The following is a 144,179-nucleotide window of genomic DNA, read 5'->3' as shown; positions in this document are numbered from 1 at the left end:
TATTAATATTGCCTGCTGCTCTTTCATAAATAATGCTCAAGAATTCCTGTGGGATTTTTTAAGTTTCCGTCCTCCATTGTCTCAATTCAAGATGTTCTAGTAGAAAGAGATGCTGATAAATTTCTGAACAAAATTTCAAATAGACCTAAAATCAGTAATTTTTTTCAATGAGGCCCAGATAACAGCCAAATCCAGGATTACTTCTTTTATGAAAAATTCCACATCTTCCCAAAACTCAAGAAAGGGTGTGTGTACCTGGGAAGCAGTTGTTGAGGGGTGCAGTCTGTATCTGCTCCATCCCAAACAATCCAGCTGTTATCTAGCTGACATCCATCTCTCGTGCCTACTTTAACTTCAGTTCCTATGGTCAAAATCACAAATGGTTAACAATCTTTCATTCCATGTTGGAAATGCAATGTGCTCTCAAGAAATATCTTTGAAAGGCACGAACCAAATGTTTAGTCACTGAAGACAGAATTTTCCTAACTGAATAGAACACTCAACAAGCCTTAGGATGCTGTTGATTCTGCAAGCTACAGCTTTAGATGCTCTTCTGGCTGTTGAAGGGCCAAGTGTTTAAGCATGTCAGGTCTTTCAAGACAAACATTTAAAAAATAGGGTTAAGGAGATCTCTAGGTTTGCTATAATAAGAACCTGAGAATGGCTCTACTGGGTCAGACCCAAGATTGGCCAGCCTGTTGCCTCCGGCAGCGGCCTACAGCAGATGCCTAAGGAAGAGCGTAAGACCTGGGTGACAGTAAATGGTACTCTCCTTAGCCTCCGCTTGTATTCAGACCCTAAGTTAGAGCCGTTTCTTTGCATTTAACAGATCTCAATGCGTGTTTGTTCTGTGGGTTTTTTCCTTCTTCAAACTCTTACAAAGTTCTGGCATTTTCAGTTCTCTTTTGGCCATAGCTGTGACAGGCGGGTAATGCACAGCCTATGCCACCTGGGCCAGCAGGGGTATTTCTGAGAGGGTATGGAAGCAAACCAGCCTGCTGCTTTGGGAACAGATTCCAAACATGCAACTGCAGGATGCTTCTAAATATCAGAAAGGCAGATGGGTGTAGCAAAATCAACAACAACTAGGTGCAAAAGCACTAGAAAAGACATCCTAGGAATAACTTGTGGTTTTGTTCAGAATCTGAAGGCATTTTTTAAATTTCACAGTGACGTTAGGCCAGGTAAGGAAGACCAAATCATAAACGGCCAAGCTAAGGCACAGCAAGGTCAACAGAATTGCCTCTCTCTATATGACTTGGAAGCAAAGGTGGATGAGGGAACTATTGTACTTTAACCACAGCGTGCACCTCCAGCTAGTGGACAAGGCATGGCTGTAAAAGCAAAGGGTGTCTTCTGTTGGCATCTGAGTGCCAACAGTTTTGTTGTTGGTTTTTTTTTCCAGACGCTTGCTTTTGAAAACTGAAAGCTACTTTGGGCTAGGAGGAGTTTCTCCAGCATGGAGTGGAAGCATATGACCACTTTCAGCAGTTTCCTTTTTCTGTAGGAAGAGTAGTCCATGGACAATTTCTAACTTTGTGTTTGCAATAGCGATACACCAAAACAATAGTGTCTATCGTCCTTTGTACACACACCAGCTCTTTGATTTTATCATAGTGTTGACATAATATTAGACATTCTAGTGCTAAAACACAGAACACTGGATATTCCCCAAGCTTTCTTTAGAGTCAGTACATTCTCCATAGCTTTGAAATGTGCTACACTTATGGAATCTTTTATTTTTCCCCTGTATTTTAATATTGCAACCCTTTGCTGACCAACAGTGCTCATGTGCACTTGGCTGAGTACCAAACCACAGGAGCTGTAGTAGCAGTACCCAAAGTTGGCATCTCCTTGGAGAAGAAAAGTTGTCCAAAGCACTCTGATGCTTGTGGCTTCAGGTTTGCTGTCAGTCTGAGCACTGTAAAGTTACTGGGCTAAGGATGCTCAAGGCTCTAAATAAAATTATAAAAAGTAGTCAGTAATGTTGACTGTCCCAAAAGGCCTCAGTTTCTGAAAGAAGGTGCTCAGCACTTTTTAACAAATTGTACTTATTTCAAGCTGTGTCCCTGAGAGCATGAGCAGGTCTTGGCAGTTCATTTTTGCAAATGAAGGTTTTTTGGATGCCAGCTCAGCATTATACTGAACATAAAATATAGTATCATGCATTAGTCACAGAAATAACTTGCCTTTTAGGGTTTTTTCCTCCCTTATTTATTTATGAGGGAGTGAAGTAGGGGTGGGATGTACTAGACCTGCAGCTTCTGTGCTGCCAGAAAAATTTCATTCTTTTGTTATTTAAATTTCTCACTTAGCTCTAAACTTGCCACCTTGCTATACCCATCCCTACTCACAATTGTTTGTTGTTAAAAAAAAATGTTATTGAGCCATTTTCTTTGAACCTTCTCCTTCTTTTTTTCTTTTTAATATCACTAACTTTCATTTATTGCATGCTTGCAGATTCTGCAGCTTAGGATGTCCTTCTGTTGTCCTTGCTTCTGATGTTAAAAAAAACTGCTCCATCCCTTTGCGAGAGACTTTCTTCTATCAGCCAGCAAACAACAAAAGAAGCTTTAAAGATAAAGGGAAGAGGAAGCCACATTCACTTTTTAATAGTCTGGGGACTGGACACTATCCCCTAGAACAGTGGAGTTTGACTGCAAAAGCCTAGAGATGATTGAATTAAGCTCACATGTGTAATGTCTCGTTCCCCCAGGATAGCCCCAGGTAGACTTTCAGCAATGGTATGTTGCTAAAAAGATATATTTTAGAAAAACCAAACGCGATCTGGAATCAATACGATATTATTCTTTCCTTTTCTTGCTTTCCACTTCGCTGCTTTCAGCCTGACAATACTGTAACCTTCGGAGTCACCTCTGCAGAGATCCTGCTCCCTCTGGAGCAGCAGTGGATGCTCTGCAGCTGTTTGCTTCTTTCCCAAGGTCAGATAACAGAAGTCTCACATCTAAACATTTGTATCTTCTGGTTTATGCTTTTACTGTCTGAACATGGAATCTGTATAGTCTTGTGCACTAAAAAATGATGTAGATTTAAAACAGAGATTTTAATTTCAAATGCTCCTTTTTTTCTCAGCATACTGTTGGTAAAAGCCCATGGTGTTCTTGAGTGTCTGCAAAATATCTTAGGATCATCAAACGGGCAGGAGATTTACATAAAATGGGTTCCTGTTAATGTTTATCTTTAGTTGTTTTTGTGGTATGAGATTAAAGTTTGTTCAACTCTATGGTTTTCTATAGATAAGAGACACTTGGCTTTTGGGAATAATAGTGCAACTTATTAGCATGATTTTTCAATGGTGAACTGGGAACTCAAGTAAATTTAAAAGTTCCAAGCCACCAGTTTGGACTTACTAAACCAATAAATGGTAGGAGAATGGAGGAGACTGGGAGGAGAATGAGAAGAACTTGGGAGGAGCTGGCCAAGTTGGCAGGTAGTTTTTAGAGTGGTGACCACCAGGCAGCCCTAAAGACGCCCTTGGAGCATGCACAGAAGGTGCAAGGATTGATTTGGCATTTGTTACAATTGCATGTAAATACATGATTACATGCATGATGAACAATGTATGACTTTCTGCAACTTTTTTTTTAAATGAAGGCAAGAAACCCATTGAGGTGTGCTTGATTTGAGGAAAAATGTCCAAGCACCCAGGATTTGCACAAGCCTGAATAAAACAATGCCTTTCTCTGTGATGTAGTTATTACACACTGGATATCAGATCCAACTTTTTGGACAATACTAAAGCTCAATTTATTCCCAACAGCTATCCTAAAATTTCCTCTTATTAGAGGGGTGCTGGTGCCCCCTATGTTACTACTAACACCTTGAACATTAGCATTCCTTTCTTCAGAGAGATGCTTTCTTAGAAGCTGGGGTTTTGCTTAATGTTTGATGAACTTTAACATATCAAAGCAAATATTCAAATCAATTTTCTAAAAAAAAAGAACCTCAAATCCCTTACACAACGATTTACTTTTTGAGTCTTCACACAAAATCTTCTTAGACTCATAATTTAATTTATTAAAGAAGAACATGTTATCCCACTGTCTAGGAATATTGCAATTCTGCTTCAATAAAACTGCAATCTTTTTTCACCTGGAGAACTAGGCGAGGCCACTGAAAATAGATAAATCTTTCCTCAAAGTGTTGTTCTAAGCACATCAAAGCAGCAGTATTTATTCGGTATTTGTATACAGGGGAAATTGAAGGTGCAGGATGATGCAAGCATGCTGCAGTTTTCATTTCCTGCATAAAAATAAACTGTGTGCTACAGATTAAAGAGATCAGACAACATTTAATATATTCCTGATTCAAGAGGCGTAATTGTCAAGATAAGCTTTCATGATGCCCTGAAGAATAAGATTGTGAACAGTTTAAGGTCAGAATAATGTTATGATAAGTCGCTTGTGGGCCTGTTGTCAGATGATATGTTCTGACCATGGAGATTTGAGTTACCTGAGCTGTCTTTATTACAACCATAATAAGAATGAATAAGAATAGGTTATGTCTCCCACTCACTGATACAATGTCAAAGCTGATGCAGTCTCCTGGTGACTGTCTTACTGTAAAAGACCTAGTGACCTATATTTTCTAGCTGTTAGTTTTGTGCAAAGCAGTAATCGAAAGAAAAATTGATTCTTCCCCAAAATGCTAAGGACTCAATGTTTTCTTCAGGTCAAAGCAAGAGCTGATCTTTCAGGACATGGTAATGCTGGGGCTCCTCAGCCCAGGTGTGGTGCAACCTACTTGCCCAACTTGCCAAGGCTGATATTGCAAGAAGGGACAAACAGTGATGTCACCATGACTTTGCAGTTTGACTTGAACAACTTTATCTGGTAGGACAGATGGATCGGGTGTTGGTCTAAATGCTCAAATCAGCTGACTCACACCTGGGGTGAGGAGGAGGCCTCACAGTCTGATGTTGCTTCAGTTAAGAAAAGAAAGACTCCCGAAAACACGTACTGAGCTCTTTGCCCCAATTGCTGAGTCCTTGCTTCTGACACAAGCAGCCTTGCCTAGAGACAATGAACCCACAATAATTGACATAGTCCCACCCCACCAAAAGGTGCCAATGAGTTTTCAAAAATTATAAAACTGGCACTCTTTTGTGGTGGGCGTATCACCTTACCTGGTGGATGGGTCAACGGGCCTGTGCCTCTCTTCCCCCCAAGAAGGGATGACTTTTTGGTAAGAGTCACACCTCTGACTTTGTCAGGTGTTACCTAGGAAAATAACTACTAACTCAAGTTTCAATTGGTACAACTTTTATATATGATCATTGTTAACTGGTTGTAACCATCTAGCATTAATGCAGCAATTGAATTTATCAATGTTGATCCTAAACTTGTTTTATCTGCCACTTTAAATAAATTACCTACTGTTCCATCATTCAAAATTGTCTCAGTTAGAATCCTAAGGGAGGCTCTGGTAGGTGCTGTGAAACTGTCTACATTGCTCTGGTGACAACCTATTTGGCTTAATGGGAGCAAGTATTAATCCTGAGGGTGACAGCCTCCAATGAGACTCTCATAAATAACACTAACTCTGACTGGTGGCTAACTCATATACATATTTCCATATAATCCTTTAGACATGAACTATTGTCCAAGTCTGGGACTGGAGATGGATGCAACCGCAGCTAGACTTCCCCTCTGAGAAAATGCTTAGAAAGCAAGGGAGTCCATCCTGAACCTCATAACTCGATAGGAGGGCATCCCTCAGCCACCTATCAGAGCTGTACCTATTCATGTTTCCCAAATATACCCTCTTTTTTTCTTCTGGATACTTTGTCCAAGCAGGAATTGGGCACCTCAACCATATGTCTGTTTTTTTCCAGACCAGTGATCTCCTCTGTGGAGCTACTGCACAGTAATTGGGACCAGATGCTGTCCGTAGGCAACAGAAATAGGTGTGATGCTTCCATGGAACACCACAAACATTTACTGCACCTGTACCTGCAGGGTGCATCAATCCCTGGGCTTGCATCCAGGGATGCATTTCTGGTCCTTGCAGAAACCGTGCCCACAGAGCACAGGCAGCGGCTCCAGTACGTCCTGGGAATAATGGGCTGGTTTCTCCCCCACGCACAAATTGTGCTTTGAAAGATGACAGCTAGGATGGTGGCAGCCCCAGGCCATCAAAGAGTTTATACTGTCCTGATAGCAATGTAGATGCAGCGTGAGGAAACAAGACTCCAGCTGCAAAAGCATGTCAACTCTTCTTTGTATTTCTCCTACAAAAATGTATCTAATACATTTACAGGCACTGATACTGAAGGAGGTGCTGTTCTTAAGACAGTGGAAAATGCAAACAACTAACAAGACGAGTTTTGTTACCAGCAAACTCACTTCTCTTCAGTACAACTAAGGCTTGGAATCAGATCTGCAACATCTTTAGGTGCCTAAAGATGCAGGAGCCTGTTGTTGAAAGCAACAAAGAGGTGATCTGAAATTGTGATTAGACCGGGCACAGTTACATTGGCAAGCTCCTAAAAATTCAAAAAGATGGATAAACCTGGCCTTTGCACCACAAACAACAACACATTGAGCAGAAGAGGTTGTGGTGGCTCAGATGGATTTTGACCAGGTCACAATACAAATGTAGTATAAACTGGATAAACACAGTCTCATTGTATTAGGATTTAAATGTCACCACCAGTAAAATGAAGGAGAGCAGGAAGCAATAAATCTCAGCAGTATTAAACTGATTGTATTGCACCACCGTTACTTTAATCCGATTGTTTTGAGTATATAATGTGTGCAATGCAGCTGAGGTGGTGTCAGTATAACAAGTTTTACCTTTTTACTCCCATTCCCATTACTCTTAAATTCATACTAGTGGTGATGCATAAATTTAATTTTCTTTTCTGTTTCCATTGAAAAGAACCCCCCCAAAAATCCCTCATCTTCCAGCATAGCTATCATCTCCCACACATTTCACATATTTTAAGGACTCACTATGAATAAACTGACACACTCACTTTCAAAATAAGCCAACTTTCAATTTATTTTGGGAAAAAAAAAAATTATTTTCCTTAACGAGGTTAGACTTCTTGATTTGGAGATCAAGAACTTGAAGGATGGTGGCAGAGGCTGCAGCTGCTGTACTACAGGCTGCTGCTGGGATCTTGCTGCATGAACAGAAGCATCCTCCCCGCCTCTGCGTGCACAGGGAGACCCTGCAGGATGAGGGGGCTTCCAAGGAGAGAAGCTGATCTTCAAGATGTGCTCCTATCAAATGGATTTGAGTCATACAGGAGCAGGAGGGATGTGCAGGGCCAGGTACTGGCTTCCTGCCCACAGAAGAGTAGTAGGGTTTTGCAGAGAGAAAAGATGAGGTGATGGGTGGTAGTGGGGAAAGGAGCAGTGGTTCAGAGACACAAACGTAGCCGTGAAGGTCTCTTTGCTGCTGCACTGGCAGGCACCACTCTCACCTCAGCCTTCCTCCTAAGGTGGACCAGCCAGGCTATTCCCAGCTATTTCCTGGGCATGAGCAGAGGGAGAACTAGTTCAACACAACCTTCAGAGACATGCCTGGAATTGCTTTGAGCTGTAGGATGCTGTAGGCTTTCAGGGCAGAGACTGCTGTGTCCAGCCAGCTAAATCAAATATGGTGAGAGGCAGCTACATGGAGAGAATCACAAGGCGCTGCTAATCATCAGACATGCTGTTTTATGCCTCCCATATATACTTAGACACAGAGGCTCATGCAGACTGAGCAGGTCTTTGCAGACTTTAGTAATGAAGCCAAGGGGTAGGAACTGGACAGGCTGGAGAAGTGGGCCTCTGAGAACCTCATGAGGTTCAACAAGGCCAAGTGTGAGGTCCTGCACCTGGGTCAGGGCAATCCACAGTTTCAGTACACGATGGGGGATGATGTGCTTGAGAGCAGCCCTGCAGAGAAGGACTTGGGGGTGCTGGTCGATGAGAAGTTCGACATGAGCCAGCAATGTGCACTTGCAGCCCAGAAGGCCAACTGTATCCTGGGCTGCATCAAAAGGTGTGGACAGCAGGTCGAGGGAATTGATTCTGCCCCTCTGTTCCTCTCTTGTGAGACCTCATCTGGAATACTGTGTCCAGTTCTGGAATCCTCAACGTAAGAAGGACATGGAACTGTTGGAACAGGTCCAGAGGAGGGCTACAAAGATCATCGGAGGCCTGGAGCACCTTCCCAACCTGAGAGAGTTGGGCTTGTTCAGCCTGGAGGAGAGAAGGCTCCAAGGAGATCTTATAGTCACCTTCCAGTACCTGAGGGGGCTACAAGAAATCTGGGGAGGGGCTATTCGTAAAGGCTTGTAGAGATAGAACGAGGGGCAATGGGTATAAACTGAGAGGGACAGATTTAGACTAGACATTAGGAAGAATTTCTTCACTATGAGAGGGTGAGACACTGGCACAGGTTGCCCAGGGAGGTTGTGGATGCCCCATCCCTGGAGGTGTTCAAGGCCAGGTTGGATGGGGCGTTGGGCAGCCTAGTTTAGTGGGATGTCCCTGCCCATGGCAGGGGGGTTGGAACTAGATGATCTCTAAGGTCCCTTCCAACCCAAACTATTCTATGATTCTATGAAATGGTCTTGGCACTGCTAAACAGTGTGGGGGAAAGTCCTGCCAGTCCTGCACCACCATCCCTGTGGCTGAAGCAGTGGACTGAGCAATGGGCCAAGCCCACTCCACAGCTGATGTGCAGCATGTACAGCCATCCACTAGCGAGCTCCTTCACTGGGCCTCATAGGTTGTCATTACATCAGAAATTACAGATGTTTAATTAAAACTACTTTAAAATACATAAGCTACTCATAAAACTTGCACGTTGAGTAAGTGAAAATACAAGTTTCTGCCCTAAAAGATATGGGGAGCCAGTAGCCCCCTCTGTCTAAATGAGGGGTTTCTGCCAGAGCCTTCTCCAAGGCAGGTACCCACAACTTAATGCTTCCTCTCCAATCCTGGCAATGTGTGACAGTCTCGATCTGACAGTGTCCATGGCAAAATGCTCAGCCTTGCCTCTGAAACCCTTCTGAATTTTCTCTCAAACCTGAAACCTGCCAGTGCAGGGTTCTGAATTACAGCAGCCCTGCTCTATGAGCGAGACTTTCCAGGGATGGAGGTCTGGAGAAGGACTGAGGAAATCTGAGCCCCAGGTTAGACTAGGTGATCTCCTGCCATTGTCCTCCTCCCGAGCAACATTTTCATTCAATTCTGTGATTCTCATATCTGTCTTACTCTGCTTTCTTTCAGCGTCACTGCACTACCAAGAGTTAAGGCCAACACAGTACTTAATTCTGTATATGATGCTGTTATTTCTATAATGTCAGTATGTCCTCCTAGGATCCTGACGGATTCTAACAGCGTGACCACTCTTTCATGATAGAAAGAGGAGATTTTATTTGGAATTCAACTTTAAATATTGTAAATTACAGAAGAACTCATGATATCTGTTTAACAAAAACGTCCTTGCACTGCCAGATTTAGAAAGAGGGCCCCTTCGAAATGACATTTTCAGACACCTTTGTGTTCACAAAAAAATATTAGGCACCCTGTAACAAAGTGGTAACTTTTGCAGAATTATAGAATACAAAGTCTAATGGGAAGCTTTTAACTTTGTTAGATGACTTGGAGAAAAAAAAAATCCATTAAAATTATGACAAATACATGCAGCCAAACAGTAAGATAATGTTTTGTTTCAGTTTATCATCTTCTGGGTTTCTAATGTTTACAGTGAACTATACTACAAAACCATTGTACTAATCATGTTTAGTTCAATTAGTATCCCCACAAAAATATGGGGTTTATGTGATCAATCCATTAGGGTCTTCTGCTGTGAGGTTTTGATTTTGGGGAGGCAGTACTTTTGCAGGCCAGAGAGATACAGATAAAAAACAATACTGAAAACTGACTCGCTGCACATGGCCAGAGAATGTATGCTGTATTAAAGCAGCAAGGTTTGTTGTGGAGATGAAAGAACTCCGGCTTGTGTTTGTATTCAGCCAGTTAGATAGTACAGCAAAAACCTCAAGGCAAATGGTTTCATTAAATATTAATTTGTGAAGCGCTTCAAAGTTAAGGTTAAAGCTTGCTTCTCTATAAAACATACTATTCATCATCTAAAAAAGTTGGTTTGGATGCTATTAAGGAATAATCCTATGGCTCTCAGCAGAGTAATTCAATGGAATTCAGGGAAGTCTTGCATCATTTAACACAGACAAACATACAGCAGAGGAAGGGCTTGCAAGTCTCCCTTTTAATTTGGTAGATCTGAGGAAAAAATGTTGTGTAAGGGTTTATAGCGCGGCCTTTGATTCTTAGCATTTCAAGCTTATCAAACCAGGTTAGCTCCGAGAAGACAGCTAGAAGTTGTTTACAGTCATACATGGTGTGGACAATGCATGGACAAATTGGACAAATGGTAACCTTCACAGCAAAAGGAGTTGCAAAGTTTTGCATAGAATGGGCTACAGTTCAGCCTTATTTTCCAGTTCCTTCCTTGCTCCTAAGCCAAAGTTGTTGCTGTTGAATAAAGCCCTCAGAAGCTGCAACAAGAAGCTTTCCAAGACAGTGTGCAGTGAGCAGAGCTCTGGGAGGGCTGTGGCCCTGGTGAGGGTGGCAGCATGGAAGCCAGTATGCTGTAGCAGAGCATCTGTCCCCATGTCCCCAGCACTTCTCCTGCCAAAGGTGATGGCTAGGTGGCACAATCCATGCTGACAATACAGGGCAAAGCCCACTTGCAAGGCAGATGGCACACTGGGAACAGCAGACAGGGGCTAAAACAATCTGCACATACCCTTTGTTTTTCATTGGTATACCTACCTTTCAGTGCCACTGAATAAACACAGTTAATAGTGCAACATTGATTCAATTGTAAAGACAAATCATATTTTATCTGTTCCTAAAAGGTCCTTTTTTTTTTTTAAAGAAAAATGTTTGGGACAATGTCATGCACAAGCTGAATTCATAAAACATACAGGAAATCCAACAGGCTATATTCTTGTAATTTTTGTGAAGTGCTTTAGAAAGCACTTACAAATACGTGTTTAAGACTATACTTCCCTCTAAAAACAATGACCTTTATTTTACATTCAACTTGCTTACCAGTATTTACTCAATGCAGCATGCTCTCTGTACACAGTTGCTCAATGAATGTAACAAGTCCTGTAAATCACCCTGATTTCACAAATCACTTGTAGGCCTGTTTCCTGTAACAGCTGTATTTTTTACCATGTTCCCAACTGCCCTGCTACAAAGCAACTAATTCAGAATCTCATCTAGTTCCTTTACTAGACATTAACCACAGTTCACCACTGGAAGGTGAAAGAGGAAAGAGGTAGAAACTTGAATAATTTAAGAGAGTAGTAGTTACCATGAGAGAGGGCTCTCGCATACATTGGGGCAAGTGAAGATGAATTTTCCACCAAACAGCCAGCTTTAATATTCTTCATTATTAAAATCACAAATTAACTGCAGCAAGCCACCTTTGCTAACTATTAAAAAACAGCTGAAGGAGGAGAGCCCAGCAGCACCGTACCTAATAAGGCTCTAGGGCCAGCTCAGTTTGGAAAAAACTGTTAACTTTTACAGGCAGGCTGTTATCCCTGCAAATAATAACTCAAAATGCACCAGAGACCCAAACAGCTTAAGTGCCAGCTTAATGCTGGCAAGCGTGAAGCTAGGTGTAAGCCAGTTTTGTGAAAAGCCATATGAGTTCTTCCGCATTCACTGGCCACCACGTTGCACGGTAACAAATGTTTGGTATCATCTAGCATTTACTAAAGAGTAACCTTCAATAACATGACAGTTTACTTACCAGGAGCCTGTATACCTAAGGAAAGAGAGTGCCAACAGTCTTGGGTAAGGATGAAGGAAGAAAAACCTGAAGGATGGGATAACAGACTACAAAGAAGAATGTCTATCACAAAATAACTTAGCGAAGAACAGTTTCTCTGCCAACAGCTGGGATTTTGTGATCTAGACGTTAATTTGCAAGCTTACTGAAAACCCACCACTGCCTGTGCCCAGCACGCACCGATGCTTTTGTGAGTGGAGTGTGCCAGCCAGTCACAATAGTGCTCCACCACCAATCACCTTCCTCTATATTAAAGCATATGCAATTACAGTGAGCATAGCAGTGCCATAAGCTGAACTCTGGCTACAGAGGATTCAACCTTCTCTGCAAAGTAACTTGTCTGCTCCTTAAGTTTTGTTTCACAGTACAGAGGAGGTTGGAAGGCACCTCTGGAGATTCATTAGTCCAATACCCATGACACTCATCCCCATGTGTCCAGTCAGATTCTGAATACTCCATAATCTTGGTGTGCAACACGCTCCACTGTTTGACCACCCAAGCAGGAGTTTTTTTCTAATGTTTAAGTGGATTCTCCCATATTTCAGTTTGTGACCACTGCCTCTCAGGCTTCCGTTGAGAGCAATCTGGATGCTTTTACTCCCCCTGTATCATATATTTATACACATTGGTAAGACCCCTCCTGTACCCTCTCCAGGCTGAGCATCACCAGCTCTCTCCGCCCCTCCTCATACAACAGGTGCTCCACTCCTTAATCTTCTTCACGGCCTTTCACCGGACTTGATCTAGTATGTCCAAGGCTCTCTTGTGCCCAAGAAGCCCAGAACTAGACCCAGCACTCCAGCTGTCTCACCAGACCCAAGAAGAAAAGATCATCTCCTGCTTAGCGACGCTTCCTTAGACAACCTGGGAGGCTGTTGACCTTAGCTTGCAGGCTCGCTCATGGTCGGCTTGTTACCCACCATGAATTCCACTGCTTTTTCAAAACTTGCCCGAACATTAGCTTTCCCTTTCAAAAGGGGTCATGTTCAGCACCCAGGGAGCACTTGGACTGTGAAGATTTCCACCACACCTTGAGAACTTCACCTCACTTCAGTCTCACTCCAGAGAGCTGGCAGGAGGCCGAGCCCTGCTCACAGTTCAGAGGGAGCAAGCTTTTCAGAAGCAGGAACAAGTTTAGCAAGCTCCCAGGACTATCAAAGTAGTATTTTTACAGTAAATGCTTTACTATCAAAAGCTTTTGCAAGAGTTTCTAAGAAGTTGAAAGGATTAGATGAAAAATTGTCCAGAAAGCAATTTAAGAACACAAAAAAAAGCATGCTAGTTGAAGTTCTCTCCTTTCCCAGAGTGATGGAGCAATATAAGGGTGCATCTTCCCAGTCAAACCTGTGAAAGTATTCATGTATCACCATAGCCTGTAGAAAGATTATAGTCTTTTATTGATTTCTTTTACAGATTCAGATTTAGCTTTCAATAATAAAGTTCAATAAATTGATTCCCTAATCATAAAAACTTATTTTACACATTATGTACAGGTATCCAGGGACTACAGCCATACAGCATGTCACAGCTATACCACAGACCTTCACAGAGAACAAGGCTGGGAGAGGCGCTAACTGCAATGACATACATTCAGAGATCAAGTCGTGGATATGCACAGTGCATTTGGCACAGCTCACTGAAGATTGTCCACACGGGGACAGTAAAACAATCCCAACCGAGTGATAACATGGATTAGTTCAACTACATTAATTCCAGGAGGAACACTTAATTCACAATTAAACTAGCCATCAGAAGAGATTTGATTAGGTTGAATCAAATGCAGCCGAACTAATCATTTTAGTTTCATTAAGCATCCCGCTATAGACAAATCCTAGAGCTTGAGATCTGTCTCCAATCTAAAATACATCGTTTTCGTTAAGATATGCAGAAGTCTGAGGACTGAGGGCAGCTCAGGTACTACAAGCATTCTTTGGCAGTTTGATACAAATATAAAAAATAGATTAATTTGAGAACTAAACTAAGCTTTTCCCAATTTTTATCTTTACTGCCAGCACTGGAACTGTTTCAGTAACACAGTAACACATACAGTAACTTAAACACAACCTTACATTTTAATAAAACAAAATCCATATTACAGATAAACTTCAATACTCAAGATAGCCTCCAAGAGGCTATCTGCTCCACACAAAAAAAGAAAAGTTAAACTTAACATTCAGTGAGAAATCCTTCATATGGCAATGACAGAACCCAGGAAACATTGCACGATTGTTCATCTTCTTTGCTATACAGTAACTGGCAAAAACCAGAGACCACTCTGCAGAAGGTAGCCAACCGTACTCTGAGCATTCCAGCTCATATGGAATGTTATTTGAGGTAAAAAAAATTAGTCAATTGATTAAACATCCTTTTCTCTTTTATGAGATAAAGTAGACCACAGCTCTCCGATAACTGCAATTTGATCTTAGTATGACAAAAGAACTGCAGGCTAAGAGTTTATGCAATCTGCTTTATAACATCACATCAAGCTACAACAGTCAAAATACAGTTTCACAAAGAAGCAGATATTAATTTAAAATCTGATAATTCCCTTTTAAAAGCAGTTGTTTTACCTTCTAGTGACATGCCTATCCTGAATGAGACAAAGCCAGATTCATTTTAAAGGGGGCAGGGGGGGAGGTATGCACTTCCAGAATGAAGTGTCCAACAACCCTACCGCCTGCAGGGCAGAAGGCTGCAGTATCAATGTTTGTGTACAGTAATACAGCTCTAGATATTGCTTTATCCAAATGCTGCTATAAAGACTTGCAATTTCAAATTACTTCTAGCCATAGGAATATAACTCAAATAGGGCATTCCACACTGAAGGCCATTTAGCTATTTAGTTATCCCAGTTTTGAGATAGTGTGGTGTAGCATCACTTCATCTTCGTCTGTTGCGGATTCCCATTCAAACCTCTAATGCGCAGTTCAGAACAAACGTAGTAAAAGGCTTAGGAAGACTCCCCTGCCGAGTCATGAGTGTAAGCAGCCATGGAAGTGAATCTAGTCCATTTTCAGACTTTTCAGCAACCGATGCTAGTCTTAGCCAGCTTGATGCTGTCAGTGAGAATTGTATGGGGAAAATAGGTATACAAACAATACATAGTACTGTTTATGCTTATTCCCTATGGAAAACAGACATACCAAGAAGCTTCTTCACTCAGGGCTGTAGGAATACTTTGATTTTACCTCTTAAAAAAGAGATTATGGATAGTGCTACAAAGACTCTCTAATCCACTCACCATAGAAGCTTCCATTCCTTTCTATGGAATCTTCTCGGTATTTCTAGAACTGGATACCTACTGCAATCTTAGACATCACAGTCAAATAGCAGTCTGTTCTCGTAGTTAACAGAACCGACTCCTCTGAATTCACATTTTATATAGTAAATATATCCGAAGATAAACCAGCTGATAAGCTCTGAAATGCCTGACCATGAAAAACTGAAAAGAAACAAGCTGACATGAGAGTTCTTGCTTGGATTTAACAACCTTCAGAGCATGGAACTTCGCTACTTACGTTGTCCTGTAGATCTCACAAGACTTAATTCTTCCATGTTTTTTTCACTCGGACACAACAGCGAGGTTAATTCAGCTTCGAACAGTTTTGCTTGTAATAACTATCTTTTTCATAAAGGAAATCTGTGAATTTCCCCCTCCCCATAAATTCTTACGCATTCACACAGACTCTCTAGAAAGGTAAGACACTTTATTGAATTCGTTGATAAATTAAGAAAGGACTATGAACCAGACTTATGGGTCACAGGTGCTTGTAAACAGACATCGACTCCTTCCCACAGAAAGCCTGACCCCATGTGCTCAGCCAGAAGTCACTTTCCCCAGCGTTGCTCGCAGGCTGCATAGTGATGGAGGGCAGAGAAAAAGTCTTCGTAACTGATGTTCAGATGGGAAGGCAAAGAACTGAGAAACCAAGTTAGAAAAGTTAAAATAAGCTTTTATAAACACAGCACAATTCATATGACCAGTCAGGAATATCACTACTTAAAGCCAGCTATTGTCTGAGTAACCTTGTGAAGCTATTCTCAACATTGTTATTGTCACTCAGCTCTAGTAACTAAACTAAACTAGCTGTTAATATCTGGTCACTCTCTAAATCAAAGCCTATCCATTAAAGCACTCACAACACTTTAAACTAGTGAGAAAGATGGAGAAGAAAAGGTCTGCCCAGACATTTAAGTGTTCTATAAATGTTCTCAGATTTATGAAATACAGCAAGTCTACTCAGTTAAGACGTTGCCAAAATTGCAAAGTAACCCAGTGGAATGATCATCTTATGTCATCCTATTTTCCTTATATCCTTAGTTTCCCTGCTAGAAATCTGCAAGCCACTCAAAATCCACCTAGGGAACATAAACAGAACTGGGATTGGACCACGAAAACTAGATGGTGACAGTTGTTGTTCCTTAAACCTAAGGAGTGAAGTCTGCGGTTCTCTAATTGTGGCTGAAGGAGCAACAATGAATGTTTGACAGGTTTGATTTAATAATTTTTAAATATCTTCAAATCAATCTCCAGGCACCTTTGGTTAGACAGATCTCCTCTTATGGCTATTCATATAAGGTAAGTCATGTAAAGATTTATTTAGTTAGATATTATTTCAATCTGTTTCACAGTATCCATAGGCAACTCACATGATTTCTGTCAGTCTGATGTGCCATGGAAGGAATCCTAACGTGCTGTCCACAGGACCAAACTTCAAGACTAAATCAGGATCAGGAAATCCATTTGTACCTGTAAGAAAAAGTTAAATGAGGTTTTATCAAATTCATTAGAAGATTTGTTTTAATTCTAAACCCTATGGCATCTACTTTTTCCACTAAATGCCCTTTTTTTAAAATGAAGTGAAGCTCCTGAGATCAAATTAACAATTAGAAGCCCAAGAGGACAGACTGGTCTTGCACCACCTGAACAAGACCAACTGAGCAAAAGTTTAGGCAGCCACTGCAGGCCCAGCTGGACTATTTTTTACATCAGTAGTTTTCAAAGACTTGGTAAGGAAGTGATGGGAACAGTTACACTATTTTGAATAACGGCAGATCTTAATACTGCTGTTTAAGCTGACATGTTCTACTCTTGTTTTGGCAAATTTGATTTTATTGCTTGCTGCACCCTGACTCATACCACCTGCTACAGTCATAACCCAAATATGTGGAGGCAGAGTAAAAGGACTAATAACACAAAACCCAAAACTAAAGGAGGTTCCATTGAAGAACAAGAAATTGATATCACAGATCACCACAAAACAAGTTGTAAAAAAACACGCTGTCAGACAATCATCCCTTTCTCAGTATGAAGCTAGGCAGATAATTTTAAAAACGACTTTTACTATGACATTTCAGACAAACTATTGCAGGTGACATCTTCCCAGTTAGATAGCTGAGGAAGAACAGCATGTTTTTTTGTTTCTGTTACTAAGTGGACAGCATGACCCATCCCAGGGCAGGGCTAGACAACACTGAAGGACACACTCTTACTACTTATACCTTCAAACCCCAGTCACTGCCATTCCATTAAGGAGAGCACCCTACTGATCTTCCGAGGCTGAAGGCAGTCTCCCTTCCATACACTTCAGCCATGCCTGAACTCCTCCAGGCTAAAACTGACAGATAGGCAATAAGCTTAGAATAAAGAAACAGCTTCGTCTCTCAATTCTAGCAAGTTGATTAGGGCAATGTGTGAAAGCCAGTACAGTACCCCAAGGGGACCTAAGAAGGTAAGGTCTTTTTCATGCACCTGCCTAGTTTACCTGAAAAGCACTCCAGCAGTCATAACCCTACTTTGCTATAATGCTGCAATCAGTCATGATTATTGAGTGGTATTTCTTGTTACCCCTTCCATTCTCCACTTCTTACACAACTGCAAGAGTGCTTACAGTACATAACACCCACCTTCAGCAGACAGAAGCATAATACTGCCTATTTGCTCTGAGCTTCAGATGTTATTTCTCAATTCTTTTCTCACATTTCAAAACAACAAACCAGTCAAGAGCCTTTTATGAGTTTAGTTTAGTTGTAAGAAAACTTAATTTTGTGAATAACAGAAAGGAAACTAAGGTCCCACCAGATTTTACTCTGCCCAGGTTTTGAAACTGAAGCTAAAGATTTCAAATTCCACATCCTCCCTCCCCACTGAATCATCACAATAGTAATCCTCTTACAAGAGGCAAAGAAGCTATTTTCCCAAGCATGTGCATTTCTAAGGAAGGATGAAGCATTTAGATATAAAGTGCCTCACGCCGCAGTCCAAATCTTATCTCAAAGTTAAGAAAAACATAACAAAGCAAATGCCACTTGTGTATTCATAAGCTAGCATGTTAGTATGAAAGAGCTTTGCAGGGAAGCAGTGAATACTTAGAAGTGGGGACTCTTGAGGAAGTGGACAGCTTTTCTCATCAGCTGGCCAGTTCAGCGGCAGGATCTTCAAGACTGCAATGGCTTTTCAAACAGGAAAAGACCTTCAGAGAGCCCAGTTAATGTTAATATTTCCTTCTCGTTCCTATCTGAAGGAAAATGAGAATGTACACTGTAGTATTACTCTCAGAACAGCCTATTCAAAACACAGTAATGTGCCTTCCACTCTGCACCCACTTCTCTACCTAAACATTTCAGCACTACAGATACTATACACGTGGAAGCTCCCTCAGAGCTGCTAGAGTTATAGCACTCTTCAAGTCTAGAGCACACAAGACAAGGATTTGGGAGTAGACTCAAAAGAAAAAAAAAAAGGTAACATCCTTTTAGGTCAGGAGTTCTGTGAAGGAAACGTGAAGGCATTTGTACAGCTGATAGCACTACCCCTTTTCTCTATGTAGATTTTATATAGGAACCTGAACAGCTTTAATTGATAGTCATGTTCTTCACTGAGAAGGCAGATGGCAAGTAGAGACAATATTGTAATGCAGCTGGCATCTACTTTTCTGAAAACAAGCTGGTTAGCAGAGGCATTGCTCAGAAGAAAGTACTCTTACACTGAAAAAATTAAAGCTGTAAGAATTAGAGCATAACTGGATTAAGAACCAGAAAAACTATAAACATACCATTTTAAGACTAGACTTCAGTAACTGCATCCTAAATATGAACAAAAAGTTTAAAAACTACATTATCAGATATTTAAATCAAAATGTGAAAAAATAGAATCTTACAGAAGTAATCATGAACACAAACCCTAAAAATATAGCTATTCAGACACTGAGAACTCACTCTCAACTTAGATCAGAAATTCACAGATGTTTACATCCAATACCTTTCCATTAAGGATGCACAGAAACTAAATTTGCCTACAACAACATGAGTAGTTTCATAAGCTGCTGCTAAGATAGGCACGAAAGACTACATCTTCACCTTCAACTGTCCTAAACATTAAATCCAAGCAAATTAATAAGCAGGACTAGATAGATTAAAACAGCCTGATTTCAAAGTTTTGATAGACTAAAAGTTTAGATTTCTCTTTGTGTGTTCAGCTAGCATGCATTATTCAAATAATAAATCTCCTCAATTTAAGACTGGAATAAATACTTTTAACATACGCAGACACAAATGCACAGGCATGAACAAGTGCTTGAGAAGCTCCAGTTAAACGTCATTGGACAAAATATATATCTGTGGGTATCAACTGTCAGTTATTCAGGAAATGAGTGACCATTTTAAAGCAGCAATTATTAATTTCCTTAAATTGCCTTTAGGGTATAACAGGACAAATATCTACGTTACTTCTTCAGGTGCCTTATTAAATCCGTTTAATAATTCTGTTACAGTAAGAAGCTATCATGCAGCATGCTGACAGAGACAGAATTCAGTTTGAAATTAAGATTAAAGTGTCTGAACTGCCACACTAGTCAGTTTGCAGAGCAATTGAGCTAACCACGCATTTGAAAACAATCACTCTGAAGTCCAGTTAATGGAAGCCACAATAACGTGACTGCAGATATTCAAACTGAAGTGTGCAGTGTGAAATCTGAACCCTCTGCCAGGCTAATTACGGCTGTAATTAACGTGCATCTATCACCTCGGAAAGTTGAGTGAAGGTGGAGGCTTGTTCTAAACTACTTCTCCCAGATGTGAGATTAAAGCAGCCCTGCCCTTCTCGTAGCAAATGCACATAGCTATGCACCTTAGTGCTGAGTCAGTAACCTACATGAAATGGTAATGAAGATAATCAAGCTAGTGTGGGTTATACATCAGCAAAAGATCAGCAAGTACTCTATCATTTGCACTCAGGATGATATCAAGGAGCAGTAATAGCTTTAATTGATGTAAACAGATCTGGAAAAGATTCTCTACCCATACCCAGGTTTGAAGCATGCGAGCTTGCAAGAAGTTAGAACCTAAGTTATAATGGTCTAGTTTCAGGTGATCCCAGCAGTACTTTTCCCAGAAAGCTCATCACAGAACATGCCATAAAGGTTGTGAACTCTGAAAAGCCAAGGCTCTCCAATTTAGCAAAAGGTTTATTTTTTTCTGTTTAAAGAAAAAGCTCAAAATAGAGTCAACCAGCAAGAAATTTTTAGCAAAAGCCTGAAAGCAATAATCATAACTTACCCTGAGAGACTAAGCATCAAAATGCGTACTTTCTAAGCCATAAACATACTAGAAAACAAAACCACCATGAATCAAGTACTCTTTGCCCTCCTCCCCACAGATCATGTCATACTTACTGCTTAATAAGCTGTCTAAAACATTCACATCCAGGTCTGTGTGTGTTCTTTGCTGCTGTGCTACCAACTGACAAAAGTCCTGAGCAGCTTTTACTATGTCTGCTTTTCCATCTTCTGGAGACAGCACCTTCAATGTAGATTGGCAATTTAAAACTGAAAGTACAAAACACAGTTTAAAAGCAACAGAAATATAATTGTTTTGAATGTACTTCACAGTACGTATTCACAGGATAGATATTCACAGTAGATATTCACAGGATATGACTAAGTAACTTGTAATTCATGTATTATACAACTAGTCACAGACAAACCTCATCCATGTCTTACAGAAGTGGGTAAGAGTCTTCTGGATTTGCTACATTAATAAAACACAAGTTCAAGGCAACTATTTTAAGGAGTCCTGGGAAAAGTGGTTTAATTAATGTCAGCCTTGAAATGTGGAGTCTTCCAGGGAATTTGCTTTAGTTACCACAGTGTCAGGCAAAGCAGTGAGAGGAAGGTGCCTGGACTGCAACTTTGTGGGGTGGTAAGCAATGCAGAAAGGCTCGCAGTTCAGGGAATGGAAAAAAATAAAAATAAAAATCTAACTCCTACCCTAAAAGAGGAAGGTGTTTTAACAGCTACTGTAGACATTCATGTGACAATGATTAAGCAGAGGCACTCCCTTATGACCACAGGATTTTTCAGCAGCACTTCAAAATTGATACAAGACTTACAATATTGATCTAAGATTGCTACTGAGAAGCTAGGAACAAGATAGTAGTACCAAAATTCACCCATTAGACTGTAATTATGTCTGTGACTTAAGAGGACATTTCACAACAAACTTACGGACTACCCTGTAGTGAGGTAACAGCCTTCTTCCACTACAAGACCTGCATCACTGTCAGTTCTGATAAGGTACCTAAGAGGTAAACTTGCTGAGGAAGTTGAAGGCTGCAGAAACTGTACTAAACCCAGCCTGAAGTAACTGAGTTAAATACTAGTGTGTGGACACATTAGACTTACACAGAACTTCGTATAGTTCTAACAAGATACTTAAAAAAATAGCATTTTTTTTAAAACTGCAGAACCTACCCGCAAAGGACCACAGAATTCAGACAGAAGACTCTTGAGAGCATCTAAAGAATGTGTTAGTCTACCCAAAGCCACCACAACGAAAATTGTTCCTAGATATCATTTTATTTGTCATATGTCTTATGTTAAAGACTACTTCCCTGACAGGATCCATAAACTTAAGACATGTCATTTTGCTTCTTAGAAAGAGAAAAACTGCAGTTTAATATTACGAACTTGAGAGATGTCATCTTGTTCAGTTTAAGGTATGAAGTGCCTGTTCTGACTGTGGAGCCTTCCAATTAAGAATGAAGGATTCTGAAGAGAACGGAAAACACCTCTGCTTTTCATAGTTTCCAGCACAAAAGTTTCCTGAGGCTTAAATGTACCCTTTCAGTCAGCAAGCCTGAGCAGTCTTTCAGTTCTTTGGACTGGATGTAAACATCCTGATTTCGGTCAAGTGCAGGTAAGTATGCTAAAGTTTAAGACATGAACAGCCTGTCTACCCTGTTTTCTGCTTGTTGTTTCAACTAGAATAAAGAGAAATCACAAGAAACTTATATGTTTCCATATAAACACTAGCACCTTAGCCTAAGTTGCTTATAAGGCACATTTATGCTACAACATTAGACTTCATACTGGAGAACCGGCACAAAGGACCTCGTGATCCTACCAGGTCTTGTATGAGAAGGAAAACATGGCCTGCAGCATCCTAGATACAACTAAATGTATCAGATCTTGCGAAGTGTAGTCTTATAAGTCTTTGAACTAGGTAATATAATTCTCTTAAAACATAAGGGTTTGTTTGGGGTTTGTATTTTTTTTAATTTTTATTTTTATGAGACCTATTTAAAAACTATGAGTTGAAGTTAGGAGAGCTGTAAGTATCAGCCTACCCCTCTAAGGCAAAGGCTTGCTTTAGTAAGTACATGCTTGTGATTTACATTTTGAACAGACTTCTAGAATTTGTGTTAGTCAAGACCTAAACAAATACTTATAGCAGATAGTATTGAATAAGGAACAGGTTGCCCAGGGAGGTGCTTGAGTCACCTTCCCTGGAGGTGTTTAAGGGTCAGGTGTATGAGGTGCTGAGGGGCATAGTTTAGGGATTGTTAGGAATGGTTGGACTCGATGATGCAGTGGGTCCTTTCCAACCTAGTGATTCTATGATTCTATTAACCTTGAAACATATTCCTGTTTTCTGCTTCTACTACATGCAAAAGCTGCTACGAGATTTTTTTTTTTTTTTTAAACTTAAGCCTTTTACCCTCCTGGTGTCATTATTCGTTGCCATGACAACCAGCAGTTTTGCTTTCCCTTCTCCACTCTGTGGTATAAGTTTGGAAAAATGGAAGTGCACACATTGTTAACTTGACATCAGTTCCCTTACACTCACTCCAGCGCTTTTTCAACTCCCTTAGCAAAAGAATCCATCTACTGAAACAATGGTCAGATGAGCTACACTGAAGTATTAAAGGGGTCACAGCATAACAGTCAGGCTAAAGGGAAGATCAGAGTACCCAGTAATGATCACTGTGGGAAGGAGAACACAACACTTCACTATTAAGAACAAATAAGCATAACAGAAGTTTAATGCTAGTCCAGGAAGGTTACACGTTTTCTGCCAATCAGTGAATGAAGAGTTCACTGTACACACAAATACGTTTAGAGTCATGATCTATATACAGCTATTTACTCATACCAATCACACACACACAATTAATCTTACCTTGATCATCTTTGTCTTGATTTGCAAATTCCACTGTGTACTTCGAGAAATCCAGTCCTAAGAGTTCTTGCTGCTGTTTTAAAATTTCATCCATCAATCTTGAATTATTCCTCTTGAAAATACCTTTAAAAAAAGGTTGCATGTTAGCCAAATCCTATAAAGAGTTCTACATAGGACACTAGGCAGGAAGTAAAAAAAAAAAAAAAAAAGAATCAGGTAGTCAGTACCAGTTTCAAACTGGATTTCACTAGTGCAATAAGATTCCAAAGTAAATGCTACTGCACGTGACTAATTTCAGTGACCTTGGAAAAATAACTCACGTGCTTTTTTTGTTCCTCTTTCACTCAGCCTGGTTTAAGTAGCAAGCTGCAATTGCTTAGGAGATAGTTTAAGACTTATTTCATTATCCTTAGTATGCTAGCAACAGACAGCAATACCTTACTAGCACCAGACTGCCAAGTCAGATTAACACCAAGTTTCTTTAATGCTGATGCTGCTGAAGATTTGCAGCTTAAGTCTACTATCATTTACTGCCACATCACTAAGACTGCAGGCTAACAAAGTCACCACAAAGCAAGAGACAGAAAACTAAACCAGTTACTGGGTCATGGTAACTGTCCACTCTTATGCCAAGAAGAATGTCATGGATTTCCCAACAAGACAATTTCACAAAGCCTTACGTTTCAAGGAGTTAATGTAGTCTCCAAGGCCTTTTTATCCTTACATGCTTATGGTAGACACATTTTAGTGCGGGAGATTACAAAAACTTGCTTAACAAAACATACTTGGGTTCCTTTTCTAAAATAAATTCTGACTCTTCAGACAACACAATTATTTCTAATTAAAAACCAGTGAAAATTAAGCACTACAGCTTAAATATTTACAGTGCAAAATCATGCCTAGGCATGTTTACTTTGGAATTGATAATGCTTTTATCACATTGTATTCTTGGGTTGTTACTAAAAGCCTAAGTTTTATTCTGAAAATCTGTATCAAGCACTTCTGTTGACCAGTCTAAAAATGCCCACACAATCTTACAGGAAAAAATGAACTTGTATGCAACTTTATGGTCAGGCTTATCATTCATCATTGAATGGTTTGCATTTGAAGGGATCTTAAAGAACATGCAGTTTCAACCCTTCTGCCATGGGCAGGGACACTTCACACTCGATCAGGTATGTTGCTCAAAGCTTCATCCAACCTTGAGGCCTTGAACACCAGGTATCGGGCACCCACAACTTCTCTGGGCAACCTGTTACAGTGCCTCACCACTCTCACAGTAAAAAAACCCAAATTCTTCAAAGATGTAATCTAAAGCTCTCCCTCTTCGAGTTTAAAATCATTACCCTCAATCCTATCACTGCACTCCTTGACAAAGAGTCCCTCCCCATCTTTCCTGTAGGACCCCTCCTTTTTAAGTACTGGAAGTCTGCTATAAGGTGTCCCCAGAGCCTTCTCTTCTCTAGGCTGAAGAACCACAACTCTCTCAGCCTGCCCTCACATGGGAAGTGATCTAGTGAGTTAGTATTTTTATACAGGCTTCATTGGAGGTTTCAATAGAGGGTAAAGCATCTGGGTTTCCTCCAACCCTGAATACTTCCTGCAAAATAAAAATTTACTCTTTACACTAGTGTTAGCAATGCTTATAACTGATTTCACATGTTGACAGACAAGCATATCTCAGTAAGGCAGCAACCTTGATTAGGAAAGAAGTATTAGAATACTTTCACTAAGTCTAAAGTAACGTTAAATTGTTATACTTTGTGCTCCTGCTCACTAGCATATATTAATACATATAATACTATCTGATACAACTCCACTTGGACAAGTGTTTTCTGCTTAGAATTAAGTACAAATTGTCTTCCTTACACTCAAGGCCAGCAGCAGTACAGTTACTACAATCGCTAACCCAAAGTGCCTTTTAAGTAAGATCAGTATAACACTGCATGTGCCTCACCTCTAAGAGGTTTGACTTCCATCCACTTTTCAAGATGAGAAAAAAAACCCTTGTGTTCGATATTCAGAAAAAGAGTTAGCATAATTAGGAAAGGTTCCCAATCTGGGAAACAGCTGCTATCTTCTTCCCCTTCCCCACCCAACACTAATGATATAAATTCTTTTCCCATACAGACTTGCTTTCAACTTATGTGGAAGAATGAACAAAATTGGAAGATATTAAATTAAGTCTCGCTGCTTAGGAGCACTCGAATCCTGTTAGTGAGTTGGTCGATTCATGCACTCTTGTTTACTGTATTTATCATATAAAATGTTAAAACATATTACGGACTCATAGAAAGTTAATGTTTGACAAGAGTTCTAATACATTTTAACAACACAACAGCTGTTTGCTGTTAAGTGAAGGGGAACAACTAGAGGGGAACAACTGGCACAGAAACACCAGGTGGTGTCAACCATTTGTCTGGCTGGCTAGACTATCACAGCCACCAGCTGGTAATGCCTTCGTGGCATCTCAAAGTTCAACATTCTCACTTGCTCTGCTTTTTAAGGCAGCAGAATCTGGTAAAGCACAGAATAAGAGTCAGTTCCCTTCCTTACAAGGGAACACCTTAACCGAAGTTAAGCCTAGAAAAGAATACATTTTCACAGCCTTTCAGTTATTTGTTTTCTCAACTCCCTTACAGTGCCAAGAAGTGAAAAGTCATAAGGTAACAAGTCTGTTTAAAGTGTCAAAGCATTAATCGTTTGAGAAGTGTCAAATCATAACCCGATTCAAATAATGTACATGCAAGAAACTGTTTTAACGCATGAACAACTTGCGCCTACATCCTTGTACTGGATCATGCTGTCTGATAATGGAAGAAAGCTGGGTTTGAGTCCTTACACGGGACTTCACAGGATATGGACAGGTAGAAAAATTTATTAGGCTTGTCCATTCCAAGAGCCTAGAAAAAAATATGATCCAAGTTTGAAAGTGGCTAACCAAATAGGAGTAATTAAAGTTACATCTTCTAACCTTGTAGGTGGATCATTCCTCCCACATTTGTTCATGGAGGGACATTGTGTACCAGAAACACAACAGCTCAACAGCAATCCAGAGAAGATGTGCTATATTCATATTACCCATACCTATAAGGGGATTGCCTCCTACAGATAAGCATTAGCCCTTTTAATAAATGTGGTCTGAGGACTCCTCCCAACTCAACACCAAAACGCAATTGTGAAATGTGAAATTTCATATGGGTTGAGACCCACAGCAGATGCCACATGATACTGGTATTTCACAATATTTATCTCCTCCAGTGCAATGAGCACACTGAACACCCAGAAAGTTTTATGGATTGGTCAGATCAGCTAAACTACCAAGCAATTTTGAAGAGACTAAAAGCCTACATTTGGGACTAATAAAATAATTTATTTTATTTACTGCAATACTCTATCCTTTCAAAGAATCTCTAAGAGAAAACTGGTCAGAAGTAAAGCAGTTCACTAGGAAGGTAAACCCAGAATGAAGAAATTCAAGTTCTCAATACAGTCATACTCCCAGCTTTAAAAAAAACCTCCAACCTGAAGCATCTATTCAGGAGCCCGAAGTACACAAATGACAAGATTCAGCAAGCTCCCAAAATATGCTAAACTTGTCCCAACTGTCTCAGGAAAGCTTCACCGATGGATAGAAGCAACACTCAAACAAGCTCTCCAGTTGCAATAAAACAGAAGAAAGTTAAAATATGTAACATAAGTCAAAGGCTTCTGCTTCCCAGCAGATATTTTAAAGGCTAACACCATTGCATAATCACTGATTTCCATGTGCAAGAAAGCTGCGTTATTTCCTCAGAGATAAGATCTTGACCAGCATCACTGATTTCTACCAAGTAAGGCAACAGTCCACAGAAATAAATCTATGATCAAAAACCCCAAAATTTTAGTCTATCTGGATTTAATAACCAAGATGCACATGGTTGCATTAAGTTTATTGTTGCTTTGTTCTGCTGCACATCAGAGAAAACTGAGGGAATGAAAAGGGTCCCTGAACACCAGAGACAGTAAAAGCACGCCATTTTAGGCTTTCAAGCCTGCTGCTGTAGAGAGGGAAATCTCAGATTCAAGCACTGCAAGTCATAACACCATATTTATTACACTACAAGACAGTTACATTATAGTCCTCTTGCATTTTGCAAAGCACTTTTTACTCTATTAATCTGGCATACCGACCATCACGGATTAAGAGAAGACAGCAAAGTACCTGATCCCATTCTGCAAGTATTATCCAATACACTTGAATCTTATGGGCAACCCATTATGTTACAGCACAATTCCAGCCAAGTTGTCCTTACACTTATTGGTGCAGCTGCTGTAATATACTAGTGTCAGCTGGGATGCAGCTACTTATTTTGACATCAAAGAATACAGAAACAAACTTCTGCTTAGTCATTTTGTCAAAAAAACTAGAAATTCACTACTATAAACAAATAAACAGCTTATCTGGCACTCCTTTAAAGAGCCTCAGGCTTCCGTCTCTTGCTACGGAAGGGGCAATTACGGACACATTTTTAATTTAAGCCTTCTACAGGAAACTGACACAGTATTTCTTCCAGAAAATGCAAGGATGGAACACCATTCTTGTAATCAAACTTTCCTGTTGCAACAGGAATAATCTCAGTACTACAAATAGGAAACAAAGAAAAAGGAAAAAAATTAAAGCATACCTCACTACATCTAACAAAAATTTAGAGAACTTGTCACTGTGTTTCCTTCTCGACCAGAGGCAACATCAGTGGGGACAACACATCTTCCAAAGTCAACACTTAGCACAACTGTATGAACACAAAACCTTACTGAAGCAGCTCAGCAGACCAAAAGTAAGTCTCACCACCTGAGAAGATGAAAACAAGTGCACAGCATAATTAAGGCCCACCCTCTACTACCAACAGGAGCAAGCTGTACCACACTTCATTGACCCTCACCGTATCAGTGTTAACACTGAGGGTTTCAGTCAGCACTATTATTCAAAACCGGATTTAGTGACAACTGCAATATCCACTTAACAAATCTATCTGGGAATACTCTATGCTCAATTCGGACACCATAAGGAGCTTAGCACCAAAGGAGAGGCAACATATCTGCTATTACGTGAAGTAAGCACATACTCAAGCCGTATCAATGACTACTTGGTCACTCTCTGAAACCAGTGAAAAAGGCTCAGCTGACAACGTGCTGTGCAAAACAGCAGTTGTGGCTGCAACTTTACCACGAATGTAACAATACGTGGAAACAACAGCACATGATCTCCAATATTTTTTTTTTCTAAATTGCTGCAAGGTTATTTCAGCTACATTGCTCTTGAGAGGACATAACCTTGTCATTTCTGGTCATATTTACAGTCTCGTAATAGTCAGCCTTAGATCTTACTGGATCTCAACATACGTGCTGTAGAAACAGAAGTAGCTTCTCCACAAGGAACATGTCAGACAGTACAACAGCGCTGTCTCCTCCTGTCAGACAGGATCTTGGCAACAGTGGCTACCTGAGCATGGGCTGGTACCTTCTCCCTCCTCAGTGTCAAATGTGAGCAGGGTGAAAACCAAGACCACCAAGAAGCACGAGTCTTGGCTGGATGTGTTTCTCAACTCAATACTCTTGTATATAATTTGTGCAGCACAATGGGGGGATCTAAAAAGGAACTAATATACAGATAACATAATATATACAGATAACATATTCAGCAATACTGCAGACAGCTCATTTGAGGTTTGACAGAAATTAGAGGTCCTGTACAATAAAAGGTCTCTTTTCAGGCTATGAGGGAAACTCTCACTCTCGTTTGGTACCAACATTAGCTCTACAGCATTTAACCTGGTTGAATGCTTTCCAAGTTGAGAGCAGAAAAACAGCAACACATAAATGGCTTTTCAGAAAGTGCTTACCATTTTCTGCGTCCTTGAGATGTTATGCAAACATTTTATACCACCTGTTGACTTCCAAATGAGGAAGTAATCTCCCACTGAAACACAGGAGCCCTGCACAGATGGCCAGTTTAAACTGCTAACTGACTGGTATTAAGCCCAGTTTCTTAAATAGACCCTAGAGAATTTAGTGAAAGTCAAGCCATACAAAGGATCAGCCATGAAACAGAACTATTGATGGCAGTGGTTTTCAAAAAAAACCCAAACCCAATTAAAAAAAAAAAAATCACAAATGCTTGTGCTCAGGGAAAGGCCTACATACCTCAGATGCTTTTGCACCCTTGACAACAATAGATTTCACCTACTTACATAGCATGGATGACTGAGTTTTTCCTGAGAGACTAGTAGAAGACAACTATTACAGACTGTACCTCTAACCTGGTATAAGTCTACAGAGTTAATCAAATTTGCATGACATCTCCAGAAAGCCATCAGAAGTGCCTCAAAACAACAGCTAAACACTGGTCTCCTACAGGCTACACCATTGACAGCAAAGGCACAGGGATCTTCCACATGACGCCTTCCCATTTTTTTTAAGGGGGCAGAAACAAGACACAGTCCATCTCATGTATTATTAGCCCTTCCGAGTTGATAGCTTGTCTCGTCTCAGTTAGCGATCATCTCAACAGCTGGGTAGAAAGCTTCACCTAAGAGTAACTTGAATATGGCCAATTTCATCTTCTCAGTAGGAAAAGATAGGTATGAGGAAGACTGATTTATTACATGATTATTCTATATAATGTTAAATCCGAACTCTAAGCTTATCTTTAAGATACCTAGTAGTATGGAATCAATGTATCTGCACAAGCGAGAATTCAACAGTCTTACATCTGAGACCTAGTAGTGAATAAAATCACATAGGAGATAGGAAAAGCCACAAAAGTTTTCATAAGCACTGGCTCAGAGTAACCCTCAACATCAAGTAGCATCAAGTCTTACATCAAATGCAAACTATGTATTTTAGCCTCACAACACAGATAGCACACAGGACATACATGTCTGTTTAGTTATTTTTACATGCTGTATCTTCACATGATAAAGAGTACATGAAAATAGATGGCTACTCTCATTCATCCACTCCTAGAAGTTCAGATATAGCTCATGAGCAGAGCTTGGAGCCTACAGGAAAGGTCGGGAAGGGCTCTTTATGAGGGATTGCAGCAACAGGATGAAGGCAATGGTTTTAAGATGAAAGAGACGAGTTTGAGACTAGATATTAAAAAGTAATTTTTCACTGTGAAGGATGGTGAGACACTGGAACAGGTTGCCCAGAGAAGCTGTGGAAGCCCCATTCCTAGGGATGTTCAAGGAAAGGCTAGACAAGGCTATAGGCAACTTGATCTAGTAGAACACATCCCTGCCCATGCCAGGGGGGCTGGTACTGTATGATCTTTAAGGTCCCTTCCAACCTAAACCATTCTATGATTTCTAAGGATAGCTACCTTAAAACTCTCCTCTACTAACGCCCCATACCCTATGCAGTCATGGCTATCCAATGCCAGTGGTTCCTGCCACCCAAGGTCTCTAGGAAAGCCCCACGACCTGTCCACTCCTGAATGAGATCACCCTGACACAAGACCAGGGGCAGGAAGATACTCGGGGCTTACCATGGCCTGAAGCTCTGCAGGGACCAAGCAGCCCCAGGGGACAGGAAAGGAAGGAGCTGCCAACAGCAATGCTGCCACCCGGCTCGGAAAGACAGTAGCGGGGGGGTGGGGGTGGGGGGGGCGAGGGCAGCGGGCCCTGCCTGCCGGGAGCCGCTCCCGAGGACCGGCCCCCTCCGCGGTACGGCCCCACCGCTCACCGTTATGGTCGTAGACGCTGACGTAGGAGATGCCCACCGCCATGCACCACACCACCAGGCTCGCCATGTCCGCGTAGCTCGGCTCCTCTTCCGTCACCACCAGCCCCATGTGCACCGGCAGCTTCCGCAGGGCCCGCCCGTCCGATCGCCAGCGCTGCCGGCTCTGCGCGGCGCTGCCGGGCCGCCGCCGCCGGGCCTGGCGGAAGGAGAGCGCTCGGGCGGCGGGGGCCAGCAGGGCGCGCGAGGCGGCGGCAGCGCGGCGCCAGAGCCACGCGCGGGGCCCGGCGGCGGCGGCGCGGCCGCGCAGGCAGCACAGCAGCGCGCGCTGCAGGCACAGCAGGGCCCGCAGCAGGGCGTGCAGCGCGCGCCAGGCCAGCCCGCCCGCCCCGCTCATGGACGCCGCCGACCGACCGACTGGAGCGCGCGCGCGGGGCAGCGGGGGGGAGCCGGGTCGCCGAGGGGAAGGGAGCCGGAGGGCGTCTTCAGCCGCAGCGCGCCGCCATTGCCCTCCACTACGTCCGCGTCCGCCGCCCGGCAACCGCCACCAGCGCTGCCATCTTCCTGCCGCCCCGCCTGATCTTTCACCTCTCACCCCGCCACGCGCTTGGCGCCCGTTGGCCGTCAGGAGGGATGACGTCACTTCCGCCCGCGGAGAGCGAAGGACGTGGCCCTGAGGGAAGGGATGGGGCGGGACGAGAAGGCGGGTGGGGTCTGGGAGAGGCACGGAGCGGGGGTGTGGGCTGGGGCGTAGGCGGGGCCAGAGGGGCCTCGGAGGCTTCGGGGAGCGGAGCCTCAGGATGGGGAGGGCTATGGGCGGGATCAGAGAGTGGGCGAGGCCTCAGGACGGGGCGTGGGCGGAGTCTCGGGATGGGGCGGGGTGTGGGCGGGGCCTCAGGAAGGGGACATGAGCCGGGGCCTATGGGCGGGGCCTATGGGTGTGGGCGGGGGCGCGGGACTGAGATGTGGCTTCGGGATGGGGGTGTGGGCGGGGCCTGCTATGTGGCTGTGGCCTGGGAACGGCGGCGCGGCGCGTGGGCGGGGCCTCGGCCGTTGGCGGGACTACAGGATGTGGACAGGGTTCTAGGACGGGGCGGGGTGTGTGTGGGGTGGGGGGTATGGGCGGGGCCTCGGGACATAGACGGGGCCTCGGGACTGTGGGCGGGACCATAAGTGTGGGCGGGGACTGAGGTGTTTGCGGAGGTGCCGGTGGGGGCGGGGCTTCGAGACAGGGGCGTGGGCGGGACCACGAGGTGTGGGCGGGGCCTCAGGACGGGGTTTTGAGGCATGGGCGGGACCACGGGGTGTGGGCGGGGGTCTCGGGATGGGGCGGGGTGTGGTTGTGGGCGGGGTCTCGTATGAGGTGCAGGGCGTGGGGGCTGTGGGCAGGGCCTATTGATGTGGGCGGGGGCTTGTGGCTGTGGGCTGGGCCTTAGGAGAGGCCTCGATGCGTGGTTGTGGGCGGGGCCTCGAGGAGTGGGCGTGTCTCAGTGATGGGCGTGGTCTCCGGCCGCTGGCGGGGTCTAGTGGATGGGCGTGGTCTCTGGCCGTGGGCGGGGCCTCGGCACGGGCTGCGCCTCCTGGCGGCCGCAGCTGGCGGAGTCCCCGCTTGTGGCTGCGGGCAAAGAGTGGGGGGTGTCCCCGAGGGGCGGGATTGTGGCGTTTGCAGAGCTTCACCAGACCGTGCTTGGCTTCGAGCCTCCTGGCACAGCGGCTGCCCAGGCTCCCGGCTGCGTCTGGGGCTCGTTTGAAATCCCCGCTTTGTCCAGCCCCACGCTGGCTTTCCTGGTGTGCGTAGTGCCTGGTTTGTGCTGGTTTTTGATGGGGGAGGAAATCTGAATGGGCAGAGGCAGGTGTGTTTATTAACGGTGTGTTTCACCCTCAGACCGTGCCGCAAACACTTGCACCGGCGTGGAAAATGGAGGGTCGCGTGGCCCCTGGAAACCCTCAGCGCATGACTGTGGGGGGGCAAGACAGCGAGGCCTCAGAGGCCGACACCCCGTTCTGCAGCCTCCCTCCAAGCCTGCAGTGCCCAGCGTTTTGCTGCCTTGGCTTGTAACAGCACACCGATCCGAAGATAAAACTTCCCACTGTAGGCAAAAGATAGAGCAAGATCTAACATGCTAGCCTTGTGCCATCAGACAAATGGGTGAGCTGAAATGACACCGGAATATATATTAAGTCCTCTGTTGAAAGAATCTGCCAGTATAAAATTGAATTAAAAATTCTATATGACAAAAATATTTTTCTTGCTCAAAAAATAACTACTTCCCAGATGTCTAATACAGACCAAAATTAGCCAGCAAAAATAGCGCAGCTGAACCGCAAGGAAGGCTTGCACTGTTCCATAAGTATCTGAATCTTTAGCTACTAAAAAATTATGTGGTATGTTAAAAGTCAAAATGTAAAGAAAAATGAGCTTGAGTCTTTCTAATCCAGTTGTATGGCTTAATGTGTTGGGTACCTAAGCAACACAAGTGCCAACGGCATTTGCATAGGCGACGTAATCAAATAGCTGCACTCTAGCACCTGATAAAACAGTCTCTGTGAATGTGAGTGATTACCGAGTCACTGAAGATAAAGAATAATAGAAGCTGTTTGCTTTGAAAAGTAATTTGCTGGTGTTGTTACTCCTCAGTTATCAGCTGAGATTTATGAACTGCCAGGAAACCCCTTAGATTACTGTTTGTAAATCACTGGTTTAGTGGTCTCGGTAATCCAGTTTGGTTTAGTTTTCAAGCACTTTGGGAACTCCTTAATAAAATTTGTACACATATCACAGTTGATGCATATACCACTAAGTTCCTTTCTTTTTTTTTTGCCTTTAAAAGTCTGGAAGGCTCCTGTCAGTGAAAGGGGGGCACATGTAGTGTGTAGTCCCACGTGAAGTACACCTAACCCAAAAGTATTCACACAGTGTCTTGAGCTATATTGTATTCAATTAGCTATTCAGCTACCAAAATAAACTCTTCTAAAAACTTCATCTCAGTTGATCTTATATTTGTCAGAGACCTATTTCCTGAGAATCTATCTTTGTTTACAACAATGGAATTGAGTCAAATTGACCCCGGACTTTGGAACTAGTATTAAATATCATTAATAGGACGCTGATTTTTCTACTTGTTGCACTCGTTGTGATAAAGATTAGCCTTCTGTGTTTTTACTGGAGCTCAGCTAATTTAGTCTCATGTCATTTAAATAGTCTGAAACAAATAAAAGAGGCAAATATTTAAGGAAAGCTGAAATTCATTTCTTAGAAGTAAGAATCTCTGAAAAGTCTGAGAAAGGGCCCACATCAGTGCATCTTGAACTGCAGACCTGTGAGTTTTCATGTGCTGAATGCCAGACTTCTAGTAATAGTATCTTGTAGTATTTTTATAGGTTTTTTTAATGCACTATAAAAACATTCTACCATAAAAAAGTCCAGAGTTACAGACTGCTTTTCTAAGAGCTAGTAATTGTATTTTTATTTCCCTCAAACTACATAGTACAAATGGCATAGAGAAAGAATTTACTTTTTTTACAATTTTCAATTTACAATGGCATCCTCACTATAGCCCTACTGTCACCAAATATAACCCATTATAGTACAAATTAAAGAGGAAAAGTTGATGACAGACCAGCAGGCTGGTTGTAAGTAGGGGTGCTGGTGCTAGTGGGCAGCTCTAGACAACTTTAAGGTTCACTGTAGATTAACCCAAGGGTTAATCTAGTTCATAATAATAGTAATCATCATCTGTATTTACTCCAATGCTGGAGGCCTCGTTGGGTTTCATTTTCTTTTTATCCTCTTTGCCTCTTTCCATGGAAGACAAGTTATCTTCACACTGCTGCAGAATCTTTTTGGAAGACATCCAACTTTCCCCTCGGCTTTCTGCTGGTGCTGCACACTGCCCTCCTCTGACATCTGTTCCTTTGGCCATCAGTGCTCTTCTGGTTCTGAGAAGGTCACAGGTGCAGTTCCAAGGATTTCCATCTAAATACAGATGACGAAGACGAGGCAAATACTCTAAGACTTTGCGATCCAAGGCGGATATCTTGTTATTCCGTAAATTTAAAACTTGGAGAAGTTTTAAGTCCTTCAACTCTTGTTCTCCAACATCCTCTATGTCGTTTCCCTTTAGATCCAATCTAGCAAGGGTGTCTGGAAGTCTGAATAAAAATTAAACAACACAAAAGTGTTATGTTCAGCATATTAATTCTGTTTGTCTAACTAGTATTTGGTAGCGTGTATTTGCCCAGGCACATCTGATGGCACATCTGATGTATAAAAATAAAACTATCACTAAAAAAAAAAAGCAATCTTTGCAAAAAAAAGTTGTGGTCCTGAAGAGTTCCTGTTCTGGTTTTTTTTTGAGGTTACAGGAGTATTGTCTATATAAAGTAATAATATCATACTACACACTTGAACTCTTTTCCTAAATGATTGCAGTTCTGACCTGTACTGACTTTTGCAACTGAACTGAACAGCAGTCCTACTCTACTGTACTACGAAGAAAGTTATATGCTAAACTGAGTGTCAAGCCTAAAAATGCATTTTGTAGTCCTCAATGCCGTAAGTATGCCAACGACCAAATTATAGCACCATGAAAGGTCAAAGAGAGTGTACCTGCCCTGATGATCGAGACTGCCAAGCTGGCAACAACAGACAAGGAGAAGGATGAAGTACTAAACAACTTTTTTTCCTCAGTCTTCACTAGCAACCTCTCTTCCCTCACTTCTTAAGGGGGTGGGCTGCAAGATACAGACTGGGAGAACAAAGTCCCTCCTGCTGTAAGAGAAGATCCGGTTCACAACACCTGAGGAACCTGCATGCACACGTCCACGGGACTGGATGAGATGCATCCAACAGTTCTGAGGGAGTTGGCTGATGTAGTTGATAAGCCGCCCTCCATGACATTTGAAAAGTCATGGCAGCCAGGCAAAGTCCCTGGTGACTCGTAAAAAGGGAATCATTGCACCGATTTTTAAAAAGGGTAAAAAGGAGAATCCTGGGAACTACCGACCAGTCAGCCTCACCTTTGTGCCTGGAAAGATCATGAAACAAGTCCTCCTGGATGCTATGCTAAGGCACACGATTCAAGACAGCCAGTATGGCTTCACCAAGGGCAAGTCCTGCCTCACCAACCTAGTGGCCTTTGATGAGGAAGTGACTACATCAGTGGACAAAGGAAGAGCCATGGATGTCATCTATCTGGATTTCTGTATGGTCTTTGACATGGTCCCCCACAACATCCTTCTCTCTAAATTGGAGAGATGTGAATTTGATAGATGGACTATTTAGTGGATAAGAAATCAGTTGGATGGTCACACCCACTCAATGATCCAAGAAGTCTTTTCCAACCTAGTGATTCTCTGATTCTCATCACTTCCTGGAAGATTTTATGGAGTACAGGCTCTTCTCTACAAGTCCTGAAAATACTTGGACTTGTGGGTTATTTTCACAGAGTCATAGAATCACCAGGTTGGAAAAGACCTCCAGGATCATTGAGTCCAACCATTCCTGTCTGCCACTAAACCATGCGCCTGAGCATCTCATCTACCTGTCTTAAATACCTCCAGGGATGGTGACTCCACCACCTCCCTGGGCAGCCTCTGCCAGTGCCCAATGACCCTTTCTGTGAAAAATTTTTTCTGATGTCCAGTCTGAACCTCCCCTGGCGCAGCTTGAGGTCATTCCCCCTTGTCCTGTCCCCTGTAAGAGGCCAGCACCCCCTTCTCTACAACCTCCTTTCAGGTAGTTGTAGAGAGCAATAAGGTCTGCCCTCAGCCTCCTCTTCTCCAGGCTAAACAACCTCAGCTCTCTTAGCTGCTCCTCATAAGACTTGTTCTCCAGCCCCCTCACCAGCTTTGTTGCTCTTCTCTGGACACACTCCAGAGCCTCAACATCCCTCTTGTGGTGAGGGGCCCAGAACTGAACACAGTATTCGAGGTGCAGTCTCACCAGTGCCGAGTACAGGGGCAGAATAACCTCCCTGGACCTGCTGGTCACGCCGTTTCTGATACAAGCCAAGATGCCATTGGCCTTGGCACACTCGGCACACTGCTGGCTCATGTTCAGTTGGCTGTCAATGGAGACACCCAGGTCCTTCTCCTCCAGGCAGCTTTCTAGCCACTCTTCCCCTAGTCTGTAGCTGCACAGAGTTGTTGTGCCCCAAGTGCAGGACCTGGCATTTGGCCTTGTTAAACCTCATGCCACTGGTCTCAGCCCAGTGGTCCAGCCTGTTCAGATCCCTTTGCAGAGCCTCCCTACTCTCAAACAGATTGACACAGAGGCTTTCTTTCCTCTCACTGTGGCTGAATAACTGCTAAGACCCATTAACTATACTTTTTAGGCTTTGACACTGGTGACTGAATTCTCAGAAAACAGCCAGAAGTAATATTTCTATTTCTGCATATCCATGTGTACCTGGTGATCATCAGACAATTAAGTACATAAATTTTACATCTTATTATCTTTTTCCCTTCTTTTTTTTTTTATAGGCCCCCCTTGAAATCTGTATTCCTTGTTGGGCTGAAAGTAAAAATCCTCAATATCTCCTTAAAAGCTATACCGTTTAAAGGCTAATAGAGAAATCCTTTCTGTTAATTGCCTTGACTATGAAAGCTGTAAAATAAGATGGATTAGACAATACTGAACTACCTAAAATGCATTAAACATTCCTGTCAAGCTAAACTGAAATCAAATATTTATACACTGCTAAATCACTTTCTGATTATAAAGCTGCTGCCAAATAGATTGAAATACTAAAGGACCTGATGCTAAACAAATTGAAATTTTACTGCATTATTTATTTGGGCTACTTAAACCTGTCCAAGACATAAAAATAAAATTTAATAATGCACTTGGGTTTAAGAAGTTTGTGTTAATGGAATTACTTCACTATTTTTATGCCATGTTATTGCACAGCTTCTTGAAATAATAAAATTGCCACCTTATATCTGACCAGCCTCCATTTACCTTAACATACTATCTCTGATAAGGTCCGTGACAAACACTCAGATGAGTGTGAGAGAACCTGTAAGCAGGGCATTAATGAATGCAGTGTGCCCAAGGGATGTTTCTTCTGTGCTCCTTTGACTAGAATTGTGCTTATAGCTTTAAGCTGGAGAGCTTATGTGCATGCCAAATATCTCACAATGTGTGACTTAAATGAAACTGGGAATGCTAATATCCATTGAAAAAGCACAGTCTTTTTGACCAGACTCAGCTCCTCAATTCTTAATATTTTAACAATAATAAACTCAGTGTGGGTTGGCAGAAACACCAGCTTTTAAACTGCCATCTTTCCCTTTTATTGAATGCTCTATTATTTCTGTCTTATCGGGGAAGATAAATCTAAGTTGCAGTATGACTTCTCTAAAATCATTTGGTTATATTCTCCTAGCAGGTTCCTTTTATTCACATGCTAATTAAACAAGGTGGTCTCACTGGCAGGGGGAGATGTGAAATGAGTAGATACACTGGAGGCCACATGCGTATCAAGAACAGCTCTATTTCTGTGCTGAGACTGCTAACAAGAGTGCTAATTACTATCAGTGATGGCAATGGGTTTATGGTATGGACAGGCTTGTACCATGACTCGGTGTGAATACATTTTTTTTACCAGTTTGGCCCTCATTCTCGTAATATAAGGAAAGGAAGATGACACCAGGGAACTAGCTGCCCTCAGATTCACTTGCCTCAGTGGAATAGAAATGAGGAGATTCTGTTCCAGTGCCAGATTTGAAAGCTGTGCACACTGCTGAAGAGCTCCTGCCTCAAACATGCTAACAGCGTTGTTGTCAAGAAACAAGTGCTTGAGGTCTTGTAGTCCTTGGAATTCCTGTGCTGTCACCCTTTGGATCATGTTATTGCTGCAGTCGAGTTTCTGTAGTCTGCTGGGCAGCCTGTATGGCATAGTGTGAAGCCGGTTCTTAGAGACATCCAGTGTTGTTAAGTTAGGAAGGATCTGGGCTCCATCTATTGATGTTAGCTGATTTTCTGACAGGAAGAACTCAGATAGGTTTTCTAGGTGTTTCATGTCTCGAAGTCTTATTGTTTTAAGTTGGTTTTTCTCTAATTTTAGTGACAGCAGGGATTTAGGGAGGTCAAGAGGCACTTTTGTTAGAAAGTTGCCACTTAGACTGAGAAACTGTAGATTTTGGAAAGATGCAAAGAAGTTGGCTGGGAGTGAGTTCAGTTTATTATTAGCCATGCTCAGATACTTCAGCCTAGGAAGCTTAAGTGGTGCAGACACAGATTCTATGTTGTTGCCATCCAGAATCAGACTCCGTAAATTGCAAAGGGAAGAAAATGCACTCGGAGGCAGAGTGGCAATCAAGTTGTTCCGAATATCGAGCACCCTTAGTTTCATCAAGCCTTCAAAATCAGATGCATGCAGAGTGTTGATGGAGTTATCAGCGAGTTTTAAAATTTCAAGGCCAGATGGGAGGAAGGTGGGCATTTGCTTTAGCTGATTTTTGTAGAGTTCCAGGGACTTCAAGGTGCTCAGAGCTTTGAAAGTGTTGTTTTCTATTAATTCTGTGCCACTGCATGACAAGACCAGCTCTTCAAGGGCTGACATTCTCCTGAAGTCAGTAATCTTAAAGAGAAAAAACAATTCATGTGATAGTACAAAGTCTATTTATGTATCTCCCCATTGGTTACTTCTTCTGGATGCTCTGACAATTGCTAATATATATTAAGAATATATATATATATAGAATGATAAACTAAGAGAAATGGTAATGATAGAGATGTTACTATAGGTACCTGCGGTTTGCCAGTATTAACTTATATTTCTAAAATGTTGTTGTTTAAGTCCATATTGTGTCTGGTTTTGAGCAAACACAAATGCTTGAAGAAAGAATGGTCCTTTTATTTCTGCCTCCTGGGCAGTCTATATAAAATAGAGAGCTAATATCACCAGTGGCAGAAATCTCTGCAGAGGTGGTTGTTAATGTTCAGTGCACCAAATGGAGCTTGCTGGAGCAGTTTTGAGTTCATGATACAGCCATTTATATATACCAGCAGTAGTGTCACCGCGGCATATATTCCCCAGAGGAGGTATATATGGATATCATCACCTTTCTCTCTTATAAACTTTTGTCCAGAAACTAAAATTTGACACATTTAGCTCTTCTCTCCCCTCACTCTCTCTCCTTTTTGTTTTTTAAAGTAAAACCCTCACATATGAAGATGATGAAACCAAACATGTCAGATCAGCTTGGTCTGAAAATCTCCTCTGTGGAACAGATTGCTTTTACAGGAACTTAGTTTTTGTTAGTTGGTAATAAACAGATGCTTTGCAGTAGTAAATGGAACTTAGGTGTTGACTGTGACTATAATATGCAGAGGCATACTAATTGTTCCATTCTTTTTCTGCTTTGTTGGAACCTGCTTGTTTACAAAGCCTATTATCTTGTGTCTCAAGTTAAGAAGCAAACTTAAGTGAATATGGCAGTTTCCTCCAAGTTGAGATATTAGAAAGCTTACAATGAGGGTGAACCTGGGACTCCTCTGAGCACACCAGTTGATTTAACAGTAGTTTTCTGAAATTATCAGAGATGCTGCCCATTGACCTAGGTTCTTGATTTTTGAAAATTCATTTGTATGGGAATCACAGAAAGCTCAGAGCAAGATGAGCAGGTGTTGTGGGAAGAAGTGTTCTTATCCATTTTCCCTTCCCCTGTCCAATAAACATCTCACTGCAGGTCTCAGGAGTACCACATTAGTAAGAAATGTTAAAGTAATGCTATAGCCTTCATTCAGTTTCCCCTAGGGCTTAGCAGCTACCAGCACATTTTACTCTTACCAAGAGAAGCTATAAAGCATGTTCTACAGCATAACCCCTCATCCCAGTCAGGAATCCACGACAAGTGCTTTTGCATCACAGATAGTACTTGGCAGTAATTTTGTTCTGTGATTCTGATTGAATATATTTGGCTATCATACTTGTGTATGTGAAATCAGCTTATAAAGGTGACTGTTAAAAGATTCCTTCCAGCTTAATTTATCCAACTTCTGCATGTTTTGGGGTTGTATCACTTTATCATAGCTACATACTCTGCATTTTAACTTCTGTTAAAATCAGATCCCACACAGCCATGAAACAAGAGTCAGATTTCGTTAGCTGTCATTACCTTCTGATTATATTTATTCTGTCTCACAAAATCACGTCCAAGCATTGCAAGATGTAGTTAGTGAGGAAGTATGGATATGATGGAATGTCTGTTTCTGCAGGTTTCCCCATGAGTTATGTTTAAGTTTAATGGGGGAATGTACCTCAACAAAAAAAACTTACATACTCAACAGTAAATAACACAGTTGTCCTTTTTTTTCTATATACGCTTTTTTAATATATATAAATTGTATATAGCCAGTAGAGAATTACATGGCCAGTTTTAGTCATGATTGGAAGGCTAATCTTGCAAAGTTTTGTCATGAGAAGTCCCACAGTAATGAACTGTGTTGCTCAAGAGCAGAAAAGATTAGTCATATGTAGGTGAAAAAGCAGTCTTAGGGAAATCGAAACAAATGTGAGCGTTTGCAAGTTCAACAGAGTTTCTCCTGTAGGTTCAAAAGCAATAGTTCCTGCTTTTCCCCAGCTGATTGCTGTGTGTTTCCAAGAGGCTTAATTTTCATCTTATTAAGTGGCAGAGAGCTATGTGAAGGTCACTGTACAGACATTCATTCTGTAATGATATTAGACTTCTTAGTGTGGATTATTATAATTTCTATTTTCCACCTATTTGGTATGCTTTGCTAGGCCTCGTGACTGTGCTGATTTGAGATTTCAACATTTATCAATGCTGTTACAAACCACCCAGTCTTTCTACCCTGAATCAAGACATATTTGAAAGCCTATTTGCTTTCTTTTTGCTCTGAAATTATGTTTTATTCTCTAACTGGACTGTCTGTAAAGTAATACTAATATAGTTTTAAATTTTAAAAAAATACATTTTAAAAAGTAGATCTCCTGAAAATAGATTTAAGATACTGTTATTTTAATAGAAAAAAATTAATAATTTTGTCATTTTTAATTACTTTTTTTTAGCATTTACGGTTTTTGTGAACCTGAATTTGTTATAAGCAGTTTCTTAAACTGGTTCCCTAATTTGGGGACCAGATAAACAATTTTCTTTTAGCAGATATAATGTCATGTATTAATATAGTTAGAAATGTAGTAAATCTTAAAGTAAGAGTAAACAGGCTATAGTTGATCTTGAAGAGGAGGCAGAAATTATTGAAAAAAATGATGCTAAAATTAATCTAGTTTTGTTATTACTAAGTCTGTTTTACAAACTGCAGTTTGTAAAAGTACCAAAAGCAAAAATCCGAGCCAGTGTTTTCAATGATGATCAACCCTGTCAGTCAGAACAAACACAAAGTTGATCTGGGTGAAAAAGAGCTACTTTTTTTCTTGTTTTTCTTCAAAACATACTGTATTTAGCACAAAAATAAAGCATATCTTATTATCTTTTTAATTTCTTCACAATTCTAATAATAACCAATGCAAAGTAATGTCCAAACCCAACTGATGCTCAGTTTGAAACAGTGTTTATTCTTCTGAGGTGGCGAATTGCCAAACCATAGTATACGTGAATGCTTACACACAGAAGACTCTTGGGGGTCAGTTGTGGGAAGTCTGGGTTTCCATTCAACTTCTTGTTAAAAATAGATTATTTTCTCTAAGATTATGTATTTATCATGTCAAGACCTCAGAAACATAATTCGTTGCATGGAAATAAAAGTGAAAAATATATTCACAGACCCAGTCTAATCTTAAGGAAAGAAATGACATAACTACAGGCAGACAGCGTGTAGTAGAAGTAAAGCATACTTATTGCTCAGTTGAATTAATGTATAAGGTGAAAAGCTCTCTCCTTAGATGGTTTCATGCACCATTTGTTCTGAACAGTCATAAAACATTCATTTCAGTGCTCCATTCACTTATCCACATTTAAATGCTTTATAACACTTCACTTTTGCTCTAGTCAGAACCTAAGCCCACTTCACCAGCAACTGATGAGTCGCTGACAGCTATGGGCAACCTGCCTAAAAAGCAAAAATGGCTCATCTTCCTCATCTTCAAAAGAGGGGTTTTTTTTTCCCCATCGTAAAAAAAGATATTTCCTAAGAAATAGTTCAGTGTCAGATATTTTGCTTAACTAGAACACATCAATATAGCTAAATAACACCAATTAATTTTGACTCTTGTAGGCATGGGAGCTAAAACAAGAAACTCAGAGATACTAGTAATGGCTAAAAGAAAAGTAAATTACAAGGTAAATTGTAACATTACTATCTCTCAATGAGCAACAGGTAAAAAAGATGCTGTAAGATGCCTTCTAGCCTATTTCGTTCAATCCCATGTGCAAAATCAAAGATGCGCGTCAGAGCAGTTAAAGTTATATTCTTTCAAAGACAACAGGCATACTTAAAAGCAAATGTATCTCTTTTGAACTGAATATTTCTTATTATTTGTAGTAAATTACTATGCAGCAAGCATGTGCAATACAGGTGGTTGTACTTCCCTTGTGTCTGTTTGTAGAAGCTGAATTTATCGACAAAAATATATTTTGGGGTAGGAAACAGAGGAGCACTGTTCTAGAGTAGTGCAAACTGGGCATAAACAGATCATGTCTTTGATAATGTGATCCAGTGATACCCCCAAAAACCCAGAAGAAACTTCTTATAATAACACAAATAGCTGGCAGGTTCAGTTAGAAGCTGCTGTTGTTTTTATGGGTTATTAGATAGACCTAGTGCTGCTTTTAGAAACACCTCATGCTTTGCCTTAGACTCTTATTTATTTACTTCCTCTGCCATCTCTAATAGAGTTTATACCTGACGCTTGCAACTCCAGAGACAGAAGAGAACTCCAATTTAATTCACTAGGGAAATAATTCTAGCACCTTTCCATTTACTGTGAAAAAGTTTTACATTGTATCAAAAGTAGCAAAAGCTTTTAACAAGTTAAAAAATTACTCTGGAAGTCAATGTTATTTGACCATATGAAAAACAAGTCAATATTTAGGTTGTACTTGTAAATTACTGGTTTTTGAGTTGCATACAAAGTATAATTGTGGCAGCATGAACCAGTGCTCAGAGACTGCAGGATAATGAAAACACTATAGGAATATATTTACATATAATTTAAAAGTAAGTAAAAATAAAACCAGAGCTGGCAGCATTTCACCAGTTTTTAGAACATGGAATAAGGTTCTCCCTTCACTTGAAAGCCACAACCATCTGGGAAGCCCAGCTTTCAGTTACATCACACTACAGAAAGTATTGGATTTTTTCCTACCTGGAGTTGTTTAATTTTGCTGTGACTGATGTAGAGTTTCCTGGTAGTAAAAGGAATCTCTCTGGGGATCTCCGTAGTTCTGTAGCATTGCACTGACTGGGCAGGATCACAGCTGCATCTTCTTGGGCAAGTAGTACTAAATCCACTGTGAAAAGAAAAGACGATGACTAAAAGGTGAGATAAATACATCTTCCAGAACAGGAGCTCTGAAATTGTTTCAGCAACGTACACCTTGAATTAAGCACCAAAGTCCTTTTATACCATGAAATCTGATAAAAGGATATTATGACTGTGTATTTTATCCCAGTGAAAAAACAGGAAAAACAATACCGTAATTTGCTTGGGTTAAAATGTTGGCAGGCATTACAAAGAGTGAGAAACTTAAACAGTGATAAGGCGCCTTTACATTTGTAGGTATGTGAAATTAGTGTTATTTATTACCTGACATCTAATCTGCAAACATCCATATTATCTCCAGTTTCCTAGTTTTGTTAAATGTGACACTACAGAATTAGTGGAGAAAAGATAAAGAGCTGTTTTATAGTGGGGCTGTAAAACCTTTGTATCTTCTGTGACCCAGTACTGGAAACAGTAAAGACACAACTATAGCCAGCACCAAAGCTTTTTCACTCTTCCTCTTGTGCTATTCAGACCCTCTCAAAGCCCCCAAACTCAGACAGGTATTATTTTAAAGATAAAAGTTTCTATTCACTTTCTGAATTTCTGAGAGCTGCTGATTGGTACACATTTTTTAAGGACAGTGTACTTTGAAAGCCTTTGTATCTTATCCTACTGATCTGCTCTGCACTGCTACCTGTTTTCTTCCATCCTCTCCAACATATCTTCAGTAACAGCTAATCCTATTCCTTGACTGCAGATCTAGTCGAGTTATTTTTCCAAGCAGATGGTGTCAAGTTCATTTGATAAATGAATAACTCAACTGGGGACAGTTCTCGATGGGAATGCCTGTTGGATGCAGCTGGACAATTGCCATATTCACTCCCAGAGATCCTTCAGTCTCAGTAATCCTCTACACTGCGAGTACAGAACTGCAGCCCAGAATTTGCTAAACCAAACAGCAACAGCAGAAACCTTTTCCTAAAGCAGGCAGTCAAATTGGTACATGCAGAAAAGTCCTATCTGACTTATGCCATAGTGATCAATTGAACGAGAATGAGTGAGCAGGATTCGCAATTGTGCTTTAAAACAAATATTTTAGTGTATCTTAACTTAGGGTTTGGTACCTGATTGTGTGGGTTTGACAGCTGCTTGTGGTATATTTCAGCATGTTCTGGAATAGTCTTTGATACCATCTGTCTGCTGACTTGGGTTTAAATGCTGAGGTCATTAAGAAAATAATGATCAGGATACTATGTAAAAATTCATGTTCCTCAAAAATTTCAACAAAAAACAACTGCTTTTTGCTCAAGGGGCTTGAAAAGAAAGGCAGAACAAACCCTAAGTTTGGCAGTACTGCAGAGTCAGTCTGAGAATTCCTTTAAGTAAGAACCATATATTGCATCCTCCCGTATTTTGTGAATTTTAAGTCACTCGTCTGATGTTGGAACTCACAGCTGTAGTTACAAGGCAATGCCACAGTGAGGTGCAACATTCTTGGCTCTTTACACTTTTAGACAATATCTATATCCTTGGTCTTTTCAAACTAATGAAGGGACGCTTCATTGGTTTAATAGTTCATTTACATTTTATTAACTACAATAATTTAATCGAGAATGATATTACGTATCCATTAATTTCTGATATATATCTGCTTTCAGCAGACAAGCATATGAAAGATGATCCTATTAAATCTGTTCTGTACAAATTCTGACAACCATCCACCAGGGCAGATGCCTTTGCTTTTGCACAAAACTATGACCTGTGGGATTTTACCAATTCTAGGAGACCTGCTGGCTGCAGTACTAACATTACAGTCACAAGATAGCGTAAGCCTCGCAGGAAGATGTGAGCTATGAAAAAATAAAGGTGAATAAACATTCCAAGCTCTCTGCTGTGGAAGCAGCACTGCTGGCCCATGAGTTGCACAGCTTCACAGAGAGATGTTAGTAAAGCCTATCTCTAGTGGCCAGTTCCTGTCAGCACTTTTTATGCAACCTCTCTACAGCTTTTGATGGAGATTCCTGTGTGAGACTAATGGCATCATATTCCCCTCCATCCTTTCTCTGTCAGAAGAATGAATGATGGCACCCATAACCTGACTGTGTGAGAAGTCCTAGGGATGTTCTACATGGTGTGTGCGTTAACCAAAGGTAAACACTTCCAGTCAAAACCTGCTAAGCCCGAAGTCCATGTGAGAGGCTTCCTGTTGTTGTCATTTAATATGGACATTGGTTATAGAGTATCATGGCAAAGCGAAATATTTGGGACAAATCTGGATAAAATATAAGCTTGAGTTGATGGAAGTTAGAAGATCTTTCAGATCTGAAGAAGGGCAAAGTTTGGGGTTTTTTTTACTAAATATGTCAGTTAATCTAACAAAAACATTGTCTTTTTGTACAAGTCTTGCCTCATGCAAGATTTCAGCTTTGATAGTACTGGTGTTTGGGCCTTTTCTTTCTTCACCAAAGTCAGAGGTTTGACAAAAAAGCACACATATGTGTTAAGATATTTTGGTTTTAACCTAAGATTACATTTAGAAAACCACATAAAAGTAAGTTGACATTAAAATTAGATAAATGAATCTGCAAATGTATCTGCTCTCATTATGGACTGTTTAGAAATGTCTGAGTTAAGACAGCCCATAAAACCTAAAGGTGGATCCCTTGTAATGTACATGGTGGCACAGACTGCACAAGGGAAGATGCAGTCTTACCACAAAAGACACAGAGAAGCCGAGCTCTTGCACTCAGGTTGTCCCCTGTCTATGGAAAAAGAGAAATTACAGGAAAAGTCCAGCTGAGGGCCTGCAGAGGGCATGGACAGGAGCTTGGTTCCTGAGGGATGTTGCAAACACAAGCAGTTTGGCAACTAGGAGCTGCTAAATGATGGTGTATGCTCTAAAGAATTCTTGGTATATTTAGCTGCCATATGCTGTCAATGCCTGCCACTGAGTACGTGTGAATATATAATTATTTTTTGCTGGAGGTTTCTAACTTGGATTTGGACCAGTTTTTCAAAGGGACAACAAATGGCATTTGTCTGCTGCAAAGGTTACCTCCAATCAAGTACTTCTCTTCAGAGTGGATCAGGCTGCTAAAGGAAACAATCATGATACTGTTTTTAAAAACATTATATTTCTTTTAATCATCTGTTGAAATAATCTGAACTGCTTTACAGAAATGTTTCTTAAACAAAGAGCCCCAGAGAGTTACACTGAATCCAGAATGTCAACCCAGATGCATTCTAGGCAAAGTAATAATACGTAATTAATATTAAGATTATAAATTCATCAAAAGCAATTTTGCATTTTATTTCTACAAAATAAAACTCCAAGTGGTGTTTCACAGAAACAGAGGACTGTCTGAAAATGATGTTGCAATCTTCTTCGTAAGACAAGAATTTTGCGGAAATATTTTTTATCTGCTTTCATAATATGTGGAGAATGTGCTTTATAACTCCGGGCAAGGTTATCTTCGTACACTGGAAACAGCTGCTGGATAAATTAAAGCAGATTTTTCCTCTACACAATAAAGTAGGTTTCCTTTTCTTCTTCCATGCCGGCTACATGGAAGAGATGAAAGTGATAACCTCTTAGGAAATTCTCACATTTTGTCTGTCAGTGGCACGTTTGCATTCCAGAGGAACTAACACAGTGAAACCAGTTGAAAATAACAAAACTTTATTAAACAAAAATTCACATATCAAAGCATTTATTCATTGCCAGTTTTATGATATTGCTGAGGAATACTAGCCAATATCAGGTGTATCTGGGGCAGGCATCCTGCAAACAACAAATAAGCAGCACCCATGTGCAGAAGGTTAGTTTTAAATCATTTTATACACATATGCCACTGATGCTGCTGTAATTGGCCTTCAAAGTATTCTCACTAATGGCATCCACTTGATGGAGAACTGTTATTCATCAATGACAGAGCCACTGCAATCAGTGCCCATGAAACCACAGACTGCAGCATGGTATAATGACAATTTGCTAGTAACGATATTCCAAGTTAGTCCCAAAAGGAATCAAGGGGGGAAAATAAAGATATAGGAACCATCACAATTCTTTTTCTAGGGTTTTGCATGCACAAAAGTGGTTCAGGTCAGTAGTTAGCCGCTATGACCCATGAGGGTTTTTCAGAGTCCTGTATGAAACAAGCTGTTTCTGGGCCTTCCATTTCCTGTGAGAGTCTTTAACCTTTCAGAGCAGCCTGCCCAGTAACTGTGCATCCAACAGTACCAGAATGGAGCTTAAACTGTAAGAATTGTCTACTGTTCAAACTGTGAGGCACAGTTTCAACAAGATGAAGACTCTGAAACAGCAGTTTTAGAAATTATACCCACTATATGCACAAAAAATGTTTCATTCTTCCATGCTATGAAAGCTGAACATTTTTGGCATGTATTTATTAATTTAAAAAAAAAAATCAAAAATGCAGAATGAAAAATTAAGCATCAGTGTGTATGTAGAAATAAGCATGGGAATAAGACCACAATAAGGATAGTAAAAAAGAAAAGCTGGCCTGAAGAAGCGACTCTTGGGATTTGTCTGCTCTAAAAAGAGACCAATAAGGAGTGAATGTTCCCCTCTAAATAGTAGTGAGTGAATTGTTGCACTCATGGACTTCAAAAGGCATCCAATTATGAACTCTATAGGCCTGCAAGGCAGGAATCATCTAAACTGTAGAAAACTAACAAGTTTGGGTTTTGTTAGCAGAAATTTTCTGTAATGACAATGGGAAATGTATGTGCCTTTAAATATCAGTGTGAATGGATAACTTCCTCCTCTGTAACATGCTTCAGAAAGGCACATTCTAAGCATCTGTATGTCTCCTTCTCTAGAGCACGAAAATCTTGCTTTGCTATCTCAGTTTTCTCCCATACTTCGATACTGCAAGAATATTCTTTGTTTTCTCTCTGCCCCACCTTTGGTGTCCCTGCTTGTGACCGTACAACCACCTACACAATCAAACCACTTGAGATGCTTCAGCGCTAACCACACAGAAGATGGCCTTGACATGCGCATGTGCTTCAGTCTGGCACACACAGCTGGGCAGCTGCAATTACCAAAGTTTCTGGGTGAACTGACCTTCATGTGCAAACACACATGTTTAGATTGTAAATTGTTTGTGCAGAGGTTTGCAGAACACCTCACCGACATTTTCCCTGTCTTGGCATGGATGCTAGATAGCAGATATAACACAGTTCACCAGAGTATTTTTTTCCTTTTGATTTGGAATTACATTGTTTTGCTTTGTATGAAATTGTGTCCTCTCCAGACTTAGGGTCATTTACTCTTTGAGCACAAAGTAAGCTTTCAGTTAATTTATCGGGCACTCCAGTAATCAGTTAAAGTACTTAGGTTTAAATTTATAAAGTACTGTTTGTACTCAAATGTACTTAACAGCAGTGTAACATAGACACCTCACATTCTCAGTACTCTAACTTGTCTAAAATACATGCATAAATTGTCTGTGAAGAAATTAGCTGGTGATTATCTTCATCCAGCTCTGCCACATGATAGAAAAGGTGAAATGAACATATCAGGAAATTTTCAGTCAAGTCCTTTTGACATGAGAAGTAGTAAACAAATTTAAATTCTTCTTGACGCGTAACTCGCTGCAGCTATTTGTTTGTTAAAAATGTCTCCTAGGTGCAGAAAGGATTCTTACTGCTAGATTGGTTGCTGTTCTTCAAATGTTCTTAAATTAATTTGCTGATTTTATCAGGGTAGAGTGTACTACAGTTTACTTTAAATTGATTCAATCTAATTGAAGGCCAAAACTACTAACCTTTCTTAGGTTCAGTTCCATAATTACTGCACAGCTTGCTTACAGAACAGAGTTCAGATTGTCTGATGCTTTTGGCAGGAATTTTAAGGGTAACCGGAACTGATCAGAATTTTCTAGAGGTCTTACAAATACAGTTTTGGAATAATGAAATTATTCCTTTGTTTGCACTTCTATCAGTGATATCTGCTTTTAATTTCAACCCTCTCTTTACATGGTATTTCTGGTGAGGAATATAAATAGTTCCTAATGATAACTACATTTACTAAGATTTGGTGTCACAACCACAGATTTTCTTAATAATATATAGCATTCCTTCTCATTTATCCATAGTTCAGCAAGTATTAGACTGACATTACATTGCAGGTACGCTTGTAAAAGAACAGTATTTGAGAAGCTAATCTTTGAGTAGAATAAGCAGAGACAAAACCCTGTTTGACTTGTGTAAGGACATGCAAAACAAAGGTAGCACTGATAAGGGATGAAAGAATTAAATTAACGACCACAAAACCCTGATACCACTGTAGAGAAAGAAAATTTAAGACAGAGCTGGACCAACCCCTAAGCTAAAGGAAAAGGACACTGCAAATATTGAGAATACAGATTCTTCAAAAAGAAAGAGTCATACGTGATTTACATTAAGTATAAGATTTTGAAGGCAGTATTCGCTATAAATACATTAAGTAGTAGCTATGGGAAAGTTCCTTCTCAAGATAAGCAGATACTGTTCAAATGCACAATAGAGATATATTAGCAGAAAATTCTAATGCTTGGCTAAGTGCTAGATTACTGTACTGTTTAAAAAAGGCAAATGTAGTGTAATTCTATAGGTACTTCACCAGTGTGATATCTACCAGAATCAAAGACAGATTACAAAAAAAAATGATAGTGCTGAAGCAATCTATTTTATTATATGGATGAAGTAATTTAAACAATAATAATAGCTTAGCTTTTGATACAGCAAACACTTTGATTCCCCATCAGATGCTGCTGTGTATAAAACAGTTGATATCGCTGTGGAGAAAGAACATTTGAAAGAAGGTCAAGCAAATGCTCTCTTAATCTCGTCTCACTCAGAAGCACTTGGACTGCTTTAGCCATTTAAACCCTTTGCTCAGCTACTATTCTAAATACCACGATTTACTGAGCCAGTAGATTCTTTTCTGTGGGTATATAAAAAGCTGTTTGTAGCTTTTGTTTCCATCATGGATGTGCTTAACAGTAAGAGCACTCCAGTTAGATGCCCAATTTGTTACTATCTACCTTCTGTTACAGTGCAGACAATGGGAGCAGTAAAGGGCAAACAAGTAGGTTTGTAATAACACTCTGTAAGCTTCTTGTCAAGCCTGTGATAGCAGATCCCAGAGGAAATGCAATATCTACTGTTAGTGGTGAGCTTTTTTTATCCAGCTCTTCTGAAAGCACAGATTGATGGAAATACAGTTCTGTCCTGCTTTGAGATACCTCTTCACATTCCAGATGAGTGGTCTAAACACTGAGCTGTAAAGTGGTATCTTTTTCTCTCTCCATGTCTCAATCAATTATTTATGCAAAGTGGAGCAAGGAAAGAAACTCACCCCAGGATGCCTTACAGCCCAGCGGCTGGGCGCACAGGGGTCAGTTTTCTTGGTATCCAGTCCTCTGCCGACAGGATGGCTGCTGAGCTTCCCCTCTGTTGTGCTGATGGAGGAGTTTGAAGGCAGCAATAAGGTACTGATCTGAGTTAAAATGATCCTTTTTCTCTTTTGAGGTGGAATTACTACTTTGATGCAATAAAGCCAAGTTGCATGAGATCTCTGCAAGACCTGCTAATAAAGCTTCTATGGAAATCAGCATCAATTCCAGTATTTCAAAGGAGATGAGCTGTTAACCAAGGTGAGTGCCTTGGAGAAAGCATCACGCAGAGATAGCTTATTCCCTGAAATGTATTTCATTTTCAGAACCAGAATGAGTAGAAAACCTGGAAATACTTTTTACGTGGGTATAACTGCATTCCTCAGTGCTTCTAGAGACGTAGAGGTGCCTGGGGCAGCCCTTTTTACACAACACTTGCAAGTCTGCATCTTTGCTGAGCATGAGTGATGAATGCGTCACTGCAAATCATAGAATCATAGAATTGTTTGGTTGGAAAAGAGTTTTCAGATCATTGAGTCCAAACGTACCTGTCCGCTGCTAAAACATATCCCTGAGCACCACATGCACTTGTCTTTTAAACACCTCCAGGGATGGGGACTCAACCACCTCCCTGGGCAGCCTGTGCCAGTGCCCAAGAACCCTTTCAGTGAAGAAACACATCGCCTATGTGAATGCAGTAGTGAAGTCTTCTCTTTCCTCTCCCCTTCCTATTCAGCACATGTATGTTGAAATGTGTACACTTTGGCCATTTTGGTATTCCAACTATTGATACTCCTGCCTCTTGGGCGCTCCAAAAAGGGGAACTTTTCTGAAAGATACGAACAACACCAGGGAAGGGCCTTTGAAGCGTGTGCTGTAAGGGTACTCATCAGGTAAACTTTCTCTGTCCTGTACTGCATCCTGCCACTGCCTCAGGTGCATTCCCATGCGGGAATGGAGACCCACCTTCCTCAGGGGCAGGCAAGGTGCCTCAATGCACCCTGCTGAGAGGTGATACAATAAGTGGAATATTTCAAAGCGGAATATTTTGATTTAAGCTAAAGTACAGTTAGGTTTCATCTAAGCAGCTGTGATTTTTCAAAGTTAGACAGAATGTGATGACTGTGTTAGACAGACTGTGGTGGGGAGACACATACAGGGTTGTCCTTGCCAGAGTGGCAGCGGAGAGGAGGGGAGGCTCCCGTGGAGACAGGCTGAGGGCTAAAGGCTACTGCTGCCCGCCGTGGGGCTTCCAGGGCAGGTAGAATTGGGCAGCAGCTATGAGGGTGGAATTGCCAGGGATTTGCGAGCAGGAGGGTCAGAGGCACATTTCAGGGGTTTCATCCTTAGCCTTCCAGTACCTGAGGGAGCTACAGGAAAGCTGGGGAGGGACTTTTTACAAGGGCATATAGTGCTAGGACTAGGGGGAATGGCTTTGAATCAGAAGGGGGAAGATTCAGACTAGACATAAGGAGGAAATTCTTTATTCTGAGGGTGGTGAGGCACTGGCATAGGTTGCCCAGGGAAGCTGTGGCTGCCCCATCCCTGAAGGTGTTCAAGGCCAGGTTGGATGGGGTGTTGGGCAGCCTGATCTAGTGGGAGGTGTCCCTGCCCATTGCAGGGGAGGTGGAACTGGGTGGGCTTTGAGATGCCTTCCAACCCAAACCATTCCATGATTCTATGAAAAGCCAAATGAAACAAAAAAAAAAATAACATATTTTCTAGTGAAAAACCATAGAATGGTTTGGGTTGGAAGGGACCTTAAAGATCATCCAGTTTCAACCTCCTGCCACGGGCAGAGACCTCCCACTAGATCAGGCTGCCCAAGGCCCCATCCAACCTGGCCTTGAACACCTCCAGGGATGGGGCAGCCACAGCTTCCCTGGGCAACCTGTGCCAGTGCCTCACCACTCTCATAGTGAAGAAATTCCTCCTTAGGTCTAGTCTAAATCTGCCCCTCTCCAGTTTATACCCATTTCCCCTCGTCCTAGCCCTACAAGCCTTTGTAAACAGTCCCTCCCCAGTTTTCTTGTAGACCCTTCAGGTACTGGAAGGTCGCTATAAGGTCTCGGACCCTCCCCGTTCCGATTAAAGCCACTCCCCCTCTGTTCAGGAGACTCCTCAGCTATTTCCGAGCGGGTTCCCAAGACCCGGAGTGGGGCCGGGTCCCCTTGGCGCCCCCTAGCGGCTCCGCTCGGTGCGCTCGGGGCTCGGCTGGTGCTGCCTCACCGTCTCCCCCCGTCCGGAGTTGTGGCAGGCAGCGCCAGCCGCGAGCCGGCACGCCGAGCCGCCCGCCTGACAGCGCCGCCGCGCATGCGCGTGCCGCGCGGCTCCCTGCGTGCTGCTGCTGCGGCGGGGCCGGGCCGGGCCTGCTGCCCCGCGGGTGCGGGACGGGGGGAGGAACGAAGGGGCTGCGGGACGGGAGGGAGCGGCTGCGGGAAGGGGGTGCGGGTCGGAAGGAAGCCGAGGGGCAGCGGCTGAGGCCAGGGGTGCGGGCCCTGCCCTGCCCTGCCCGGGGGTTTGAGGGGCGGTGGCAGAGGCAGCAGCAGGGTCAGAAGCAGCAGAGGCAGCGGCATTAGAAGCAGAGGCAGCAGAGTTAGAAGAAGCAGCAGAGGCAGAAGCATCAGCAGCGGCAGAGGTAGAAAAAGCAGAAGCAGCAGTAGCAGAGGCAGCAGGAGCATCATCATCATTATCAGCAGCAGCAGAGGCAGGAGCAGCAGCGACAGGAGCAGCAGCAGCAGAGGGAGAAGCATCATCCTCATCCTTATCATCAGAATGTCGGCTTCGGGTGTCGGTCCCTGTGGCCCGGGCGCCGCGGGCGGCTCGACGTCGGTTGGCGGAGTGTCCATGTTCCGCTGGCTGGAGGTGCTGGAGAAGGAGTTCGACAAGGCCTTCGTAGACGTGGACCTGCTGCTGGGCGAGATCGACCCCGACCAGGCCGACATCACGTACGAGGGGCGGCAGAAGATGACCAGCCTCAGCTCCTGTTTCGCCCAGCTCTGCCACAAGGCGCAGACCGTCTCCCAGATCAACCACAAGCTGGAGGTGAGGACGGGGGCTCCCGCCCATGGATTTAGGAGAGGAACGGCATATTTCAGAGTAGAACAAAGACCTCATTGAACTAGGAGTTTTTTTTCATTGCGGTCTTTATTTAACCAGAGTCCTTATAGTAGTGATGTTTCTGATAGTCCTCTCTTGTGAGACCTCATCTGGAGTATTGTGTCCAGTTCTGGAATCCTCAACATAAGAAGGATATGGAACTGTTGGAAGAGGTCCAGAGGAGGCTACAAAGATGATCAGAGGGCTGGAGCACCTCCCATACAAGGACAGACTGAGAGAGTTAGGCCTGTTAAGCCTGGAGAAGAGAAGGCTCTGAGGAGACCTTATAGCGACCTTCGAGTACCTGAAGGGGGCTACAAGAAAGCTGGGGAGGGACTGTTCACAACGGCTTGTGGTGATAGGACGAGGGGGAATGACTGTTAACTGGAGAGGGGCAGATTTAGACTAGACATAAGGAAGAATTTCATCACCATGAGAGTGGTGAGGCACTGGCACAGGTTGCCTGGGGAAGTTGTGGCTGCCCTATCCCTGGAGGTGTTCAAGGCCAGGTTGGATGGGGCCTTGGGCAGTCTGACCTAGTAGGATGTCTCTGCCCATGGCAGAGATGTTGGAACTAGGTGATCTTTAAGGTCCCTTCCAACCCAAACCATTCTATGATTCTATTAATTGTGCTTATATGGCTATGTGGTTATATACATTTTAATATTGGGTACGTATGTATGCCATCAACCTGTACAGTAGGCTTTATAGTACAGCTGTAGTACAATAAGATTTAGGAATTTATAGTAAACAATGGGTATCTATTTTGTGTTATACAGACCCGTGGGCACTGTACCCTCCCTGAGGTGGCAGCTGGGTCCCCACCTGTGTTCTGTGGCTGCTGAGCACCATGCTGGGAGCCAGCTGGGGAGGGAGGGAACCTTGCATCGCCTTTTGGGAGGCTGTGTCCAGCCCTGCAGGACTCAGGCCTGGCCATGCCAATCCTCTGGGCTTGGTTATTACAGCGTGGGCATGGAGCGGTGCGTGCCAGAAAAAGTTCTCTTTGATGTTGGAAGCAGCAGTCTTGAGCAACAGATGCCACTGACTGTTCTCCTATGTGCATTAAATCTCTAATGAATTTGGAAAGCCATTTAAAAATGGGACAAGGACATAGGGCCAAGATGCTTAAAGCTTATAGTCAGTGCTCAAAACGAGGAGATTATTCTGCTTACAAGTAAATGAAATGGAAAAATGGGTTGGAGATCATCTCTGACAGGTCCTCTTGTCCTTTCGTACTCTGAGGCAGATCAAATAGCTCTCTGGCAAAATTACTGTCAGAAAACTGATAGTGGAGATCACACATACTGTGAGGAGAATAATAAATGCCCTCGCTGTTGGAAAGTTTTCATCATGCCTGATCCAGAATTTCAGTCGGGGTGGGAAGAAAGAAGCATCAGTTGGTGCCAAGCTGGCTGGTGCTAATGCTGCTCAAGAGGCAGGGCTGTAGGTCCTGTGGCTTATGCAAGAACTGGAGTGCTCTAGAGGTAGATTCTGGAGAACTTGACAGTCATTTTATAATGGTCCAACCCGAGTTGTCTTTGATTTAGTAGATGTTGTCATTTGTCTTATCCCTAACAAGTCTGCATCTTAACTGCCCTCTTGTCTTTCTGTTATGTATTAGAAGATTGTTGATACATCTTCCCTCTGTTAGCTTTTCCCTGCACTAAAACTCCAATTTTTGCAGTATCTGTTGTAGGCCATGCATTTTAGTGTTTTATGGCTTGTTTTACAAACTTTTAAATATATAGAAGTAAGGGGGAAAAGTTCTTAAAAAACATGAAGATACGTGCTTTGTTGAGCTTTAGTAGACAAGTAAACCACTGAATTCAGTTCTCTCAGTCCTTTGTGTTATACTTCATTATAATAAAGGAATTTAAGAGTCTTCAAATAGTAACCTGTTCTCCTAAAGGTCTGCCTTTCAGTAGGAAGTAAAGTAAGTAAATTGTTTTTGATTTTAGTCAGGTTTCTTCCTGGTGTGAAGACATTGTTATGCAAAATAATCCGTAGAGTTTGAGAGGAACAGGATATTTCAGAGTAGAACAAAGACCTCATTAAACTAGGAGCTTTTTTCATTGCAGCCTTTATTTCACCTAAGTACTTAGAGTAGTGATGTTTATGTTATTCTTTGTGCTTATATTGCTATGCTGTCATATACATTTTAATATTGGGTACGTATATATGCTGTCAACCTATACAGTAAGTTTAATTGTACAAGTGTAGCAAAATATGAGTTTATAGTAGACAGTCAGTATTTGTTGCATATTACACAGGGTTGGTGGGTATTGTGTACGGACTTGTAAAACGGATGGGTTTTGAGATTATGTTAAGCGTATGAGTCGATGCTTGGTAAATATTCCCCTGAAAAGTTGTTTTTAAGCTTAAGTAATTTTAAAAGAAATCATGAAACTCGGATCATTAAAGGTATATGAGTATTTAAAATAATTGGGGGCACCTAAATAACTGAAGATCTGCACCTCAATCTTGAGTGCATTGAAAAGCAAAGGAGCACAGTTAGTAGTTGTAATAGTATAATTATTGTGTATGTTTAAGTGCATGAAGTAATTATTTAGTAAAAAAAGTACTGACTGAGTGCTTTAGATGTGAATAAATGTTTGAGAAATATTTTTATTACTAATACTAGTATTAGGTCTCATGCCTGTAAAGGAGTTTTTGTCTTTCAAATAGACCTTTAGAAGGTTATAGTATTATCTTGAATGTTGTTAAAATTTTAGGACTTCATGATTATTAGAGTCTTAAACTTGAAATGAAAGCTGCCATTTAAAATCTCCAAAAGATGGAGCCGCTCTGTTGAGAATGAGTTTCTTGTGTATTTATGTGCATGGATGTCTAGTCAAAAGCCTCAGTGTTTGAAATGAAGGATACAATTGCATGTTTTGAAAGAAGTCACTGACATTAATACTGGAGTTTAGGTTGTGATCAGTGGGTTTACTTTTTTTTATAATGCAGGTTACTATATTTCATGTAACTTCAAAAATCGCAGTCATTTCTTCATAGCTCACAATTGTAACTTCATAATTCCTGTACGTTTTAATACAAAGCTTTAATTACGCTCATAAAATTGTCATTAGTCATAGTTTACTTCCATATAAACACATATTCAAGCCAGTAAGTTAAATCCATCTTCAGAAATATGCCTTTGTTCTGATAAAAGTAATACTTCAAATGTGTCAGTGACTGTTAAAAGCCAAGACTTTACTCCTGCAGCTGTTTGCCTGCTGTTGTCTTACCGAATAAGTGATATTGTTTCCTAAAGGAAAATCAAATTAATAATAACAAATTATTAATATAATTTTATTGTTTATGGGTTCTTTGACCAGAATTGTTGAATCTTGCTGTAATATTACAGATGAGGATAAAGAGATGCAGTTCAGGCTCTGACTTATCAACTTTATCGGCTTAATATGCATTCTGTGATTGATACTATTACTTTTAAGAGGCACAGCTTGCCTAGTTTGGCGGCTGGAAGCTCCTGCTGTAGGACTTTAGTGCAAAAAAAATGTTTTGGCATCATTGCTGTATACCTATTGCTAGAGAGATGAGTCTACATAAAATATTATATGAGGGATGTTTCTGAATAATGCAAACAGTATTCCAGGGTGATGGTGGTTTCCAAAGGCGGAGTTAGATATTGCCTGTTCAGGAGTAAGTTAGTTTAAGAAGGAATCTGAAGATATGCAGATGCCCAGTGGATGCATGCAGGTAAATTGACTTATGTTTAGGGTGGTTAGAGTTTATGAACAAACTACTGCGCAAATAACATTTGCAGTCCTAAATTAAACTAATTAAACAGAAGGGGAGGATGATTTGTTTTCATATTTTCCTGCTGGTCACAGTACGTCAGAGTTGAATTAAGTAGCTCAGCAAGGAGGAAAAAGTTTTAGGTGACAGGAGACAGTATTTTCTGAGATGAGCTTCACTTCAGTATGAACAAATGAAGAAGTGTATCTTGATGGAGGACTGTAAGGGCTTCAGGCTGTTAGAGCAAAAGGAGATGACAGCCATTTTAAACGAGATTTTTGTGATGCTCTGTCTCTCAGAAGGCAGCATAAAGCAGCAGATGCAGGCTGGCAGTCAGTGTGTGAGGTTTCTGTAGATTTTTAAATGAGAAGAAATTCATAGGATTTGTTTTTCCTCTTTGACTGTTGCTTGAGGTGAAAAAATTACATGATGCTCACAGTGACATTGTCTGAATGTCTCAATTTCAAAAAGCAGAAGTTCTGTATAGTAGCAATTCAGTTGAAATAAAAGAAGTAGGTCGATGTGCCACTGAAAACTGAGCTTGACTTTAGCTTTGGCACTTTGACTGCTAACCTGATTCTGTACTTTTAAATGAACAAACTAGAAAGGAATGTCTGGTTGAGCACACCCTGTGCCTTGGCAGTTGTATTAAGCCAAGATACATACTAAAGTTAAGGAAAACATTTAAGTATATGTTTAACAAGTTTTATGCCTATATATTTTTATGTCCCTGGTGAACTTGGAATCAGTAGGTTTGGAGGAACATGTTCCTGTAAGCTGAATCCTTTTGTAAGTAACTTGTAACTGTATCAGCTACAGCATGTGTAGCTGTATGTAGGTAATCTGAAGATCCCTATTGAAAAAAAATAACTGAAACTCTAAGCCCCTAGACATAGGTGGGTTTATATGCAGGATGACTTTTCATATAGTGTGTGGGTCCATCTTGTGGAGCACACTGCAGATTTGTAGTCCTGCGTTGTTGTTTAGCAGTACTTTTTAAACCAAGGTAGAACTATACACCTCTTTATGAGGGTCTGTTTGGATTTTTTTTTCCCTTCTCTCCTTCGCTTGTAGTGAGGAATACACATTTTGAAGATCTGGATACCTTTTTGGTCCCAACAGATGTCTGTAAAAGAGAGCACAGTTCCAATAACTTCATAAGTAAATTAAGGTTTTTGAATATCATAAGAATATCCAATATTTACTGAGATGTTATTTTATTAATTAGTCTTTTAACTCTGAATGCTATTTGTCTTTTGGAAAAGAAATCTGTTGGTGACTGTCATATAAGTGTTGGTTGATGTATCCATTTATGTAAATGGAAACCAAATTTTAGAAATAATTTAGGAAAATTATGCAAATACTTACATGTCCAGAACCGTCTTCAGCAGAGAAGATAAAAATGTGTGAATGTGTGACTAAAAACTTGTCATATATGTCCTTTTTGAGGTCATAATAATAATGAAACAACAGCTTTTAATTTCGTTATAAATACAATCTTTAAAATAATTTCTTGACATAGGCTGGTCATTTTCATCATTGGCATGTCATAACAATTCTTTGGTTCTTTTGAAATCGGGGGGGGGGGGGGGGGGGGGAGGATGTCAACAAAAATTATAGCTCCCAAGAGTATGATTAATGCAGAAACTTACATTTTGTACAGTGCTGTTTCATTGGTTACTTCGGGGAGGAGCACAGTGAGATTAATAGAGCTCTAATCTGTTTCATGGGTTCTCATTCAAGCCAGTCCATTACATGCAGTAGGGTTGCATGAGAAATTGCAGCAAATGCTGCTTAATAGGGAGAATCAAACAGTCAATACTGAGGAAGGGTAGCGTGTTCTTGTCTTTTGGAGAGCTGTAGTCTAAGTGGTGACGTGACACTAGTGAGATAATGGAGACAATTCTTTCTTCCAGCAATTAGAGAAACGTAATACTTAAGAATTTCAGATGCTTCACATCTAGGGACTGATGCCAAAGTTAAGGGTATCGATGAAAACATATTACTATAGGGGCTGTGTGGTTCATAACTGCGCTCGATAGGCTCCTCTACTGTTGAACCTCCACCACTTGTGTATCTGGTGTCTGTGAGTATGTTTAAGCCTCAGGCTGTAAGAGCTCCCTTGTCACATCCTGAAAAATTGTTTTCTATCCTGCAGTTGTGTAATGTTATGGGAAGATGAATAATGATTTCATTGTCTGTAGAGTACAATTAAGATTTTTTTTTAACCTACATCTGCCTTTAAGCGACATTTCTGTCTTTAAAAAGTTGCCCCCAAAATGTAATGTTAAGTAAACATGCTAGTGTCCTGTCTTGATACTTAGGTTACTTTTTTTGTGTATATGCAGGGGGAGAAGGCCCAGAGTAATTGCAGTGTTGTAGTGTGCTCTGTTGTGTTTCATGATCCTAGATCCTTCAGCCTTTAAATCAGAAAGTCCCCATCAGGAGTGAATATTTAAGTACATATGTTGGTAAACCTTCTGGAGTATAGCATAAACTACGTGAGGACATGCTGCTGAAGAAGTAAAAACACCTCATATACTTTATTTGTCTAGGAATTTTTGTTTGATCCCATGGCAAGATTTATAGGGACCACTCTTGTAAAATTAGCAGTTAAAAATATATGTGTATAGTAGAGGTGTTTTATTGGTAACAGAATCAATGGAGCTTGCTAAGTCTCCTTTCCTACTGATTTGTGGGGAATGACTTCTAACACAAACATTGAGCACTTCCTCGGCTCATTGAGACCTTCTAGGTAAGGCATCCTCAGTTCTCTCTCACGTTCTGTAAGTTTCCACGCCACAGCATCCTTTGCCTTTTCATCTGCCTACAGCTCATTGGTTGGTGGGCTGGACAAGAGGCGAGAGCACAGTCTCTAGCTCAGTAATGCTGATGGGTGCCTAACTACTGTGCTGGTTTAGCTCTTGTCTCTGGGTGGATTAACCAAACTAGCTACAGTCTGACTCTTCCTACTAGGGCATTAATCTATCACTCCTTCCTACTGAGCAGCTGTTTTGCGCAAAACTTGTCTTTTATAGACCTTCAACCATACACACCTATACCCCTGTAATGGATTTGTTTGAATCCCAAAAATAGATTCAGTTCCAATCGGTAGGGAGAGAAGATGAAATAAGGAGAAATGTATGCATACAGATAACACGGTGGCACTAGGCTGCCTTGTTTAGGAAACTTAAGATAGAAATGAAATGTTACTAGGTTTTGTGTTTGTTTTTTTTTTTTTTTTTTATTGCTAGTCTGTCACTGGCATCTTGAGATGGTATGGTGGGAAAAAAATCATCTTTCATTTAAAAAAGAGTTTTCAGACCTTTATGAGTTTAGAAGGATTGGTATGAGAATGAATTAGGTGTACCCTAAAGGCCTGAAATGAGAGGAAAAAGAGAAAAAAGTCTTTAAAGATATTTGATACTTTAAAGGCATTTGAGTGCTTGGCTTATGACTTTTAGTCACTGGAGGCTGGTAGTAGGATGGATATTTTTGTATATATCTGGCTTTCCTTTGCTGAAAAATCTGTGTGTTTTCTAGTATGTCCATTATGCTTAGTCTTTTTTCAAGCTAGAAATTGGTATGCCGAAAAGTGCATCATTACTAGCCTCAGAAAGCATTCATTACACTTTGATGTTGAGGGAATTCAAGTCTTCCTCTCATTTTCATTTGTTATGGTGAATAATGCCTCTGCCTTGTCCTAGGATTAGTCAGGCCTATGACTTAGCTTTCCAATTCAGCTCAGCTCTATTTTGTGTCCCTGTGCCTAGGCAGTGGGTTAGGCTTGGATATTTTTTCATCTCTATTAGTTCAAATAAAACTCGTCTGTGCTACATAACTTATTCAAATGATAGCTCAGAAGAGGAAGAAGCTTTACCCAGAGGTAAAGCCATTGTTGATATTTTGTCTGAAGATGCCATCTGTCTGTTTGTGCCCCCCTCCCCCTGCAACTGGTTTCCCTTTCAGCAGTGAGAGGTAGATTGTTTCCTGTCAACATGGTATGTTAGTCACCGTCATCCCACTTTCTGAATTTTTTTCAGTATGTGTATGCTCCCTCTGATGCTTTTGTATCTCCAAGGTTGCGACACTGCTGTCTTCTAATGCCTTATTCAAGCAGTGATGGTTTTGAGAAATGGTAACCTGTGGTTTTAGCATGCCATCTGTCTACTTCCTGTTGCATGGTTCTATACACAAATACCCCTGTATTTGTACTTCTCTTTATTGCTACAGTTATTCATCATTTGCTTCTTGTGTTTACATTCTAAGTTGTTCAGGGCAAGGTTCGCATTTTTATGTCTCACTAAGTACAAACTTAGAGTAGGATCTTTGAGTGTGGCTCTGAGATCTTATAGGAATAAATGATTTTTGGTTAGTTATTGTAATGCTCACTTTTCTATGAAAAAATTTACAAGTGGATGAATTAATATATTTTTTTTTTGGTGAGAGTTCAGACCATCATATGAAAAAAATATGATATAAAATATTTGGAAGAGACCTCAATGTAGTTATTTTTTTTCTAAGACTCCTGATGAAAAACACTGGATAAGACTTTAGAAACTCCATGACTGTAAATGCAGTCAGTCCTTGCATTTCAGCTGACATTTGTTATATTGCCAGTTTAAAATATATACTTAGTATAAGATAATTTATATCAAACACAACTTTTTGATAACTCATAAATCAACTTCTAGAGTTTAGCAGTACCTTGATTAGTAGACCAATACAGTGATAATCTAAAGCGGTAGCTCTTTCTCAAATAGTGTGTTTACTGTTACTTCATGGAAGAAAAGGAAAAACAGACTTATGAAATTACCTTTTCTCCCCACACACTCCTAACAGATCAGATCTGTCTTAAAAAATTGTTTGTTTTTTTGTTCAGAACAGCAAGGAGAAAAATGGTAAGAAACCAAGGAGTACATCTTTTATAGGTGACAGTGTATGTATAGTAATTGGGACAGTAAATACAGAGAAATTAACAGTAATGTGTCTAATAATTACTGATGAATTGAAGAACAGGCTTGAATGAGGTGCTTCAGAAAAAGAAGTGATTCTGTCGGTAACACTGTTCTTATTTTCTTAGTCTTTTCCATATTGACTCATTTATATAACTTCTCTGAGTTCTTCTGTAGCATCCAGTGTTGAACTTATTTATTTCTCGGAACACTTCATGAAAAGCTGGTGATTGTTGTCCATGACAAGAAAGGTGGAAAAATTGGAGCATAGAAGAGGCTGACTTCCTTTAGTAAAGAAGAAACTTGGTTATTTTCTGGTTGAATTCAGTAAGCTTTTGCTTCCATTGTTGAGACATAGACTAGACACTTTCCATTGCTATTGGCACTGAACTCCATTTATGGATCTTTTATGGCCTGAGAAAAGTATCCAAGGCTTCAGTGAGTCAGAAACAAATGAGTATATCTCAGAAGGCATTTCCTTTCCCACACGTGTCAGAACGAAAGGAATAAAAGAGCTGTGCAAATTTGGTCTCTTTCATGTCCTCTCTGCTAGTTTTATCTAGGGCTAGATGTGGGTTTTCATGATTGACTTCCATGAGCTGCAGTCCAGTCCTGCTGCTAAACGTGTTACCTGGGGCATAGACTCACAAATGAGTTAGCAGAAAGAAAGCGAGGTGTTACCTTGCAGTGTGAAACTTGCTAATGCATGATAATTACTGATCTACATCATTTTATACAGCCAGAATCAATATTTATTTTGGTGAATCAGCAAATTCCAATTAAAAGGTGTTATGAAAAACATACTACCTTCTCTTCAACCTCTGCCCCTTATTTGTTCCCCAGTGCAAGTTTCTGTTCTCTATTTGTTGTTTGGTGGCTCTTCCTAAGCTCTCCAAACCATGAAGCTCAGTGGTCTCCTGTGGGTGGGTCTTTGTTACTTAAGCAACCAACTGGCTTCTCCACAAATTCTAGAGCGGTTGCAGGTGACCTTCAAAATACATGTCATTTTTCCTTCGAAAGTCTTGTTGGAGAGTACATCCAAAAAGCTACCAATTAAAGAATTGGTACCGTTACTTGTGCAACGTTGATTTATCTTCATTGCGCTTATATAATGTAAACATTATTATTATCTAGCACCACCTTTTCCTGTAGAACCCCTGCCTCATGCAGTGAATGGTGCTTTTGGTTCTTGTTTGTGCTTGTCATTTCATCACCTGTCTCTGCCTTCTCTCTGTTTTTTACTACCTTCCAAACCTCAGTGTAGAACTGTTGATTTTCCAGTGATCTTTCCATATGATACCTTTATAACAGAATGAAGGAATGTGGATAAAACTCAGTGCTAATAAGAGTAGTATAAAGGAGAATTAAGTGAACTGGCTAAGCTGAGAATGGCAGAACTTCTGTGAAATAACCTAAAGATTTGTCATCCTTCATAGAATTAGATCACAAAATTTGAAAACAGCTTACTGTGTTTGCTTTTCAGTGTAACTTTTGTTTCTGCATTTGCTCCTGGGGACAGATTTATGACTTTTCATAATACGTAAATGGATTACTTCCGTGATATGCGCTTATACCATTTCTCATTCATCTCTCTCTATTGAAACAACAGGATATGAGTTTAAATCCTAGGTCATATGCAGGGTACTATTTTTATCTTTTTTTTTTTTTTTTTTAATGAGCTTGACAGTTTCTTTGTGATCCCTTTGGAGCATCATGCGTGTTGCAAAACTGGTAGCCATCTTTCTCACTTCTTTGTACTTTGCACAGGGAAATATCTTTTAGCCGAAACTCTTTTCTGTTGTTTGTATGCCATTCTCTAGTAGGTGAGGCTGGGCAATATTAAGCTGGTATAATTTATCTGTTCTGACACTTTATGCTTTTCCAGGCATTTTTAAATAGAATGGATGTCTTTGTGTGTGTGTGTGTATATATATAAAAGTATGTTATATATATATAAAATTAGTATGCTAGCTATTAGGACCTGTTTGAAAGGAGGAACACATTAGCAGTCTTTTTTAAAAGTAGAAGTAATATCATTATACAATTATATAATTATGCATTAAATAATAACAAATAATAATAAAGTAAAAGTAACCCATTTCTCTAAAATGATATAGTTTTACAGTATTTTAAATAGCATCTCACCACAGGAAACAATTTCTGCAAGGTTTAGAGTTCTGCAAGGTTTTTATTTAAGTTTTTTTGCCATTCAGGCAGTTGGGAGGTGGAAATTCATGCAGACTCATTCCTCAACAAAAGCTAGATGCTAACCTAGTCTGTAGAGGCTTCTTCTAAGTGGGTACGGAGAGGTGCTGGGGAGTCTCTTCTGAAACCAGCAGAGCTCATGGGCAGGATGTCTCTCACACTCCAGTCACAGAGATGTGGGGTGAGGGGACATGGCTGGAGACAGGAGGGGAGATCATTCTTCTTGGCAGCTGCGAAGTGGAGATGGGTTGACTCATCAATTAACACTCTAATTTAGATGCTCTGAATCACCTCTGGAATAGTTCTTATTCCTGATAACTATGCTGGAAACTTAAGGAGGCTGTCCATGTAAATTATGTACCTAAAGTTAGACCACTAAGTACTCCCCCTGATAATCAAATCCTTCCTGGCTTTTTCTTCTTCTTCCTTTTTTTTTTTTTTTTTTTTTTTTTTAACTGATCCAGAACTTTTAAAGCAGTGATTTATGTAGTCATATGGGGTTATTGTTGACATAATGATGTTATTAAACGATCTGAAATACCTGACTTTGATATGAGAGGGTTTTTTTTTTTTCTTCAGAATCAATGGCTTTTCTGTTTTGCTTTTTAGTTTCAAATATTTGGAAGCAAAAATGTAATCTGGGAATTTATCTAAAAATATTAAGCATGGTCAAAATTCCCCTCCTCTTAGATCATCATCTGTGTTCTTTTTGACAAATACTAACTTTAAAGTTTGTATAAATGTTTATATTTGTATATGTTTACTTTAAAAATGCTACTTGAACTTAAGGATAATGAGTAACCTGGTAAACATGTTAGAACTTGTCTATTATTCTGAATATGTATGCTGCGTGTAAATTATATTTAAAATGTTTCAAACTCATGTTTTTTGAGAGTTAATAGCTTTTCCTGGTTCTCTACAAAGGCAGTTTAGGGGCATGCTCATTCATGGCTTCTGATTTGCCACCTCATTTACTATTTCTGTTAGGCTGTTGATAACAGACCAATTGTAAATAGGGTTATTTGATTTCAGCATTGCATTAATAATTGTCATTTTACTTTGGTTAGTATTTTTTCAATAGAGTTTAATATTTTTAAAGTTCTAGCTTGTGTTTGCATTGCTGTAGTTGCAAGTCCTCGGTAGGTTTAATGTCATTCCCTGGTTTTGGAGTGGACATGGGCATCACATGCCATTGTCTGCGTGAGTAAAAACCCAGCTACTGTTACTTTCAGCAGTCTGCTTGTTTGATGCTGAGTCTGTGGATGAATGAATTTTCTGTCAGCTGGGAAGGAGAAAAGCCTATGTTCAGTGCTTAAGATGGGCTACAGAGGAGTTTGTGATGGCACGTTCCTTTATCTGTATTACACCATGTGTAGCATATAGAGAATTGTAGAATCGTAGAATCACCAGGTTGGAAAAGACCTCTTGGATCATCGAGTCCAACCATTCCTGTCATATATATGTACCAGCAAAGGATGTATTTGTGTATCACAGTTCTGATGATCCCATTTAATTGTTGCTCTGGTTACTATGATGGATTATATCTTCACAGGCACAGTTAGTTGATCTGAAATCTGAACTGACAGAAACACAGGCAGAGAAGGCGGTATTGGAAAAGGAAGTGCATGATCAGCTTCTGCAACTCCATGCTGTTCAACTTCAGCTACATGCCAAAACGGGTCAGAATGTTGATTCTGGGGCTATTAAGGCAAAACTGGTGAGTATGTTGGCTTGAATGGAGGATTATATTATACTTTTCCCTCTCCTGTCTGAAGTTCTTCCTTGGGAGCTGCAAATAAGCAGATTACCAAGTTTCACGTGAAAAATGTTAGAAAAAAGTTAAGGTAATATTTACAGTTGGTTGTTAGCAGCCTTTAAAAATAGCATAAATTAACATTAGAATAATGAATAAGATTTTAAGCAGCTGTTTTTTCATAAACCCATTTTGAGTGGTTTCTTAAACTAGAATAAGAAAATATTTTGATGGTTTACAAAGCTGTTCTGTAGACAAAAGTTGCAAAGGCTAGTAGCTTCCAATACACAAATGCAAACAAATCTTCATGTATCTTTAAAAAAACTGAAGCGAAGTAAGTTTATTGGTTTTATTGTCGATATGCTCTGATAAGAGTAAGAATGGGATTGTTTTGCCATTCTGAAAGAGGGTAGATGTCATCACAGTCCTCTCTGTTGTCATTCTTTCTCAAGGATGCTACTGCTGCATCTGTGATACTATTGGTTGCTACGTGCAGCAGACTGTCAGAACTCAATAAACCACTGTTAATTTTGGTACGATATGTTTTTTAGAAACTTGGACCATTAAAAAGCCCACCAAAAGTTAACGTCAATAAATCTGTGCAATTAGTTGTCATTGGCCAATAACCAGGGTGTAGTTTGCCTTGTTACTAGCCACAGCGCAGATTCAGGCTTTAATATTCAGACTTTGTGTATTAGAACAAGAAAGTAATGTTGTATAGATTGTGTTTTCTAAGTATTGGCATAAATCGAAGTCCAGCTCTCTGGCTGTTCTTAAAATTGCTTCGCAGGTTGGTTGCAGATAACTAGTCCCAATATGTGGAATATCAGATTAGTCTCCTCTGCCAGTTTGTCCTGTTAATTAATGTATAATAAAACACAGTAATAGGCTGTAAGGCTTAAAGTCTATCTAGGCTAATCACTGAATAACAGGAGTAAGCCAAAGTTCTTCCTGCTTCAGATTCGAAAGCTGTAGCTGAATTAGGTCTATGTTCCTAGGTCTGTATACTTGCATATTCAGTATAAAAGTAACATTTTCTAGATTATCTGTATATAATTTATTCTGTATTGAGTTATATCTTAAGCATGATGAAGTTTCTTCAAAGCTGTCAATAATTTTTACGGCGCTACAGATAAGCATTAGTTAAATACCACCAGCGTTTTGTAAGCGTTGGGCTGCAGGTTTGCATGTAGCAATTTTTTTAAGGCAACACATTACTGTGAGTGATTTTAGTCCCTAAATTTTATTAGTGAGGTTTAACTTCTGAATGATACAGAAAGCAGTATTTTTAACCTTGCCTTGTTATGAATGATTTCTAAACCGTCTCTTTCCCACAGTTGGCAATAACTACATTTTACTTATATTTTTTCAGATTTTATCTGTGTTGAAATTGAATTTATTAACAGCCTAGCCTGATAGTCTCTCCTTTAATCCTATTTAGTTCCTCCTTTTTTATAAACATCAGGACTAGTCTTTGGGTTTTGCTCTACTTTGTCTTTAGTATGAGACAAACTTCTAGTGGAGAGAAACTCACTTTTAAGCTATAAAGGTCTGGGCAGCTTCAGTAAGCAAAACTGAAGCTGCTTAAATGATAATAAAATGAGAAATCTGAGTTTTAGGTAAATAAAAATTGTCATGATGACCTTCTGGCAGTCAGACAGCCTATGAGGGCGAAGAGGGATTATGTCAACAGGATATGCAATGGGGAAATAAAGTTTTGTATTAGTTAACTTCCTGCTTTCTTTGTTAACAACTACCACTCTTTAGTATGTAGGCTCTTAGTGTAAGTGTATACTCTGCAAACTGTGAAATTGAAAGATTTGTAAGCAATTGTTTCAGATTGGTAAGCAATTGATAACATCACTTAGTGTAAGCTGTATTGCTTTTTAGGAGTGGTGTATCTGCTTAGTCTGGGCACAATAACTATTTCTTTGTAGGAACATGAAGTTTTTTTCTTGAATTTTGCAGTTGCTCTATCTTTTTTTGCTACTTCTCCCTGTCCTTTATGTCCCTCTTGTAATACTTACTTTGTTATTTTTTCTGAAAGGAAAAAAATCTGTTGTCTGTATAACAGATGTTGTATTATGGAATATATTTTTCCATGTTACTTTCAAAACTGCTTTCATGCATTTTACATTATCTTGCTGTTCTTTAAAGAGATTCTTGGTATTTCAGAAGAAAATACTGTTTTCAATACCACAATAAGGTTAAAATGGTCAATAAGATTTTTAATAACTTCCACTGCAAAATACCAAAATTGTATCATTACAGCAGCACGCTTGTTCTCTATGCCTTCTAATGAAATACACAATCTGATGGTAAATTTCTTTACAAATAAGTCATTTATGGTTTTGCGTTTTCTTGAGGTTCCTATTGCCCGTTTCTCTAATTATGGAACTCTTTTCTTCTGTCTTAAGTCTGTCCTTTCTGTGGATGAAATGGTAAGTACGCTGATTGCCTTTTTGTATGTTTAAGCAGTGCTTCTGTTTTGTGCAACAACTTCTATATGTTGGCCTCAGAAACTGGCAAAACAGATCTGTCTTTTTCTTTCTGTCAGTTGGCAAGATGTGATGTGAAGAATTTCTTTTTGCATTTTAGTTTTCCTTTTCTAGTTTTGGTGCTTTCTGTCCCAGATGTGTTTTATTTTTTATTGTTACAGCTAACTTGGGGTGATATCTGACAACTTGACATTCCAAAAGATACTTCTGGCAATATCTCAAATTTTTTAAGGTGTCCATAATTTCTAAAGCATAAACACTATGCGTCTATGAATGTAACACCAAGTTTTTATACATATTGTATTAATAAAAAAAAAAATAGTCAGCTTTTCCAGCTTTTCCGTTTTCTCAGTTCCTTTTGTGAACATGATTTAGTATGTTTTACTGGCTTGTGTTACAGTCCAAAGCATATAAATTTGATAATATGTAGATAAGAAGAAAAAGTGATGCAAAATTAACTTATCTTTCAGTTTTCCATGGTGATAGACTTGAAAAGTTTTTAAACAGCTGTTCCGCTTTTATTATGTTTTATACCTCATTATCCTTCCTCAGTATTTGCTCTTTGAAAAGCCACAGCATAGCTGGTAACTGTAAGCTTTGATCTTCCACATTGCAGTTGCAATTTTGGCTTCATGTCCTTTTATATTACCAACAGATTTTTTTTTTTCTATTTTGCAGAATTTATGCAATACTAAGAACACTAGAAGGTGTGAAATGATTCTATAACTTACTCATTTTTTTAAGAGAATTTTTTTGGATACTTATCACAACTTGTGACAGTTGGTCAAAAAAAAGGCATATTCTTTCAGTTCATCTTCAGATGTTCTGTATTGCAAACATTTGATTTTGATTCATGGTGATCATTTGGAGATAGTCCAGAGTAGCATTAGGAGTGGCTTCCGGGTGTACTTTTCCACCTCAGTCACAGAGTAATAGTTTTAGTAATGGAGAAAATGGGAAAAAATAGTTCTGTGGGATTACATTGGTCCTCATATTTCAGCTATAGCATTTAAAATTCATGACTAAAAGTGATTTCACTTGGAAATACAGCATTTTAATTTCTGCTTAAATTTAATTTAAATGCTTAATCAAATTCAGAGAAAATAAGTGGAAAATTTTAGTCTTGCTGAGAGTTTTAAATCTATCTGCTTTGTATAAATACAGTGAAGTGTGCTATGTGGAATTTGCTAGGGTAAGCAAATGTCTCGGATCACTTTAGCAATTCACTTTTCTGCAGGAGACTGGAATTCTGCTCCCAGGGCATATTTCAGCTACATCAAGGAACTCATTGATCTCTAAAGCTTTTTTCTGGGGGGAAAAAAAAAAAAAAAGAGGACTGGTACATTGTAGCAAATTATTGGCAGAGATATGATTTTTTAGGGTATGACTTGCTATTCAGTAAATAAATAAAAAATATCCAGTGAGGAAGAAAATGGATTGTTGAGTGTGAATAATGTACCTTCATATATCTACTTTAAGTTCTAGTCTTTGTCTTTTTATATTTGTCTGACAAAAGATGTTCTAAAAATGAGTATGTGCATGAAATGTGGGCCTGTATTGTAGGGCCCCGTGTAGGGCAATACGTACAGAGCTAACAAATGTTACAGGAACACAGTACCTGTATAGGGACTCTCAGCTACTGTGAAATGAATGTTACGTCTGAGCTGTCAGCCTTCTTTCAGCTAGGGTGTGTGGCAGAGGCAACGCAGTATGTTGGCATTCTTGAATTCTTGTAATTGCCCTTTGGCTGCTGGCAATAAATGTGAATTAAAATATCCTAAGACCATCATCATAGCAGAGAGAATTGGTATAGTTTTAGAAACTCCTATTCTTTAAATGTAGATTAGTCAAAAATTTTGGCTTAGGAGTGATCCTGCAGTTTGGAAAGAGATTTGTTGAAGAGCCATATTGCAAGACAGCCTCCAACTCAATGGCCAGAGGCCAGAAATGGCTTTGTGTGATGAGTTTCCTAACGTGCATGTGGAGTCAAACCTTACCTGAAACTGACTCAAGATGGGAATTATCCAGGAAGTGAAATACCAGTGATTTCGAATGTGGTAATATTAGCCATAGTCATGTTTTTTATATTGAGACTCGAAACAGTCTCAGACTTAAGCACATTCACAATTTGATAAAAGATTTGTCTTGCCAGTTCTGTAAAATTCTGTTTCTGTCCTATTGCTTCTTAAGTAGCTCTTCCTGGTTTTATTTGTTTAATAATGTAATAGGTCCATGTACAAAGAACACTTATGAGGTATTCTAAATGTCTTTAAAAAGTGTTACGGTAAACTTAATTTTTATTGCTACTTCAGTTTACAGACATTTTTAAAAGGGAACAGTAATAGATCCTGCATCTCTAGTATTTTCCTGGTTTGCAGTGTTTTCCCACTCCCCCTTTGTAACAGAGTATAAGAAAAGATACAAAATATACAAGTAAACAAATGTGCTTTTCTTAAAGTAGATTTGTAGAAGTTGAGGATACTAATTCCTTTGACTCTGATATTCATTGTATTAGAACAGATAGTGACTACGCGTTTTCTGTGCATTTTTGGTGAACCACTATGGAAGTAATTTTTATTTCCATAATCCACGATGGTGGTGGTGAAGGTTCATTTCTTAGAGTGATTTGGTTTTTTACAAAGCTATTTTGCACTAATTTCTCTTAAGTTTAGTGAGGGTAGGTGCCTTCATGTATAGAAACTCTGGCTTTGTTTTTGTGATCTTCAGAGTCTGATTTGGAAATGTCCTTGGCTGGACGTTTCTTGGTTGTTTGCATGAAAATAATTCTCATTTTAAGGGTATACAGACTTACAGAGCATTCTGTTGACATCTGGTCATCTTAAAAATTGTAGTAAAATATTTAAATAATGTTATCAAATTTAAATACTTAGTGATTTTTCATTTTAAAAATAATATTTTCTCTCATTATATGAATCTTCTATTTGGACACATTAAAAAATAAGAATAATACTCAGGCTACTTACATTTTGCCACCTGTGTGTGACAGGGAGAAATGCTGTTGTTATTTTCAGTCCTTGGACTTTGAACTAGTACATTGCATTTTGTGCTAAGGAGTTGTAAGCTGGATAAAAATCATGTCATGAGCACAAATTTGAATGCAAGGCCTCCTCTTCCCAGAGGAGGAGAGTATGCAAACCACTAGCTGCAGTGCCAGAGTCCCTGCTTTCATTTTTTCCTGCATGCATGTCCTGTTCACAGGGGAGTTACTTCACATTGTATGTAAGTGCTCTTTTATTATTAACTTTGAGGAAAGATTTCAACTTTTTTTTTTTTTTTTAAGGAGAGAGAACTTGAAGCTAACAAGAAAGAAAAAGTGAAAGAAGCTCAGCTGGAAGCTGAGGTGAAGTTGCTGAGGAAAGAAAACGAAGCTCTTCGTCGACACATAGCTGTGCTTCAGGCTGAAGTTTATGGAGCAAGATTGGCAGCCAAGTATTTAGATAAGGAACTAGCTGGAAGGTATGTAAAGCCAATCCTTTTCCGTTAGCATGAGATATTTTTTGGTTTTATTGTCTTCCTTTGCATCCACAGAGGCAGGTCTAACGTTAAGACTAAGTAGGAAAAGTCTCACATGCGCACTTAGTTGAACAAAAGGAAGAAACAGAAAATTCCCCATGGTTGTTGCACTTGCAGTAGTTGCTGTGTGCAGTGTGCTGTAGCCAGATGAGGTGTATGGATTGCACAGTGCATTGATCTTTCAATTGTAATGTAACGTTGTTTTACTCTGTCATTTTGTAGGGTCCAGCAAATTCAGTTGCTGGGCCGAGATATGAAGGGACCGGCTCATGACAAGCTCTGGAACCAGCTTGAAGCAGAAATACACCTTCACCGTCACAAAACTGTTATTAGAGCTTGTCGAGGTCGAAATGATCTAAAACGACCGATGCAAGCACCACCGGGACATGTAAGTTGAAATTATGGGCCATTTCTCCATAATTTCCAGCATTTGTGGAAAACAGATATGAGTTACTTCTTCATTTTTGTGATTGTTTTCACTTAAATATTTTGTTCTTTCAAATGTCACTTCTGTATATGTAGTACTTCTGTATGCTGAAGGACAGTCCCATGCTGGATAGCATGTCCACATAAATGACCATGAAAGATTATACAATTGCTTTGACTTACCTAGGAACTCTCAGTCCTTTCGAAAACTGAGCCTGTGCTATGTATGTCTATAAATATGAATTTAACAGGATAATTTTGTTATGTAAGTTTCAAAATGCAGAGCCAATTTATTTATGAAAAACAAGAAGAATAACATATTTAAGATTAGATTGAACAGAAATGAATTTTTTTTGAAGGCCAGGTAAATTGACACTCCGTAAATGAATTGTTTTGTTTTTTGTTTTTTTGGTTTTTTTTTTTTAACTCCAAAAGGTACTTCTTAAAATAGAACCTCTCAAAGGTATTTCGCTATGGGTGGCCTTGCTGGAACTCATCCATCTTGGCGTGTGGCCTCTTGGTCGCCCCTGTATTCAATGCATAAGCCCAAACATCTTCAGGAAAGTGCTCTACTTCGATCTGTTCTGAATATCTTAGTTGGTCAGATGGATCTTACTGCTTATGTTGCTGATTATGTATAGAATTCTGTATGTGTGATTCCAAGGGTATGTATGATGGCAACAGTGGCTTAGCAAAAGCGAAATAAATACCTTGATTTATTTAGTCTCTTTGAGTTTTGACTTAAATGGGTTTTGATATGATTTGTTTTTATAATAATAAGATAAGCTTCAGCAAGCAGCCTCTTCCTTTGGACTGCAGTACATTGTCTTCTATAATTTGATTAGTTTTAAATAGCTGTTTACTTCATGTAACTTTTCGGCAATGATCTGTATTCCTTTATGTCACCTGTTTATATTTTTAATATGTGGCTGATTTCCTTCTTTTGAAGTTAAGTTCTGTGTTGTACATCACTTAACAAATTGAAATGATTGAAATAATTATTCTCATCAGGAGTGCATAGTGAGGAAGCTCTTCTGGTTTCACCCACTGTCTGTAAAGGGGTGGTTAAAGTGTGTCTTGCCTGGAGCTAGTCTAAAACTCTGTTCTTGGTATACTACCTGTATACAATTAAATAAAACCCTAAAATACAGAAATGCATCACTTCTTGCTTTGCACATTTATATTTATACTGTTTTTTCTTAATCAAACTAGGATCCTGATGCCTTAAAGAAGAGTCAAGGTGTTGGTCCAATCAGAAAAGTTTTGCTAGTTAAAGAAGACCATGAAGGACTAGGAATCTCAATCACAGTAAATACTTGCATTTATTTTCCATGACACAGAAGAAGCAATTTTAGTTTGTATTTTTGTTCCTGTAAAATATGTGGATCAGTGAATGTATTGTTAGAACTTCTGAAAAAAGCATAGACAAATCCATAGCTGTGGCCATAGAACTTGAAGACTTAATTTTGATAGATTAGGAGGTAGATAACCGCTACTTTATGTAAACCTTCTGATTTCAATTTACACGTAGAATGTAGACACTTTAGCAGGTGATCTAGTGGTAAGTTTCAGGTGTTGTAAGTCTGTAGAAGAGGAGAAATAACCTGAGAACTGACTTCCAAAGCTTAGCTGTTGTGATTGTAGCTTTTTTCAAAAGTATTGGTATTGGCATCTCACAGCTGACAAAAGCTGTATTAACTTTTTACAACAAATTTCAACTATTGTACTTTTATTCTAAATGTGAATGTTGTTTCCTGCAAGTCAGTGTGGTACCTGATATGCTTTTTTAATAAGGTTTTGATGTTGTCTCATCAGCTTGTATATGATTTTAAACTTTCATTGTTGTTCAGAATGGTTTCCTTTGACTTTTTGAGTGTGTCTTTGAAATTTGCCCATTCTTTTGTGGGGAAAAGAATTAAGGGAAGCATTTCATGTGTTCTTCAGCATCCTTTTTGTCTGAAGCATGCCTTCTAATTTTCTGTTATAAAAGTTGAGATAAGCACTTTAAAAGCAACTGTCAGAATATTAATTTTATGGATTTTATGCTAATGGACATCTCAGTGAATTAAAATCTGCTTTTTTTATAGGGTGGGAAGGAGCATGGTGTTCCAATACTGATCTCTGAAATCCATCCTGGACAACCTGCTGATCGATGTGGAGGATTACATGTTGGTGATGCTATTCTGGCAGTAAATGGAGTTAATCTAAGAGATGCCAAACATAAAGAAGCTGTAACTATTCTTTCCCAGCAGGTCAGTTGGGACGTGTTATCCATAGACATGTTTAGGTGTTTCCTGTGTTCTGCCTGTTGAATTACCTTGAATGCTTTCTGTTAAGCGCAGTGTTATGCTAAGCTACACTGATTCCTGAAGCTGTATTGCCTTGTGCTTAATCCTCTTATGTTTTACAGTTTAAGGAGAAAAGTGCTGGGATTCAGTTATACCCACATATTGGCTAATAATTCATCAGTATGGAAATCAGCTTGTTCAGTTGCCCCACAGAAAGAGTTATTTAGTGTGATGTATTTTATTCTTTTATGACTGCACAGTTCCAGCCAAACAAAGATTTTGATATCATTTGTAGTATTGAATGTTCTTCCTACCTTGCTTCCCATTTTCTAAGAGTTAAGGGGTGCACTTAATTTATCAGAAAACTTATTAGAAGTCACTGTTTCACAGAATCATTTACTTTTGAAAAGACCTTTAAGATCAGCAAGTCCAACCATAAACTTAACACTGCCAAGTTTGGATTTCAAGTTTGAAATGTATTGGCACATAACTAAGAAATTTAGGTAACTTGGGTAAATTTTAGCTGTAGAGCTGTGCTTTTCTAATCAGACAAAAAACTTGATTCAGATGCATATTCAAAATATTCAACAAACTGTAAATGTGTTTAGAACAGTAAAATGTATTTATATTAGTAGCCTAGATTATCTCAGTAATCCTATTACATAGCTGTGCAGTAGTAAGTAAACTTGTAATTTTCATTGCGTTTTAGAGAGGCGAGATTGAGTTTGAAGTTGTGTATGTTGCTCCAGAAGTTGATTCAGATGATGAAAATGTAGAATATGAGGACGAGAGTGGACACCGTTATCGTTTATACCTTGATGAATTGGAAGAAGGTGCAAATTCAAATTCTAATAGGAAAGATGCAAATTTGGATGTCAAACCCTCACAAGGTAAGCCTTGTAAACTTTGTTACATGCAATTTATTTCTGAAGTCTCAATATGGAAAACAATTTCTGGAAAACACTAGTTTTATATTTATTGTAAAATTAATCTACTGTTAATTCAATTAACCTACTGTGAGGCTGTCAGCTCTTTTAGTTGGTCCCTGACTTCTTGGCCTGGTTTACTTAGGTGCAACTAAATTAACTGAATTAATCTATGTGGGGTTTTCTTATGATCGTCTTTTCACAAAAGTAGAAATTAAAATTTATTCTTAGCTTTTTCTGACTCTGGTCTATGACTGGTTAATTTTCCTTAACACTTTCTATTGTTGGCTTCTTTAAATCAATTTTTTAGATCAGAGGGATCTAAAACTCTCCAGTTTCTGCAGTAAGGCTCACTGATCTGTCCTTCCCAAGATTGCTTCTCTTTCTTAAATAAAATTTCTTTTTAACTTGCAGTGTTTGATAAGAAACCCAGTATTGATGCACATGAAAATGGAGACCTGGGGAATTCAGTTGCAACTCCGTTAGAAGACACTGCACCCAAATTAGCCCGTTCTGCTGAGTCTTTATCCTAAAAACAAACAAACAAAAATCAACCGGACAGATCCTGTCTTCGGGAACAATTGATAATCATTATTGACCGCTCCAAGTTGCATATACTAGTATAGGCTGTAAAAGGATGATTAAATGTCAAAGGGAACTGTATTACTGTTGCCTGGAAAAAAGGCGGTTACCTCAGGGCTTCATTGTGAGCGACTCTAAATGTGGAAAACTGTCTTTTGCGTGACACAAGGTAGTTATCTAACACACACAGCATATGAAATGAATTTTCTTTTAATAATAAGCACCAAAGCACGGTATTTCTGAAAAGGATAACCTCAATACATTCAACTTTTAATCTCATTGCTGTCCCCAGGAAAGCAGAATAGGATATGGCCAGCTTCATTTCGACCCTTTGATGTTTTTAATGGGACAACTGATGTTCAGTTTGGTGTGAAACAAGCTTTAACTCTGGAAGAATGGGGGTGAGAGGGATTGTACCATTGCATCCATGAGTTTGGTACTTAGGATTTTTGAACGGTAACTTTTAAAAGCAATTTTTTTTTCTCAGAATGGCAAACCCCGTAGCATTTATTTGAGTAAAGACCATAGAAACGCAAATGAGACAGTGAAGTTCTTTCTAATTGTGATCCTTCAGACCATGATCATTTTATGAGTGAGATCTTTAGCACTGTTATTATAATGAACTTGTTGACAAATGTTCCATTTGAAACTTGCTCCAAAAGTTTTTAAACATGAGTATTGTTGGGTTTTAAAAGCAAAATTAATTTAAATAATACTCACAATTATGTGGGCCCTTTGGTATTTTCTTCTGAGCATTGTCAATTTAGCATTCATTCTTGAATGGATATGGTTGCTGCTAATAAGGAGTGGTTTGAGTTGGTCATCATTAGCTTGAATTTATGAAATGCTAAGTGCTTTTGTTGGGTACTGAACATATTCATTTCACGTTAAAATAATCATTAGGAAGTGAAAGTTGAGTGTGCAGTACTTTACAGGAGGTGCTCAGAATCATATGGTGTCTGGCCCTTTCTGTGTTATGTTATGGCAGTCGTATTAACCTACAATTGTCTTAATGTTGAAACAAAAATGTTACTCCTTTTTGTAAGAGCAATGTATCTTAAAAAAGCTTGTAATTGATGTGCATCTAAAGGCCCACAGCATGGCTGCAAATGGGAATGTTGAGGATGGTTTCTTGGCCAGTTTCTCATACTCCATTTGTAGATCTTTTGGTGATGTGCAGCAGTCTCCACATACAAGCTCTACATTGTAATCACATTTATTATTTCAGCATGCAGTGCAGCTTTCCTGTTCACTGCTGTGCAGAAGATAAGATTTTAAATGTTGAGAGAGGAACTGATGTGAAAAGACGACTTTGCAAGTGTTACTGTGTGGGATGTACATACATAAGAAAAAAACCTCAAAGGCCTTTAGACTAACATCAACTAATCTTATGTTCTAAATGGTGACGTAGAACACAGTTACTTGTCTCTCCTAGGAGCACTATATATATGTTTATAGAAAAAGCATAAAAATGTATATACTTTATTCAAAGATTTTGCTATTTATAAATCCCTTAACTTTGCTATTTACATGATCGTTTTGTGTGCGTGCGCGCATGAGTTCCACTTACTGAGTGGAATGACAGTATTTGGTTAATTTTTTATAATAGTCCTTGTCATACAGCTTACTGTTGAAGGTTTTTAAAATAGTTAAAGCTGTACAGTTTTCACCAAACAGAAATTAGTGTTTAAAAATAAAGCTGTGTGAAGAAGAAACAGGTCCCCAGGCAAGTTTCTTTTTCTGAATCTTCTGAAACTTGAAGACGCATTGGCTGTATGTTGGCAGATAAATCCACTGCCGTAACTTTGTATCCAGTTTCATGTTTTTCCCACAGTTACTCAAGCAGAGTCCACTCTGAAATTGCCTGTGGCCTGGACACTCAATGTCCTTTCTGTCTGAGAGGATAGTTCAAAGCCAAGTAGTGATGATCTCGTCTTTGAAAATCATTGCTGTGTGAAATCTTGCTGCGGTTGTAAGAAATGAGTCTCATCCAACCTGTCTAGTACTTTTTAAAAAGACATTAAATTTGCCTGTATGGTTTCCCTTTATTCGAGGTAAAGGTGAAATTTTTATTTATTCATTCTTTCTTTCTGCTGCGCACACCTTCTTTTCTGGGCATACTTAGGCTAGAACTGTTCAAAAGCACTGAAGTGGAAGAATGTTTCTAGAGTTATTTTCCTAATATTTCTTGTCCCCAAGTTTCTCATGATGCTTGCTGGACCCTTTCTCTACTTCTACCTTGTCTATTTTTAACCTATGTATGAGATCAACAGAAGGAACAATTGCTGAGGGAAATGACTAGGAGTAGACAAATCAGGCAGCTGTAATTATCACCAGATTTCTTTCCCTGCAGTCATTATAATCTTTGTTTAGAAAGCCCTGAACAGGAGGATTTTGCTCAGACGCTACAGTCTGCGTACATATACTCCATGCTTCCTACCAGCTGATTTAGCATACTGGTTTATTGTACTCATATGGAGATGTTTAGAGATTAATATTTAAAGTGAGAAAAGTTTGGCAAGTTGAGATTTTCAGATTTGACAGACAAATGTGTATTCTTCCCTTTGTCAGCAACTGGAAGGCTGAGTCCTGCTGATTCCCAGAGGCTCTTGAATGAATTAGACTTGGAAAAAATTCCAAGTAAAGTCAGAGTTCAGGCTTCATTTTTATTTTTTAAAGTGCAAAACTGTTTACTTGTGTGTATATATATTTTTACTTAAAAATAAAATAATATTCTAAAGATAATTCTGTGATTTTTTTTGAGTTGATAATTCCTTGCCTGTTAGAAAAAAATCTTCAGTGAGACAATTGTATTTTAAGCTAAAGGTGGACAGTTTGTTGGCGTCTGGGACCAATATTAATTAAGAGCATGTAAGTTAAGGGAAGTGCTTTATGGCAATAAATTTAACTCTAATCAAAGGCTGTATGTATAATTTCCTTTGTAGAGTGTATTCTTGGCAGTGGAGAGGGTTTGTATCTGTCTCAGTATGTGTTAATCCACAGTTGTATCAAACAAAATTCAGGTATATGTTGTATCTGTCCAAACATTATGACATCATGGATTAATCTTATTTCTGTAGCAAGTAGAGCATTTTGCAACAAATGTATACATCTAGTTAAGCTGAGTATAATATATTTTTGTTAGCCTATAAATAAATATACTCTTCTGCATTGCAGTGATTTCTTCACCTAATTTGGCCTGATATTTAATTTTCTTCTGGTTTTATATATAAAATATAGGTATCTAATCCTGTGTGTGATCTTTTTCTTTTAAGCATGTAGTCCGCATCCAGCCAAAAACCTAACACAAGGAAAACCAAAACTATGTAACATGAAGTTTTACAGTAATCCAGTCTGGACCAGCAATAGTTAATAGCCAAGTACGTTTTTAAGAAGCTAGAGTTATAGGACGTGTCTCAAATTTCATTATTTGAGATGCATTTTCTACAGAAAAAAAAAGGAAATATTTGCAATGTCTGGCTGTATAATAATACCATAAATATTCTGCAGCCTTTGGCTAAGAAAAGCTGTAAAGACCCAAACCTGCCAAAGGATTAAATTATATGGATCAAATTGTGAAAACTGCCATTTTTCTTTCTTTTGTCTCTCTTTGTTTTCAATAAATTTTGAATAATAGGTATATTCTATTTTTTCCACTGAAGTTACAAAACACTTGTATTGAAGATATAATTTTTAGTCCGGATATTAAAATCCTTTTGTTCAGACTCTCTGTTTTGTGTTTTAAATTATATTTTTTGAAAAAAATCATCTCTCAACTACAGCTGTAGTTGAGCTGTTGTCTTGCCATAAAGTATCAAGTTCATCTGATGAACAGAGAGCTCAAGTGACAGGTAATGGTATGGTAACTGTGGTAGTAGTATAATTATGGTAGTACTTAATGGTTTGAGAATGTGTAAGTGGAAAGTAGAAGGCTATGAGGATAGGAACTGTCTCAGTGGACAAGGCTGAGTCGCGCTGGATGAAAAGATGTATGGTGCCCAATTGGTGAGGGCTAGAGCTGCATGCATTTATTTTTTAGCTCTAAAGGTTTTGGGAGGGTTTAGATGTGACTGATTTCAACAGGCAGAAGGAAGAGGAAAGGAGAGAAAAGGCAGTTATTGCTTCTTACGCTTTGGAGTAGCCTTGCCTTATCTGTGTTTGCCTGGTGTACCCTGCCACAGGGGTACTTTGGTATTTGCTTCTGATGGCCATACCTGTGCTGTGTGGGACACAAACAAGGTTTAGAGGCCAAAAGCCCAAGCAATATTTTTCAATGGTGCCCTTTGTAAGAGAAAATTGAAGTCACCTGGGTAAATATTCCACATGCTTTACAATTGTTTAATTCAATCAGCTGTCAAATTTATTTGGTGTCTCTTTGTCAGCCCACTGCTTAGCATGCTGAAGCTTCTTTTCTCCCAGCTGTACCGAGGGGAAGCATTGGAGCTACCAGTACTTTTGAAGGCTCTGCTGGAGGATGCTCTTCCAGTCCCCTGCGAGAGGTATGTTAGGAGTGCATTGATCCCTAAAAAAAAAAAAATTTCAGGACAACTGGTTAAAATTGTGCTGTTTTCTCTTTGTCACTTTCTACTGAAGATGATGATAACGTTTCACTCATTAAGTTTTTGGTACTCTCTGTTTCTTCAAATTTTACTTTTGAAATGCAAAACCACTGCTGCTCTGAGCTGCGGCCTGAGCCATCTCCCCAGCATCCCCTCCCATCAGGCGCAGGGCTGTCTGCTCTCTGCTGCCTGCGTTGGTTCTCAAACAGGAGGTTAGGAAAATGGAAAAAACAGGAAAGCAAAAGTACAGGCATTCACAGACGTGTTTTGATTGCCTGTAGTGCTGGAAGTCGGGTGCGTGGAAGATATTTGGTAGTTTTTCTGTTGAATAGTAAGCCTTCAAATTGTTAACAGATACATCTGTAAATCTCCTTAAGTCCTGTTGATTGAATCTTAATTTTCCCCTTACATGTGCAAACATTTAGACAGTTATTACCTCTGTAAAGTGGAATGAAACAGAGCAGTGTGAAATTATTTTTACTTAGTGATATTTTATTTGCTGTTGTACAAGTGTTTATTATCAATTTATTTAGGAGAATGAAAGCATTAACAGTCACACTGCTGAACTGGAGTACTTGTGCATCCAGCCACCTGCCTTACACTTCTGGAAATGTCCTTGTCCTGAACATTTTTCTTCTGACAAGAAATGGGATGTTCCAGTTTACTTCCTGTTGGAACAACCTGTGGTGAGTTTACTGCTGTTGACCCTTCTTCAGCCAAGGGTGGGTGAAGAGTGCTATGCATTGCACATGCTGATCCTCTTATCAGATCAGAGCCTTTGGGTTACAGCCACAAAGGCACCAAGTTCCCCCTAGTTTCACTTACGATTTAAATGGTTATTTTTGGTTCTGTGGGAAGGGATTCCCATTGGGTGCTATGACGTAAACCCTTCAGTGGGTACACACCTCACCTGCTGAGCGCTGGCAGCTTTGTGCTTGGAACTGAGGAATGGACTTGTTGTATATGATAAATGGGGATTTTTATATAGCTATCAAATGAGTTGTTACTGCACCGTTTCCTATTTATTTGATCTTCCTTTTCATTTAGTGTGACAGCTCAGGTATTCTGCCAGTTATGAATGTGCGGTGTCATAGGAGAGTTACTAATTTTTGAACCAATTTTATGTTAAAATGAAGAACACTGGTACTTATTATTATATAGGATTATATATTAACAAGATCACTATGTATTTTATACTGAGTTAGTGTGGTTGTCTTGAGTGATCTGGTGAATTAGGAACTGTATTTTGAACTGACACAATTTTATGCTATTTTCAAAATACTTGTCTATTACTTAGTAATTGCAAATTGTGATCGTAATCTATTTGCATTTATATTTAGTTCCAAAAGGGGGCAGCAGCTTCCTTCAAAGCTGTGGTGTTAGCCAGACTTTGAGAAATAGAACCTATTGTTTTATGGGTTGTTTGTTGATGGTTTAGGTTTTTCAATAATTTAAAAAATAGAAAAAAATTATTAGTTAGAACTATTTCTAGTAACATGTACTCTTAAGATAACAAAACATCCAGTCTAGTTCACATCCTGTAGCAAGTAATTTGCAGGAGACACATCTTGTGGAAAAAATTGTCCTCCATATCTGCGTAGCTTATGTACAAGCATATAAGAGCACACACAGAGGCAATTATAATATCATGAATTCATGACTTCTTAAAGAAGGCTTAAATATTCCCATCAATTACTTTAAAGGTGACTGCTCTGCTCCCTTATAAGCTCACACCCAAGCAATGAATATTTTGATCTCTGTGGACAGATTAAGTCTTTCCAAAGGGGCCAAATGCACCAGTAATGAAGTAGATACCAGGCAGGTTTGTAAACTCTTCTACCTGCACTTCAGTATTGCCCTTAAATCATGCTATGCAACCAGCCTTGGTGTATTCCTGGGGTCTTTGATGGAGCAGAGGCTGTGTATGGTGCTTTCAGAGTGTAGTGAGGAGAATTGAAAAAAGGGATATCTTTACATTTTGCTCTAGTCCAATTTCAGACAGAAGCTTCTCTGTCACAGGAAAGGGGAAAGTCCATTCACATTGACCCACCATCATCTTTTCTCTACTGCTACTGATTTCCAGTGATCACCAAATGATAGTGCAGTCTCCAAACCTTGCTTGCTGTCATTTAAGGAGGTGATCAGTGGATTTATAAGCCAAATGTTCTGTGGCATAAAATTTTTGTGTCCTTGATGCTGGTCCTTATACAGTGGCATGATTGTGCTATAAATGGGGAGGAGTGGAGTGTGACTTCATCTGTCAAAAAGTTAACTATATAAATTAAATACATAGCCTAAAGTGGTATCTTTTAAGAATGCCATCTGCCAGGCATATATAAGATAGTAAAAAAGTTATCGTAGTATTGTTATAAAAACTTTGTGTTATGGGGTGTCAAAAAAAACTTGTGCTTGTGCTGCATTATATGATGAGATGCTGAAAGCACTTAGATATCTGTGGAAGAGAAGATACACGAGGTGTCCACAACCTTTCCACGTCCATGTATGACCCTGGCATTTCCATATAACAGGCATGCTTTATCCAGGTCACCTTGTTCAAATTTTATAAAACTGTCTGTCAGAACAGATGGTGTCACTTAAGGATAAAAAGCTTAGCCATAGATGTGAAGAAAAGCTGCCTCTTCAAGTGAGGTCTGCTAGCTCGTCTTAGTCTTTATCGCCCCTGTCTTCTCTCCCTACGTGACGGAGGACTTCTCACAGGTTTGCGATTGGTGTTTTTGAAGGCTTTTACATTTTTAGGTGGGCTTGATTTGTTGCTACAGCTCTGGACAAGTGGCAGCATATCTGTCTGTCTCAGTTTGCCCATCTGTGAAATGGTTGCCTGGGCCACAGAAATTTAAATGTATAAAATAAATTTGCAATGGCTGAAGTTTCAAGTACCTGTTTAAGGCACTAAATCATTCAGACCAGAGACTGGGTGGTGGCTAATGGTACTTACTGTCTTTTTGAGGTCCTTTATGCCCCTTTTTTTATGGCAAGCATCACCATTTTTTCTGCTATCTGCCACTTCTCATGCAGGAGGACTTCTGATGACCTCCCTTGTGGGTCAGGGTTCAGTCATTGCTATGTCTTCCTGTATTTTTTGTTTTAAATTGTTCTTGGTATTTCTTTTAAGCCTAGAATTTTGGCATTACTTTTTTGCTTACCTTCTAGTAGGCAATTTAAATGTGTTTTGAAAGTCTATTATTGTCTGTTGTCATCTGATCTGGCTGAGAGAATGTCACAGGTTTTGAATAATTTGTTATGCTGTAAGTTTTCTCACTCCTTTTAGTAGCTCAGACTCATGGGAGGAAATGCTGAGTTTGGGGATACTGCTTCTCTCCAGGTAAGCAGGTAATTCAGATCATTAAGGGAGCTTTTACAGTAAGGTCTGTTAAAAAGTTTGTGTCTGGTCAAACTTATGGATTTCCAAGTTCAATTCAGGACAATTAATCAGGCTGCGAAAACCTTAGTTACAATACTATGTCGTGTATGCTGGTGTATATTTTTTGCTATGTTGAAAAATGATGTTGAGTTTTAGCTTAATCAAGTTGTTTCCTTCCTGAATTTCTCCGTTTAACACCTGTGACTGTAAAAATAAATGGATAATAAGCTCTTGGGTGTCTCATGGCAGCTCTGTAGCTGTGATGCAAGTGTCTTAATACACAGTAAACTGACTCAGACGAGGACAAGAGGTTACTGAATAACCTCTACATATTGTAGGTGGTAAATGTTTTTCAGGACTTGCAGACACATAAGTGAGGCCAAGCCTAAACAAATATGGTGACGTTTGAATGAAAAAGTCTCCAAATTCTCGTGTCCAGACTATACAATGAGATAGCACAGAAGGTCAGATGCTAAGCATCCTCCTTGTTGTACATAACATGAATTTTCCCCAACTAAGGATGTCTTCCCTCTCATCTTTATCTAGTTTAGAAACGCTTTATCTGACCCCTTCCCACTGTGTCCTTTATGGATGGTCGGACTGTACCAAAGTGCTTCAAGAAAAGAAGCCCGCAGGAGAGGTTTCTATTTCAAGTTTGGAAGTAATTGTGCAGAAATGGCACCTTCCCTTTAAATAAGCATGTTGCTTGAAACTACTCAGTCTTCAATAATTCATAGGCATTGCTGCTGCTTCTTCATAACATTGTTAGTCTTGTTAACCCCACACAGCTATTGCAGGGTAATTTTTAATATGATTGTCAACAACACCAATGAGTTTCAAGTGAAATGCTAAGTTCTGCTTTCATTTACCCCATGTTGAACTATTGTAGCAAAGGTTGGAGGTCTGTACAAGCTTACATCATAGCTGACACTGGAAAGAAAAGGGCAATATGGGATTCTTGTTATAGAAAACAATAAGGAAAAAAGAAATGCAATGACAAGTGCCTCGTCATTCCTAGGGTTTGGATTGATTACAGGCCAGAGGAGCCCTATAAGGCACTCACTGAGCAAACCTAACCTGGATTTGGAGAGAGGATGAACAGAAGAAAACTGATGGATTTCTACAAGGTTACTTTTCAGTGGGTGCCCAGCCCCATAAGACTTCTCTAAGACCACTGATTCCTTTCTTAGAGGTCACTAAACTCCTGTTCATTTCTTTGCTTCATGTTACTTTCCTGAACTGAATTAAAATGCCCTGGAGAAAAATTACCTGCTTGCATTGCTTTTGGCAAAAGCCAGGACGCAAACAAATAATTGCACTCATTTAGCTTTGGTTAACTACCTCATTGGTGAATTTATATGCACATTTTTGAGGGTGTTGCTGAAATGCAACTTAGTGTAAATAGTGAAATTTGTTATGGCAATAGCACTTCCTTGCTGTGATTTTTTGGAACCCTCAGAAGGAGGGAGGGAGTTCTCATGCCAAGAGATGGCAGAAATTGCTGCCTGTATTACACTGATACAAAGCTGGAGCTGACTGGGGATGTCACAACAGAGCTAACCTGGGGTTTTCCCCTAATGCTTCTCCTATTCAACAGTGGGTGTAGGTTTGCTGGTAGACACAGTTTAGGCCATCTGAGCACTGAAAGGCCTCTGGTGCCTTCTGCAATTTTGTGTGTGGTCACTACACCATTTTTCTCCAGTGCAATGGACCTGAGTCCTGGAGCACCTGGTAATGTGTCCAGAGGTCTGGCAATGATGGAATGGTGCTGGGGAGGGTGCAGCAATCCTTGCCATGTGCCTACATGTGATAGGACTGTCCAGCACCATGGAAAAACAAATCATATGTGTATCAATGACAGTGATCCACCAAACAGTTAAACACAGTGAGTTGTCTGTTCCTGTAATGGGACCTACAGCCTGATGTTCCCATTCTTTATAGGGACTGTTTCGTGCCTCTGGTGGGACTCCACTAACTTCTTGGTGGGAAAAATCTGAAGAAAGTCTGCATTAAAACTCAGTCTTCCCAGGGTTTAGACATGCCAGTAATGCAGACAAGCCATGGGATTCACAACCTGCTTCTAGTGGCTGGAATCCAACATCATGGAGATTTTTTTAAGGAATCTCTGATTTTAAAACACACTGCTGTGATCGCTGCCATGTTAGCTTAGTGGTTGTAATACTCATCGGATGCAGGGGATGCAGGTTGGTCTCAGGGCTTTCCCTGCCTTCCCCATTTATGCAGACACTGCTGCAGCCAGTGGGCTATGAGCTGTTTGAATCCATCCTGTGGATGATGTCTAGAGAGGGCGGTGAGACCAAATGCTTGATCCAGGAAAAGACACTGAAAGAGAGCAGATGGTGCTGTGAGTGAGTGAGTGAGTGAGCGAGACATCATCCATGGAGCTGGGGAAATCTATTTCCTGTTCAATATAAAGATTCTGGTGGCTACTAAGTTAGGGTTTGTTATCTAATGTTAAAACTCGAAAAACTGAAAGAAATACTACTTAGAATTACGCTTCATAGGGGGAAAAGAAGCTTTTATATTGAGTGTTGCAAAGGTAATTGACAGAAAAAATAAGAATTCTCAATCTACTTCCCAGTCTAAGGTGGTGAGAGCAAAGAACATTTGTATTTTTGCTGTGGTGTTTTGGGGACTTATGTTATTTGGGGGGTGGGGGTAGGGCAAGGGGTTAAATAGAAGGCACTAGCTGGAAACACATGCTCAGCTGTCACTTCTGGTTTTCAGTTGTAGGCAGTGTACATCGCCTTTTACACTTTTTTACTTCAAGAACCTTCTTCATTTCCCTTAGTTGGACATACGTTCAGTGTGCGACCCTGCTCCTGGCAAAGTCAGAGGTTTGCCATCAGCTGCAGCTGGGACAGGCAGGCCCTTAGTGCTATGATCAGTTAATATGTAACCTTCTTGTGAACTCTGGCTTGGTTTTACTGTTCTAGCCTACTGAGAGTGCCTGCTCAGGGAAGAAATTTGGTATGGAAATGCTATTGAAAGTCACCATTGACCAGAGGGTCAAACTCTGCTCTCACACAATCTTCTAGAGATGTTGGAGAGAGACCCAGGGCTAATGCAGCCCTTCCAAATGCGCAAACATTTCAAAACTGTGTATACTCTAATCTTCACTGTGGAAGGAAGATTCTTAATTGTGTGATGTTTGATAAGGCTGCCTGTGTGATACCCGCAACTGGTTTTGATAGTGAGAACAGGCTGATGCAGATGAATTGGAGTTTGCTGTACCAGTGTGAGAAACCATTCAAAGGAAGAACATGGGGATGAATCACTACTACTGGGAAGATTCAGGCAGTCCCCTTTCCTACCTACACCAGGATTTAGTATCTCCACCACCAACAGGATAGACTACACAGGTAGGAAGTTCCCCTCTATATCTGCTGCTGGGATCACTAAACTTCGTGTTTCCCAGGCTGAGGTGGAGAAGCCCAAGGCTTTTTATGTTAACTGCCCTCAGCAGTCACTCAGACGTGAAGCATGCAGCATCACAGCAATGACCAGGAGCTGTGATGGACTACAGAGCTGCTGTGGTGGACTACAAAGCTACTGTGCGGCTTCCATCCCAATCAGCACTGAGACACCATAACACAGGGAGGATGAAGATGTTTGGGGATTTATTTTAAGCCATCTGTGGCGGTTTTGTGGGGTTTTTTTAGGGGGAGCGGGGATGAGGACAAGGTGCAAATTGAGACCCAATTTTTTATTAGGCTAAAACAGCTGTGTTGAGATGAGTTTTAATGGCTGCAGAAAGGGGCATGTGCTACCAAGAACATTCTGACACTTGTAGCATGCTGCAGATGCGCAAAGCATGTGGCAGAGGTATGTGAAAAGATTATTATAATACGAGCCATGTCATCTGCTGCCTGGTCCTTTGCACTGCTGCAGTATCTTGGTGCCTCATAAGGTGGGGTGTAGCTCTGATTACTGAACTCTGCTTGTTTGTAAAATGACAAGTCAGGCTAATTAGCTGTGTGGGTGGAGTATTAGTTTCAGGCTCATCAGAAAGGCATCTTCATCCTTTCCTCAATTATACGCATCCAGCAGCAGGTTTGGGTACAGAAGTTTGTTCCTTAGTGCTTCTTCTCTAGAGCTTATGGACAGAAAAGCTGGGCTAAATGGGGCACTGAGAGAATCTTTTTTTAGCCTGTCACACTGGGACTGCAAATTGCAGCAGCGCAACTGGCACTTTTGCAGTGCATAAGGAACGCTTTTTTCTCACCCTGTGGGATATGTGACAAGAGTGGGCGTGCAGCGATGATCAAGTCACAGAGTTAAATAGCAGCCCTGTGTGACTGATTTACAAATACCAGTGTTCTTTATTTACACAGACATGTAAACAACAGAAGGTAAACAACACCGCCCAGCTCGGTCTAACAAACAGGCTGCTGCTGTTTCGCTTCAGGACCTGAGGTGTTTTAGACATTTCACAGAAACTGTATTGACAGCAAACACAGGAAGGTGACGAGGTTACCTTGACTCTTTCTTTGCCCAGGGATCACGTGCATGGTGTGGCAGCATGAAGGAATGGCACCTCCAAGGCCTCAAAACAAGTATTTGCAAAGAACTCACCAAGACCTTGACCTTAAGGTCGTGTATGGCTGCAGTTAGCAGTATTTGAGTCATATCACTGCAACTAGTCTGTGCTCTGACAGCATTTCTCATCCAAGGATCTGAAAGCTCTTTGCAAAGAAACCATGAATCTTTGTTGCACCCTTTCCAAATTATCCCCAGTTGACATGTGGGGAAACAGGGTCTTCAGATAGTGACTTCCCCAGAGCTCAAGTTTTACTGGTCTCGTTTCCCAACCGTGTGCCTTAAATATAGCACCATTCTTCCTCCCCAGAAGTATATAACTTCTTGAAGCTTTTGAATTCAAGATAAGGCTCCAAGTTCTGCAGGTAGAGGGGCAGTGAATGGTCCCAGTCGTTACAAGAAACTGGTTTGCTTCGATGATGCCTCTGCTGAAAGAGGAACCAGCCACTGTGCAACACATTGCACCCATCCCCACGCTTTTTCAAGTTTGTCTAAAAACAGAAATAAAGATAACATCTGCTGCAAAAGAAAAACTATTTGAAAACAACTGTGCTCATCTGCTGTCTTGCAAATTTAACTGCAACAGTAAGTCATACACACTGTGATTTACTTAGTTGGAGCGCTCCAAATAGAAATGTTACACTAAATTTGTAAGACAGAGAAATACCTAGTAAAGTATTGAAGAGTTCAGGAAGTTTGCTGCTTTGTGCCAAAGAACAAATTTCCATACAATTTAGCAGCAAAAGTATAAGCTAGGGCTTGAATGAGATTTAATTCTCAGCTGTAAATTCACATTTTATTTCCACAAACTTTTCCTGAAAAAAAACCCAACAAGCCAGAATGACTGGTATTGGGTTTGTTTCTTGTTTTTGGTTTTTCTGTGGCAGAGTGATGACCATGGCTTGAACCCAAAACTGGTTTCAGCCTTTATGCTTGTTGTCAACATGAACAGCAAGTTAGACAGGCTCGGCTCATACACTAGATAAAATTCAAGCATGTAAGAATTGCTGCTAAAAAAGCAGCCAGGAAGGTGGGTTTGAGCATAGTATTTAAATGCTCAGCTACTTTTTCCTGTGCCTGCTATGCTTCAAGTAGTTTTACTTCTTCTACCTTCCCAGTGAGCACTACAGTGATGCCCTATCTTCAGCTATCACAGGAAAAGAGATGAATCACCGCAACCATAAGATACATCTTTTACAGCTGGTAAAGTACAACAGCAGGTAAAGTACAGAGAAGGAGGCCTGTTTTTCTTAAACGGGCATATCTGCAATCCTTTCATTCCCCAGGTGTAAAGGAAACTTAAGAAATTCTCCTTAAATAAAAGCTATGTACAAATTGCACACATTGCAAATGGAGCACTGAGATCAGTTACAGAAAATAAGATGTACAGTCTTCACTGATAACATCTCTCTTGCTATAAACAGTGATAAACAGCATATGCTTTCTTCAGATGTCAGAACCCAGCAAGACTGCAATATTATGTACACAGGGTTTGTTTGCCTTCTGCCTCCCGCAGCGGAGTCCCTCCAAACTCTGTTTTCGCTTCAGAAAGCTGTGCAGTGACGTTCCTGTGCACCACGTCTCTCCTACTCAGCAGATCACAAGAGAGCTGTCATTGCTGTCTGGCTTATTGGTTTTAGGCAGTCTCTGGGCGTTGAGTAACCCTCGCTCCCGAGGGCACTGGGCTGGGGTTTCTGGTAGTCCGTGCTGTAGCTCACGGAGGTCAGAACACTGTTAATTTTGGGTTTGTCGTAGTTTACAACACTCTGGGGTGTCTGATAGTCTCCATTCCTGGTATCAGTCTTACACGAACTAGAGAAGCTGCCAGCAGAAAGGGATTGTTTCTGGGATGACACAACAGGTACGTTGTAGCCATTTTCAGAGGGGAAATTATTTTCTCTTGCTATGTGCCGCTCTATGATAGGGGTGGCGTATTCGGGCTCTTGGCTGGTCAGGGGCAGAGCGTATTCATGCCGGTTAGCTCTGTGTGGGCAGTGATAGTGGTTTTCAAACTCGGAACTCCCCCTTCTTCCCTCATCTTCAGTGTCCATGGGTCTAAAAGTAGATCCTTTCCGTGTTACCATTCCAGTCCCAATCATGAGAGGCTGCTGATAGTCTAAAAGGAAGCATCAACGGCTCAATAAGGCACAGACGGATTATTTTATGTATTCACTATTTCTGCATGGATAAGCATTCCTGTTGAAAAATTACTCTTTTACTGTATCAAATGCATGGTTATCAGGTATGTGAGGAAACCTTGCCCCAGTGCTGGTACCGCAACCTCCTTTAGCAGGCAAGTGTTGTAGAACATGGCAGAGCTTTTCATGGAGGTGCTCCAATCTGCCACCCCTTTTCCTACTTTTCTCTCCTTCCCCACCTACCCACACGAATAAATTAACATCCTTTCTGGAGTTTACTTGAAAAAGCTCCAAAAAAAAGAGAGAAATCACTGAAATATTAGCAATTAACTGGTCAAATGAACATAAACAAATGAGAAGCTCTCCCAAACCAGTGTCCCACTTTTGGAATAATTAAAATGCCTAGAGGATTCTTAATGAACCTGACCAAGTGCTGGTTTTATTTAAAAAGCATCTTGCGGTAGCTGACTGACGAGGAGGATAAAGTTAGGTGGAACGGCAGCCAAGAGAGTCAAAGGAAGTGTGAAATGTGCTAAGCCAGCTCGGCACTGCTGCAGGCGCGTGAAAGGGGATGAGCTGTGGGAGGAGAAGTGGGGCTGGTGCTGCCAGAGGAAACAGCCGATCACTCTGGTCAAGGGAACAACAGGGATAGAGCTGGGAATGGGCAGACAGGCTGAGCAGGGAGTGAGATGGAGGAGATACAGTCTCAAGAAGTACATGTTTGCACCTCTAGTCTAGGCGGATGCCAGGCTGTGATGTAAGAAAGAGATTTGGACTAAAAAGGTTTATAAAAAACCAGTAGAACTATTATGAGAAGATTCAGAGTTCTAACTTTCTCACTTTGGTGCTAGTGACAGTTAGTTACGGATACATACAGTGGCCTGAACAGCTCTAGTAAGTGACACTGCTAAAGTATCGTGTTTTGACACAGGCGTGAAGAAGTTAGCTCAGTTTCTGTTCTGGCATCGTGGTTCATCTGACATGAGTGTCGAATTCAATCCCATATGTCCTGTGAATCTTTTTGGCAGTTCCTGGCTGCTTCCCAAACTTCAGCATGTAGGGTGAAGGTGTTGTGATATTTCACTAAGTAAGTGGTGCAGCTCTTCCTGGCGTCGCTACCGCCATCCCCAGCAATCTCCCTCGCTCAGGATGAAGCGTCTCTGCACACTCCTGTCTGCCTTTGATAACCATCAGGCAGCCGGGGATTTGAAGGCAGGGGATTTTTGTGTAGCATGTTAATGTCTATGCATACTGCGTGCCCTCTGCAATTAAATTATTAAATGACACCTTTCTGGGCTGCATTCACATTTTTATTTCATGTGTCTGGTTTTTTTAAGGAAATTATAGGTGAAATCCTAGGGCTGGGAATCTGCCTGAGCAAAGACTTCCCACACAAGGCAGGAGGGGAGGATGGAGAGAGCAGAGGCTCCCCAGACGTGGCCAGGGGAGCCAGATAACCGTCAATTGTGAGCAACTTTTGTTCACTCCCTTTCCCTCATGAAATAAAACTGCTTTATAGATCTCTGCATATTTATATTGAAAGTTTCTTTAAAGGACTGAAACCGTCTTTGAAAGATATCCCGGGCAGCACCATACGGAAATAGAGTAACCATCCCTTTGCTTTTTAAATGTGTTTCTCTGCCAAATGCATTGGAGGGATTCTATGGAACTTCTAAGGTCTGGAGGCTGGAAACAGCAAATTAATCTTTCTGGAAGATTGCTGATCACTGATCCCATGAAATGGCTGGTCTCCCTAGCCTTTCCAGACAGGCTAAACTAGGCAAGGATAAGACCTGCTAAGAGGATGAATAAAAACCCCATCCCTTTGGGATGCAAATAGTACTGATGTGGAGATTTGCTCTATCCAAACAGTGACCTGGAGGCAAAGTATCACAGAAGAGAAGCACTGTGTTTTTTTAATTTCTCTGTGATCTACCTGCTAGTACTTCAGTTGGCCTCATCTCCAAAATACTTCAGGCACCAGGAAAGCTGCACAGGGATCTCGGCACAACTTCCTGCTGTGCATAAAACATAAAATCCAACGGCAAACCAACTAAGCAATTTTTCTGTTTGCTCAGCAACAAGAACCGTTGTATTTTCTGCCTCTTCCAGGGACATTTGTGTTTAAATAGAAACAAAAATCAGTCAGCAAACATGAACCATCCTATCCGAGGTTACCTTGAGCTGTAACTGTTTCAGAGTCAGGAAATCTTTCCTGAAAACTCAAAAAAAATTGCCAGAATACTGTTTGGTTTTTTTTTCACTGATATATTTAGCTGTTTCACTGTATGTCTGGGATGAAAATGGATAAATCTGTTCCTGGTCCTAAGCTTGTGTGAGAGCTGAAACTTGTAATGTTACAGGCCCTCTTCCAGTTAACTGCTCTGCAAGCAGAATAAAATCATGGTACTGCCAGAGTAGCAGTTGTTACCTGCCATGTCACTGGTGACCAGATCTAGTTTCTGTGGTGTCTCCTTCTCATTATTATAGCTGATGGTAAATTCAGTTGACTGATGTCTAGTGAAGGGCTGCTTGATTTGTTTCCAACAACCTATAATAAAGAAATAAAAATGGAAGGCTTATCAGCAAGTTAAATGCTTACAATCAGAAGGCTTATCTGAAAGTCTAATTTTTAGTGTACTCATCACTGTCAATATATTAAAGCAGTTAAATAGCAAGACTAAAATGGGCTGTTAGTAAAAAAAGCCCCCCAAGATTGGGCATGAAAGGGAAAAAGTGAGTCATCAGCTGGGATTTCCAAGTGAAAATGAAACTATATAGAGGATTTTCTTGGCAAGAAGGACTTAAACTCTGTAGGTGCCTGCAGTGATGTCTTAACAAAGTACATTAGTAAAATACTAGTTTTAAATCAGTTATGTGTTTTGCCATTGCTTAGGTGGCTAAAATAATACTTAAGATGTCTTTTTTTTCAGTAGACTAGTAGGGTTTCCATTTGCTTGATAACTGAGCACCTGCACTCATCAATTAATTTGTTCTAACAGCATCCTTATGACAGAAAAGAAGTAATCCACAGCGTCAGACAATTGCCTGGAGCCTGCAACAGGAGGCCTCTGGAGAGGTGGGTTCAGCTCCCAGCTTACTAAATCCCAAGCCTAGTTCATGATGGCTTAGGAGCTTGATTTATAAAGTGTGCACCCGCCCCCCAAGATGATCTGAAGGGGTAAGAAGCTATCTCCAATTTCTTGGGATTTGTCCTCATTAGCAAGTGAGAAAAGATTATGATGTGACCTTGAAAAATCATATTAGCAAATATGATGTTAAGTACAAATTAATTTTCTAATGAGGCGAGCTGCAGTGGGTAACAGCATCACTTTCACTATGTCAGCACGTGCTAAGGGATGGAATTTCGGAGCTGAACTAGTGCAAGGCACTCATCAAGAGATGTGTGAATTGCTTGGTGGAAGGCTGAATTTCAGATATTCCTCTATAGAGTTAGCTGGCCAGGAAGAACAGCTAAATCCCAACTTCTGAGCTGACAGGAGACCCCACTCTAGAAACTGCTATTGAGAAGAATAAAGAATATGCTTCACTGTATTTTACAGTCATCTGCTAAAGCAGTGTCCTCAAGCCTGTTCAAATTTTACATGCAGAGTGCAATTCAGTATTGTTAGGCTTTGTAAATACAGCCCCAACCAGGGAGGGCAGTGACATGGAAATATTAAAGCCATAAAAAATTACTAGCCTTTGCTCTCTTGGAGAAAGGCAATTCCCCGTGCTGTGAGAAAAAGAAAAGGAAAGCAGCAATTTTCTGCAAAATAGGTATTTTTGAGGAGGGAAGGAAAGAGGGGGCACCTGGGACCACTCTTACATGCTAATTTATGCACTTTGTATAATAGATCTTTTTCTAATTGCCTTTCTGTCATAGAAACCAAATTATATTGTTTCTCAGGGCACTGTACTGGGTTGACACAAGTGGGACTGCTGCTTGCCATTTCCCTTGTATGAAGATGTGAATTTGAATGAGGAAACATGGACGCTATTTCATAAGGATTTCATGCTTATTTGCATAAATCCCTTCCCGCTGGCCCAATGGACAGGACAAAGCACATGATTCTCCACTAACCTGATTTCTGAGCACTGGATAATCCATAAGAAAGACCTTTGGCTTCTCGCCTGTGAGGAGAGGAAAGCATTTATAAACATCTACACTCACAGCATTTCAGCTTCATGCTTTAGCTCCAGCAGAGAGAGCCTTTGAGTTTAGCAGCTGAGGGCATCACTTCACTTTGTATTTCCAGAGGCCGGTGTTTACTAGAACATAAGGCATGCAACGCAGGGTTTCAACATTTCATTTTCCTCATCTATATAGAAGCTGTGAGTGTCCATGTTAAAATTTCTTGTGTCTCGCACTCATTGATTTGGTGTGTCCATGCCTATACCTGTTACTCCAGGTTATGTTTTGGATCTGCTCTTCTGAGTTTTTCGTCTAGTTTATCAATTTACCAGGCTGAGTCAATTTATCAATTATCAATTTACAGAGCTTAGCTGGGTACTGCTAGTGATGAAACACCACCACCAAAGCACTGCTTATATTTCCAAATCCCCGTATCCTAATGGAAGTTCTACAAGCTCTATCCCTGCTCTATATGCAAGGGCAGCTTCATATCAATGGACATACATCAGGAACCACAGTTAGCAGTGCTTCTTCCAGTCCTCTGACTTCTGAAATGAAGTGGCTGAGTTTTAGCTGCTTACCAGTGTGTGTGCGCAACTCCTTACAGCTGGGCTCTGCCTTCAGCCCACTGGCTTAAGTGCTCTAACTTAAGGACCAGGAAGCAGAAACACAACAGGAGGGAAATGAAACGGTCCAGGTAAACAGCTCAGATCATTCCTTCACTGAATTTTTTACTTGACTTTGGTGTGGAAACTACTCTATCTTGATTATGTTACACCTTACTATTTGCAGATAAATATAGACTGAAGAGAACAGCCCATTAATTTGGGCTGTGAATTGAGGTGTGTAGTTTTATCATAGAATCATTTAGGTTGGAAAAGACCTTTAGGATCATCAAGTCTAGCTGTAAACCTAGCACTGCTAAGCCACCACTGAACCATGTCCCTAAGTGCCACATCTACACGTCTTTTAAATACCTCTAGGGATGCGGGCTTCACCACTTCCCTGGGTGGCCTTTTCCAATGCTTGACAACCCTTTCAGTGAAGAATTTTTTCCTAATATCCAATCTAAACCTCCCCTGGCACAACTTGAGCTGTATCCTCTTGTCCTATCATTTGTTATTGGGAAAAGAGACCAACACCCACCTCCCTAAAACCTCCTTTCAGGTAGTTGTAGACAGTGATAAGTTCTCCCTTCAGCCTCCTCCAGGCTAAACAGCCACAGTTCCCTCAGCTATTCCTCAAAACACTTGTTCTCCAGACCCTTCACCAGCCTTGTTCCCCTTCTTTGGACACACTTCAGCACCTCAATATCTTTCTTGTAGTGAGGAGCCCCAAACTGAACACAGTATTCAAGGTGCAGCCTCACTAGCGCCCAGTTACAGGGGGGAAATCACTTCTATAGGGATTTGCCCTGCTGGGCAAACTATTCCTGATACAAGCCAGGATGCTCTTGGTCTTCTTGGCCATCTAGGTAGCCTGTCAGCTCATATTCAGATGGCTGTTGACCATCACTGACAGATCCTTTACTGCCAAGCAGCTTTCCAGCCACTCTTCCCCAAGCTTGTATCATTATATGGCGTTATTGTGACTGAAGTGCAGGTCCCGGCAGTTTGTCCTTTTGAAGCTCATACGGTTGGCCTCAGCCCATATACATCCAGCCTGTTCAGATCCTTCTGTAAAGCCTTACTTTCCTTTCTCAAACAGATCAAACCCCCGCCCCCCCCCCCCCCCCATTTGGTGTCCAAGTTAGTGCCCAGCTTCTGACCTCTTTTACCTTCATTTTTGTCTGACTAGTGGAGACATACAATGAGAAATGCAATTTACACATGAGTTCTGTCTCTTAAAGACACACCATGAGTTCTGCTCCAAAGAAAGGCTGCTGAACAGGATAAATTCCCAGCTCTCTAGTAAAGAGGCTGTGAAAAGAAGGCACACAGTTGGGTGTGTTAGCTAGGTATCCACTAATAACTCCCGTGACAAAAGCCAGTATCTTACTTGCGTAGGGCTGCACAGATGCAAATGCCAGAGAACAGGAACAGACAGAGCACAATGAGGATGGGGGCAATTATAGCTGTAAGCTTTAAGCCTGCATGAGGAAAAGAAAAAGATAAAAGGTAAATTGCTCTGAGGCTGATAATTTTTATCTACAGAGAATACAGCAAAAGGCAGACAATCCTGCAGGAACACTCCTTGCAAGAAAATGTAAAATTATAAAACTGCAAGTCCTCAGGTGTACGTTTACATATGTGTAATAGTGCAAAGATAAAAGAGTTAAATATACTTTCTCAAGGCCTGATTTTTGGCTTAAAATCTATATGCATCCTTACAAAGAGCAGTTCTTTGTTATTACACACTAGACAGCTTTTAAAAAGCCACTCAAAGCAACTCTGCTTTTAGTTGCTTATAAAACTGCCAAATGAGGCTGCAATATTACACGCCGAGTATCTGGCTTATGCTGAACTGGTTGAAACATTTCAGTCAAAATAGTTCAAAGATTTCCAGGAGTGGAGCTAAGGAAAAAAATGTTTAGTCCCTGTTAAATTCTAGCTCAACATGGTTTAGAACCCGGGTATGAAATTCAGCAGTGTCAGGAGAGCAACACTCACTCTTCCCAGAGACACCAGGCTGTGAGAACAAGGTAGTACACCTGTCCGCAGGGTATTACCATTTAGCAGATGAAGTCTCAGTAGATTTCATTTTCAGTGAACATGGATAAAATTTACCTATACCGCTACACAGATGAACTGAGCTTGCTCTTGCCAAGAGCAGTGCAGTTTCAGAAGAGAAACAGTGAATGCTTTTTACACCCAATCTTTTTACACAGACATTTCTATAACTATCAGGTAGCTATTGAGCAGTAGAGTTTGGTTTGATGGGTCCAGTAATTCCTGCCTAGCCATGGGTCTGCCAAACAGTCAGTATAAGCAATAGATTTTGTGTACTTGCTTTTTAAGGTCTAAGAAATCAGCTCCACAACATTAAAGGATGTGTATTCAAGGGGAAGTATCAGAATTAATGTTTGCTGGGCCCTTGTAAACACAGGCATTATGAAAAAGTATTTAATTATCTAACCATGCACTACTGTATGTTGCTTTGAGTTGCGCACCTGCTCAGGGAGGATTCATGGTTGCATAGAGAAAAGGTAACATTTTTGTGAGACCACTGCCTCACATATTACAAAAACTATAAAATATGGGAAGAGAGTGTGCAAGAGCTCCTCCAAAAAATGCTGATGAGTACTCATTATAGTCCCTTGAGCCATCTACTAAGCATAGCAAATAAACCAATGTGACAAGGAAACCAAAGACTGATGTTTCACACATCGAGGAAAATTAAGGCTTTCAATCGCCTTCTGTGCTTCAAGACAAAAAAAAATCTGTGCTCCTCCCCCTTCTTTCTATTAATAAAGTCTGAGAGGAAAATAAAAATTTTGATTTGCGAGAAAGCTTAAATTTTGCTCAGGCTGGGCTGAAGTTATGATGTATCCTAGAAAAAATGCAGCCCTAGGTAGCATTACCCAAGTTAGTTTCTTCCGACGGGATGGGCTCTGTAACAGTCCTATCTTCTTTTCCAAGAGAGGTTTCTGTGCTCTGACTTGGTTTCTGCCACATTGAATGCGTAAATGAACTATTAACTGCAAAAGAGAAGGAGGCATCAGTGGCACTGTGACAGCACAGAGGGCTTTACAGGCACCACGCCTGGGGAGCACTGTTTAACCCATACCTTGCGTTATTCGACAACCCATCAGCTCAAGCTTCAATGCTATTCTTTGGTTCCAAGTCTGAGGGATGATTCGCACATAACGGGCCACTATCGGAGGGATGAAGTTATTGCGCACTATGTCCCCAGAGTTGGAGTTGCCCTGGAATACCTGCAACAAAATGTAAGCACCATGTTTGCTCTGTTATAGAAGTCTCTTTCTTCAAAGTACTCCTCACATCCAACTTCAAAGATTATCTTAAAACTATTATACTGATAATCTGAGATGCAGCCATAAGATTTTTGGAATTGAGAGTTCTGGAAAGAAATAATCTTTTTAGTTCTGACAGACAACCCCATTTTTCTGTTAGCTCAGAGAAGAAAGATTATCACTCTGTTTCAATTCTGTGTAATTTCTAGTTAGTGTATGCTGGTATAATGCTATAATTTTTGGTTTAATATTACTACAGCTCCCTTACTTGGACAACAGGGGATAAAAATGTAAAAGGAAAAAAATGAAGTGAAATATTTTAAAAAAATGTAGCTAAATGGTCAGTTTTCTGTGTTAAAATTTAAGAGACTATTAACTACACACTTGTGTCTCGTTTTCTATGCACTTACACAATATTCCCCAGAATCAACTCAGCCTGTTGGCAGAACAGTAGTCTTCACAAAATTAGTTCTTAGAGATGCTTCAGCATGATCTAGGGAAACTTAAAACTGAAGATATAGGAAAGGTAGCTCAGCTTATCTTAGATAAAATGCCAGGCCACATGGGGTTCTGATGGGACAGGTTTTGTCACATGTCTTAGCTGAAACTAAGTTCATATATAATACTTTCATAAGATTATTTGTATGTAACAAGTGATTGTGGAAAACTGCAAACCAGCAGATTTTAAATAGCTAGCCTTCACAGTTCAGTCACTACTGAATTGATTTGTCACTTTTTGGACTAACATTTAACATTTTAACAGTTAAATATTTAAAATATCTTAAACCAGTTAACACTGTATAGTGAAATTCCTTGCCATGCAAGCTAAGAAATTCAGGACAAGTAGGAAAGCTCTCTGCAGCTCTACTAAGTTTTTAAAAGCTGTAGTCAGGACCGAGGATCGGGAAGAGCCTTACCCTGGGGCAAACTGAACTCCCTCAGAAATGATGAGTGAAGGTCTGACTTTGAACGCTATGGAGACAGAGAGGGCTTTGGGTGTTTTTTTTGAAATGAAAGAGGTTTTTGGGGGAACCTGTAAAGACAAACCTGTAAAGTACATCCTTTGTCTACAGGACATAGTCGCATCGCTTTTATCTGTTCATTGTTGGTCACTCAGTCTGTGAAAGCTGTTGTGTGGACAGGTATTTTGGTGTAAGAGTATTTATTTTAAGTTTAGTTACATCAATTCCTAATAAAAATAGGCTGTGAGTACAGGCAGGTCCCACCAGTGAGGGCGGGGAGTGAGGAAGTCCCTGGTGACTATAACACAGCTCAAGTAGCAGCATGATCTGCAGGTGCAGCTTCACCAGCAGCCCTGTGCTTTGCTTTGTGTCTCTTGCTTTGGTGAGATGGGTTGACCATCCTGGTGCATCTGAAGCTGAATCTCAGCTTTGCTGGTGCCGTGCCGACCAATGCTTCCATACTGGTACAGTGTTCCTAGCATGGGCAAGCACTGAGCTAAGTTAAAGAGCCACACAAACAGCCTGTTGTACAGCTTTAATTACACTGGGTTTATTTAAAAGAAGGATACAGATGTACACGTGCCTCCCTCTGTATGTGTCACGATTTTAGCAAGCCCTGGATAACTTCCTTGTTTTGACAAGTTTGCTAGCTACTCCATGGCTCTAAATTACATTGGTGAAGGCAACCCAAGTCTAGACAAGTATGAAACTCCTAATCTTTCTTGACAGTGAAAGCCTGCCCATCAGTGTCAAGGCAGCTTACATGTTATTGCTCTGTGTTTTCCTTCCCAACCTCTTTTCCTTACCTTTTCTTCATTGCTCAGAATCCCTTTGTACGTTCTCCATTTTGAGTTGTTATTTTTGTAGTTCATTGTAAATGTCTTTACGTAAAAGTTGAAATTCAGCATAATGGATCCAGAACCACTGGTCTTAATCCCTTTTAACAAAATGCAAAATACATTTTCATTTGTTAAGTGTCTTTTTAAATGAACAGTTTCAAATGCAAACACAGAAGCCAAAATGATTCAGAGAACTTCACCTTCAAAGGCTTTAATTCACTTTTCAAACTTTGTTGGAATTCAGGGGTGGTTACTGGGTTTAAAAATTGGGTGGAGAATGGATATCAGTTTTAAAATGTGACTTTAAAGCAATGGAATGTTTAACAGAGCTCCAATTAATGGCTCAAAAACTTATAATTGCTTTTTGATGTTATGGTCCATGTCAGTAGTCTTTATATCTTTAGCAGCAACTATAATTTACATTTCTCTAACTAAACCGGAACAGTCATCTTTTTCACCTGGGTCATTATTTCAAAGACTATGATTTTAATAGTCCTTATTGATTCCAGAACTACATCATTAATAGGTCTTAAGCAACCATTTATCATCCATCTGGACTCTACAGGTACCTGTGTAAATCTTTTGGTCTGAGCCTACAGCATGTTTACAGATCAGGCGTGCATGACAGTTGAGGCCAATCCCATATACCTATAGGAAGACCAGTTATATAGGTAGCCATAGATTCTTAAATATGAAAATACTACTCCTCAATGCAGTACATTTCATTATATTTAATGAAAGAAATATCGCATTAGTGCACTTTTAGCTTTTTGAATGTGCTTAGTTTCTTCTCCAGCTGAAACCCCATCTTCTAATAACTCAGCAGTCACATACCTGTTATTCTCTTCTTCTCTCCTAAGTCTATCTCCAGCCATTCACGATTGCTGCTGTGGTTAGAGGCCCAAGCCAATCCTGGGACTTGAAGCCAAGCCTTGTCAGGGGACCACTGGAATAGTTGCCCAAATTCGTTGGTCTCCTCCCAGTGGGAAGATGCAGTAACCTGGCTCTTGGAGAGGAATCCCTCTTCCAGACTGAGAGATTTATTGCAGCCTAGGAGTACCCACACAGACAGACAGAAGGAGTTATTTTGCAGTTTCACAGCATATTTTTATATTAGACTGGCAAAATATGAAGACCACCCACAGTCAGATGTTGCTTAATCTAGTGCTAGTCTGATGCTGTCCATTAGCTGTGATGTTTGCCAGTCAGTTTGTAGTGAATGATCCAGTAGCAGAGTGCTGCGGTCCTTCTCCTTTACCAGTTTAGCTCCCATATATATGACACCCGCTGTTTCCATCTGCTGTTTTTCCCTGCCATTTTGTTTTTTAATTTCTCAGTATAGTCTCATTCATATTAAGACTTCTTATATTTTTAAATTTTCCTTCTGAAGCATAATATTTATGTTTCAAAATTGGCATTAACTTTAGTTTGCTGTACAAAACGTTTCTCAGATGAAGGCACTGTACTGAAAGGAGCACTTTACTGTAAATATTTCGTGATTCTTACCTGCAAGTAGGGCTAGGAAAGTTACTCATTAGAGAAGCTCCTTGATACTGCTGCCAAGAGGTGATATCATGGAGATAATTGCTGCAGGTGACTATTACAAATTCCATCAAAAAGGCGCAAAATTTCAGTACATCAAGGTTCCCCAGAGAAAACAGGCCAGTGGAATAAGTTTTCAATGAAGTTAAAAATAATTCCCTGGTAGTTTCAAAAGCCTTATATGTGCTCTACGGTTTTCAGTGGAATAGTAAATGATTTTATCTATCTCAGATGACTGAAATACAATTCAAATGAACAAGTGTGAACTTTTCCCTCTGCTTTGTTATGTTTTATGCAAATGAACAGCTCGACAGATTAAAGACACTTTCGCATCTTTGAAAATCATAAACAAAACTCATTCTGTATCAGTGCAGTGTAAATATATTTTCATTCCTCGCTATGTTTTCATTCTGTTCTTGTATAACAAAGATGGAATTTATAAAGGTCTGAAGAAAACCTGCTTTCATTTTCTGCCACCTAAAGTACATTAAAATGGGATTATCTGATTGCCATTTTTCATATTCTGGCATCAGTAATGCAATAGCATAATACTATTTCTGTTTCTCATCTATGAGCATGTGACCTATTCCTACTCTGTGGTTTTTTCTAACTCCCTTCACATCCCTTCCATTTTTTTTTATCCAATGTGCCAATTTAAAAAAATTGCTGTCCTAAAATATCCATCCTAGAAGAAATTTGACATTCTCCTCATTACTTTTCAAAACTTTTACAGAAAAACCTTAAATAAAAAGGTAAAATTCGAATAGCTAAAAATAAAGCCATTATTCTTACCATTTGATGTAAATATAAACCGCTTATCTGACAGGGAACCACTGTAAGAAAAGAAAAAGGTAATTAGCCTTTCAGGAGGTGGTTATGGGAATGCCAAGGTGCAGTTTCAGAATCATTGTTTATCTAGCAACATATTTCTGGCCAGATCACTGCTTGTTTTCCTGTCTGGTTGTCGACCCCAGCAAGAGTACTATTGGGCATCTCTCATCATGACTGAATTACCATCATTTTTTTAATGGTTTTGAGCATTTGTTATGCTATAAAGTAGTGAATGGAATTAAATCCGTTTGGCAGCCTCTTACAAACAGTGTTTCCCAGGGCTCAGTATTGGGGTCAGTTCTGTTTAATGTCCTTATCAGTGATCTGATTGCCCAGCGAAGCTGTGTCTGCTCCCTCCCAGGAACACCTGGAGGTGTTCAAGGCCAGGTTGGATGGAGCCTTGGGCAGCCTGATCTAGTGGGAGGCGTCCCTGGCATGGCAGGGGGGTTGGAACTAGATGAGTTTTAAGGTTCCTTCCAACACAAACCATTCTATGGTTCTATGATCTAGACAAGGGGATTGAGTGCACCCTCAGTATGTTTGTAGATGACACCAGGGCAGGAGTGTTAATCTGCTTGAGGATAGAAAGGCTCCACAGAGGGATCTGGCCAGGCTAGCTAGATGGACTGAAGCTGACTGTATGAGATTCAACAAGGCTGCATGCCCGGTCCTGCACTTCAGTCACAACAACCCCGTGCAGTGCTGCAAGGTTGGGAAAGCGTAGCCTACTGCCTTCTATGAAGGAGTGATTACATCAGTGGACAAGAGAAAAACTACATACGTCTTCTGTCTGGACTTCTGTGAGGCCTTTGACACAGTGCCCCACAACGTCCTTTTCTCAAAATTGGAGACATACAGATCTGATGGCTGAAATTTTCAGCGGATGAGGAATTGGTTCAATGGTTGCATCCAATAGTGTCCAAAGTCTCGATGTCCGGACGGAGACTGGTGACAGGTAGTGTCCCTCAGGGGTCCATACAGAGACCAGTCTTGTTTAATATCTTTATCAATTACATGAACAGTGGGATTGAGTGCACCCTCAGCAGCTTTGCAGATGACACCAAGCTGAGTAGTGTGGTTGACAGGCCTGAGGGATGGGATGCCATCCAGAGGGACCTGGACAAGCTTAAGAAATGGGCCCATGTGCACATCATCAGGTTCATCAAGGCTGACTGTAAGGTCCTGCAGCTTGGTTGGAGCAACCTCTAGGATCAGTACAGGCTGAGGGATGAAAGGATTGAGTACAGCCCTTTCAAGAAGGACTTGGGGGTAACGGTGAATGAAAAGCTGGACATGAGCCAACAATGTGTGCTCACAGCCCAGAAGACCAAACATATCCTGGACTGCATCAGAAGAAGGGTAGCCAGCAGGTCAAGGGAAATGATTCTGCCCCTCTACTTGGATTGTGTGAGACCCCACTTGGAATACTGGATCCAGCTCTGCAGTCCTCATCAAATGAAAGACATGGACCTGTTGATGCAGGTCCAGAGGAGGGCCTCAGAAATTATAAGAAGGATGGAACACCTCTTCTATGAAGAAAGACTGAGAGAGTTGGGATTGCTCAGCCTGGAGAAGTCAAGGGTCTGGGGAGACCTTATTGCAACCTTTCAGTGCTAAAAGGAGGCTTGTAAGAAAGATGGGGACAAACTTTTAAGAGGATCTGTTGTAATGGGACAAGGGGTAATGGTTTTAAACAAAAAGAGGGTAGACTTAGGCTAGATATAAGGAAGACGTTTTTTTACGAAGAGGGTGATGAAAAACTGGAACAGGTTGCCCAGAGAGGTGGTAGATGCCCCATGCCTAGAAACATTTCAGGCCAGGTTGGAGAGGATTCCAAGCAATGTGATCTAGTTGAAGATGTCCCTGCTTATTGCAGGGGGGATGGAATAGATGACCTTTAAAGATCCCTTCCAGCACAAATTATTGTATGATTTTATGATTCCAAGAGTGGCTGGAAAGCTGCCTGGTGAAAAAGGACCTGGACCTGTTGGTCAACAGGCATCTGAATCTGAGCCAGCAGCATGCTCAGGTGGCCAAGAAGGCCAACAGCATCCTGGCTTGTATCAGAAATGGTGTGGCCAGCAGGACTATGAAAGTGATTGCCCCATGTAACTGGGCACTGGTGGGGCTGTACCTCAAATACTCTGTTCAGTTTTGGGTCCCTCACTACAAAAAAGACATTGAGGACATTGAGCTGCTGGTATGTGTCTAGAGAAGAGCAACAAAGCTGGTGAAGGGTCTAGAGAACAGGTCTCATGAGGAGCAGCTGAGGGAACTGCAGTTGCTTAGCCTAGAGAAAAGAAGGCTGAGGGAAACGTTATCACTGTCTGTAGCTGCCTGAAAGGAGGTTTTAGGGAGATGGGTGTTGGTTTCTTTTCCCAATAACAAATGATAGGACAAGAGGAAACATCCTCAAGTTATGCCAGGGGAGGTTTAGACTAGATATTAGGAAAAAGTTCTTCATTGAAAGTGTTGTCAAGCATTGAAACAGGCTGCCCAGGGAAGTGGTGAAGAGCTGTCCCTGGAAGTGTTTAAAAGATGTGTAGATGTGGCACTTAGGGACATGGTTTAGTGGTGGACTTAACAGTGTTAGATTTGTAACTGGACTTGATTTTGAAGGTTTTTTTTCAACTTAAATGATTCTGTGACTCTGTGGAAGTAACTCCCTGTCCCATTGGTCTGTTACTTTTGCTACCCTCTTCTGGTTTTTTTTTTTGCACAGACCCTGTACCATGGTTGGAAGATTTCCTTTTCCTGCTCCTCAGACCAGCACCATAAAAGCATTCAAAAGAACCAGGATTGGGAAAGCTAACAGGGCCTGGAGCTACTGGCAGCGCACTGTCCCAGCGCTAGGCCCAGGTCTCTTTACACCTATGGTAGCTTAAGTTAGAATCATAGAATAGTTAGGGTTGGAAGGGACCTCAAAGATCATCTGGTTCCAAACCCCCTGCCGTGGGCAGGGACACCTCTCGCTAGACCAGGCTGCCCAAGGCCCATCCAACCTGGCCTTGAACACCTCCAGGGATGGGGCAGCCACAACCTCCCTGGGCAATCTGTGCCAGTGTCTCACCACTCTCATCACGAAGAAATTCTTCCTAATGTCCAGTCTAAATCTGCCCCTCTCCAGTTTGTACCCATTCCCCCTCATCCTGTCCCCACAAGCCTTTATGAATAGCCCCTCTCTAGCTTTCCTGTAGCCCCTTCAGGTACTGGAAGGTCGCTATAAGATCTCCTCTGAGCCTTCTCTCCTCCAGGCTGAACAACCCTAACTCTCTCAGCCTGTCCTCGTAGGGAAAGTGTTCCAGCCCTCCGATCATCTTTGCAGCCCTCCTCTGGACCCGTTCCAACAGCTCCATATCCTTCTTACGTTGAAGATTCCAGAACTGGACACAGTATTCCAAATGATGTCTCACAAGAGAGGAAGAGAGGATTGCCCTGACCCAGGTGCAGGACCTTGCACTTGGCCTTGTTGAACCTCATGAGGTTCTCACAGGCCCGCTTCTCCAGTCTGTCTAGATCTCTCTGGATGACATCCTGTCCGTCCAGTGTGGCAACTACACCACTCAGCTTGGTGTCATCTGCAAACTTGCTGAGGGTGCACTCAATCTCGCTGTCAATATCATTGATAAAGACATTGAACAGCACCAGTCCCAGTACGGACCCCTGAGGGACACCACTCATCACGGATCTCTATCTGGACTTTGAGCCATTGACTACTACTCTTTGAATACGACCATCCAACCAGTTTCTTGTTCACTGTACCATGCACCCATCAAATCCATCTCTCTCCAATTTAGAGAGAAGAATTAGAGCAACCTCTCCAAAATCAATTACTTTCTATTAATCTAAGTCCACACCTAGTTTGAAGAAAATCCATCCTTAGGTACCATGAAAGAATTATGCTTGATAATGACTAACGACATCAGCTCTGGCCATTTCTATTTCAGCTAGAGGTGTATTTCAGCCACAGTGCATAAGAACATCCTTGTTTTAATGTGGGTGGGAACGGGTTCTGTTATAAGCACAATCAACAGTTCTCATCAGGAATGGTCCAATTTGCTCCATTAACAACACCACATATATGGCTCCCCTTTTCTTACTTCTTCTGACATGTACTGCTTTGGAGTAGCAGGAGAGAAAACATTTCCTGGACCACTGCACACAGCCCTGCACAATGCAGGACAAGATAAAATTACCAGTGTAAAGGAAAGCTGTGCTTTCCTTGGCCACCCATGGAGCCAATTTCTGATTCCCAATGAGATGCCCCTGGGGTTTCATTCCAGAAGTGATGACTCTAACTAGCTGCCTAATAAAAATAAAGCCTGGATTTTAAAGTGAAATTAGTCTGGATTTCTTGAAAATCTGACCACTTCAATGTCTCTCCGATTAGCTGCATGCATCACTTGCCTCTTTTGAAAAGCCTTGGCCGGCCTGAATGAGCAGTAAAACAACTTCTGCACTAAAGCATCAAGACAGCTCCCTTTCAGGCTGCCCTTTGTTGTTGGCCAGGAAAATTTCCCCTGAGGTACCATTGGTGGGGTAACAGTGGTGTGCAGAGCTATATGTTTTGAGAGCACTGTTAACAGGGAATAGAAAAGTGGTCCCATGTCAAGGTCAATAAAAACACTGCCTCTTTTTGTCACTGAGGGAAAACTAATGACTACAGGCAAATGAAGCTCTTCAGAGATGACAGAGAGCACTGGGAGGGAGCTGATTTATTTGTAGGCGGTAGAGTAGCTAGAAGGAGAAACTCAAGCCCTCCCTCCCACATCTTCCCCCCAGGCAACCCTCAGGGGTGATCAGATGTTCTCTGCTCACTTCAAACCGGTCTGACATTACAGGCAAAACAATTTTTTTTCTTTTTTAGTGAATGCAAAGCAATCCATTTCAAGAGTAAAGAAGAAAATAAACACCTATGGTCAACAGTAGGACCTACCAAAACCAGAAATCACAGCGTTCCTCAAATACTTCTTTGTGAGACAAAGTTTTGTAATAAAAAAGTCACTCTGATTCCATTCAAATAGAGGGCTGCAACTTTAGCAAAAAAAGGGAGGAGGTTAACATCTCTAAGGTCTACAAGGCTGTGAAATCAGGCTGAAATATTTCTGCTATAATTCTGCAAGTCACTGAAGAGGACAAACTAATTCAGTAAGTGGTAATTCATCAGTTTCCTAATGTGACAGGTGGCATTTGTCACACAACTTTCACTTTGTCCTTTAAGGGGTAGTATCGCACACTGCTTCTCATTTTCCTGACAGCCTTCAGGATCCTGCCTAGCTAACAGTAGCAGTGGCAGGATTGCACAGGAGAGCTGTGCTTGTAGCTCTGCGAAAACAGAATGCTGCCTTCCATAATAAATTTGTTAGTATCAAATTCTTTTTTTTCTCTTTTCCAGAGTTAGTCTCCAACAAGCTTTTTATAAGCAGTGCAGGTTAACCCCAGATTTCATCTTTCACAATTCAAAAGCATGTGGTCTCTTGCATTTTCAAAGATGAATGATTTCACATGGTTGGATGTACAGTCACAGGCCAGCTTACATGACAAAGTTAATGTCATATACCCTTTATATTTGTACTGAGGTATCTGAACTGCCTAATAAATCCAGCCACCTCTTCATTAGAGCATTTGTGGGTGCATGTCCACAAATGGATCATGAGAATCGAAAACCTCACAGATGTCTAAGCATAACAAACACACTGAAAAATGGAGTTAAGGTGGCCAAGGTCAGCTCTTGAGGGCTAGTGAGCGAAAGAGACGTAACTCTACCATCACATTATAATGCAGACGTTTAACAGATCGATGCACTCCAGCAGCAGCCTTTGATGAGGTCAATTTTGGCTCAAGTCACTAAATAATTTAAATCTTTAATACTGAAATCCACTATAAATGAGCTTCTAAAAACTTTAGTAACCTTTTACTTAAGAGTGTCTAAAAAGCTCTTAAAGCTGTACTGTCTAAGCGCTCATTTTCTGCTCACCAGGACTAGCTGCCCCACAGGAATTTCTTGCAGCATGTAGGTATCCTGAGGACAGGGATGTCATGCAGCTTTGGAATTACCTCTTACAAAAACCTTTGTAAAGCATGAAGTGCATTGGTTCATTTTCTTAGTAAATGGGCCCATTGTTTCTAGGAATAATTATTCATGTTTTAAAATAAAATTATTTCCCTGTATCCTTCACTTTCCCTCTTCTGGGATAAGAGGATCACATCAGCAATTCATCTGCTCCTGGGATTGTTGCAGCTGCCAGAAGTAGCAGAGGCATTCCAGGAAGCACTGCGCTCATACTCCGAGTTTTTCTCAAAATCTGTGCCATCTAGTGTGCAGGCGCCCAACACAGTATGAACCCGTTTACTTATGTCTCCTTGTATAATACGTAGAAAGTGATGGTTGTCTCCTCTGGGCGACCCAGTTCCTTTGAGGTGTGCATTGTGCTTGAGCAGTGCTTCTGTCTGCCCCAGTGCCCAGGGTAGCTGAGGGGGCTGCCCTCCTTGTTAGGGTGCTCTCTTAGGAGACTCACACTAAATGGGCTAAATGCGAGCCCTGGGGACTGGCTTCAGCCTGGAAGTGCACATTTCAGCTCTCCTTCAAGTAAAGGGGTTTCCATACTTGATGTAATAGAGACAGTTTTGCATGTCTGTGAATACATCTATTACTCATGTGAAATATGTAGGATATTTGTGAATAGCGACATTAAAAGGATGTTTGGCAGTTAAGGTAATGGGTTAATTATGCAAACGGTGTTTTCCTCCAGCACGTGTACATTTGCTTTCTTTCACGCTTCATTTATTGCCTACTAGCTCTTATACTGTGAAAAAAATACAAATGGGAATCCCAGATGCCTTTTAGTATAGTATTTGATGAGCTACTGCCTGAGTTACTCCTTCTGGGATTCTCAAGGATCATGAACATACAAACATATGTAAACAGTTCCATAACATCTTTAATTAAGGTACAAAATATTTAACTTAGGGTTTCCCTAAGCTGGCATGTGTGATGGAAAGAATTTGTATAATTTGTTTTGTGGAAGGGCTTGGTGCCTGAGCTGTGCTTTGCTTTATACAAGTTTATATTAATTTCCTTAAGCAATTAACTTTTGAGGAACATGTAAGAAAAACAGAAAATATTTAGATTTTACAGCCCTTCCATTAGAAGCCCACGTTACCCAGCTTTGCATACTGCAGAGCCATTATATATAAAGCATTTCAATCTATGCTGAAGTTTAAGCACAGCAGCAGACCAAATGATTGTTTTGATTGCTTTTTTTTTTAAAATGAATGAAACCATGACAGAAATCACAAGGATGGCGTGGATATATCATGGGGAAAACAGGAATAAAATGTGAAAAACGCATATTCCCTCAGCTCTTGTAGGCTATGGGACGGAGGACAATTCTCTACAACAAAAAAAAAAAAAAAGGAAAGAAAAGGCCTCGTGTAAAATCCAGATAACATTTGAAAATTAAAAAATATAAACCAACAGGAGTAACAGAAGCAGTTGCTGGAAGGGCTTACTGTGCTGGGTAGAGATTAGAGGATTTATTTCTACTTCAACAACACTACAATTAAAAGTCAGAAGGTAAGTGGTAAATATAACATCTTTGCTATAAATATCCTAAACCAGAAAAAAAAGAATATATCAAAAGCACAATGTTTAAGAAGTTGTTCTTTAAGCCCCCTATGGCTCAATGGCCATTTTTATTTATTCGTTCTTCCTAGCTTTTTTAAAAATTTAGCATTAATTTATCATGATTTATTAGCATATTGATTAAAGATGTTTGTTGCAGATCGTACTTTCATGTATCTGCTACCAAACTAATTTGTTAAAATATTTTGGAAGGAAAAGAAGAGAAAAAAGGGTAAAGAAAATTCTGCCCTACATTGTATAGAACCACTAAAAACTTGAAACATTTTCCTGTACCCAATGCCAACACCATTTTAATAAATCTGCATAATCAAAGCCTCAGGATGCTTAGACTCACAACTAACATGTTTTCTTCCCCAAAACAGCACCCCCACCTGCTTCTGCTCATCTGGCCAGTCCACTGTGCCCCGATATTTGCTCCTAGAGCCATCCCTGCCAGCGGTACTCACTCATGCGAGGGGATGCCATTGGCAACCACACCTTCATAGCGGCTGATGCCCTTCTTCTGGGTGACACTGATCTGCCCGCCGAGCTCATCCGCGATAATGCCTGCATGTATCGCCGACTTGCACAGCAGTGAGGTCTGAAAGGCAGAATCCATCAGAAGCCAAAGCTCAGAGAATCAATCTGACAAATCGCTAATGTTTTCACTTCCAAGCCACTAGTATGCACATATTAGAGCTTATAAAATCCAGCAAAGGCTCAAGAGGGATAAGAGGCGGGGGGGAGGAGGGCGGGGAGAAAGAACAGTAGTCTATCCAAAAAATATATTTCCAAAAGTCACCTTTTTTTTTCCAAATGAAAAGGAAAATAATCTTCTTCTGAGAAGGAGCTCTAAGGTTTTAGCCTAATAAACACTGTGTCACAAAGTCAAAGGCATGGCAACTCCTCTTTGCAAAAAGAAAACTGTAATTACTTGATGGACTTGCCTGGAGGCAGATCTATCTATTTTTCAGGATTTGAGTCGCAGCATGTATTAGGAGATTTGGCTTTGTGTTGACTAGCTGCTGCTGGGTTTTAAGCATAGCCCATTTGCCAGGGATAACAGGCAGGATAACACTGAAAACTACAGGCAGGACCATTTGTATGCCAACTAGGTGGCAATAATGTACCACTGGGGGAGGGTAGGGCAGAGCAGAGAAAAGCCAGTGGAAAAGTGCAAAGGAGACATTCCCAGGAGCTGCAGGCAGACTTTGGTCTTGTTCCGACAGGCTCAGCTTGGGCTACGCTACTCAACAAGCAGGGGTGTCCCTCATCAGGGTGAGCTGGAAGGGGTGGGGACACAAAGGCAGCAGGTCTCCAAGGGAGCCCTGCAGGTTCTTCCCATCAGAAAAACTGAATCCTCCTTAACAGTGGAGGGAGAATTTGTTTTAAAAATTCTTCAGCGCAGATAAGATCTGCATGAGGTCATGCCATGTGCTGCTTTTCTTTCCTAATCACCCAAATGACGGGGCAGGAATAACTCCAGCTAATGAGAAGTTAATGTCCCATTTCTTTGTTTCTTCAGCTCTACACTTTCCAAGCTGGAACAACGTGCTTGAATAACTGGATAAACAGGTTAAACACGAACGTTGACTCTGGAAACTCAGCAACTGCTCTATTTGTGATAGGGTGGGATTTTACTTCAATGGTATGATACACTTGCTGCACTGTGAGAGACGTGAAGATTTCACAGGCATGACAGGAGGAGAGTTGATGGTGAGGGGCACAGAGAGGGTAGAACACAGTGTGATATGAGCTGTGGATAAATGCAACCACTCAGGCAACTTCTTCACTTTAAAAAATGAGCGGTTAAAACAACCCAAGAAGTAGTTATTGGTGGGATGTGATTGGGAGTCTGTAACGTTTATTTTGTCTCAGAGCAGATTGCTGGGATACTGCAGGGTCTTGAAGTCTGCATGTTACCGAAATGTGGGTTTTTTTCCTACAGGAGATAACTTTAGAAAAGAAATTCAAATGGACTCCAAACAGTTAAAAGCTGAAGTTGTAAGAATAATTAGTACGTGGATGAGCAGTGCCTCAAAAGGGACAAATCTTATGAAGGGTTTTCCAGAAAGCCAGAAACCGTAAGTCAGTGGGTGTATTTGACAATCAGTGGACTTTGTTCTCACACAATTGATTGGTCTGTTTAAAAAGTGTCTCTGTGTGCTTGTATGCTGATAACATACTCATATACTGATAATAAAAGGTATATCTAACACAGCTGGGAAGAATTACTGCCAAAAGTGAAGCAGCAAAAGTTAAAACCAAGTTGTGCTATGCTTCTCTTTTCCATCTTTATAAATTTCCCCTTGTTATGCTGTGTACTTACATCTCTGTATCCTTCTCCGATATTCCCAGAAATGTCACCTGCTATGTCTCTGCAGCCAGCAGGACAATATCTGCTGTAGTGAGAGAAGAGAGAATTGTTCAAAATATGTACTGTAGTAACAATACACAGAAAGAAACTTGTACAAAAGAAATGCTTTGAAACCAATGAATATTTTAGCAGTAAATTCTGCCTGATGGTCTGTTAGTGAGTCTAGGAGGTAAATAAATAGGCCCTTAAATTCGTGAGTGGACTACACACAGCAGCACACAAAAAAACCAGAAAAGCAGTTTTGCAGGGGCATTTCAGTTTAATGCTTTTGTTCCAGAAATGCTACCACAGGAGCATTCTCAGCGTAGCCCAGATAAGAGCCTACATGCACACAGACAGCAGCCAGAGGAGTGCAATTTATTATTATTTCAAATCCTATCACAAGGTTCAAGGAACTAAGAAATTATAGCTTGTCCTCAGATAATTTTATATCAGCTAGGGTGTGATCTGCTCTCAGGAGAAGCACTGGAATTTGAGGCTACTTAGAATTTCAAAGTGGAAACTCTTTTTACATATACCACGTGTATGTATGCCCAAATGAGACTTCCTCTGTGACTCTGTTTCCTTCTGGGCCACAGACTTCCATTCTGCACTAGTGCTGCTCTCAACCAGGCCTTGGACCACTACAGCACTGGAGCTCAAAAAAATTTGCTTCTCCAGCAAACCAAGACCTTACCTGCCTTACATAACGATTGTACCAGGTGACATCTACAGCAAAGCAAGTCACAGCACAGAGAGATGAAAACCCTCTTTACCTGTATTCAGTCTTTGTGTAGTGGTTTGCTCGTTCCAAACACGTTATAAGATCTGTGAAAAGTTTACAAATGTCAATCTCCATTGTAGGATATTGTAGACAAATATTTTGCTACACATGAAATTACATTTAAAGATCTCTCTGTATGATACTTAAACAATCATATTAGATAGAAAGAAACAGCTACAGTTTTCCAACATTCTTTTCCTCTCTCTTTTTTAGTCTTTGTGTGATTTATACCTTCAACAAAGCTGCACAACATCTCCCAAAATAATTAATGTAGGAATCAAATCTTAATCTCTCCTATCCCTTCATCCTATTACGGTGTGGTAGATGCTGGAATCCCAGAATAGAGTGGAGCTTCAAGGAGAAGGCACTAATTTTCTCTTTCACTGGGCATGTATTGCAAATTGCCTAGGTAGGATTCCAGCAGCTATTATATCTTGTTAGTATTACAGCTGCTTCTTGCACACATGCTATTAAAAATATCACGGTTCATGCTAATCCAGAAATAGTTAGAACTAAATATTTGCACTGAAGCGTATGTGTGTTGAGAAGATAATGAAATAGAGGGGACTATGTCACTAATCCTTTACAAATAGTGCTTTTGGATTTCACTTTACCTGGATGATCACTGCTGGCATAGGATAACAGAAAGCCTCGTCCTGACACGTGGGATCCACTTTCAAAGTGAATAGTTGCTTCATTGCTATCCAAAATGATTTCTTTGGGGACAGGCATCACATTACCACAGTATGGCCCTACAGACAGAACAAAGAAGATTTCAAAAGTTTAGATTACACAATTAGACTGGAATATTCCCATGATTAGCGAAGTTTCATAACATGCTCATTCTCCTTCAATCCAAATGGTGACAAAAGAGTTTTGTCTTCAGTCCTTCATCAGCACGAGCTCCAAAGTTACCCTGACAAGGTGCGGCCAGGATCCAATTGTCTCTCCATGGTAGCAATTCCAGCATCTACGTCTCTCATCATATAAACCTTAAGGGAATGATTAATGCCTTTTACGGCTTTGGAGTGCAGCATGCTTACAACTCATTAGAGAAAAGAACAGAACATTCAAAAGCAATCCAAGGGATCTACACAGGGTCCCCTACATAAACTCTTCAGACCTGTGCAGCTCACACTGCTGCAGCACAACAGCCATTCAGGGAAGATTAAGATCAGAAACAGAATACCTGGTTTTTGAGGACCTGTGTGCCACAAGCCAAATTGTCCTACAAGGCAGTACCACTTTACTCAGAAAATCTCTTTATTTATTTTCCTTTGAACAACATCATCAGACCACAGAAGCATACAGTTCAAGTCTCTAGAATTTTAAACAAAAATAGAGGGAAACAAAGGGGAAGATGAAGGGAGTGGGACAGGGAGACAAGAGCCTTGTGCTCACATTGTATCAGATAAGGGTTTTATAGGTACGAAATGCAGTATCTTGGAGCAGTCTTTGGGACAGCCCTTTCTTCTGACAGAAGGTGGGCGCAGGACTATTAATAATTACATTTACTTCTTCAGAAGTCAGTTCCTGAGGGGACCTTTCTTTTGAGATTGCCACAGTCTTTGTTCTTGCCTTCTGTCACCACACCTGGGTGCAAACTCTTTTCCCTGGCTGCCCTTAGGCACAGATGACACAGAAAATCCAAAGTTCAGGTACAATTTTTTTTAATTTATGAGGGTGCTTACAATATAAACTGTGAAGAAAAGGGTTTTTTTTGTAAAATGACAAACAGGTTTGGGTTTTTTTTCCTCAAGAGAAAAAACAAACAAGACCCTTTACAAACCTTCAGCCCATCTGTTCTGGTGAATGACAGCTTTTGGATCCTAAAGTGAGCCCTTGGAAGTTAAAAATACCACTTTGATTTTTCCTAGACCACCTTATTCTATTAACGGTTGATATTTTGGAACTGACTTCTGCGATACAAGAAATTACAATCACAGCAGAAATTTGATGAGTGGTACGATTCCTACCAGGCTCCTAAGAGCCTCTTCATTTTGCATGATACACTTGGGGGGGTCTTTCCGTAATACTTCACCAGCCTTATTACAACTAGATCAGCCTATAAAGTAGCCCAGTTGGAGCCAGCGACAGCCAATTGTCAGCAGAATGGACAAATCAAAGAAGGAACTCTGTCTTATGGCTTAAAAAAATCATACGATAAAGCAAGGCAGGCAGAGAAAAAAGCGATGAGTGTGACATTTCCCTGGAGTACTCGTGTTGGAAATGACTCACGACTTAGTCAGAGAAAACAATGTCTATAAAAAGGGTTAAACAAATTGCTTAGCAAATGAACTTATCAAAAAGACAGCATCTGACACTGTGTCATACCAGACAACTGCACGAGTGATTTATTTGAGAAGGTCTTTTGTGTCAGATTGCAGTGGGAGAAGTAAAGTGCTAAGTTGGATTTTTTTTCCCAGAGAGAGAGAAAGGGGGGAAAGACAGGGAGGCATTACATTTCTTCAAAATAAAACACCTGAGAAAGCTTTAGTACTTTTCTTCTCTTAGGGACTGTCTTTACATATTTTCTCACAAGTGCTCTTTGGCTTTCTCCCTCACAGCGATTGGCAATGACCTATCTACTCTGCAGGTATAATTTAGATGGCTGATTCACTCAACCACACACCAGCTGGATCAGGACTATGTGTCTCCTTCAGTAGCAAGTCTACATACATTCCAGGTAATTATACAAACAAATCACACATGTTATAAGCAGAAGCAATAAAATAAAATAAGTCTAGACACATGGAGTTGTATAATCCAAACAAAAGCCAAAAATTCAGAAACAATCAGCTTAAGAAATCAGCATGCAATGCCTAGAAACAAGTTTCTACTCTTGAATTATAAAGCCCAGAAGGGTTACCAGGTTATGGTTGTCTTCTGCCAAGAGCAGTTCTAGCTTACCAACAGACTCCCATAGGTAGGAGGGACAAGGGGGACTAGGACCAATTCCTTAAAGCATAAAGTAACAAGAAAGAGTATCCACTGAAGGAAGGAATATTTTCCAAAGGTTTATCGTTTTTCTGCATAGTTTCGGGGAAGAGGCACTTATTAATACTACAAAACTTTCATTTGTTCTTTTGTTGCAAATTGAGGAAGCCTTGCAAAATTTTTCAACACATTTCTTCTCAATAATTCAGGAAATACTATATCAGTACTATGCTGCCAGATCTTCAGACTTGCCTGAGATCTAGCAGTTTATTTCTGTGCATATAAATACAGAAATGAGCACTAAGCGATAGGGTTTAGCAAAAAAGTATAAGCATTATCTCACCCTCTATTGCTGTTCTTAGAGAAAACTATCAGATACCAGTTTGGCTTAGAGGTTCTTTTCTTCCTGAAAGTGTTAGAGACATGCATAGTCTGGTTTTAGGAAAAGATATTATTCCACTCTTTTCAGCGCTTATTGTATTTAAAATGACCAGTGCAAGCACCTTGCTATATTGATGTACCCACTAAGGAACCCTACTAGAAACAGTCAGAAAATAAAACTGATTATGGGTCAAAACAATTCTTTGCGTTCAGTTTTGACTGATGAGACAATTTTATGCTTTCATCTGTTTTCTAATTTTCTTTCAAAAATTGCTTTTGTTTTTAACCTCATATACTCTTTCCTATACACTTCCATACAGCTGTCCTCTTTTTACTTTAATATTGTAGAGCCAAAAGGGAAAGGATAGTCCCCCAGGGTCCTTGCATTTCAGATTTTGGTATGCTTGAATTAGTTGCACTTTTTTAATACATAGTAACACCTAGCAGATTTGCTCTCCATTGACTTACCTATTACCTTGAATACATATATCGTGAGATTTTGTAGGCATTAGAAGACTAAATCCAATCAGCATCTATAGTCATTAGACTTCTCCTGAAAACTATATTTACTGGTCAGTATTTTCCACTTGGAGTTGCGGTGACAAAAATACTGCTTTATCATCTACTTTTAAAATTCATATGTGCTCTCCATCTTCTCTGCCCATTCCACCTAGAATCCATTGATTTCCCCATGCTGTTTATGTGAGTACTGTACAAACACAGTGGAGAGAGAGAGGATGGAGAAAGCCTTGGTTTGTGTCTGGTATGAAAACAGAAACTTGTTTATAGAGCCTCGTTAAGTTTTGCTGCAGCATTTGGACTTGACTCTAGATAAATATTTCATTCCTAAACTTGAGACTAAGCCAAATTTTTTTTAAGATCCCTTTTGAGAACTGCCAGATCACATTATCAGTTTTTCATCTTCTAATGTTAGTTGTGAGGTGGGTTGTTTTGCATATTCAGCTTGAAAAACAAGTTGTTAGTGCTGATCTCTCTCCTGTTTCCTGTTAAAGTGACTCGGCTGGAGCTCTACTAGAGCAAGCAGGCAGGCTTATTTGGTTTGTTTACTAAGAACAAAGAGAAGAGTTTGATTTAATAAACAGATGTGTTACATCTCATGAAACTCAGTAGGTGTTCTCCATATCTCAGTATTACTACATCTAGATGCCACTGCCTTTTCTTCTTTCCATGTCTCATTAATGACTACTAGTCAATGGGGTTACATCAGGCTGGCGATCAGTCACTAGTGGGGTTCCACAAGGATCCATCATAGGACCAGTACTCTTTAATATCTCTGTAAATGACCTGGATGTAGGACTCGAAGCTTTAATAACCAAGTTCACTGTTGACACTCTTGAGGGCAAAGAGGCCCTGCAGAGGGATCTGGACAAACTGGAGAATTGGGCAGTCACCAACCTCATGAAGTTTAACAAGGACAAGTGCTGGGTTTTGCACCTGGGACACAGCAACTCTGGATGTACATACAGGCTGGGAAGTAGAAGGCTGGTGAGCAGCCCTGCGGAAAGGGATCTGAGGGTTCTTGTTGACAGCAAGTTGAACATGCCACCAGTGTGCCCTGGCAGCCAAGAGGTCCAACTGTGCCCTGGGTTGCATCAAGCACAGCATTGCTAGACTGTCAAGGGAGGTGATTATTCCACTCTACTCCACACTAGTGTGGTCTCACCTTGAGTATTGTGTGCAGTTTTGGGTGCCATGGTATAAAAAGGATATAAAGCTACAAGAAGGTGTCCAGAGGAGGGCCACAAAGTTGGTGAAGGGTCTAGAGGGGAAGTGGTATGAAGAGCAGCTGAAGCGCTTGGTCTGTCCACCCTGGAGAAAAGGAGACTGGGGGGAGACATCACAGCACTTTACTGCTTCCTGACAAGGGAAGGAGGAGAAGCAGCTGCTGGTCTCTACTTTTTGGTGACCAATGATAGGACCCAAGGGAACAGCAGGAAGATATGCCAGGGGAGGTTTAGGTTCGATATTAGGGAAAGGTTCTTCACTCAGAGGATGGTGGAACACTGGATCAGGATCCCCAGGGAAGCAGTCACAGTGCCAAGCCTGGAAATATTCAAGAAGGATTTGGACAATGCACTCAGACACATGATGTGAATGTTGGGGTTGTCCTGTGCAAGGACAGGAGTTGATAGGACTACATGATCCTTGTGGGTCCCTTCCAAGTCAGGTCATTCTGTGTTTCTGTGATTCTGTGAGTTGACCCAACTGTGGTTCTGTCTGTTCACTCCAGACTCTTTGATATACATATGTATACACATATATTTAAAATTCTGCAGGAGATGTATTACAGACCTAGGGATATTTAATGTACCTAATTTAACATTTTCTGTAATTAGACTAGTATTTATTGCCTTTCATCCAGAACACCTGACCTGTTGGTATGTTTTAAATGGCTTAAATGAAATGCTATTATTTTGGAATCATTGTCTCCTGGCAGTATTAACATCCTGCAAGATAAATTGTCTCATGGATATCCTTTGGCTGGCTCATCTGGAGATTCAAGAGATTATTTTACATGTCGTTTATTTTTTAAATGTTAGCAGTAGTCTGCTGCTTTTGTCTTTTTCATAATAGCATTGTTCTGCAAATCTGATGACCTTTACAGCATCGTCTGGCTTTATGAAGCCTGGTTTACTTCTACTGTCAACCAGGCTCTGGCATATTTCCTGAAATTGCTCTGCTTAGTTATGTTACTTTATTTTTTCTTCTCCCCTTAAGAAGTGCCGTGCCTAGGGGACTCTTCTCTCATACCAGCTGGCAATGCCTACAAGCTGTTTGTTTCTGTAGTTCTTAATACTCTTTGACCTCTTCTCCTACACTTTTGCTTCCTTTTAAATACGGTTCCACCCCTCTTTAGATATTTCATGTCCGATCCATTCTGCTCATTCTGCTTTCAAATTCCTCAATTAATTTGAAATCTCCAGTTTGAAACCTGTGGAAAACTCAGTTTAGCTATCAACTCATAACACGCCCTCTTCAACAGGGAAATTTCTCGTTTTTCTTTAACATTAGTCTTGTAGAGTAAGGCACGGCTGGTGAGCAATGTGTAAGAACGAACCTACGGATCTACCTCTCCAGGATTAAAATTTCTAAAGGAGTTTGTTTAGGGAAAGCAATGCTTTAAATTGTGATCCTTATATTCAGTAGCCTTTTCTCAAATAAAACGTTTTGGAAGCGCCTCAGTAGCTGGGGAATGACAGGGGATGTGATGAACATGGGTTATTCTTGCTTCACTTCAGAGCTAAAAACTTAGCCAGAGTGCAACTTTCAGAAACATCTCACAAAACCAACAAGGATCTGTTGTATGAAAGCATCTGCATTCTTGAAATTTGTCTCCATCCCATGTCTACACAAATGCTCCTCTTTCGTAAGCGGTAATTCTTCCTTATCAAAGAGGACAGGAGAAAAGAGGGAGGAGAGAGGGGAAAGAAGAGCTTTTATCTTTGTTCCAACTCTCCCACACACACTCAGGAGTAACCAGTGTCACTCTGCAAGGATATACCTGCAGACAGAAAGTGCTTCTCTATCTATACTCTTCTTTGCAGAATGTGGGTTGAGACAATAGTCACATTTGTTAGTCAGGATGACACAGCTCAGTTATTCAACATTTAACTCCATGCAACAAAGTGTGACCTCAGACCGAGTGGTAAACATTTCCCATTTTAGGAAAAATAAACATAACTTTCAGTTAGCATTTCCGAAGAGTTACTAAAGACTGTGATAAAAGAAAGAAAAAAGCATCCAAGCAAAGTCAGGCTGGAGAAGTAATTACAATTCAAAAAGGCATTTCTGGACCACCTGCACTGATTGTTGGCCTGCCTGCTTGACTTCAGGTGAGATTCCCCCCCTTCTAACATGCCTGTGGTTTTAGCCAAACCCAAAGACAGAAGCACAGCAACAGTTAGGAATCATTAGTAAAAGAATTGCGGCTGTTTAACAAAAACCACAGAAAAATACATGATATACTTTATGCAGCTGAGAGGAAAAAAAGATTTCATCTGATACAGGAAAAGCAGTCATTCTTTGTTGCATAAATCTTTCTAAAGCTGAAACCTCGGGATACTGCAACCACTCAGGCGAAACCCAACTGTTAAAAGAATTCTGACTGTTAAGCGACTGCTTGACTTGATCTTCAGCAAGAACTTGTCTGGGCATTTCACTAGATTTCCTGAAACACCAGAAACAATACTGTAATAACAAGTTTCCTTTGAGGGGTGAAAAAGAAACCTGGACACACCCTTTATTCAAGCAAGATATTTATCACAATACACAATAAGGAAAGCCTGGTTTGATGAATCCCCTCAAGACATAATGACTGGTAGGAGGCATCCAAAGGTGCTTGGTTCTGCACAACTGCACACACACACATTTGCATGCTCACTCTCAGCAGCCATCAGACACACATCTTTAAATGTTCAATTTGTCTAACAATCCTTAGTGACTGGGTGTGGGGAGGAGAAAGCATTTTCAGTAATTTCTCTACCTGCTCCGTGCTAGTTACTGGCTGTAAATTATGCAAGAACAAGTTAACTGCACTAACTCTCCAAATTATCACTAGTCATTCGGCAGATCTGACATCCACCCCAGAGGAACAAATCAACCTCCTACTGACTGCAAGTGAATGGAGAAGTAGGCACTTATCTCTTCTTTAATCTATCTCTCCAGTCAAGACTGATGATTATCTCACAAAATTAAGGGAAAAAATACTAAGCCATTAGTTGGGGAAAGAGAAGGAAAAAAAGCAAGAAAAAAGGGTGAAAAGAGATACAGAAATCTGATAAAGACATGAAAAGAAACTGACTAAAAGTCGTTCCTGTTGAACTTTTAAAACACTTACCGTTACAGCTTCATAAGCAGTGCAAGATGTGTTCTTGAGAACTACAGAGACCACATGGTTAATCTCGTTTTCACATATCCCTTTAACTAATTTAAAAATCAGAAGCTGTTATTCAGAGCTCAGTATTTTTAATATGCTCAGATAATGCAATTAACTAGAGAAGAAAAGCATTAGAGTAAAGGTTGCACCTTGTCTTCACTGTTGAGATCGTGCTTCAGATTCATTTTTATTCTAAATTCCTTTTATGGGACCAAAAAACCTCCATATTTTCATCCAGTGCAAAACTACTACTTTGAAATAAAACATTATTATCTGTTTATTTCTCCTAGAGACAATATGTGAAAAGCTGTGTTAGTATTTAAAGATTTGTCAGACAAAGCTGACTCAGTTTCACCAAAGCTGACTCAGTTTCACCAAAACGGGTGTTAGAATACATTTGCTGACTGATGATTATTTTCACAGCTAAGTCTGGATACAAAGCAAAAAGTTTGAAGGAAAAGGCTTGCTACAGCACCATTTCTCCAGTGAACACTGAAGAAGATAATGTGCAGAGTAGTAACCCAGAGATAAAGCATTCGGCCTATATGTCTCCAGTTTTAGAGCTTCATTAACATTATTTAATGCCCAGCTTTTGACGGCAATACTGGAGAAATCTAAATGCAATGACTGCATTCATGGGTTCATCAAAGCTGAGAAGTATCAAAAGTGAGAAGAACTGTAGTGTCAATGTTTGTGTCCCATTCGAGCAGAGAATCTTCTGTAGATCACCACAGGCAAGAACACTGCATGCTTTTCTAGGAAGAACTTGGATTCTTAATATTCCTGTATCAGTCCACAAAATGTCCTAAACTTAAATAAAACTTGCATGTAAGTGGTTTAATCTGTTGTCATCAATTTATGAATGTGAAGAAATCAGTGTTATGGCTAACATAAATCAAATTAATCCATATATTTGTATATAATAGCTCCCCTTTACTGCATGGAACATAAACACCCAAACATTGAGTTACTCCTTGCTGTATTGCATGAATCCCAGCAAAAGATTATAATGACAAATGAATCACAGTTATAAGGAAAGACACGTGGGAGAAATCTGAAAGGAGAACAATATTTTGTCATCTGAAGACTTGTTTACACCACTTTTATATTTACACACGTAATCTAGGTTTTGCTCTGACCAATTTTCTAAGCTTCAGACACACTCCAGGATAGATGTTTATACACATACTGACATTCATTCGGTTTCTCTTTGTACAGTCAAAGAGATCAGCATGGAATTTAAAACATATTTCCTTTTGGAACGTATTGTCTTTTAATTGCAAACCTCTTAAATAAAGAGCAAAGTTTGCTTGGCTAATTTGAAGCATGAGTAATTTTCACACTTCCAGCTTTCATACTTAGCTTTTTAAGTTTTCCTTTTTAAATCAAAAACAACTACTTAAAAGAATGTTTAACAGACTGAATGGACTTAGCAGTGCCCACTCACAAAGCTTCTTTTGCTTACCTAAATGCATATTAAACCCCAGACCTACAGCAAAACTATGGAAACAATTGGCTTGGAGAAGTTCTAGTAGAGCAGAGACTCTGTAGGTGCATTAGTGGGAAAGTCTACAGTGAGCTGCAGACCACAAAACCCATCACAGATGGTATGTATGCCTAAGCTATAAACTTGTTTAATCAGATATGAGCATAATCTGCTACTTATGCAGTTTGTTACTGAGAATGCAAATTATAGTCCACATGCATCAGACACTACTAATCAGGTCTGAAAATGTGTGTGGGAACACTTGAAAATATTCATTATATGGAGCTGATTGCGTAATATGCAGGTATTCTGTGTTGTAGGCTGATTAAGGCCAGGACTGAACTATGTGAAGATGTCTTCAGGCTGATGCATAAGGAGCCAGAATTTCAATCAACATCCAAGCTTCATTTTTCACTTCGGAAAACAGTATATTGATTTATGCTTGTTTCCTAGAAAAGCCTTTGATTAGTAATGTCAAGATAGCATCAATAAAAATTATTCAAAAATCATAGAACCATAGAATTATAGAATGGTTTGGGTTGGAAGGAACCTTAAAGAACACCTAGTTACAACCCCCCTGTGATGGGCAGGGACACATTCCACTAGATCAGGTATGATAATGCAATATTAAACACCTATCTCTTACTGTCAAGTACAATTACACTGCTTACAGTTCAGAAATGAGGTAAACAACATAAAAAAATCCTAGCACACACTTTGAGAAATGTTACTTATGCCTCAAATCAAGCTCTACTCAAGGATACCAACATGTTACTGGCCACCATTTCAAAATTTAATATCTCCCCACGAGAACAATAATTACTTTTACCTTTGGTTGCAAGCAGGGCTTAAATGTCTCGCTTGATCTTGTCTTAGTAGGTGAGTGATTGGCCTATCCCACTCATGAATGAAAGACAAGCATCCCTCCTTACTACTAAGGAATCTTACAAGTTCTCAGCTTAGGAAAACTGCACACTTCACTAAGCCAAGCAATGAGGCTGCTGACCTGGAAAACCTGCACAGGCTCTGTGTAGCTCATCTCTTCATCAACTTTTCCCACTGAAGCCATTCTGCTTGTTAAGTCCAGCGCAGCATATTCAGCCTCAGCTGACTGGTAGGCTACAACCCACTCTCGGCAGTTTTGTGAACTGTCAGTTCATGAGTTTACTCCTACATTGTAGAACTTGCAGCCCTGAATTTAAATTGGAATTTAAATTCAAAAAAAGGGTGTACTGACTTGAAAAACAGTTTGGCTCCTCTAGCAAGGCCTCAGGTTCTTCCTGGGGAGGATACTATTGTCTTTATGATTGTTTTAAGTGCACAGCTATAGCATATCACTCACTTCTCTTTCTGTGCAAATCTCTTACAGGAGTGCAGACTGGCTGTATGCATTTAATATCTGCAAATATTAAAGCCTGTATATTAGCAAAGGTTATAAGTGACTAATACCTAGCAATAATAAAGGTTATCTTCTCTCTAAACCCTGAACTGCCTACAAAATAGATGTATACATGATCATTGACTCCATTTTTTCATCTTGTCTCTGCCTAGTTCATGAGCTATCTCTTTCGCTACCCAAGAAGGTTTCAGGGCTGAATAGGTCCATGTACTTGCTGTACAAAAGCTGAAATGATACAGCTCCACAAGTCTGAGGGCAGAACCCTCAAGGCGGATGTGCCAGAGCTGGGCACAAGACCCCGAGGGCTCAGCAGCCCCTCTGCAGTGCAGCACAGCAGCACACCCAGCCTTGGCAGAACAACACATGGTCTGAGGGCCATTGGCCTCCCCTGCTGAGAATGACACACTTGAATATGAAAAGGAGGAGGAACGGACACAGGCTAACATTTCTCGCATTCTGCTGAGCTGGCTTTCACTCGCACTTTTACCAGTGCAGGCCTTGACCATTTACCTTATCTTTTACATACCATGTACTGTTGAAGAGCTGTGGATGGTAAGGTAGCTGGATTCGCATTTCTGTGATTCAATATCCAGGTCTCCAATTTTTAAGATCAAGCGTTTTCCCTGAGGCACTTGGATTTTCTTTTCACAAAGTGTGAAGTTTGGGTATGTCCCAGGATAATTCTTGGATGCCAGAGTCCCGCTGTCTTGGTACATCACCATGTGCCCACATCCATCTCCTGCAGCAGGAGCATAAACAAGGAAGAGAAACAAAATATATCATTCAATGAAAAATATGTAAGAAAATACTGGCCACATACTCATGCCTCGTGTGCACTCCCACCTTTTAAAAAAGTATTTTGTAATGCTCCACCTCAGTTATGCTGTTATTGGAACACAGGTAACTAAAAGAAATCCAGTTGCATTTCTCTTGTACAGCAGTAGAAACGGGTGTTGGAAGCACTCGTGAGCTAAGCAAGATGTATTTGATGGTCCTGTACAAACAGACTGGCTTTCTGTTTTACAGAAACCCTGGAGATGCAATTCCACATGTAAAATACAGGATCCTTCTTTAAATAGGTTCCCCCCAGTTATCAGTCAGCATTTTATTTCCATAGAAAAATCCATTAGAGAGAGGGTGACTGAGTCAAACATGAAAGAACAGACGTGACTTAACTACTTACTATCATGGACCTAACTCATTTTATTTCCTGTTGGTTCTCTTGTATCATTTGCACAATACAAAAAGCACAGGGGACAAGGCAAAGACACAAGAGGGGCTTCACGGGTGGGATGCACACCATTAGTGGTGTGCAGGCTTCTTCACGTTAGCATGCCTGGAGAGATGCTGCCTCCCTGCTCAACCCACAGAGTGGGTTTTTTGTGGTGCTGTGCAGGAGCCAGCTCAACTGCGGAGCTATTCCTTCACAGAGAGGCATCTGAGGAGCAGCTGCAGCAGAATATATGACGACAGGAAAAGGCGTATGGAAATACGGGGAGGAGGGGACACTGACATGGAAAACAGGAAGCATGGAGGGGGAGGAAGAAGGTATCAGATAAGAGACCTTGACTACTAAAGGGGGTAATTTTTAGTGAACTATTTAAAAGTGTACTACTAAACTAAAATGTGAATATTAAAGCTTAAGCCATTTCATTCTGCTGAATCTTCCAAAGAATGGAAACTATTGCAATAGTGGAAGCAGTGCCATGTGTACATGCATATAATAGGCAGTCCCCAGTTTTAGGTCAGTTAGGGCACAGGCATTCTTTACATAGGGATCTTGTATACTGTTATACTTTATCACCGCGAAATTGAAGTTAGTCGTAGAAGTGTTCATAAAATCATGCAGAGCTGGGAATTCACGGTGTTCACATTAACTACCCAAAATTTTACTTTTGGGCATATTTTGGTGAAACTGTTTTGGTCTGTTCATTTTAATTACTTTCTGAATTTCCTTCCACAATCACTAGGAGGAATGAATTTAAGATTTGATAAGATTATTTAAAGACATACAACTAGAAAAGAAGTGTTGATAAAGAAATGTGCCATATCGGGGGTTTGGGGAAAGTGGCATGCTATGCAAAGATTAGCTCCAAGATCTCAAATGTTGACTCACTGCTACATAATTACACTGTCATTTCATCCAACTCACTCAACCACTTTTTCACAAGAAGCAGCATTTATTTTGAAGCTTTATCATTATTACCAACTTTGTTGCCTGCTGTTTAATTTTGTCACAGGTTCATGCTTGGAACCTTGCTGGATAAGAGACAGATCCAAAATTATATCACCATAAAACATACTAAACATGTTTCTTCACATCTCCTTGTTCACATTCTTTAAAAAACATCTATTGTTCAAGTTTGTTTTCCAAGATCTATTAGAATGCACACATATGAATATACTCAAGATGAAAGGCAAACCGGCCTCTTGAGCAAATCAGCTTTAATAGAAACTTTCTGCAGCAGGAGTAAAAACATAAGGAGCAATTCAGCATGTGAACTATCAATTTTCTGAACCTGGAGAGGGGTCCACAGAGGTCCAGGCAGTGTAAAATGAGATCGCTTCCAACAAGACACAGGACAACCTTGCTGCCTGTGTAGCCAGCTGCTGTGTAGTGAAAAAGAACTGTTCGTGGCCTTTAATTGAAACTGCATGTTTCTAACTGTAAGCAATTACTTCAGCTGGGCTGATGGAAAAAAGGTAACTACAATCTGGAGCATGGTTTTCAACTTAACCTTGCTGGGAAAGAAAAGGGAAAACAAAGGGAAAAGTTACAAAACCACAACAAAATGTCATGGGGTTTAACTCAAAATGAAAAGTTTAGTGTTCACATACTCTTCATTTTGCTGGGCTATATTCTGGCCCGTGTAACCTAGGTACAAATCCAAGGATCCTTTGTGGTACAAAATTCTCCTCAAAAAGCTGAAAAGACTTTACTATCACGGTAAGACCCTGATAACTCTTCAGGTCAGAGAGCATTATATTTCTGCAGAAAGTGTAAAGGCAAAACTATGCACCAGAGACCTCAGCCTGCCATCCTTCTCTGTCAAGGTTATATGAGGTCTTGTTTCCAGGGAAACTCCTTTTTTAAAATCTGCCTTTGAGTAAGTGTTGAAACATATTAGCACCAGAACATCTTTTGAGATAAGGAAGCATAAATACAGTTTTCCAACTTTTCACTAGTGGAGCATGGTCATTCAAACACTCCAGCTGGTTCAGAGGCAAGCGCAGCATCATCCTGCACCTTTAACATGCCTCGTTGCCTCTGTTCTGCCTCTAAGGAAAAGGTCATGACAAAAACTTGTTCACCACAAGAATTGAAGCAATATGCAAAAAGTCAGACCAAATCCTAGTAACTATTGCTTCCTACAGAGAAGCCTGACTGCAGCTCTAAGTGTTGAGTTTCTCAGCAAGATTACCAGAGAAAAGAAAAATCTTGCACTGAAACTTGCTGAAATGAAAGTATAGTGGGAAAGTAGAGCAAACTTAGGACCTGATAATTCATTCAAAGACAGAGTTAATGACTAAATGTAGTAAAAAACTTGTAAGTATGACCTCACTACATACATACCAAGGTCTCAGAAATTGAGGAAAATTATGAGGAATTCAAAATGTATCTCCGTTCACATTTTCAGATGGAAAATGTGAACAATACTACTATTAGCTTTGTCCTTCCCATTATTTTCCACAGGAAATTTAGTTTTTCAGTAGAAATGCATTGGCCAGATCTCCAATACACTGAACTTAAAACACAACTGCTTGTCCTTATGAAAACTATGTACCTGAGCTCACACTCTTTTCCATAAGCACAGCTCTTCAGGATGGGAATAAGTATATTGAACCAGTCAGTTCAATTCAGGGCTTCTTGCTACCATTAAATTTTCATTTAGCACTACTTCTAAGAACTGCTTTCTATCACCCTATTTGGCAATAAGTTGGCAGCCTTGCCTCAGCCATCCAGGTTTCATCACTTCTCACTGGATGGGAGCAGAGCAAAATATTTGAGCACTAGGTATTCAGCAACCAGAAAATATAAACACACTTAGATTTAATAAAATCTCTCCTCAGTATAAGGAGTTACTAAAAGCACATCAAACGTGCTTTGTAAACTGAGTTCCAATGGGCATTTGAATCAAGATCAAGATCGTGGTCTCTGGATCACAGGAGCCCGCCCGCTGGCTGGAATTAAGTCTGTTTACCACAGATAAAAATAGTCTTCTGTGGCAGACAAGGGAAATAACTCCCCAAGAAATGAGAACCATGACTGGCTCCAGTGCTGCAGCAGCAGGCACACCACTTGTACCTTGTTCTCTCTCTCACACAGTGCTCACGGAGAAGAGCGCATGCTTGTGAAGCCAAACCTGGGACCCCTCCAGAGGACACCATGTCCCAGTGGAGAGGGCGAGAGGAGGTACCACATGGCTGGCAGGTAGCACCATTTCCCATCCTCAGACACACGCGTGATGGACATGCACAGGAGAACGTGAAGGAGTATCTCTAGGCAACTGTACCGGGGGCTGGGTCTGAGCACCGCCACTGGCTCATGGGCAGGAGGGTCCCATCCAGCATCTCATCTGCCCAGCAAGGATGTAAGCGATGAAATCCATGACCACGAAGAAGCTCCAGCCCCACAGTGTGAGCTGCCCTGGACACAACCCCTGACAGATACCGTGGCTTTAGCAAAATGCTGGTGGTCCCAGAAGCTGCAGAGTTAGAGATCTCTGAAAAAAAATGCTGGTTCCTTGAGATAACCTCCTGCCACCCAAAATCACCTGGCTGGTCTGACTCTTTCCTCCTGTCTCTTCCCAAGTCCAGTGCTGAGCGCCCTAAGCTTTTCCACCCCTTGCTCACACACATGACTGGATCTGTGCAGTACCTTCATGCAGGCACTCAGCAGATCACCCTCTGAGTTAGGGAAGAGGGTAAGATTTTCAAATAACTGCTATAAAAAGTCTCCACATGTTGCAGCTTTCGCTAAACCTGTTTATACCGTCAACTACCAAACAGCTACATAACATCATATCAAAGTGCATTTTCAAAAGCATTGCTACAATATCCCAGCAGCAAACATCTGCCTTCTTCATCCTTATGATTCACCCTCACTAAGCAATTAATAATGGACTTGGACCTGCTCCAGTGCTAAATATGTGTTATACCTAGGTGTGCTCATCACACAGCCAGCGGCTCCCTGCTGTCTTTCACCCCACTGCATGAGCCACACTGGCCATCAGCATTTCTCTCCCAGCCTCTCTGGCTACACAGTCCCACAACCTACCACCCCTTGGCTGCCAATCTCTTCCCACCGGGATGAAGACACCCCCCCTAAGTAACTTTATTCCCCTCTCTGCCTCTTCCCTCCCAGTTTGACAATCCCTTTGGATGCCCACCTTCAGAGTGGTGCTTGGAACAACGTGTGCTCCCAATACCTCACTCAAATCTTGGGCACAGAGCACACAGGAGGCTACTAGACTGTACATTTTCCTTCCATCTCCTCCTTCATTTCAGAGAAGAGAGCAGAAAAATGAGTTTTTATACCTGAATTTTGGATGCAGCCAAAAATCAGTATTTTTGGAAGAGCCACAGGTGCAAACGGACAGTCGAAGCAAAGGAAATGCCACCAAGTTGAGGGTACAGCTTTGCAAACTCTCACAAGAATCCCCATGAGGAGAAGTGAGATTTGTCTTGACTTCCACTTTGCTTTCCCTGAAGTAATAATTCTAGCTTATTAAAATATACTATAATTACTGAGTCAAGGAATTCTGCACCCATGATTTGGGTTATACTTAAGAACAGAGAAGTAACTAAAAAGGAAATCCCAGTCAAATCCTTGCCCTCTCTGGTCATGTGGGATAGGAGAAAAGACCAAGGAAAAAACAAGAGATTTTTTTTGCCAGATGCCATCCAAAACCACTGGCGTGGTCTGACAACGCCTTGGGTTTTCAAACAGTTACTCTGACTTTCATCATTAACAGAACTGTGCATGCTGCAAACATGACCAGGTTTGTACCTTCCCTGTTTCCTGAGGTGCTAGGGAAAAAAAATAAAAATAAATACAGAATTAAGTGCTTTATCTCTAACATGTCTGCCAATAGACCTGGGTCAAGAGCATCAACTCTTTACTGCACCATTATAAAGGAAGAGAGAGATCAGCAGGACCTATCATCAGGACCTAAACTGGTCCCTTCTCCAGAGAACCATGAAGATGTCAGACCTCTGTGCTTTTCCTGGCAATAGGCTAAACAAGGTTACAAAAAGGAAAGGCAGCATTGCAGGCCCAAGGTACCACTGGGCAGACAAATAGCCCCAGTCCTCCATGCATCTCCCGAACAGTGGTGGGACCACAGCTGCAGGAGCCGTGGGGAATGGTAGTGGAGTGAACACACATTAGTGGGTTTCACAAACCACCAGATTCAGAGTAGATGTCACACCAACTGAGCAGGTGGCTGAGCCCCACGTGTAAAGAAGTATATAAATCCACTGCATTTTTTTTTGAAGTCCCGGTTTATGTCCTTAAAAATGTTTTCAAATATTGCAAAGACTATTTTTAAATAATGAAAGAAACACCTGAAAATTAAGTCAAGTCTGTATTCATGTGGAAAAACAGTGACTGCAGTCTCCTGTGGCCCTTAAATTATTATTAATATATTTTCAAGGAAAGAAGTTCCCCACTTTGCGGTATGCCCTACCATAAAAGGAAAAATAAATCATAGGTAATTTTTTTCTTTGAATTGCATTTTAATTTGTTTGACTCCATTAGGTTCCCAGGAAACACTTTAACTCCTGTGCTGCAGCATTTCCTCAGGACACCCATTTTGCTGCCCAAGCTAACCGAGCAGTGGCTGGGAGGAGGTTTGGCAGCAGGAAGGGAAGGTAGAGCAGCAGAAGAAACAAAGAAACATTGTGGAGTGCTGATTTCATTGCCCAAATTATTTACTTACTAACTTCAAAGGGATGCAAAAGCAGAAGGAGGTCAAACAAACCACACTGTGTTTTTCCCTCCTCTTTGCAGACATTATTTACTGTAATGTCCTTCTTAAAGCAGGAATGAGAAAGCAGCAAATGATCTCAAATTGGTTCCACAGCAGTTCCATAAATCACGAATTCCCATCGAGTGTCCAGCTGTGTTCACCCCTCAGCTATTTGGACTGCAGCTAGGGGCTGGCTTTCCTCAGGGTGTCCCCTGCAGCCAGCCTCAGGAGATGCTCTGCTTCAAACATAAGAAGTTATTTTGGTAACCAGTTGGATCAACATCAAGTGCCTTGCCTAGCTAAGTTGCTCAAAACTGTACTGCAGTTTTCTTGAATTAAGGAGTTTTTTAAGAACTGCAGGCACAACCACATGCCAGTGGCCAGAGAAATCTTTACGGCTTTGTTGACCTACATGGGAGTGACTTTGCTAGATTACCACAATCAATTTGGGCAGCCTTTACTACCCCAGAAATCTCTCACCTTTGCAGGAGTTAGCAAAGACAAAATCCTAGTGAGATCTGGAATTTTATTTATTTAGCTGCTAAAATCGTAGAATGATTTGGGTCGGAAGGGACCTTAAAAACAATCCAGTTCCACACCCCTGCCATGGGCAGGGACATCTTCCATTATGTCAGGTTACTCAAAGCCTCATTCAACCTGGTCTTGAAGGCCTCCAAAGATGAGGCATTCATGACTTCTCTGGGCAATCTGTGCCAGTGTCTCACCACCTTACTTCGTAATATCTAGTCTAATCTCCTCTTTTTCAGCCTAAAATCATTACCTCTCATCCTGTCACTGCACACCCTGACAAAGAACCCCCCCTAGCTTTCCTGTAGGCCGCCTTCAAAATGTCAAAAGAAAGCAGAAATATCCTTATAAACAACTTCTTCCATCAATACGAGGCCATATTCTACTGAAGGGGGAACGTTATGCTCTGCACTCAGGTTTGCACACCTAATGAGCAGTAAAGTGATTCCAAAAGTAACACAAATGTGAACTCACACACTGAAACTCTTCCAGTTTATTCATAAAGGCTCAATTATTTTTACTGCTTAATCAAACAACTTTCTGGAAAGCAACCATCTGATCTGCTTATACACCTTAAGGACTTGTGTCAGGATGAAACCTACACTACCTGACTGAATTTACGCATGAGATCTCAGTGATGAGATGATTCAGATTACTGTAGAAATCACAGTGGCAAAAGGAGAGAACAGCAGCTGCAGCCTGGTAGTCCCTTTCCTATGAATTATTTATGAGGACACTGGATTAAGAAATTGCTGTATTCTGTAAAGAACAAGATCCTGTCACACATAAAGGACAAGACTTACACAAAAGTGTAAATAACGTCATACAGGTTTCTTGCTTTGCTTCCATTACATACACAAATAGTAGTAAACTAGGTTTGCCTGTGCTTTTCAGTATCGCTATCTAGTTCCATCACAATCTCTGAAAGACAGACAGTAACAGAGTTAATGTCAAAAATGGGTATGTTTCAGTCGCCACTCCCAGGACTTGAGGAGTATACCCAAATGTAGTCCTCCACAGAAGCAAGTTTCTGTACTGGAATTTGCTTTTCAGCACTCTAAATACAGCACTCTTGAGTTTGTGGGTGTGAGAAAAGTTCTATGCCTTTATAACTGCTGCAACAAAAGAGATTTGTAATTTATAATTTATTTATTCATTCCCTGCATAACTGCATATTAATATTTGTGAATGCTTTTAATTTATGGATGTGACACATTGCTGTGATTGACCACCTCAACACTTTACTAGCCAATGTGTTTTTGGAAACAGAAAGGAAAACAGAGTTTTACACTTAAGGAAATTTCAGAGATATCTTAAACATAGGCTCCCCTTTTCGTAAAAGGAAAGTTGATTTTTTATTTTCTAACAAATACCTGCCTACTTTAATATACACATCTACATTATGCACCTCACAAGCAAAGGTACCGGGAAGACACTGAGAAGTTCATTGCCCAAGGGACAAGGGGTTCTTGCCTGTTCCTCTGCACACGGCATCCCAGCAATGTGGCAGGGACAGCAAGCCACAGAAGGAGATGGAGCACCCTCCTACCCCACGCTGGGCTTCCACTGGGTGGAGGGAATGATGTGACATTAGGGCATGTGCTCTGATTCTGCTGACTTGGGGCAAACATGCAGTTGGATTTTTATTAAGGGCTTTTCAGGCAAAGTAGGAAATGCTAATCTTAACTGAGAGACATATATATATGCAAATTGTTTGCTCTACTTTCTCCATCTGTTTTTTTCCCCAGTTTTTTCTCTTCGCTGTGCTTTACTGGAGATTAACTTACAGTATATAGCACCAAATTTGGACTGTGTGGGAAACATATGCTACAAGCTCAGGGCCAGACTTGAATATTGGGTTGCACAGGAATAGGAATATTCACAGCAGTGCTGAGGACTGACAAACCCACAGGGACAGGAAATTCAGAGACACCAGGGGAAGGAGAGGCTGAAGCAGAGCTGTTCCAGTTACAGTAGCAGGTGGGAAGGCAAGGTTTCAAAACAGCTTTAATTTGGGTAAGAAGAAATGGCTGAACATGATAGTATGAAACCACCAATCTCCTTTTTTAAGTACGTAAGTCCCTTCTTAGTGTAATACAAGTCAGGCAAGACTGACAGTTATCAATGATTAAGGGCAGCCTTTTGAAATCAAACCTGTCCTGGCTTAATTGAAAAATCATGCCTTTACCTTTTTTGCCGGTATCCCTACATGGAATATGTGATTTGTTAGTAAGAAAGGACAAGAGAAAGCATGCCACTTTCCACAAAGCAAATTAAGCATACCTCCTATTATCCCAGAGATATAAATGAACAAATATCTCAAGAGAAAATTAATTGGTTTGTGATAGAAACAGTAATTGACATTTATAAGCAAAACACAGTTTTTTGTTTTGCCTTTTGACTCAGCCTAACTTCAAGGAAGTTAGCTATTACCTCCATGGTTATTGCAATCTATCAAGAAGTGGTTCCTTATAACTTCAGTAGAAACAAAGCAAAACCAAACTGAACTAAGATGAAGATATGGTCAAGGAGCCACATCAGACATCTGACCTGGAATCCCAAGAGCAAGAAACGCCTTTTTTTTTTTTTTTTTCAGTATTTTCACTTGACCAGCCTGCCTAACACTCTTCAAAGTATTAACCAGTACAGTACACTCAGAGGCTTTGCAAGCTAAGGAATATTGTCATCTCTTTATTCCGTTGTGGTTACATACAGTTGCTGTGAAATATATTTGAAATTGGAAAAAAAGCAAAAGAAAGCAAAGCAGCCACACTAGTACCTAAGCACTATAGTGTTGGTTGTGGTGCTATGCATGACCCACGGCACCATTTCTGTATCTTCTGTAACATGTTAATATGAGACTGAATGGAAGGTATTTCCAAATGGATGTGAAAAACAGTGCAGAAAAGAATGTTTTATGCCACCCTGTGTACACCACTTATATCAAAACACCATCCTTTCATTTTATTTGACTGGATTTTCTGATTAGCAGTAGTATCCAACAATTGAGTCCTCAAGTTTTGAAACAGGGCTAAGCAGAAAGGTCTGAAGTTTTTCGCTCATCTCAAGAAGAAGAACCTCAGTGTAACGTCTCAATTTATTTTGATGCAATATTATTTTTATTTCCACCTAAAGAACTCAGAGACTGGATTTAATCTAAAAAAATAGCAGATTTCTTTTCAAAACACCAGCCTTAATATTTGCTGAAAGTCAGTATGTTCTCAGGTACCTGTTTTAAGGACCACAAGTTTAACAATGCCTCTTCTGTCTGTGACAAAATACTAATACATCAGTAATTGCTTCAATTCCCCTGTATCGTGCTGGTACAAAAAACAAGATAGGACAAACAGCTGGCTTTGGGAGCAAGCTGAGACAACCAGGAGGGCAACAACTCTGGCGCTAGCCATGGACCTTGCTGACAAAGCCTCCAAGTGGAAGGGGATCTGCAGAATCCTTGAATTAATTTTACAGGTTAAAGTATATTTTTTCATACCTGGAGGACAAAACAGACTTTTTTGTTGTTGTTGTTATGAGTTCATTTTACAAACAAAGCATAGCACCAGAGCAAAAGACAAGTAATTTTGGGTAAAAGCCACATGTCTCTATTCTATGCAGTTACTGCAGCTGCAACAACAAGGCTCAGGAATGTAACAAAGCCATTCTGTTCAGACGGGTGAAGAAACCCACCTACATTTCCAATTCTTTGAGGTCTCTTCTTACTATGCCATGAAGAAAAGTTTTGTTTGATTTCTGACAGGACACACAGGCCCTTTGTACAGCATGAGGGATTCCATCCAGAATTCCCCATGTGTTTTCATAACTTGAAATAAAACAAATACACAATTTTTACTCAACAGACATGAACATCTGGAAGATGACATCAATGTGACTTCAATGTCAAAGCGTTAAACTGACATACAATACTGTTGAACAACTCGCAGTGGGAGCGCCGGCAACTTGAACATCACAGATTAAAACTGTGATGGAAACAAGGTTTCCACAGCGGGTGAGGGAAGAAACAACATTTTAGAATTTTACTGAATGCCTGGTGAACATTATTGTAATTATAGCAGCAGCTTGAGCCTAAAGGTGTGATACTAAAGATCAAAATGAAGATCCTGCTCTTGTAGGAGGCTCTGGATGTGTGTTTCTAGCCTTGCTCTGCTCTACCTTCCCCATTTACTCTCCTGTTCCTCTTCATAGCACTTGAAAACACCTTTAATGAAGCTCTTTGGAGATGGGTAAAGAAAGCACAGCCTGGGTGCACTTGTCCTTCCCTCTGCCTCGCAGCAGGCCACCACAGAGCTGCCATGCAGGCAGCTGCTGTCACAAGGCAGCAATCTCATCCCATCAGGGAAACTGAAATTATGAGTAGTGATGCACTGGGACTGGAAATCCTGCTCAGAGAGGATGAGAAAGTCCCGCCACTACCAAACTAAGGCTTCACATCTTGGAAGGAAACTCCCAAGAGGCAGGTCCTGCCTCTGTCAAAAGAAGAGACAGGGAGAGAGGGAATGAAAAACCATGTGTTTCCTCCTCCTAACACTCTCAGCTCCCAGGCCTAATTATACAGGATCAACAATCCTAACCATAACTACTGGCAGTGTCTGTGTGCAAGCATCCAGCCAGCCTCAAAAATGTGGCTTTAGTACTCACACAATTTTCACAGACAAAAAACAGTTTAATTAGATTGCTCATAATTTATTCTGAAAACAAAAATTAAGATATCTGTATTCTCTTAAACCTAGTCAAACCGCTATCTTTTTTTTTTTTTTTTTTTTTTATTTTTTATTTAACCATCACTGTTAGATTGTCCCAGTTTGAAGTTTTCTGTTCCCAGCTGTAACGCCAATTAAACCTTTTAGGGAAGTTGCGTGCTCATTCTTGTGCACTGCTATTAACACTTTTTATTGCAGATGGTTGGGATCCAATACCATTCCACAAAGTCCAGTCAGAATGATTTTATTTTGATTTTGTCTGGCTTGTTTTATTCTTCACAGATGGTGCAAACCAATGTGTTGAGTACACGCCACAAGAGAGCATCTGATACAGTCAGGTCCAAACCTACAGCGGTGTCTATGCTAAGGACTTCAGTGTCCACCAGCACGTAGGACCACAACTCTTGGCATAGTGTGTTAGCTTGGATGGGTGTTCAAAGCTATGCTACTTCTGGTACCAAAAATGGTTTTGATAGATCCCTCTATGGTAGTGTAAGCATCCTCAAAGTCAGTGCTTTTCCATTTTTTTTCCACTCTGCTACATATGTGGCTCCAGTGGGCTAAAGTTGACACAGTTTTGATAAATATAAATGAATATGGTTTTACATATGAAAATCAACAAGTAACTTGCATGAAATAATTCAACAGCCATGCATGTTATGGTTATGAGCTGGTAACAACTCTCACAAGGCATGTTTTTCTCCCTCCTTAGTCAGTGAGGCTCCCAGCAGCCTCCCCGTTTCTGATTTTGTTTTAAATACGTCCCCTGGTAACCTGAAGAGAAGCACATATAAAGGGCTTAGAGCTATTTATAGCAAAGTCTGTGTGACTGAAAACACTGCAGTTTTCACGTGGTGGGTATGCACACTGCTTGTGAACTACAATCGGAAAACTCTTGCCTCCCTCTTTAGCAATTCTAGTCAGCATTCACAAGGCAAGACAGAGGGAGCCAAGGAAGGAAGCAGACATAAGGACAAAATGCAAACAAACTGAAAATTTACCAATCACTTATATTCAGCAACTGGAGAGGGGTGGGTACAACAAAGATTAATCTCTACCTGCATTTCAAAGCACTGGAAATGGGCATGCAAAGTGGATTAGCATGGTCACACCAATATTCTTCCATATGAGTTTTGTAAAGCCCTGGAGAACAGGCATAATCTCTCATAATTACTGCATATACTATTGGCACATCAAATAACAGCCTCGCCTCAAAATGTTTAGAAGTCTACTGCCCATTAATTCTTCCAACGGGGCATTGGGTATGACTGTCAACAACCCCAGGAATACTGAGAGAAAGGTTCACATTCAGACACTGGTCTGCAAAGTCCACGTGAAGTAGTTTCATCGCTGTGCTTTATTTGAAGTGAAAATAAATGAGTGACAGCAAGAACAGTAGCTTAAATCTTGTTCTTAACAGAATAAATTCTCCGTTCTTATGCCTTCCTACAACCAATGAACCCTCAAGTCAGTTTTAAGTCCTAGTGGGCCAGAAATGTAATAGAGGAAATGTTCAAAACTCTGAGAAGAAAGACTTAAATTCAACCCCGTCCTAGGTATTGGCTGCCCACAATTGCCTGGTTCAAGGTGTTGCTCAAAGAGACCAGAGGGAAGACCAGAGAATGGTGAAAGGCAAAGATAATGTGTTCAGATTTGCCTTCCTACTGTCTTGGATTCGAACTGCTGGAAGCAGATTTTGAGAAGAGATAGCAGGTCAGGCACAGATGTTTGAGATTGGCAGGCAGGGAACAAGGTGTATTTTATAGTTGTCAGCAAAGAACCGGCAACTGAAACTGCAAGAGAAGTAAAGATCAATGTACAGCAGAATAAAGAATATTTTTTTATTATAAATCTCAAAGCTATTTATTACTCATACACAGTCATAGATATGATATTTATCCCTACGTGAGACCTACTAAGCTGATAAATATGTTTTAATTAGAAACAGTTCCCTGGACGCTCAGTCATTCCTATCATTATTCGATGAATGACAAAATTCCAAGTTCCATAGATGTCCTCACACACACACACATTTAATGTGTTCTCAAGAGGAGAAAAAGAAGTGACACCTGGGCTCCTCACAGTCATACTTGGATATGAGCCACACTATGAAGTAATCAAGACACAGTGGAAAAGAGGCCTTTCATTAATTTAAAACTTAAGAGAACAGAAGCTATAACAGCAGCTTCATCCTTGTACTGCAGCATTCCCCGGAAAAACTGAAGAGGAAGGTGAACTGCTCGTTAAAAAAGCAGGTTGCGCAGCCAGCTCATGAGAAGCCAGAAAAATGTACTCATTTTAAAAAATAAAGTAGTATTTTTAAATCAATATATTTAAACCAGCACATCTTTCTTTGAACCAGCTGGTGGGAGACACTGGTGGAGGCAAGATGCAGGATTAGTTGAAACTCGAGCCAGATTCACCCTGGCACTTCTCATGCTCCCTTACAACATTTAAACCAAGTCAAGAAGCTTGTGTAACAGGAAGTTCATATCCACTTATCTCCTTTCTCCACTGGTGTGATTTTAGAATATTTAGCCCCTAGTTTATAGGGTAGTAACAATAAACAAACAAATAGAATATCTGCCCCCTGAGGAGAAAGACGGTCAAAATCTCCTCTGCTTTCTAGACAGTGGAAAGGCTATCTTGTAAATTTGAGCTTGGTCCAAAGAGAACCAGGTAAAATATTCTTGTGCTTCCCTGTTGCTGGTTTGATGGTAGAGGCATTTTGAACTTAAATATGACATAAGTGCCTTTAACAATTAATTTTGGAATACAGAAAAGGTATAGGCTTCATACTTACTGCTCAGTGTCACCTCACGCACTAAACGCCCAGAAATCCCAGCAAACACAAATATTTCTAAATGACTTTCCAAATGGCTTTCTCCTTGATGTCATTATGTGCAAGACAAACATCGGTGAAAGATGGAAAATGCTGACGGAAAGAAAGGACTGTGGGAATTTTTTTCCTGCACAAGTGCTTTTTGGAGTATATCACAGAGTCTAAAAATGGGGAAACGTATTGAGAACGGAATAGCAAAGTTTCAAGGGGAAAAAGATTAGCACATGAAGCAGACAAATGGAATAGCAACACAATTTATACCAAATTTTCCCTTTTGCAGAGATCCATATTGGGACTCTCTGGTGATAGGAAACTATGGAAAAAACAGGTATAAAATCAGCCAAACAATGTTCTTTGTCCCACTGCCTGGATGCGATGCTAGTGCACAGCACTGGTTCTGGATTTCACAGACAAGTTGGAATAGAAATAGGGGGACTATTACCTTATGCATTGTCAAGCTCATTATGGTGCTTAATTTCCAGTGTTAACTATTTTAGCAGTAGCTGTCAGCGAACTCTGCTAAGATGGATGCATCAGCCACGCAATGCCACGGCCATAAGGCTGCAGCCCCTTGGAAGGAGAATTCAGCCGTACCTGCGATTTCCAAAGGCATCTCAGCCATGAGCCGCGCAGAAACACGGGAGCGAAAGGAGTAATTTCAATGTATCAAACTGCAGTATCACGAAAGGGCTCCCAAGATCCCCTTTGAGAGTCCTATAAAACTTCGTCCCGGCGCGATGAAGGGCAGTGGCGTTTCCCCGGGAGGCAGCGGGAGGGCAGCGCCGCCCGCATCCAGCCGCGGGACAGCGGAGGGGCAGCGGGAGCCGCTCCCCGGCCCCTGCCCACAACTCGCCGGAGACTTTTCTCCGGTTATTTGACTTAAAAAAAAAAAAAAAAGTCCTAATTCACGAAAGGTGAAGGAAGCCGTAGTACACGCTTACCGGTTACCGCTTTAATCTCGCAGCTACTCAGACACGCGGATAAACCCGAGGATTTAGCAGGTCAGCCCGCTGCAGCCCCGCGAGCGGCTGGGGCAGAGGGCAGCAGGGACCCCGCCGGCACCCCCGCACTCACCCAGCGTCTCCGCCCGCAGCCAGAGCGGGGCCGAGGCTCCGAGCAGCAGCGAGAGCAGCAGCGAGGGGGCAGCCGGAGCCCCCCCTGAGCCCATGGCGGCAGCCCTCGGCGGGGCGGGCGAGCCACAACTTCTCCGCGTCCTTCCCGCTCCTTCCTCCTCCTCTTCTCCTCCTCGGCGGGGCGGCTCGCAGCCCGGCCCGCGCTCCCGCCGACGGGGGAGGCGGCTGCCCGGCATCCCTCCCCCCGCAGGTGTCCGTGCGGAGGCGGAGAAGGAGCCGCGCGGGGCTGCAGCGCTGCCGCCTCCCCGGCGCGGAGCTGGGGGTGGAGAGAGGAAACGGGAGAAAGGGAAGCGCCACTGCTCCCATTGGGCTGCGGAGCGGGGTATCTCCTCCTCCCAACGTGCACCGAGGGGTTGGGTCGGACACACCGCCCCCTCCCCGGCCCTCCCCTCCGCTCCCGGGGCGATGCTTCGCCCCCCACCGCTGCTCGGGGGGGGATGAGGGGCCCCGGCTTCAGGGGCTGCCCCGCGCCCGCACCGGGAGAGCAGCCAAACCCGCAGCCCCAGCAGCTGGCACACCTCACATAGGAATATATATATGTGTATATATATGTATACACGTGTATATATGCATATACATGTATATATACATATGCAAAGACATATCTGTATATATATGTATATACATAAATGTCTACATATATATATACACGTGTATACATATATATATGTATGCATATATATGTGCTCATATGTATGTAGATATAGAAGTACATACATATACATATGTGTATATGTACATATATGTATATGTTCATATATGTGTATATGTACATATATGTATATGTTCATATATGTGTATATGCATGTGTATGTATTTATACATGTATATACATGTATATATACATATACATATATATGTATATATACAATATACGTATATACATATATATATGTACATATACACGTATATACCTATATATGCATATATACATATATGTACATACATATATACAGAGACAATCATAGAATCATAGGATAGCTTGTGTTGGAAGGAACCTTAAAGATCAGGTAATTCCACTCCCCCTGCCGTGGCCAGGGACATCTCCCACTAGACTAGGTTGCTCAAAGTCTCATCCAACCTGGCCTTGAACACCTCCAGGGATGGGGCATCCACAGCTTCCCTGGGCAACCTGTGCCAGGGCCTCACCAATCTCATGGTGAAGAAATTCTTCCTTATGTCTAAATTCTATTCATGTATATATATATGTGTAAGTATATGTATATGCATATATATGTATATATATGCGTATATATGCATATATATGTTTATACATATATATGTGCATGTGTATATGAATGTAAATACACACATGTATGTCCACATGTAGTTTTTAAGCACACGGGCTTATTTTGCCATTTTCAGGCTAAGCACCTGTCCTGCT

The 144,179-nt window shown here is 40.7% G+C and overlaps 4 protein-coding genes across 6 annotated transcripts; 1 reads left to right on the top strand and 3 right to left on the bottom strand.

Moving 5' to 3' along the window:
• Positions 1–15,539: 15,539 nt before the first annotated feature.
• Positions 15,540–31,643, bottom strand: NUS1 (NUS1 dehydrodolichyl diphosphate synthase subunit). Its single transcript, XM_054063300.1, has 5 exons — positions 31,039–31,643; positions 23,311–23,433; positions 20,526–20,678; positions 16,504–16,603; positions 15,540–15,772 (listed from the first exon to the last, which is right to left on the bottom strand). Exons 1-5 carry the CDS (start codon positions 31,430–31,432, stop codon positions 15,682–15,684), a joined length of 861 nt encoding a protein of 286 aa, XP_053919275.1. The 5' UTR covers positions 31,433–31,643; the 3' UTR covers positions 15,540–15,681.
• A 3,096-nt stretch (positions 31,644–34,739) lies between these two features.
• LOC104060461 (nephrocan) lies at positions 34,740–44,519 on the bottom strand. Its single transcript, XM_009562260.2, has 3 exons — positions 44,331–44,519; positions 38,719–39,620; positions 34,740–35,187 (listed from the first exon to the last, which is right to left on the bottom strand). The coding sequence occupies exons 1-3, from the start codon at positions 44,517–44,519 to the stop codon at positions 34,740–34,742; spliced, it is 1,539 nt and encodes a 512-aa protein (XP_009560555.2).
• A 9,784-nt stretch (positions 44,520–54,303) lies between these two features.
• GOPC (golgi associated PDZ and coiled-coil motif containing) lies at positions 54,304–79,742 on the top strand. Of its 2 annotated transcripts, XM_009562248.2 has the most exons (9): positions 54,304–54,898; positions 67,424–67,588; positions 70,042–70,065; positions 73,424–73,599; positions 73,879–74,044; positions 75,295–75,390; positions 76,170–76,334; positions 77,080–77,260; positions 77,711–79,742. In XM_009562248.2, the coding sequence occupies exons 1-9, from the start codon at positions 54,629–54,631 to the stop codon at positions 77,827–77,829; spliced, it is 1,362 nt and encodes a 453-aa protein (XP_009560543.2). In that variant the 5' UTR covers positions 54,304–54,628; the 3' UTR covers positions 77,830–79,742. The 2 variants fall into 2 exon arrangements, with proteins under 2 accessions (XP_009560543.2, XP_053917194.1); XM_054061219.1 differs by lacking the exon at positions 70,042–70,065 and having other exon boundaries at positions 54,305–54,898.
• A 150-nt stretch (positions 79,743–79,892) lies between these two features.
• On the bottom strand, positions 79,893–143,095 carry DCBLD1 (discoidin, CUB and LCCL domain containing 1). Of its 2 annotated transcripts, none has more exons than XM_054061218.1 (15): positions 142,737–143,095; positions 127,130–127,342; positions 116,118–116,255; positions 115,496–115,547; positions 114,693–114,765; positions 112,831–112,964; positions 104,701–104,741; positions 103,201–103,416; positions 102,334–102,464; positions 100,379–100,526; positions 100,173–100,289; positions 98,651–98,741; positions 96,602–96,651; positions 94,949–95,068; positions 79,893–82,400 (listed from the first exon to the last, which is right to left on the bottom strand). In XM_054061218.1, exons 1-15 carry the CDS (start codon positions 142,969–142,971, stop codon positions 82,222–82,224), a joined length of 1,938 nt encoding a protein of 645 aa, XP_053917193.1. In that variant the 5' UTR covers positions 142,972–143,095; the 3' UTR covers positions 79,893–82,221. The 2 variants fall into 2 exon arrangements, with proteins under 2 accessions (XP_053917193.1, XP_053917192.1); XM_054061217.1 differs by lacking the exon at positions 79,893–82,400 and adding an exon at positions 89,582–92,495 and having other exon boundaries at positions 142,737–143,091.
• Between the last annotated feature and the right edge of the window lie 1,084 nt (positions 143,096–144,179).

Source organism: Cuculus canorus, chromosome 3 (genome assembly GCF_017976375.1).
Source record: "Cuculus canorus isolate bCucCan1 chromosome 3, bCucCan1.pri, whole genome shotgun sequence".
NCBI lineage: Eukaryota > Metazoa > Chordata > Aves > Cuculiformes > Cuculidae > Cuculus > Cuculus canorus.
This window is presented reverse-complemented; position numbering and strand designations above follow the sequence as displayed.

Bases quoted from the DNA above. Each gene is read 5' to 3' on its own strand.
- LOC104060461 (XM_009562260.2), bottom strand. From the start codon at position 44,519: ATGTATTTATCTCACCTTTTAGTCATCGTCTTTTCTTTTCACAGTGGA. The intron at 39,621-44,330 runs GTAGGAAAAAAT...TTTCTCTTTAAG, and splicing joins GCAAAATTAAACAACTCCAG to ATTACTGACTTCAGGAGAAT. The intron at 35,188-38,718 runs GCAAGTGAATCT...ATTTTTATTCAG, and splicing joins CTCATTTCTATTCCACTGAG to ACTTCCAGACACCCTTGCTA.
- NUS1 (XM_054063300.1), bottom strand. From the start codon at position 31,432: ATGAGCGGGGCGGGCGGGCTGGCCTGGCGCGCGCTGCACGCCCTGCTG. The intron at 23,434-31,038 runs GTGAGCGGTGGG...CTTTTTTTAAAG, and splicing joins CAGCGTCTACGACCATAACG to GTATTTTCAAGAGGAATAAT. The intron at 15,773-16,503 runs GTGAGTTGCCTA...TTGGTTTCTCAG, and splicing joins ATCAGACTGACAGAAATCAT to TTCTTTGCCTTCCCATCTGA.
- GOPC (XM_009562248.2), top strand. From the start codon at position 54,629: ATGTCGGCTTCGGGTGTCGGTCCCTGTGGCCCGGGCGCCGCGGGCGGC. The intron at 74,045-75,294 runs GTAAGTTGAAAT...TAATCAAACTAG, and splicing joins TGCAAGCACCACCGGGACAT to GATCCTGATGCCTTAAAGAA. The intron at 76,335-77,079 runs GTCAGTTGGGAC...ATTGCGTTTTAG, and splicing joins TAACTATTCTTTCCCAGCAG to AGAGGCGAGATTGAGTTTGA.
- DCBLD1 (XM_054061217.1), bottom strand. From the start codon at position 142,971: ATGCCGGGCAGCCGCCTCCCCCGTCGGCGGGAGCGCGGGCCGGGCTGC. The intron at 115,548-116,117 runs GTAAAGTGAAAT...AACTTTTCACAG, and splicing joins TGCCAGCAGTGATCATCCAG to ATCTTATAACGTGTTTGGAA. The intron at 96,652-98,650 runs GTAAGATACTGG...CTCTCCTCACAG, and splicing joins ATCTGTGCAGCCCTACGCAA to GCGAGAAGCCAAAGGTCTTT.